At 42.7% G+C, this 109244-nt stretch overlaps 1 protein-coding gene and 1 long non-coding RNA gene across 5 annotated transcripts; one reads left to right on the top strand and one right to left on the bottom strand.

The window, feature by feature from the left end:
* Window positions 1-3709: 3709 nt before the first annotated feature.
* LOC137432986 (bifunctional 3'-phosphoadenosine 5'-phosphosulfate synthase 2) lies at window positions 3710-73016 on the bottom strand. Of its 4 annotated transcripts, XM_078783804.1 has the most exons (13): window positions 51843-52377; window positions 51743-51794; window positions 51341-51455; window positions 47574-47809; window positions 43887-44025; window positions 28718-28836; window positions 16475-16588; window positions 11807-11918; window positions 10200-10405; window positions 9687-9822; window positions 6148-6428; window positions 5707-5939; window positions 3710-4229 (listed from the first exon to the last, which is right to left on the bottom strand). In XM_078783804.1, exons 2-13 carry the CDS (start codon window positions 51746-51748, stop codon window positions 4094-4096), a joined length of 1833 nt encoding a protein of 610 aa, XP_078639930.1. In that variant the 5' UTR covers window positions 51749-51794; window positions 51843-52377; the 3' UTR covers window positions 3710-4093. The 4 variants fall into 4 exon arrangements, with proteins under 4 accessions (XP_078639930.1, XP_067981454.1, XP_067981455.1 ...); XM_068125353.2 differs by lacking the exons at window positions 51743-51794; window positions 51843-52377 and adding an exon at window positions 72845-73016; XM_068125354.2 differs by having other exon boundaries at window positions 51743-52377.
* On the top strand, window positions 34277-99398 carry LOC144893344 (uncharacterized). The gene is made up of 3 exons (XR_013624416.1): window positions 34277-34402; window positions 66434-66525; window positions 98790-99398. It is a non-coding gene; the product is annotated as an uncharacterized LOC144893344 (long non-coding RNA).
* Window positions 99399-109244: the final 9846 nt, after the last annotated feature.

Genomic DNA, 109244 nt, shown 5'->3' with positions numbered 1-109244 from the left:
AAGTTCGGAAACCTTTTTCGCTGAAAATTGATAACCAAACTGATTTGTTGATATTTGGGTTGAAAGTGTTCTCTTGTTTTTTAAAAAGCAACGTATAGTCCCAATTAACCCCATATATGGGTTAAATAGGAATAAATAGGATTTTTATGGCTGTCCCTATTCACCCCGTTTTACGGGTGAATAGGGACAGTCAGTAATACAAAAAATAATAATCAAGACATAGGGAGTTTGGAGAAACTTTTTATCCCATATGTTTTTTCATTGGCACCGTGGTTTATATTATGGGTGCATATTATGTGCATCCATCTGAGCTATCAATTTAGCAATACGTTGGAAACTCAGGATTGTTTATTGATTATTATTTTTTTGTATTAGTGACTGTCCCTTTTCACCCGTAAAACGGGGTGAATAGGGACAGCCATAAAAATCCTATTTATTCCTATTTAACCCATATATGGCGTTAATAGGGACTATAAGTTGCTTTTTAAAAAAACAAGAGAACACTTTCAACCCAAATATCAACAAACAGTATGGTTATCAATTTTCAGCGAAAAAGGTTTCCGAACTTTTTTCAGTTTGTGTCCCTATTCACCTTGCTGTCCCTATTCACCTTGCTGTCCCTATTCACCTTGCTGTCCCTATTCACCTTGCTGTCCCTATTCACCTTGCTGTCCCTATTCACCTTGCTGTCCCTATTCACCTTGCTGTCCCTATTCACCTTGCTGCCCCTATTCACCTTGCTGTCCCTATTCACCTTGCTGTCCCTATTCACCTTGCTGTCCCTATTCACCTTGCTGTCCCTATTCACCTTGCTGTCCCTATTCACCTTGCTGCCCCTATTCACCTTGCTGTCCCTATTCACCCCATTTTACGGTAGCCATTTTTGTAAAGTGACGTGTTTAATCTTGTGACATTTGCTGTTGCCCCCAACAATATTTGTAGTGATATTGCAGACGTTGACAATTTGTGGCAAAAATCGTTGGTAAAGTTTGTTTCCCTCTCGAATAGTACACAAAACAGTAAAATTTTTGAACACCCAAACCAAAATAACAACTTTTCGTGTTTCAGGGATATCGGAGCAACAGTGAAGACTAAAGTGAGTCGCCAGTTGGTAGAAATCAAGCAGGAAAGAAGACTTATTTTGAGGTTACTCGTTGCAGCAAAAAAGTAGGCTCGGCTTTGTTGTCAAGGATGCTATTGGAGATTTTGAATTGAATGTAGCTCTACCTTCCAACTTCCATCCACACGGATCCAAAATAATGCTCTCGGGCAAATCACATGCCATGCCATCAGTTCTCAGCTTACCTGAATTAGAAGGTGACGCTACTTTCTTCTAATCATTGATGTAATGTGCATAGTTAACGTGGTACCTAAAACCCCAGACACGTCAAATGTACTTTACCAGAAAGTTTGTCAACATTGTGTCTGGAAAGAGTATATCTTCGGATGAAAGCCGGGTTGTTTTTGACCATTATTTCTCTGGCTCTCAAAGAAATGACGCTTGACAACGGAACATCCAAAACAACACCAATCCATTATCATATCAACGACAATACTGCACTAAAATGAAGAGATTTAAAAACTTTCTTACACATATCAGAAGTAAGGCAGAGCTCACTCAGATAGGCTCACTCAGATAGGCTCACTCAGATAGGCTCACTCAGATACGCTCACTCAGATAGACTCACTTAGATAGGCTCACTCAGATACGCTCACTCAGATAGACTCACTTAGATAGGCTCACTCAGATAGGCTCACTCAGATACGCTCACTCAGATAGACTCACTCAGATAGACTCACTTAGATAGACTCACTTAGATAGGCTCACTCAGATACGCTCACTTCGATAGGCACATCAGATAGACTCATCAGATATTACCAGGGCAAGCCACAAAAACTGGTAGTCATGCGTCACACAACAATGAAAGCCATTTCCCCCTTATCGAAGGTCGTCGGATGAAAGCCGATCAACACAATCTTTAAGAAGGAAACCAACTTATTACCCTCACTAAATTAGAGGGCATTGCATTTGGGTTTGTTTGTTTGTTGGTCCACACAGAATGTGCTAACGTAGGCTACAAACGCCACCTAATGGTAGCCAGTAGCACACACACGTTCTCTTTTTTTTCAACCGAGGTCATCTATAAAGTATGTACAATTAGAATGTGAGTATGTCTATAAAGTATGTACAATTATAATGTGAGTACGTCTATAAAGTATGTACAATTAGAATGTGAGTACGTCCATAAAGTATGTATAATTATAATGTGAGTACGTCTATAAAGTATGTATAATTATAATGTGACTACGTCTATAAAGTTTGTACAATTATAATGTGAGTACGTCTATAAAGTATGTATAATTATAATGTGACTACGTCTATAAAGTATGTATAATTATAATGTGAGTATGTCTATAAAGTACGTATAATTATAATGTGACTACGTCTATAAAGTATGTATCTATCTATAATTCCACTAATCTCTGTCTGTGTGTGTGTGTGTATGCGACCGCTGTTTCTCGACAACTACCGGTCCGATATACTTGAAACTTGCCAGGTATATTGCTGGGGACCCGAGGATGTGCCTTTTCAAGGTTTCATATTAATCGGACAAGTAGTTACCGAGCTATGTCCAAAAAACGATTCAACCAATCAGAGAGCAGCGAGCTATCACGTGTGCCGAACGTGCCGAACAGACTCTGCCTCGGACGGCACATTTGAGAGCGTATTCATTTATTTCACGTTGGCAAACTATGTTGGCGTTAAACTATGTTTTAAAACTAATTAAAACTACTTTGCGATTCATCGTAACTGCGATTCGTAACTGCCGTTCGCTTTGGCTTTGCGAATGGACCAAACCATTTCATGTAAATAGAGGGGGGGGATTGTCACCGTACTCGCAAGCCGTTCGCTTTGGACCAAACCATTTCATGTAAATAGAGGGGGGGGATATAATTTTAGATATAGATATAGTACGGGCATGCCCTAGTAATTATAATGTGAGTATGTCTATAAAGTATGTATAATTATAATGTGACTACGTCTATAAAGTATGTATAATTATAATGTGAGTACGTCTATAAAGTATGTACAATTAGAATGTGAGTACGTCTATAAAGTATGTACAATTATAATGTGACTACGTCTATAAAGTATGTATAATTATAATGTGACTACGTCTATAAAGTATGTATAATTATAATGTGAGTACGTCTATAAAGTTTGTACAATTATAATGTGAGTACGTCTATAAAGTATGTATAATTATAATGTGACTACGTCTATAAAGTATGTATAATTATAATGTGAGTATGTCTATAAAGTTTGTACAATTATAATGTGACTACGTCTATAAAGTATGTATAATTATAATGTGAGTATGTCTATAACGTTTGTACAATTATAATGTGAGTACGTCTATAAAGTATGTATAATTATAATGTGACCGTCTATAAAGTATGTATAATTATAATGTGACTACGTCTATAAAGTATGTATAATTATAATGTGAGCACGTCTATAAAGTATGTATAATTATAATGTGACTACGTCTATAAAGTATGTATAATTATAATGTGACTACGTCTATAAAGTATGTACAATTAGAATGTGAGTAAGTGGTCCAGTATGTGGTTCGATTAGTGTTTTTGTTTTGATATCTTGCATCCAAAATTCAATAATGTAATTGTATTGTGAAATAGACCTCTGCAAACTTGACAATAAGTTTTATTTCATTCATTGATATGTTTGTAAAGGTGGAACAGTGAAAAAACAGATTTGGCATAGACTCTGAAGTAGATAACATGTCTTTTATATTCATGCTTGTTAACATTTGTCATTATTTCATGGAGATTAAAGAAACCCGAGAAATGGGAAACCCGAGAAACCCAAACGCTGGAGGGCACACTCGATTTAAAAACAGAAGAGAGTAAAATAACCAAATAATCACAGAAATAGGGCATTTTATAGTATATGAATGATCATTTTAAGGCCATTTTTCCCCGCTAGAGCGGGGGTTAGCCTTGCGGGTCCCATGACAATCATGGTTCCTCATTTTATAGTGTATAATGCAATGAATTTTGATTCCTATGTTTACTGGGCCTGAGACTTGTAATATTGTGCTATTATGATCCAGGCTTCAGGGACCATGAATCCTTCTGGAGGAGTCTCCCCAGTTCGTGCCATTTGTCGCATTTTTGTACCGGAGATGAAGTTGAAGTCTTCATGTCTGGAAGAATGGAAGAAAACGTGGAAGACTATGAATTACACACTTTTAAAAGATATATATTTAATTTTTATTACTATTATTTTTATTTTATTTTATTTTTTCACGGTGTCCATGGACTCTGTATACAATCGGAATGGCACAGAAAATGCTCAACCTCCTCTCCCTGAAAAAATCTGTAAAAAGTCAACATCGTTGGACTTATTACGCTTTATAAAGCACCCATCATTTTTCTTCAGCGGTTTTCAAGTCTTACAACCTTTTAAAACTGGTTATATAATATAAACAATTGCTAAAGTTCAACACGATGTTATTCTCAGAGTACTAATTTGATCTACTTTCTTTCAGAGAAGCTACATCAAAACTGACGTGTATTTGAAGGATTCGCTTCTTCCACCTGCTTGCTCCCATGATTGGTTTATTCTGCAGTTCAATCCCGGGTCTGTTATTGATAATTTTGGTGAACAATTTACAGGGACTGGAGAGAATGCTATTTGGAAGGTAATTATTTCGGTCAATCTTATCATCTTTTTTTGTGGCTCAATACCAACTCAGAAGTTTTCCAAGTTTTTGGAGATTTTTCCTTTTCCCAAGCACTTTGTTAATAGTTTTGTTAATTACCTCCGTCACCAAAGGTGAGTATGTCTGTCTGTCTGTGAGCAGGATATCTTTGGTAGTATGTGACAAGGCCAAACAAATTGATTCGATTTTGGTGAAGATCCAGATCCGGATCCTCGAATTTTAAAGTGATTCTTTACTATTGAGAGATAGGGCCACAAACGTTATAGAGCAGGATATCTCGAAGTTACGGATGGATTCGGATGAAGCTTTGTGGGCTGGTTGGGTGTGTGACAAGGAAGAATTGATTTGATTTTTATGAAGATCCGGATCCGGATGCAAGTTAAAAAAAAAAATTGAAGTGATTCTTCACCATTGAGAAATGGGGCCAAAATGATAGATGCCATGATATTTCATAAAGTTGTGGACGGATTATGATAAAACTTGGTGGATGAGTTGGGCAGGTGAGAAGAACAAGCCGATTCGATTTTGGTTAAAGTCCAGATGCAGATCCGGCCCATCAGTGGATACAAAATGTAAACTGTTCAGCCTAGTGAAGGTATGCGCTCTGCCGAGCGCCATTCTAGTTGACCGTTCAGGGTAGAATGTAAGCAAAATGCTGTTTATACCTTTTCATATATGCAATATGTTCCATGAGATTAAACAAAGAATTGCAATTTGTCTTGTTCATTTTGAAGAATTGTTGTCGCAGGCTGTGAATTTACTTTGTGATACAAATTATGGCACATATGCCAAAGGTTTATGATTCAAAGCTAAGGAACTATAAGAGGCACTAACCAAGAAGTGTCATCCAAGCCAAGCTAATACTTCCTGACAAATATATGCGGCATTTAAATGAACCGGAGCATTAACCAAGAACCATCAATGAAAACAGGAGCAATTATGACAACTTGTGTTATACCTCTCTGGTTCATAGAAGGCCATACGCCGTGCCTTCCGGTCATACGCTGCGACCTTAAAGGGCAGCACCTCGAGGCGGAAGAGTCCTGGTGCCATTGTCAGTACACGAGAACCGTGGCTTGGTTCGTAGAGATCACCACGACCTGGTTCCGGATGCGGCATACCAGCAGGGTCACGGCCCACAATGTAAAAGTTTGCTCCTGCGACCATGCGTGTACGACAGTGCCACTGGACCTGCAGAAGAAAGCTTGCCTATTTTACTCTGCTCAAAATGGGCAAACACTTTGGCATTAAAAAAAATCTCTTGAATCTACCACAAAATGGAAGGGAAGGCTTCAAAGTTGGAAACTGCAAACAAGATATACCAGATATGTTTCAAAAGAGACAGTTGGACAGGGTTGCACCAGATTTTGGCAAAGATCATTTATGTTATCCTTATCACCTCCGTAGGACCAGCATAAAGCATTGGTGAAGGGAACACAGCCAGAAGCGTTGTTGCGGAGTCCAAGCCTCCACCGCTTGTTCCTGCTGCAAGCACGGCAGCGTGTTGTTGCAGGCGTACATGCAATGGGACATCGTCTGCTTTTGTCCAGCCACCCAATGGATGTAGCAGCAGCATGGGACGTGAGTATCCACGAGCCTGGATGGTGCGCCGTGTCTCTGCCATAAGTAGTGAGTGACCCTGATGCACTGGGTTGCGAAGCTGGAATGCAAACACAGCATCTGGGGATAGAGGGACAGAGAGAAAAAGAACACAATGAGAGTTCAGTAAATGGATGGTGAAAGCGAGGAACTTGAGAAGGATGAAAGGATGTCAAAAGTATAAATTTTACTTGGAGCGTCCACTCTTAGTCTGGGAGGTCAGCAGTTCCTTAAAGGCTTTTAAGACGTTACGTCCTGCTTCCTTGCTTGCCATTCAGCATTTGGAGGATATAGCACAGACAAACCCCATGGATTGGCATCCCTTGGGGAGGAAGATTCCTCTCTTAAAAATGCCCGCTGACTAAGGAGAGAAAGTTGCCATAACCAATGACACCACCACCGCCACCCAGTGTACACTGGGAAGTATCTCCCCCCCCAAGGTTAACGACCGTGTTTGTGTGATGTCAAGTCCTTTGTTGTGTTGGTTTGACATTTCTAACGATACCAATTGGCGACACACGTCTACAGTCACATTTAATTACTTTACGCTTATTCTAAACATTCAATATGCAAATAACTAAGCTATATTAAGCATTTATTAACCCCTAGGAATCATTTCTGCACAATACACAGTATTTCACTTTTGGGGAAATTCATAAAAATAAGAAGTGAACAGTGCTTCTTTTGACATAATTGATCTTTCAAATCACCTGTAAATTAGAAAAAGTCTATGTTTTGTTGTTGTTGCTGTTATTACTTATCTATGCTACATGATTACATGATTATGTTATGCTTATGTTATGTCATGTTACATGTTGTCTATGTTATGCGATGTTATTATGTTATATGCTATGTTATGATTGTTAGTCTATGTTGTAAACTTACTGAGATGACTTATCTTAATTACTGAGATGCTTTTACAGAGAACAAAGGTTCCACAACACCCTTGTTGTGTCAGTATTTGGGTTACATGCATGTGGATATCTCAGCAGTATCACACTTTAATATTGAGGGCAAGGATATCAGTATGTGGTAGGGATTAAGGAATTGTTAATGTTCTTAACTCATGATATATATTATTGTATGTCAATGAAAAGTTAGAGGAAGGGGCTAGGTGGTTGCTTGTATATGCAAGTAATAAATTGTGAGTAAATTTGAGCTGTAGATTAAGGTGGATAGGAGGGCTGACAGAAGAGCTCTGTGGTAGGTATTCACCTTTGAACTGTCTTGTCTGGTTACAATTGCAATTTTGCATCTGCTTGAAATTTGGGAGGTGGAAAAGAGTGAATTTGTAAGAAGGAGATTTTGTGGAGTTGATGGTGAATATTTCGTGAACATAATCCCAATTACTTGTCAGTGTACTGTTACGTATTACCTTCCCAAACCCCGGTTACGGTGCACCTCAGAGTCTGGAGCGGGAACACGACAGAAAGATTTGTTATTTTGAGTGGTCTAAAAAAACCATGGTAAAACCACACCAATGCAATTGTAGAACAAAACAAGTAATTGTATTAACAACTCTCACATACACAATAATAACACTATGAAAGAAAGTATAATGAAAATGTCACTTGCATCAAATGAACAATACATATGATGGTATCATCATTCCCCAAAGCTCTCAAAGCAAGGAACTCATGATACGACAAACGTGAGTGGGATGTAACATTCCCCAAAGTCCATGCACGGAGCCCCACGCTGGTTGAAGATCGAGGTCATGCAGAACGGCAAACAATAGGCAGGTATTGGCACGACTGTGGATGAGGAGTTATGAGGGGAGAGGGGTCGATATAGGAATTGAGCCGATATGTAAACAAATGGCAATCAACACAATGAGGTCGATCTGGAAATCCCAACGGCAAAACAAGATGCATCAAACAGACAGCCTCTTCTTCTTCGAGGACAAAATGGCGTGTAGGCCCTAATGGAGGCGCTTGATTTCTCCAACGATGACTCACTCTTGGTGATGAAACCTGAGACGCAGGTTTCATTGCACTCGCAATATATGACGATGTTGTGGGCAATCCCTTTCCCGAGAAGTCTCAACTCATTCGCGACCAATATCAAAAAAGTCAGCTCGCAGCCTTGACGCGATTCACGGCTGTATCTCTATCATGGCTGTTCTCCTTCTCCTTCTCCTTCTCCTCCTCCTCCTCCTCCTCCTCCTCCTCCTCCTCCTCCCCTCCTCCTCCTCCTCATCCTCCTCCTCCTTCCGGTTCTTTGCCGCGTTTTCTTTTTTCCTCCACAAACATTTCTTTTTACCTTTTACTAAAGTCATCTCCATTTCACACAAAAATCTTAACAACCAAAATGACCTGACACTAAAAATCCTACAATTATATAATAACAACAAAGGCGGAAGTGACGGATCCGTAACAGTACAAATATTTTTTCAGTGACCTTTAACCCCCTTCCATTCCATTTCCTGCTGCAGCGATGGTGAACTCGTTTAAAATGCATCCATATTGATCAGATATAACTGATTGAACATTAAAATAATACTAAACCTAGAGGGATGTGATCGGAGAGTGCTGATGGTTCCCGGTATAGCCAACTTGTAATACTGTATTAGCCAATTGGTAGTACTTAAAATTCTATCTCATAATGAAAACAAACATTTTTTTTTTCTTAAAAAGTGGTAGATCACGGACACCAAGACTAAACATGTAATGCCTACCTCCAGGAGCCATAAATAATGATAATAATAATAATAATAATAAAAATTGAAAAATGAAACAATTGAAAAAATAAATAATTGAAAATTGGAAAATAATAAATAATTGAAAATTGGAAAAAAGGAAAAAATTGATAATGGGAACAAAATCTTTTAAAAACAGGAAACCACGGACCCCAAGATGAAACGCTTAATGCCTCCATCCCGGAACCATAATAAATACTTATAAATAACGAATGCTATAAAGTGTACTCGGAAGGTTGAAATTGAAAGAGGTTTTAAATATATATATATATTTTATTTTTTTTGTTTACAGGATCGAGGCTCGTGCAAGAGCTAACATGATACGACATGAAACAAGTTGAATGCGTGTAAGGGGGTAAAATTATCTGGCTGGGTCTGCAATGGATTTTGGTGCATCCTGCAAATATTCCGTCTGCATTAGATTTCCAAATATCCTTATATTATTTGGTGAACAAGAATCAAGGGATTTAGTCTCATGCAAAAATTGTAGAAACGACAAGTAAGGCGTGGGAATGGAACGCACATCCTTAATACGAGGAAGGAATGCTCCGAACACTAGTGTTTGTTATAGTCTGGTGTCATTGACATGATGGATAACTTAGGATTAAGCTGTCGATGAAAAGGTATGCATGGAGAAATACCTGCATTGGCTTGCTGGCATTTTTGTTTAATTTCCTTTGGAGTGAGACGGTACTCATCGATACCATCGCCCCAACGTATTCTCTCCAGGACCTCCAGGTCACCTCCCATCAGCCAATCCCCACTCTCCATTACCATCTTGAGAGGTCCAGAAATGATGGAAATCAAACTCAGAAAAGTGTCAAAGTGAAATGAATTATGCGATTCAAAAATACACTTTGCCCGGGAAGCAGTACCGTAAAGTGCGATGACTTTGAATGCCTGAATATCAAAAAAAAACAAAAAAACATCAACCCCAAATCTGATGATCGCCAAATTGGGGTGCTGGAAAGGTCACACCCTGGAGGAGATTTAAAGTGAGGAATGCCACATTGATTTTGTTTAAGTTCTTCTTAAAAAAAAAAACTTCAAAAAGCGGCCAATTTCACCCCACTTTGTGGTACAGCATATCTAAATTACAATTCTGCTTTTTCTCACATAAATGAAGGAAGAGTTTAACCGTAGAAAGGGATCACCTTGATGTGAGGGTGTTTCACATTGACGATGCCCCATACACGTGCCACACGCTCTTCTTTTCGGTGATGATAGATTTCTGGTTTTCGGAGGATGGCAAGAGGGCGACCTTCAAACCAAAGTGCCACAGCTTCCTTGTTAGTCAACCGCTCCTTGTCATCCGTTGAGATGGGAAGAACGATGGGAATGGACATGTTGGAAATTCCATCTGGAAAAGTTTTAATTGGCGGGTTCAAGAGAAGATTCAACATTGGTGTAGTTGTACATAAATTACAATGGCATTAGTAGATTGAAAATACATATGGGATTTAAACCTGTGTTACTTGCATCATGATCCAGGTGTTTAGATGGCAATGTTGTAAGTGCAATATTTTTTTGTTTTGGGCTGACAGGTTTGCTTAGAGGTATGTGCATTCACCTTTGACCTGTCGAGCCCGAATTAAAATCTCAAACTAGCTATCAACTGCCACCCTGGTGTTCCGCAGACAGGTTCCGCAGACAGTCTTCCTTGGAAAGACGTTAAGGCGGAGGATTCATCGCCCAGCACTGGTCATTAGTGGACGTTAAAGACCCCACATCCTTCGTAGAGACGAGGTGAGCTATCACCAGCACCCTGAACAAATTACAAATTCTTGCCTTTTTTCGTATACATAGTCGAGGCACGTGGACGAGCTAATACACTGAACTGATCAGACTGAAAAGACAAAAACAGGACGCAAAAGTAACAGTAGACACATGCAAAAGGAGTAGTAGAGAGAGAGGGGGGAAACACCAATAGCAGAGTTGAAGGCCAAGATAGAGGCAGACTAGGACAAACAATGGCTGTGGGAAGGAATGGAAGGCAGTAGGGGATGCATGTGTGGACAAGATGGAAACAAAAAAGGAAACTCCAAGGAGTGAAAACCTGACATTTGAAAGGAGGCGGGATTGAGGCGAAGTTAACGAGGATAGAAAAGATGCTTTCGGATTGGGGACAATCTGAGATGGTAGTGACCAGCTGTCTTGCAGACCTGTAGGAAACAATGTGTTTGAAGAGGATGGGGAGGTTGTAGGCTACTGCTTGTTATTTTAGAGTGTGGTTTCTGTCTGGACAGCAGCTTCTGCACTATAAAGATTCACCAGGTAGCTCATGTTTTCATGTGAACAGCCATCTTTGACTACGCAGGGGAACCAATTTATTTTGCTTTAATATTGCTCTACAATCTATACGTTTAGAACTTGTTTTCATGTTTTCACCTATTTCGTATTTTTGCCAGTGCACACATACATTGTTTTCAAATTTGATGATTTATTCCTGTAACTTATTAAATTAACTGGATGTCACATATTGCACTTTTGCACAATTGCAATATATGTTTTGTTGAACGGTATCAACTGTGATACTCCATTGTCATGTGATTGTACTGTACTTTAATTGATTTATTTTAAAATCCCCACCCATTATCTGTATTTGTGTTTAGCATTTAAAAACATCCTTGTTTATAATGATATATTGAGGGGACATGTGCAATATCATGTGTATAGATGTATCGTACAATGACTTGCAGTGAAACAGAATAAAGTCAACTCTGCTACTTCCCTAATACCAGGCCAAGGGGGTCAAACTTACGGTCGAGCAAGCAACCGAAGTGAATTGCCTGTAGGTACTCGCGCTCCCTCATAAATCCTTGAAGGGGTGTGGCCCAGCCTTCACTGAGGACCTGGAGCCATTGAGTGTCCAACTGGAGGGAGGGACACATGAACACGTGGAATGTTTGTATGAGTGTGGGTGAGCTTTTCTGGAGATAGCAGAATAAGACCAATTCATGGTGACACATACATGCAACTTACTAGCGAGGTACCCGTGATATGCACGGGAGGGAGGCCGCAGTCCCAGAAAAAAAAGTTTGCACCAATAAATTCCTCATTCCTGTGCTACCTCCTCATTCAGTCGAACGTCAAGCATGGACAGCCAGTTCGTGAATAACTTGGACAAAAAACGGCGAATGGCAAACCATGACACAATAAATTTCACATTCCTGTGCCACCTTCAGTCAAACATCAGGCATGGTCAGCCGGTTCGTTGTTTATACACGCGGTCAATGGCGAAACTACAAATGCTGAATCTGCGAATGTCACGGGTGGAAACCCTCATGCTATTTCCTCATTCTGCTTTAAACTCGATCGCTCTATATTTTCATTCGATACGGCATCATTCCAATCACAAATTAACATTACTATCAACGGTACCCGCCCTACGGGCGGGGCTTCAATTGGGAAGCCCAAATGAAAAGGCAAAATATCAGAAATTGAAGGCTTTTTTTTATTTTAAACGATTCATATAAACATCCGTTGAATCATATCACACGCAAATAATCAAAATCTACACAGTACATGGCGCCCATTTTGAAAAAAGGATTGAATTCTGCAAAACGGAAGCGGCCGCTACACGTCTTTCTCAGTCGCTTTGCACACGCTGCCATGTTACTTTGGAGCCGCGCGTTTATATCGGAAGAGTTCATCAGGAGTCGAGCTACGCTCTCCTGGTATGTAGAATTTCAACAAAAGCCACATCACTGTTCATATCGGTAAATATTATTCCATCGTGTTTGGAAAAACTGGAAAATTGGAAAGCTTTGGAAAATTGGGGAAAAAATTGGAAAAACAATATAGCCTATTTTACTCCATGGGGTCCCAGGAATACCCAACCAAAATATCGTTGCGATCGGTTCAGTCGTTTTTGCGGTACCTTTGAACGGACGGACGGACATTTGGTGAATTATAGTAAGATAGCATTAATATAACAAAATACAATGTTACAAACACTCGTGAGGTAAACAAATATCGACCGATCTGACATGGTAACCAATAGAGACGAATCTTCCGGCGACCAAGGACGTACATGAAAAACTTTGTACGGTTCAAAAGTCAAAATCATAATTGTGTTGAGAAATTTATGAAACTTCCCACCTACCTTAGGACACGCACTGGACCCCAAAATGTTCCACAGAAGGTTTGGCGGGGCTAGCCCCAAAATTTAGGGAGTAGTTTCGGGATGGACGGACGGGTACTCCCGTTTTATAATATAGATGTTCATTGCAAACCCAGCTTGCTAGTTGAAAATATTTCTTCACATGAACAATAATTGAAAAAGATGTATGCACATGTTCACGCATATCTCAAGCATATATTCGTTACTTCTCAAGTTTGCATGCATCACGTGCTTCTTCTTCTAAGAGGACATTTGTGTGCCGAGTGCCAGGGAAAAGGGCCCATGGCATGTGAGTGCCAACAGGGCACATTGTGGGTGCTCGGAAGGTTCCTTTAGGAGTGTGTGAAAGACCCGTTAGTTCAGTCCCAAGGTCTTTGGTCCCAAGTGAGCATTGTGGGTGCTCGGAAGGTTCCTTTAGGAGTGTGTGAAAGACCCGTTAGTTCAGTCCCAAGGTCTTTGGTCCCAAGTGAGCCAGGTGAGGAAGCCTGAAACGGTGTCACACTGCCCAGGCAACCTATTGTGCTGGAGCACAGAAGTGTGAGAGATAATGAGGCCATGGCCAAATTCCTAGGATGAGACGAGCATGTGGACCTGTGGTAAAATGGTCATTAAGTTCACCCATAGTGGGGTTAAAAGTCATTTTGTAAAATGTGTTTTGTTTGATATAATACATCATGCGTTCTCTCTCCTTCCCACCATCCACCATGTGTATGTGCTGATATGGATTAATGTTGGGTAATAGGCATTTAAGAGGACTATTTGTGTCCCAAAGCTTTAAGTAAAGAGAGTTAGAGTGCAATAGTTGGTCACCATCCCTGCCAGGAAGCCAAGCAAGGCCTACGTACTGTACATCAGCCAGTTAGGTTTCCGGGTGCACCATCGCTTCATCCCAAAGGAGAGGGAAGGGTGTGTAACTGTAATCCAGTCATCCGCCCCTGCTGCCAAGACCACCCCCTGTAATCTACAGCCAACCATCACCAACAAAATCTGCGCTAGCTTGCCAACACCACCACTGCTGCCATGTCATTGCCCATTAATCAATAAACCGGGTTTGCTGTCAATGATTGTTGTTTCCATGCTCATGGCCCATGGATTGTTGTTTTATGGCTCCCCCATGGACTGTGTTGCTGCCTCTGCTCAAGTATGAACGACCAATGTCATTCCCCAGAGCCACGTTTTGTTTTGTTTCATTTACAATGCTGTTAGAACTGTTAAGTGTTGTGCATAGGGATGGATGTGCTAACGAAGGTAAGATCCTGCCAGATTCAACATACAAACTGGACTCATAACACTAATTATTCTGGGATTATCATAGGACATGTTTGCCTATAAATACACATTGTCGTTCGTCCCGCTCTCCCATACTTTGGAAAGACTCTTGTGTGAGTCTAAGAGAGAAGAGGCCAAAAATGTCTAAGGGGATAAGATAAGGGGATTGATTAATTAGATATATATCTCCTAATTGATGTTAGAATTGTGAGCTCATAATTACCCCAATTAGCGCTGTCATGATCGATTGTTTAAAATAGTTCCACTTTGTCCTCCTGCCATCCCTCTGTAATTTCATTTGGTCCATGTTCTTTAATTTCCTCTAATTCCCCTTCTATTTATTGACAACTCTGTGCCGCAGGTAATGGTGCACCTGGAGGCAGTGCCTGGTGCGTGATATAACGCCACTCAGGAACAGCAAGGATTGGATCCGAGAGACCACAGCAAAGCACGCTGTCCGTGGAGAGGTCAGGCTGATACCACGCCAAAGATGACAAAATGGTGTGGCTCGGTCACTTACGGACACTTAGAGTTGGTGCTTCTAGCTGAGGAAGAGATGGCTGAGAGATGGTTCAGGCACGGCCGGTGCAGTGGTTAGGGTTAGGGTCAGTGGTAGTTGGGCCTGTGGAAGGAATTCAGCCGGGGTGTTCAGTTTGGTGAGGGCCCAGATTATGTGACAGTGGGACAGGTCCATTCTCTGTGCTCCACCAGCTTGCTGTGCATCCAGCTGACAGCGCCTCAGAGGGAAGGCCCAACCCCTTCTTTATCAGAGAGTACACTAGAACTCTCTATGTAGGGATGGCGCAGAAAAAAACGTCGGTCCCATCTGCTACATCCAAAACTTAAGTTTGATTTTCTTCTTTAAAAATTTGCTTAGGCTACATATGAGAGCCTACCTGGTCTGTCCATCCCCCATCTTCTTTGTTTTTCCTTTCAGTTGGCTCGTTCTTTGTCTTGATTGTGTGTGGTGTCAGTTGGATTTATTTTCTTAAGTAAGGAAGACCATACTTGTATTATAAAATAAGTGCATTACCACTTGGTTCCTTTCCTTCTCTTTGAGGACTCACACTTGTAAAATTATTTTAGACAGTCTAAATGTGGTAGTGTGGTTTAATCAAGGCCATTATACAAATTAGATGACCTCTGCTCCTCCCACACCTCCTCCACCACTGTAGATAAATATCACCATCATTTGGGCGTTTGTACAGGATAGATACAGATAAAGCCTGTCATGTCCTTGACCCCGTATCCTGCTGTATTAAATAAGGCAATTGTGTTTGTGTGGCTGAAAATTACAGATAAAAACATGGCCGTGCCGATCACCACCAAATTTTGGTTTGGTACCCAGGGTCAGGGCATAAGCACAAAAACCAGAATCCCTCCCCTTTGCCGCCCAAGAAGACTTACAATTTTCGCCTGTACACCACAGTGCAAGTGGTTTACTGACCCCTGCTGCAGTCACGGCACGAATATATATATTTGTCCCACCCATCCTCCATGCTGTTTTTAGTGAATTTAAACCATTATTTTTTCATTTGTTTTTTGTCTTTACTTAGGTTGACGTCATGTCTCCAGTGTCATACGTTATTTTGGTGGGAGGGGGGCATAGGCAGGCCTAAATTCTGGCATGCAAATGAAAAAGTGACGTTAATTCTCATGTGTGTGAGAATTGCACACGTGCAAACTCCAATGCAGACTCGCCTACCCCTTAAAGCAATCCTGTGGAGCTTATCTCCAGTGAGACCTGGTCACGAGCATAAGGACAAGACCATTTCTGATAAAATATTTTAGTCATACAGGATTTTCTTGGGACAGGAACACAGAGTTATCTAACTTCAACATAAGCTTGCGATCACTGAGAATTTGTGGAAAATATAAGAATAAAATGAAGTGAGATTATTGGCTATGAGTATGTTGTGATGCTCAGTAATATGGGTTAGGTTAATTCATTTGTAGCAAATTGTAACAATATAGTATGGCAATGATATTGATTATGCAAAATGGAAGCAAAACGATAAAATATGGGATGTGCCCAACCTTTGTCATCTCCAACTTTGGCAAAGACTTGGTCTCGCTGATCTTTCCACTGAGCTCACTTTCTGGCACAAAGAGTTCCTGAATATCCAGAGCTGATGCTTTTGGAATGACTTCCTGCAGAGAGAATAAAAAGGGACAAATTTCGAAAGGACATCTTTTCAGAGTGTGTTTGGGACACCGAATGGAACTGCCACAATTGTGTGAGCGTCATCTTGCAGACGATGATGAAATATATTCCAGGAATGTGAACTTCCTTTCAAGTCCATGAAAATGATACAACTACTGATGAAGAGGGATGCAAAATTCAGGTGCACATTTAAGGCCGAATCAGGCACGAGTGGGTTGGGGAGTAGAATGTTGGAATACTGCATGGAAAAAATAGATTTATTAAAAATAGAATTCCAAATTTGCTGAGTACTTTGCTCGAGTATTTTAATGAAACACTTTTTGCCTCATCTATCTTTAGTAACTGTCGAGAATCGTCTGATGTTGTGCTAGTAAATACAAGGAGGAGGACATTTGGCCCATCATGCTTGCGCGTTATCAGCACCATATTAATCAATCAATCTCACTGGGGAGGAGGAGTGGAGATGGTAGGAAGACAAGAGTGGGTTAGGCACAGGAAAACACCATGATATACTTACTGGATGGATATGCATATGTGTTTGGATATATACATATATATATATATATATATATATATATATATATATATATATATACAGTCACGTGAAAAAGTAAGTACACCCCATGTAAAGTTTTGACTTTTTCAACATATTTCAACATACAGCTATTTGATCTTCATTTCAACAATATTGATAGATAAGGGTGATATAAGATAACAAATATCATGAAACATTTACATTTTGTAGTCCATTGTATAATTTAAATAAACATAAATGCAAATTTTGCATGTGGAAAAAGTAAGTACACCCCTACATTTATCACTACTTCAAATACCTAAAATTAGAATCAGCTGCACCAGCTCAGGTGCAAATGATTAGAACATCGTTGGAGAGTATCTTGGATGAACCTGTCTTATTTAAACCTCAGATATTTAGTTTGGTTTGCTCTTTGTTGTTGAAGTTTGCGGCGTCACCATGCCTAGATCAAAAGAGCTCTCTGAGGCCTTCAGAAAGAACGTTATAGATGCCTACGAGTCTGGGAAGGGATTTAAAAAGATCTCCAAACAATTGGAAATCAATCATTCGACTGTCCGGAAGATCATTTACAAGTGGAGAAGATTCCAAACAACTGCCAACTTGTTCAGGCCAGGCCGCCCCAGCAAGTTCAGCCCGAGAGCAGACCGCAAGATGCTGAAAGAAGTCTCGAAGAACCCCAGAATGTCATCACGGGACCTACAGGTAGCTCTTGCCACTGTTGTTGTCAAAGTGCACGAGTCTACCATTAGAAAGAGGCTGCACAAATTTGATCTACATGGGAGGTGTGCCAGGAGGAAACCTTTGCTCTCCAGAAAGAACATCAGGGCAAGACTAAAGTTTGCCAATGAACACCAAGGCAAGACGAGCACTTCTGGAACAATGTGCTCTGGACAGATGAGTCAAAGTTAGAGCTATTTGGCCACAGTACCAGAAGACATGTTTGGCGAAAACCAAAGACAGCATTTGACCACAAGAACCTGATACCAACTGTAAAATAGGTGGTGGAAATATCATGGTTTGGGGCAGCTTTGCTGCATCAGGGCCTGGGCAGCTCACCATCATAGAATCCACGATGAATTCTTCATTGTACCATGGGGTGCTTAAGGATAATGTGAGGCTATCTGTCGGAGAGTTGAAGCTCAACCGAAGGTGGACCTTGCAACATGACAATGACCTGAAACATACCAGTAAATCCACCAAGGAATGGCTGAAAAGAAAGAAATGGAGGCTTCTGGAATGGCCAAGTCAAAGCCCGGATCTAAATCCCATCGAGATGTTGTGGGGGGATTTGAAACGAACTGTGCATGCAAGAAACCCCTCAAACATCGCACAGCTGAAAGAATTCTGCATGGAGGAGTGGGCAAAAATTTCTCCCAGTCGATGTCAGAGACTGGTAGACAGTTATAAGAAACGCCGACTTGAGGTTGTTTCTGCCAATGGGGGCAACACCACCGATTGGAGCCAAGGGTGTACTTACTTTTTCCACATGCGAAATTTGCATTTATATTTATTTAAATTATACAATGGACTACAAAATGTAAATGTTTCATGATATTTGTTATATTATATCGCCTTTATCTATCAATATTGTTGAAATGAAGATCAAATAGCTGTATGTTGAAATATGTTGAAAAAGTCAAAACTTTACATGGGGTGTACTTACTTTTTCACGTGACTGTATATATATATATGTATGTATATATATATATATATATATATATATATACTGTATATATATATATAAATATATATATATATACGATTATACGTATATATATATATATATTATTATATATCTTCTTATCTATACCTATAAAAGGCAAAAATCTCTCTCTTTGTTCAAAATTTTTCTTTTTTTGTTGACCTTTTTCTCTCTCTCTTTTCCATGATGGGAAAAGCCAGCATAGGATCCCCTTCCCATCTCTACTCCCTCCCCCACTCTCTCTCTCCCCTCTCCCCAACTCCTGTCTTTCCCCCATTCCCCTGCCTCCCACCCTCCCCCACCCCCGTTTCCCTGTCTCCCCCCCAATCTCCCCTGTCTCCACTCTTCCCCACTCATCTTCACATGCGTAACCATGCCAAAGGTTTTTTCAGCCAAGTAAATTGACGATTACCTTTCGAACGGTAGATAATCGGGTAAAGGTACAGGGCAGGGGTTGGAGTTCAAAACCGCAAACAGACGTTTTTGGGAGCGAAATACGTTGCCAGTGAAAAAAAGGTGTCGTCGCGTGCGGACATACATAGAAACACTCTGCTGGGACCCATATCAATAACAGTCGCGATGGATGGCGATCTTACACACTTGTGGCACTATATTAATGAACAATTAATATTAATAAAGGTATGCATAATAAAAGAATAATTGATTTTTAAAATGATTTTAGACTGTCTGAATGTGGTAATGTGGTTTGACAGATGTGGTAATGTGATCATCAAGACTCATGGAAGGGAAAGAGCACAGACCAGACAATGATGCTCATGGGAGCAACAAAAGTTGATGCAAAAAGTAGCATCCAAATCCAAAAAGATTGCTACTGGTGTCCCTAGACAGTAATAAAATAAAATAAAATAATAATAGATATCAGCTTTTAATAAGTCTATATGATACAATCATTGTTATCATTGTTATTGGAGCATGGAATGAAGGTATTGGAAAGGGTGTTGGAAAGGAGGATAAGGAAGAAAGTGAACATCGACGAAATGCAGTTTGGATTTATGCCAGGAAGAGGAACGACAGATGCGCTTTTCATTGTGAGGCAGTTGCAGGAGAAGTACATGGATAAGAGGAAGAAGTTGTTTTTTGGGTTTGTTGATCTGGAGAAAGCATTCGATAGGGTTCCACGTAAAGTATTGACATGGGCATTGAGGAAGTTAGGAGTGGAGGAATGGTTGATCAGAGTAGTGATGGCAATGTACAAAAGAGCACGCACAGCTGTAAGGACAAAGGACGGGAACAGTGGTGAGTTTGACGTGAAGGTGGGAGTGCATCAGGGGTCGGTACTAAGTCCACTACTATTTGTAGCTGTGATAGAGGTGCTGGCTCAGAACGTAAAGGAGGGTTTACCGTGGGAGTTGTTGTATGCAGATGATCTGGTGTTGATTGCGGAAAGTATGGATGGACTGAAGGAAAAGATGAACAAGTGGAAGGAATGTATGGAGACAAAAGGTCTGAAGGTGAATATCGGAAAGACAAAGGTGATGGCAAGTGGTAAAGCATGTGGTGAGGTGGAAAGAACTGGGAAGTGGCCGTGTGCTGTGTGCAGGAAGGGTGTCGGAGTGAACTCCATTCAGTGTACAATGTGCGCTGAGTGGGTTCATCAAAAATGTAGTGGTCTGAGAGGGTCATTAACCAGTGTGGCAGCTACATTCAAATGTAAGGTGTGCGCAGAGGGAGCTGCAGATGGAGGAAATGTTGAGTTGGATCTTGGAGATGGCGTGAAGCTGGAAGGTGTGAAAACATTTTACTACCTCGGAGACATGCTGAATGGAGAAGGTGGATCAGACTCGGCAACGGTTGCTCGAGTGAGATGTGCATGGAAGAAGTTTCGGGAACTGAGTGGCGTGCTGATGAGGAGGAGAGTGTCGCTGAAGGTGAAGGGAAAGGTGTATGCAGCATGTGTGAGAAGTGTTATGATTTATGGGAGCGAGACATGGGTAATGAACGTAGAGCAGCAACGAAGGCTGGAAAGGGTGGAAATGCGAATGGTTCGATGGATGTGCGGAGTATCGTTGAGAGAGAGGAGGACAAATGATGAATTGCGAAAGATGATGGGAATATTGCCTGTGATTGATGCTGTGAAGAGGAACAGGTTGAGATGGTTTGGTCATGTATTGAGGAAGGATGAAAGTGACTGGTTGAGAAGAGTGATGGAAGTTAATGTAGAAGGAAGTAGAGGACGGGGAAGACCGAGAAAGACTTGGCTAAAGATGGTGGAAGAAGAAATGCGGGCAAGGGGGTTAACAAGGAGAGATGCAGAAAATAGGGCAAAATGGAGAAGATTGTCATGGGGACCGCAAGGCTAACCCCCGCTCTAGCAGGGAAAATTGCCTTAAAATGCATGTTGTTGTTGTTGTATATGATACAATCATGATGGGTGCACAAAACTTAACAAAACACAGGGTATTATACACACAAAGTTTTGGATTACGTCCGATGAATTATTTGCAACTAGCAACAGTACCCGCCCTACGGGCGGGGCTTCAATTGGGAGGCCCAAATGAAAAGGTTCAAATATCAGAAATTGAAGGCTGTTTTAACGATTTTTCAAACGATTCATATAAACATCCGTTGAATCATATCACACGCAAATCATCAAAATCTAAACAGTACATGGCTAAACAGTACATGGACGAGCACGTACCACGTACGTCTCGCATCTCGCTCGCTCTCATGTTGTCCCGATAATGATCCTTCCGCAGGTTCACCGACGGAAACCTTGTTATGACTTTTACTTCCTCTTGACAGTCAGATTCGCTCATCTTTTCGGTGCACCGGCATGAGCCGAGAACGGACCGTGCAGGGGCTGATCCGAGGATCTCATCAAACCGTCCGATCGGTAGTCGCGACGGGCGGTGTGTACAAAGGGCAGGGACTTAATCAACGTGAGCTGTTGACTCGCGCTTACTGGGAATTCCTCGTTCGTGGGACACTGTCTCAAGCCCCAGTCCCCATCACGGATGGGGCTCAGCGGTTTACCCGAGCCTGACGGCGAAGGGCAAGGTACACGCTGGCCCGTCCAGTGTAGCGCGCGTGCGGCCCGGACATTGAAGGGCATTAAACGTTCATTATACATTAAACGTTCATTAAAGGATTACGAAACGAAAAACATTACGAAATTACGTTCACACCGTCACGTCAAACACTACCGTGAACACATACATCGTTACAACATCGTCACAATAAACGTTATGCGAACGCGAATGTTATGCGGGAGTCCAAACCTGAGAATGCTGGAGACCAAAGCTGAAATTGGGAAAACTAAATAGCCTATTTTACTCCCAGGGGTCCCAGGATTACCCACCCAAAATATCTTTGCTATTGGTTCAGCAGTTTTTACGGTACCTTCGAACAGAGAGACGGACATTTGGTGAATTATAGTAAGATAAGGGAATGGTAAACGGGAACGGGTCGAAATGGGATTTTAAACATGAAGGGTCAAAACATTTGGCGGGATTTATTTGGTGTTCTTCACGTGTAATTGTGAAATGCACAAACCTACAGTGTATATGCCCAGCCATGATTGATTCAGAGATAAAACAAAAAAAACGTGGGATATGTATAAGCACAGCCTCGATTGCTTAAAAAAAAAAAAATGCGGGTGGTGCAAAGGCACAGAATGCTGGTTTGATTGCTCGATGCCTCGAAAAAATAACAACTTGGGTTATGTAATGAAGGCAAAGCATTGCCATTGCTTATGTGCATATAATATGACCCTATTGCAAAGCCACAATGTGCCGGTGAAGCCAAAGTCTCTTGCCACTATTTTACCCATCACTATGGCATCAGTAGGTTAGGTAGTTGGTAGAAGGTAGTTGGTAGTAGGTACCGTACCTCGTTCAAAATGACACCATTTGCATTCTGGTCGAGATTAAAATTTATAAAATTTACTTCTTAATTAATCTGGTGAATTCCGTCTCAACTTCGGATATTTCCGGCCGTGAAAAACTATCCCATACGGCTGCGAGATTTCTAAAAAATAATTCTTCGTCAATTTTTCAAATGCTCAAATCTCATTGGTTCCGGTGTTTGGTTAAGATTTTCGTTGAAGATAACCAGGGCCCCGTGCAGGCCTGGGGAACGAGGTTGGTCTTAAAGTATTTTAATTACAAATTAGAGGTGCATAAGATTGTGAATCAAACAAGGACGGGTGAAACAAACTATTGAACTTTTTCGCAATTTTTTATACATACTTCCGCATCCACAAGATAGCGGCCTCCATGGAGCGATTTGGTGCATCAAAGCTTCGAAATTCTCCAAGGATCCAGCAAAATCTGGCTTTTCAACATAATACGTACGCGTTCATTCACAACACCAGCTTCGCCGGCTATAATATATCATGTTTAACTAACTTGTATTGATTTCAATTCATAAAGGAATTATCCTATCTATCTATAATTCCAGTAATCTCTGTACGTCTGTACGTTTGTACGTCTGTTTGTTTGTCTGTGACCGCTGTTTCTCGACAACCACGGGTCCGATATACTTTTAACTTGCCAGGTATATTGCTGGGGACCCGAGGATGTGCCTTTTCAAGGTTTCATATTAATCGGACAATTACTTACCGAGCTATGTCCAAAAAACGATTCAACCAATCAGAGAGCAGCGAACGATCGCGTGTGCCGAACGTGGAGGACACACTCTGCCTCGGATGGCACATTTGAGAGCGTATTCATTTATTTCACGTTTGCAAACTATGTTGGCGTTAAACTATGTTTTAAAACTAATAAAACCGAATTTGCGATTCATTCGCTTTCCTGCGCGTTTGTGCACGCGATGGCGATTTCTTTACCAAACTCCGGAAGCCGTTCGCTTTGGACCAAACCATTGCATGTAAATAGAGGGGGGGGGATTGTCACCGTACTCGCAAGCCGTTCGCTTTGGACCAAACCATTTCATGTAAATAGAGGGGGGGGATATAATTTTAGATATAGATATAGTACGGGCAATGCCCTAGTAGACCTAAATTCTATATATATATAGAATTAAACATATAATTAAACATATTCATGTAATTATACAGATATATGTTTCCATATATATATATATATACATATACATATATATATTGTTACGGTCCGCGGTTAAGGATGTTGTTTGCCGAGCGGAGGCGCCGCGGCCGAACAGTTTCCCCGATTCACCCGATTCACCCAGACGTTGGCCGTATCGCGCCACAGATACTCAATAGGGAAAAGACAAAGACGACACGGATGTGAAGAAAAGGAATTAAGAAGACGAAAAAAAGGTTGAAAATACGATTTCTATTTATTACTATTTACAGGCTCAAAATAACCAAGGAGAAGGAAAGATAATAAAATAATTTACAGAAGCTTTTAGAGACACAGGGAAAATACTAGCTTATACAGACTTAATTACTACCCAGGACAGAACAAACAAAGACGACTCACACGGGGAATGATGATAATAGGGATGGCAGGTGGATGGCTGGCGGGATAGGGAGGTCCAACTGGTCCTGCAGCACGATCGGCTCGTTGGGCAGCCGCCGTTCCTTTGCGGCCCTGCTCCAAACTGCCGTCCAGGCCCCACGCTGCTGTGGCCGCTGCTGCTGGCGAGCAAGGCGACGAATAGCAGGCTTTGTGCTTCCCTGGATGATCTCCACGCAGCTCAGCCTTGGACCTCACAACTCCGCTCTCTCTTGGACCCCTCTCAAATCCGCTTTCCTCTGACGACTCAGCCCCCTTTTTGGACCTCACAACTCAGCTCTTGTCATAGCTCATCTCAACTCATCTCTGTAAAAGCTCATCTCAACTCATCTCTGTAAAAGCTCATCTGCTTGGGGAACGTCCCGAGGTGGGTTTATAGGCCCCGCCCCTCAACCTTCGCGAACCTTCTTGATGTTTCTCTCCACACCCTCTCCAAGTCCAACCCCTTGTTCGTGGTTGGTTGAGTGGGGCTGACTCACTCCTCCCCTCTATGACGAGGTGGGGACCCGCCTTTCTTCCCCAACCCTGCCTCGTGGTCAATGGCGGCAATTGTTGGTTGGCAATGCGAATGGCAATTGTTGAAAGGGGAAATGGAGGTTTTGGGAATGGGAATGAAGGGAATCTATCTTTTTCACTTGGTGCAATGGAGTGTCATGTTAATGGAAGACAAGGCCTTACCCTAAAACACATAATCTATATTATAATAGCCGTAGATGATTCTGTCTGTCTGTCTGTCTGTCTATCTGTTGGGTGTCTGTCCGGGGTGTGGCTTACTCGGTTTGCAGAGTAGCTCCACCCATAGCTCCACCCATTCTGGGAGTGGCTATAAACAAATATCCACCATTTTATTAACTCGCATAGCTTTGAGTCCTGTTTTGTAGGCCCGTGGTGTCTTGCTCTCCCCCAGTTTTATTTCAAATCAAATTCGATAAATCATTTCATTTTTCACAGTCGCTAACATAGTTTTAGACTCGGTTGAAAAAAAACGGGAAGAAAATCCGATGAAAGTTGCCGTTTATAGAACGAAATGAATTCTCAAAGGCCTGTAACTTCAAGGCCATTGAGTCTCTCTCACGCCTTTATCTCCAATCTAAGTATCTAACTCACCATATGATTTCATTTTTATCGATGGTTTTACTTTTAGACTCGGTGTCAGCAATAATTGAGAACAATCCACACACGCGGGAAAATGCAGAGATATATTTTTTAAAATCGCGTCATGGTGTATCATACACCGCCCAACATGACACCGCCGGCAATGTGTCGATATATATTAAAAATTCGCTTTTGCTTTTCCGTTATGATATATTACTATTTCGTTTGATGATAGTCGTCACAAAAACGTCAACAATGATGCCGACATATATTTCTTCGTTTTTATTTCATTCAACATATTAGCCGGAAGTAAAATATGTTTCAGGAAATTACCGAGAGATATTTCTTCGTTTTTTTTATTAGTTATGTGCGCATACACTTTAAATAGGTTTATTTGAAATCTTTAATTTTCCACAAACATTCCACACACGCGGGAAAATGCAGAGATATATTTTTTTAAATCGCGTCATGGTGTATCATACACCGCCCAACATGACACCGACGGCAATGTGTCGATATCTATTTTAAATTCGATATATCATTTCATTTTTCACAGTCGCTAACATAGTTTTAGACTCGGTTGAAAAAAAACGAGAAGAAAATCCGATGAAAGTTGCCGTTTATAGAACGAAATGAATTCTCAAATGCCTGTAACTTCAAGGCCATTGAGTCTCTCTCACGCCTTTATCTCCAATATAACTCACCATATGATTTCATTTTTATCGATGGTTTTAGAGTCGGTGTCAGCAATAATTGAGAACATTCCACACACGCGGGAAAATGCAGATATGTTTTTTAAAATCGCGTCATGGTGTATCATACACCGCCTAACATGACACCGACGGCAACGTGTCGATACATATTAAAAATTCGATATATCATTTCATTTTTCACAGTCGCTAACATAGTTTTCGACTCGGTTGAAAAAAAACGGGAAGGAAATCCAATGAAAGTTGCCGTTTATAGAACGAAATGAATTCTCAAACGCCTGTAACTTCAACTTCAAGGCCATTGAGTCTCTCTCACGCCTTTATCTCCAATCTAACTCACCATATGATTTCATTTTTATCGATGGTTTTGGACTCGGTGTCAGCAATAATTGAGAACATTCCACACACGCGGGAAAATGCAGAGATATATTTTTAAAAATCGCGTCATGGTGTATCATACACCGCCCAACATGACACCGACGGCAACGTGTCGATATATATTAAAAATTCGCTTTTGCTTTTCCGTTAAGATATATTACTTTTTCGTTTGATGACAGTCGTCACAAAAACGTCAACAATGATGCCGACATATATTTCTTCGTTTTTATTTAATTCAACATTATTAGCCGGAAGTAAAATATGTTTCAGGAAATTACCGAGAGATATTTCTTCGTTTTTTAAAATTAGTTATGTGCGAATACACTTTAAATAGGTTTATTTGAAATCTTTAATTTTCCACAATATAATTTACTTGCCATTTATCATTTGATGATTACGAGACAAATTCCTCTTGAGGATCGTGACAATTCATGCGCTGCGTGGAAACTTCTATTTCCAAAATGAATGAGACGATCGATGAAGAACGCAGACTTGAACAGGATGCAGCAAGAAAACGAATGAGACGGGCGAACGAGTCCATCGACGAACGTCAATGCAAACTTGCGGGGTCACCCGTGGGAATCCCACGGGCATGGATGTGTGTGACATTTCGACATATTGAGTTAGATGCTGCACATTCATTTTTACAAAATGGTTACTGGCAAGTCATCAGATCCAGAAATGGTGTAAAAACCACCGTTTAGAGGCCATTTTTCCCCGCAAAGCGGGGGTTGGCCTTTTCGGGGACCGTGGTAGTTGTTGTTTTTTTGTCCCCTTTTTGAAGCAATGTTTTACGGCCGGATGCCCTTCCTGACGCCAACCCTTTTTGCCGCCTTCAACGACAAACAGGGAATTACCAGTGAACTGGTACTCAATTAGCCGACCTCGGAAGGATGACAGGCTGAGTCAACCCCCCTGGCATTAATTCGGCGATCGACCGAGATTCGAACCCAGGATCCTAAGCCGGCACCCTAGCCGCTAGCCCAACACCAGAAATGGTGTCATGAACACAATTTATTTACGCACAAGCACAAAAGCAAGACGGGCCGATTTCCGATTCCGACGGGCCGACGGGCGAGACGGGCCGATTTCCGATTCCGACGGGCCGATTTGGAGCAAGAAAAAGAACGAGACGGGAGAAAAAGGAGAGAAACGAGACGGGGAAAGCCGATTGGAGAGGCGAGTGAGGCGCGATTGGAGAGGAGTGTGAGGCGCGATTGGAGAGGAGTGTGAGGCACGATTGGAGAGGAGTGTGAGGCGTGATTGGAGAGGAGTGTGAGGCACGATTGGAGAGGAGTGATTGGAGGGGAGTGTGAGGCACGATTGGAGAGGAGTGTGAGGCACAATTGGAGAGGAGTGTGAGGCGCGATTGGAGAGGAGTGTGAGGCGCGATTGGAGAGGAGTGTGAGGCGCGATTGGAGAGGCGTGTGAAGGATTGGAGAGGAGAGGAGTGTGAGGGATTGGAGAGGTGAGGGATTGGAAAGGAGAGGGATGTGAGGGTTTGGAGAGGAGAGGAGTGCTAGGTGGAGAGAGGAGAGTGTCAGGTGGAGACAGGAGAGTGTCAGGTGGAGACAGGAGAGTGTCAGGTGGAGAGGAGTGAGGGGTCACATATTATGTGAAATAACTAAATTCACACCATTTCTGGATCTGATGACTTGCCAGTAACCATTTTGTAAAAATGAATGTGCAGCATATAACTCAATATGTCGAAATGTCACACACATCCATGCCCGTGGGATTCCCACGGGTGACCCCGCTAGTAAAGATATAAACTACTGAACAAGGGTTTTATCGTGTCCTTCAATGTGTGCTTTATGGAATTAACTACCGGGACGCCCTTTTAACCTTTACACAACACTGGAGGCAGGAGGGGCCAGAATCAAACAATATTACACAATCAAAAAAATACAATCCTCATATCCGCAACAATATATATATATATATATATATATTTATTTATTTATTTGTATATGTTTTTATATGTATATATATATATATCATAGACTCTAAAGGAGTCTATGATATATATATATATATATATATATATATATATATATATATATATATTTACTTGAAGCAAGGAAGCAGCAGGCACCATTTTAAAAGTTTTTGGTATGACTCGGCCGGGCTTCAAACTGCCGATCTCCCAAACTCAGAGTGGACGCTCTCACCATTTCACCACTGAGTGGTTTTTTTGGAATGCAATGGAGATAGAAAGAATTGTCGGGATCTCTCACCTTTTTCAACATGAGATCCACCACAAGTTGTAAGCTTTCTGCAATGCTCATTTCTCCTGTCTTAATTATGAGATCCGGAGATGATGGCTTTTCATATTGCGAATCAATTCCCGTAAATCCTGAGTAAAAGATGAAAACGGTAGAGTAATGTAGAAGTGAATGAAATTAAATGCTGATAAATAAAGAAAGATAAAAGTTAGTCATCTTGTCAGGAAGTCACTAGACTTCTGATGTAGGGATGACCCAGACATTCCATATGTTTACTACAACGCAAATGCATAAAAAAAAATCAACCAAGGTACAAACTTTGATACCTATAATTGACCTACGTACTAGTCATATGTGGAGGATTTCACATCTAAAAACATGCATTAAACTTTTGGACAACATCCTTAAAATACATAATTGACCGACCCGAAATAACCGTTTGGTAATTCTTCTTGTTCCTCTTGTCTTTACTGAGCCAAACACAAAATTGGTTTAAGCTCAGGACTTGTTTTAAGCATTAATCTACTCCATTTTATAGTGGGAATGTCCATGAATAGTCAAAATTCTGTATAACTTGAAGGATTCCTCAAAAAGTAAACAAAACTGTATCCCTCGGCATATTGGGAAGGGAACGAGATTGGGCGTGACCACACCTGCCAATCAACATTGTGGGGGCGGGGCTGCGGCATGGCATGATATCTCAAAAAGTTGTGGACCGATTTAGTCTAGTAGGAAGACTAGGTCCCCCTGCACCCCCCGGAGATATACTTCTAATCAGTGTTTCTAGATTGGAAAAAATGTGTAGAAAATGACTAGCTATGGCCCCAAGCTGAAAAAATGTCCCACATACCATTTTTATGCAAATTACTGCTGCCATTATCAAAAAAACGATTTTTGACATATCTCAGCCAATATTGCAGATAATTGAAAAATGAAGGTGTCTAGACCCATGTTTTGAAGGGCATAGATCATGATAGAACTATTCATAACATGATTACATGTGTCTATGGTATACTAGTATGCTAATTAGTGCTTTATTTACAAAATAATCACAGTTTTACGAAATAATAGACTCATATTAAGGTCCGTCTACACAGACGTTAACACAAAGTTTTATTTTTCTAAATATTACAACTGTCAAAATAGTCCTAGCACTCAATGTGACCACTCTTCTCTTGCTTGTTTTAGATAAACATCATTAGCATTAGTGATTCTACACTGAGTCAGTCATCATCATTTTCATCGAAATCGTCAGAGTCAAACTCTTCTTCTCCTTCCTCTTCCTCCTCCTCTTCGTGCTCTCCTGTGTTCAGAAGATCCACCAGTGAGGTTGGTAGGATGGGACCACTGGACCACATTGGTTTCAACAGTCCTTCATCAGTCCTTATCCATCCTTGCTCCTCATAAGGTTTTGGCTTTTCGATGATAGGTTGATCGGCTCTTTTGTACAATGCTACGCGGTGGTTCACACGCTGGATGTGCGGCTTCAGGGCAGACTGGCATGGAGGAAGGCGAGCCAGATCAACCTTGGACTTGGATGTGAGGGTCTTGTCCTCTCCCACCATTTTTCGTAGCAGCTTGGCACGGACAATGTCCACTGATGACTCGCGACTCTGGCCGTACATCACACAGGTGAATTTTTCTAACTGCCTCTCCACCTCAGGGTTGGCATCCCAGTTGTCACCCAGTTCACCGAATGCCCTGTGAAACCTGGGATTCTTCTCCAGCTTTTTCAAGGGCCCGACTTTTCCCTTCCCTTTGAAGGCACTGGTGCAGTCTTCTCCGCTGAACACATAGTACCCCAGGAGAGTGGCACAGTAGTCCTCTCCCAGGGACCTTTTGCGCACCTTTTCCTCAAAGGCATGGTACTTTTTGATGAGGAGTAGAGTTGAGGGGTCTTTGAGGGCTTCATCGAGGTGCTCTCGGTTGCAAGACTGGGTCATTCTGAGAAGCACAGCAGGGTCAGAGATCATGATGTTCTCCTCCTCAGTGAATCTCTCCATCAACAGCCTCTCCATTGCCTCACACACTGTTTTGAGGCAAAAGAGGGACTTTGCGTAGGCCTTTCCACTGAGAACACCTTTGAGAGATCCACTTGTTACTAGTTGTGCCTCAAAGAGAATCTCTGCATATCCAGAACCACGCATCTTGTGTCCAGTGAGCATCCCGATGTAGTTCATGGATGTGTGGAAGGGTCCAATCGTTACTACATGACTAGCAAATTCATTTGGCCAGCGCCAGATGATGGGAAGGGCTTTCATGCAGACACCCAAATCAAATGTATTCAGGACCCATCTCTGACCCACCTCAGCAGTTGCTGCCTCGGAACGCTTCAGTAGCTCACGAACAACTGCGTTGTCTGTGATCGGTTGGTGGATAGGCGTGCAGTAGTCGACTGTTGATTTGCTGGGTGGGGGAGAACCAGTTGCAGAGGTGAAACCCCCTAGCCCAGGCACAGGCTGCAGGCCACAGCTTCCGATGTATCTGATGAAGAGCCAGATGTAGTACTCTTGCATCGTAGTGGCATAGACTGTGTCATTCTCTGCTGGCGGTGTGAATGATGAGCCTTCAGGGAACTTCGGGCCAACGCGAGTAAAGTGCAAGGGTGGGAGAGTTTTTGGTGTGTCGACCTTCAGGCTACGCTGTTGTGACCTATTGATGGTAGGTAGCATTCGGTCCTTGCTGCTCTCGAACCCGGGCTTGACCTCCTGCACCATGATTCCTCCAGCACTGTTTACAATGTTGCTGCCGTGCACACTGGTAGTGGTTTTATTCAAGTTGTCCCACTCACAGTGGAATACAAGGTTGCCCTCTCCTGTCACAATTTGTGGTGTACGATAAGTTGAGACTTCATCCAGGACCTTGGCGAGAGCAGTTTCCAACTCCAAGGCGAAATCGTAGCTCTCAGAGTGTCCAAGCCTGTGTAGTATTGTGGTGAGCTGTTTGCTTCGGAACAGGTGCCTTACAGTCACACAGAGGAGAATGTGCTTTGGTAACTTCCATTTTCCATCTGACACTGCACGGCACAGATCTTGTCCAATGGAGAAGACCAGACGCTTCACCTTTTCTGTCTCGATGCCCTCCTTGCCAGTCATTAGCACGCTGAGAAAGCGGACAAGGTCTGGAGGTAGGATGTCTTCAGGATTGAGCTCCATGTCTTCAGCTGTTGGTGGCCATGGTTGGTCTTTACACTCTCTGAAAGCCTGTAGAATACCCTGGCGAAGTTGGAGGGCAACATTTTGGTTCTTGTTTGTGCTTCCGAGTGTGAATGCTCGTGCGAGAGCATTGGAAACTGTTATGTTTGAGCTGTGCACAAGCCAGAAAGAAATGACATCACATTTGTCATGATCAACCTTCGTGAAGTGGATATGCTCCTTGATTGGGTCATTCTGTAGGCGTTTCAGTAGTTTCTCTGACCGATAATTTGAGTTCTCATATCCATTCAGTTTCAGTTCCTCGACATAGAGCAAGCGCAAGGAAGAAAGCTGTAGAACTTTATTCTGCTGGATGACCTGGGTTTGAATGTGTTCCAGTACTGAGTTGAATGCCTTTTCATGGGCGGCTGACATGCAAGCCTGCTCCTTTGGTGCTTCGGCTCTGTGAATCGCACGCTCATAGTTGTAGAATGCTGTGCGGAAAGCTTTAAAACATGACGGATGGTGTTTGGCCTCACATGCAAAGAGGTCTTTGTTTTTCACCTTTCGATGGAGTCGATAGAGACCCATTTTCTCAGCCCGTGTTTCGATTTGCTCCCATGCATTTTCTTTGTTTTTAAAGGATGGGAAGGTTGTAGGCCTCTCAGTATTGCGATGAGCATCTTTGGTCTCAACTTTCTCACAAAATATACACTCTGGCGGGAAGATGGGTTCAGCAGAACCTCCTGGTTTACGAGGAGAGTGATGCCATGATGAGGTTGATGGCCCTGGTTCTGTATCATCTCCCAGACGATGAAAGTGGCGGACAAAGTGCTTATAACACTCGCTGTGATATCCTACTCTTTCTAGGTCATCAGGAAGAGTTGCCGGGATCTGATCACATACTGATTGCATACGACATGGGGAGTCATGCGGTTGGTTGAGACGTCTATCCCGGATCTTTTGAAGCAGTTGCAGTTTTTCTGAAGCAGATCCTTTAATTTTACGGAGGGGCGTGAAATCCCCATGATCAGACATGGATGGTACATGAAGGATGCATGTAGGAGGAGAGCTTTGGGCTGCAGGTTCTACACTCCGTTTTCTTTTGGGCATGCTTGCTGTCGATGTCTACCATCACTGTTAAATGACAAATAAGAAATCACGAATGATGTTAAAAGTGCCTGTGAAAGGAGGCTCTGAGTTTTCAGTGAGGTAACAGAGGTTCTGAGTCATGTTCTACACTAGGGTACTTTTTAGCTGACTAAACCATGTTTAGTGGCATCAAAAGTGCTAATAGCTAAAACATCTAAATTCTTCCACACTAACGTTAGCTATCTAGGCCAATGAAACATTGTGCTAAGTTACTGTAGCTAGCTCAGCTGTCGTGCCTCTTTCTGGTTCAATTCATATACAGAAGTCAACAGATATGTCTCATGTTTGGCATTAACAAAAGTTTAAGTTACACCGACATTAGGAACATACTGTACATAGATGAGGCTAGCTTTAACGTTAGCTAACATGGTGCTAGCTGGCTCAGCTGTTATTCTGCCTGTTTATGATTTCATGCAGAAACTGAAGTCAAGAGTGTGAGTAACATTATAGTTAGCATCTTACCTGGCTAGATTGGAGGATGAATACCAAGAACAACACACAGATGGAATGGAAGACTGAACTTTCAACTGAGGTATTCAATAACATCAACGTTACCAATTGATACGAGCGCGCGAGCGCGCATGTTACATGGATGGAAATGTAAAATGGCAGCTATAGCAGCACTAATTTGGATCTCTAGTCTGTCATTTCTGCACTGTGATTGGATAACATAAAAAAATATGTTTGGGAGTTAACAGCAGGAGTTGGTAGATTTTACGTGGGCTGGGTGAGAAACCTTTAAATAAGCAAGTGAAAATCTCTCGCAATACAAAGTCAATGGTGGGAAGAAAAGTTGAGTGGTACCAATGTTACTGCCAATGTCCCGCCCCTATGCAAGACTCAGGAGCATCTTGTTGACATTTAACCTTGAAAATACCTGGGTTTAGACCCCTTATGTACCATGTTAAGTTATCTGCAGTATTAACGTATCCTTATCATTTGTAAAACTGATTATTTTGTAATTACAGCATTAATATGCATACTAGTATACCATAGACACATGTAATCATGTTATGAATAGTTCTATCATGATCTATGCCCTTCAAAACATGGGTCTAGACACCTTCATTTTTCAATTATCTGCAATATTGGCTGAGATATGTCAAAAATCGTTTTTTTGATAATGGCAGCAGTAATTTGCATAAAAATGGTATGTGGGACATTTTTTCAGCTTGGGGCCATAGCTAGTCATTTTCTACACATTTTTTCCAATCTAGAAACACTGATTAGAAGTATATCTCCGGGCGGTGCAGGGGGACCTAGTCTTCCTACTAGACTAATTATGACAAAACTCAGCGGATGCGTTGGTTCGATGACAAGAGCAAGCCGATTCGATTTTGGTACATGTCCGGATCCAGACCCGGCTTATCATTGGAACACAAAACGTAAACTGTTCAGCCTGCAGAGAGAGGTATGCGCTCTACCGAGTTAAAAAATGGAGTGCAGGTAAAAATATTCCATTTGATAAAATGCAAGGAATGTGCTAGGTTTGAGTGCAAATGCATTGTTAAGACTTTTAAAGTTGGGAATATGTAGTGTGGGTGGTTCTTGTGGAGCCACACGGCTGTTGGTTGCATCATTTCTGTGGGCACGTCTGCCGCTGATGCAATGCCTCTCTATAACCAGTTATCTGGGACTCATTTTGCCGGCCTCAGAAGAATGACAGGCTGAGTCAACCCCACTTGGCATTAATTCAACGGGATTCGACCTCGGGACCTTAGGATCCCAAGCCCACCACCCGAACCATTAGGCCAACACCAGGTAGGATCCCAAGCCCACCACCCGAACCATTAGGCCAACACCAGGTAGGATCCCAAGCCCACCACCCGAACCATTAGGCCAACACCAGGTAGGATCCCAAGCCCACCACCCGAACCATTAGGCCAACACCAGGTAGGATCCCAAGCCCACCACCCGAACCATTAGGCCAACACCAGGTAGGATCCCAAGCCCACCACCCGAACCATTAGACCAACACCAGGTAGGATCCCAAGCCCACCACCCGAACCATTAGGCCAACACCAGGTATACATGTAGGGGTGAATAAGTGATTGTATATACTGCACACAATACTGTGTAAGTGATTATTTTTGTATTCAGGCATTTTGCGATCTTCGAGCCGGAGAGACATTTTGCAAGTTAGCAATTTTGCGGTTCAACAATTCCTGATGACAATTGTGCTGTATTTGGAGGCCACGGTGGTGTTGGTGGTTAGTCACCACTGATCAGCGAATTCATGACCAGAGCAACATTGCACAGTGTCCACGGATAGTCATTTGTGTTCGGTATGTGCCGTGTTAGAAGTGCTTGTTTCTTTACACGTTCCTCAACATCTTCCTCATCAGTGGAGCTCTCAGCAGATGTGGAGTTATCAAGCAGATCCTCTCCCAGATATTCTGCCAAAAGGATTTCAGAATAAAATATTTCACTCATTTTGATGTTTGGCGGATGTCCATAATATGTGCTGGGGAAAAGTTTTCTGTACCGTACCAGAAGCCTTTTCTCTGGGTTCCGTGTTTGATATGGAGCATCGATGCGCTCCACTTGCTTAATTGCTGGTATGAAGATCTTGTTGAGTCTGGCTAATGTAATAATCTCCTTTTTACCTCGTTGTCATACTCTGATTATGACATCACATAATTCTGTTAAACACCCATGCATCCTGTCTGGATTGGTGTCAGTGGCTTGGCGGTCTTGCTAAGAAATCTTGTGTACTCCTTGTAGCATTGGTGGTGATACTCAAAAGCCACCAAATCCTCAAGGTCAATCTGTGGAAGCAAAATGAAGTCTTCTTTTCACCGAATTGCTTGCAGAAGTGGACCTCTGCGAATTTGTTTACATTTAACCAACCATAGCAGTGATCTATCCGGAAATGCAATCTTGTTTGTACTTGTTGGAATGGCATAGTAGATCATACACAATCATCTGGAAACATGTGCCGTCTGTTCCAACTGATTGCATCACTCACTCCTAATCACTTGTTTACTGTGGGGCTCTCCGGTGCTTGTTCTCTGCCTCCCCCCTCGTGTAAATATTGATCGCCCCCTTACCTGGATTCTGTTGCATCGGTAAACAAGAAAGAGCAATTAGCAGACCCTCAACAGGACATGTGTTGTGTGGTATTTGTGTGCGCTGGTGTGTTATGTAATTAATGCATTCCAATAGGCAATTAGTACGTAATTAATAGACGTACTCACCTTCCAAATGTACATGCTTAATTTATATACCCATTTTGACATGATCTATAATATTTTTTCATTACGAGGAAAAAAACCATGCAGCCACATTGATTCGGGGCATGCATTCAGGCCTGGGATACCTGAGTTACGCGGAGTCATTGACAAAATTTGACAAAAATCAGACTTTATCTGCTTAACAGAAACATTCCTCCTTCAAGACGTCACTGATTCCTTAATATCTCTCCCTGGTACTCCCTCCTCCGGTATGATGGACCTGAGCCTCGTCAGGGTGGTGGGGTTGCTATCTTTATCAAAAACTCCCTTCCTCACTCTCTCCTCACTGCCCTCTCTCCACCTCACCCCCAGGAGTACCTCTGGCTACGGCTTCCCCTTCGCTCCCACCTCTTGTTCATATGTGTGTTGTACCGTCCACCAAACAGTGATGACTCCATCTACATCTCGCTGTCTCACTTTTTGCACGTGACTGTATCACGTGCCTTCGATTATGGTCTGGCATATCGCTCTGCTCACCAAACTCTGCTCCTATGGTATCCATGGAAATCTCCACGCATGGCTGGCGGACTTCCTCTCTCGTCGTAGTCAACGTGTGGCCCTGAATGGGTTTCTCTCATCTCCTCTTCCTGTTCAGGCTGGAGTTTGCCAAGGCAGTGTTCTGGGCCCTGTGCTTTTTCTGGTCTTCACCAATGATTTATCTGACTCTCTTGAAAATCCTCTCTATCTCTTTGCTGATGACTCCACTCTCTGCCGCTCCATTCCTCATCCCTCAGAGCGGCAGTCTGCAGCCTCCTCACTCTCTGCAGACCTGGACAAAATCACTGACTGGGCAAACAAGTGGAACATGTCTTTAAATCCTGACAAATCTCACACTCTTACGATGTCTCTCCGAAAAGACCGACTTGGCAACCCTCCCATCCACTTTCTGAATAATCCTCTCCAAGAAGTTCTGTCACTCAAGCTTTTGGGTCTCACTATCTGCCATGATCTTTCCTGGGAAAACCACATTTCAAATCTGGCCTCCAAAGCCAGTCGCCGACTGGGCATCCTCCGTTGTGCAAAGTCCTTCCTTGGCACACCTGAGCTCCTCACCACATACAAGGCTTTTATTCGCAGCTCAATGGAATACTGCTCTCCCCTCTGGGAAGGTGGTCCTGCCTCACACCTAGCTCGTCTTCACGCTGTTGAAACCAAAGCGTTCAGAATCATTGGAATCTCCCGTGATGAAGCTACCTCAGAGGGCCTTTCACTTACTCACCGCAGGCAGGTTGGTGGTCTTTCTGTCTTCTACTGACTCCTCTCCGGCATTGCTCCTCCAGCTCTCTCTGGGCTCTGTCCCACAAATATTCCTACAGGTCGCACAAGATCTGCCTGCAACCCTCTTATGGTTAAACTGCCAAAATCAAGACTCTCTGCTCACCTTCACTCCTTCATTCCTCTTTTCTCTGACCTCTGGAACAAAGTCCCTCACTCTATTCAATCCCACTCCTCCCTCCAGGTCTTTAAAACAGCTGTTCACCACCATCTCTTATCTGCCCCCATCCAAAACCTTGATCTTTTCTACCCCCGCTAATTTCACCCCAAATCCACTTTTTTGAAATACCAACTTCTTTCCTGGAAGTCCTTGGTGTCCCTGTGTTTATACTTCTCCCACCTCCCCCCCCCCTGTCCACGCCGCCTCCCCCCAAGTCCCCCCCCTCCCACACATTCCCGATGTCCCTGCTCTCAAATGTTGTGTTTATGTGCTTCCCCTTCTCTCCCCATCTTGTCTACCGCTCCCCTTTTTATATACTTTGTTTGTTTGTCTGTTTGATTTGTTTGTGTGATAAATGTTAGCTCTTTCACGAGCCTCGATTATGTATACAAAAAAAGCAAAAGCAAAAAAAAAGTGTGTTGTACCGTCCACCAAACAGTGATGACTCCATTTACATCTCGCTGTCTGACAACATGGACCAACTTCTATCTAGTCATCCCAACTCTCTCTTCCTCATATGTGGTGATTTCAACTGTCATCATGCCAGCTGGCTTGGTGTGGGTACCTCTCTCACCAGCCATGGCACCTCAGCAAAGAACGTCTGCGACTCACTGGGGTTGACACAATCTGTCAATTTCCCGACCCGGATATCAGTCATGTATGTGGACCGGCCATCTTCTCTTCTCGTCTTGATTATAACAAACTTCCCTACAAATGTCTGCTGCTCTTCTTCTGCTCCTATCGGTTCACCTGACCATATGCTTGTTAAAGTGGACATCTCTCTGGCCATTCTGAGAGAGCCTCCTCAGCGTCAACGAGTCTGGCATTTCACTCAGGCCAACTGGCACGGTCTTCAAGCAGCCATCAATCATCTGGACTGGTCTCCCATCTCTACTGCCTCTGACATCAACTTATCCTGGGAATTCTTCCAAAGTAAATTGATCTCTCTCATGCACAGATTTATCCCATCCCGTCTTCAGTTGTCATACCCTTCCTTCCGTCCATGGTACACGGAATCTCGTGGTGAGGCAGTTGCCCTGAAACAACTTGCCTTCACCTCCTGGAAGGCAAATCCAACGGAAGGCAATCTCATTTCCTTTCACAAAGCCCGGAACAAGTGTGTGTCTACCCTCAGGAGAGACAGGAAACAATATCTCTCTACCCTCAAGAGTGAACTCTCAAACCTATCTCCCTCTTCCAAGTCCTGGTGGCATCTTGTCAAATCTGTTTCTGGTGTTTGTTCCCCCTCCAACGGCTCCACAGATGGCTCCACACACTCCCTTACCTCAAACGGCTCCACAGATGACACTGCATGTGAAAAAGCCGAATGCTTCAACTCTGTGTTTGCCTCAAAATCTTGTTTCCCAAACCCACCCCGATCTGAACCCACCTTACCCAGTCAAACCCAGCTGCTCTTGGACTCTGTGTCCTCTCCTTACAAGGTGGAGAAGTTTCTGTCAATCCTTGACTCTGATTCTGCAACTGGACCAGACGGCATCAGCCGACGGGTCCTAAAATCCTGCTCTGCCACTCTTTCACACCCTCCCTCTGTTCTCTTCACCCTCTCTTTTGCTCAAGGTCATCTGCCATCAGCTTGGAAATAAGCCAACATCACCACTTTACACAAAACAGGTGCAAAAACAGATCCTTGCAACTACAGACCAATCAGCCTGCTCCCAATTATCAGGAAAGTCATGGAATCCACCATTGCTTCGGATATCAAATCCTTCCTCTTCTCCAATGGCTTGATCTCTGATCATCAATTTGGATTCAGACCAGGTCATTCTACTCTGGACATGTTTCTTCTGCTGTCTCAACAATGCATGGAGGTCCTCAATGCCAAACAGGAAATTATAGCTGTCTCCCTTGACATACAGTCACATGAAAAAGTAAGTACACCCCATTAATTTTTATGACTTTTTCAACATATTTCAACATACAGCTATTTGATCTTCATTTCAACAATATTGATAGATAAAGGTGAGATAAATATAACAAATATCATGAAACATTTACATTTTGGAGTCCATTGTATAACTTAAATAAACATAAATGCAAATTTCGCATGTGGAAAAAGTAAGTACACCCCTCCATTTATCACTACTTCAAATACCTAAAATTAGAATCAGGTGCACTAGCTGAGGTGCAAATGATTAGAACATCGTTAGAGAGGATCTTGGACAAGCCTGTCTTATTTAAACCTCAGACATTTAGTTTGGTTTGCTCTTTGTTTTTGAAGTGTGCGGCGTCACCATGCCTAGATCAAAAGAGCTCTCTGAGGCCTTCAGAAAGAAAGTTACAGATGCCTACGAGTCTGGGAAGGGATTTAAAAAGATCTCCAAACAATTTGAAATCAATCATTCGACTGGCCGGAAGATCATCTACAAGTGGAGAAGATTCCAAACAACTGCCAACTTGTTCAGGCCAGGCCGCCCCAGCAAGTTCAGCCCGAGAGCCGACCGCAAGATGCTGAAAGAAGTCTCTAAGAACCCCAGAATGTCATCACGGGACCTACAGGTAGCTCTTGCCACTGTTGATGTCAAAGTGCACGAGTCTACAATTAGAAAGAGGCTGCACAAATTTGATCTACATGGGAGGTGTGCCAGGAGGAAACCTTTGCTGTCCAGAAAGAACATCAGGGCAAGACAAAAAGTTTGCCAAAACACCAAGGCAAAGACCAGCACTTCTGGAACAATGTGCTCTGGACAGATGAGTCAAAGGTAGAGCTATTTGGCCACAGTACCAGAAGACATGTTTGGTGAAAACCAAAGACAGCATTTGACCACAACAACCTGATACCAACTGTAAAGCATGGTGGTGGAAATATTATGGTTTGGGGCAGCTTTGCTGCATCAGGGCCTGGGCAGCTCACCATCATGGAATCCACTATTAATTCTTCATTGTACCAGAGGGTCCTTGAGGATAATGTGAGGCCATCTGTCGGAAAGTTGAATCTCAACGGAAGGTGGACCTTGCAACATGACAATGACCCTAAACATACCAGTAAATCCACCAAGGAATGGCTGAAAAGAAAGAAATGGAGGGTTCTGGAATGGCCAAGTCAAAGCCCGGATCTAAATCCCATCGAGATGTGGGGGGATTTGAAACGAGCTGTGCATGCAAGAAACCCCTCAAACATCACACAGCTGAAAGAATTCTGCATGGAGGAGTGGGCAAAAATTTCTCCCAGTCGATGTCAGAGACAGGTAGACAGTTATAAGAAATGCCTAATTGAGCTTGTTTCTGCCGAAGGGGGCAATACCACCTATTATATCCAAGGGTGTACTTACTTTTTCCACAGAAGGAAATGCCATCTCTGTTAATTTTTGTTGAATTTTTTTTTTTTTCACAATTCATAATTCCACAAAGACAATTTTTCATTGTTTTTTGTTCAATTAGATCACCTTTATCTATAGATACTGTTTAAATGAAGATCAAATATTGATATGTCCACATATGTTAAAAAAACATTTCATGGGGTGTACTTACTTTTTCCACATGCGAAATTTGCAATTATGTTTATTTAAATTATACAATGGACTAAAAAATGTAAATGTTTCATGATATTTGTTATATTATATCACCTTTATCTATCAATATTGTTGAAATGAAGATCAAATAGCTGTATGTTGAAATATGTTGAAAAAGTCAAATCTTTACATGGGGTGTACTCACTTTTTGCACGTGACTGTATCACGTGCCTTCGATTATGGTCTGGCATATCGCTCTGCTCACCAAACTCTGCTCCTATGGTATCCATGGAAATCTCCTCGCATAGCTTGCGGACTTCCTCTCTGGTCGTAGTCAACGTGTGGACCTGAATGTATTTCTCTCATCGCCCCTTCCTGTTCTAGCTGGAGTTCCCCAAGGCAGTGTTCTGGGCCCTGTGCTTTTTCTGGTCTTCATCAATGATCTCTCCGACTCCTCTCTATCTCTTTTCTGATGACTCCACTCTCTGCCGCTCCATACCTTATCCCTCAGATCTGCAGTCTGCAGCCTCCTCACTCTCTGCAGACCTGGACAAAATCACAGACTGGTCAAACAAATGGAACATGTCTTTCAATCCTGACAAATCTCACACTCTCACTATGTCTCTCCGAAAACACCGTCTGGACAACCTTCCCAACTACTTTCTCAACAATCCTCTCCAAGAAGTTCTGTCACTCAAGCTCTTGGGTCTCACAATCTGCCATTATCTTTCCTGAGAAAACCACATTTCCAAGCTGGCCTCCAAAGCGAGTTGCTGACTGGGCATCCTCAATCATGCGAAGTCCTTCCTTGGCACACCTGAGCTCCTCACCAAATACAAGGCTTTCATCCGCAGCTCAATGGAATACTGCTCTCCCCTCTAGGCTGGTGCTCCTGCCTCACACCTAGCTCGGCTTCACACTGTTGAAACCAAAGCTTTCAGAATCATTGGAATCTCCCGCGATGAAGCTAACTCCGAGGGCCTTTCACTCACTCACCGCAGGCAGGTTGGTGGTCTTTCTGTCTTCTACCGACTTCTCTCTGGCCTAGCTCCCCCAACTCTCTCTGGGCTCTGTCCCACAAATACTCCTACAGGTCGAACAAGATCTGCCTGCAACCCTCTTCTGGTGAAACTGCCAAAATCAAGACTCTCTGCTAACTCTTTCATTCCTCTTTTCTCCCACCTCTGGAACAAACTCCCTCACTCTCTTCAATCCCACTCCTCCCTCCAGGTCTTTAAAACAGCTGTTCACCACCATCTCTTATCTTCCCCCATCCAAAACCTTGATCTTTTCTACCCCCGTTAATTCACCCCAGATCCACTTTTCTGAAATACCGACTTCTTTCCTGGAAGTCCTTGCAGTGTCCATGTGTTTATTACCTCTCCCGCCCCCCACGCCCCTTCCCACGCCGCCTCCCCCCAAGCCCTCTACCTCCCACAGATCTCCCAATGTCCCTGCTCTCAATTGTTGTACTTGTGTGTTCCCCCCTCCCTCCCCATCTTGTCTCCCGCTCCATTTATTATGTCTTATGTGTCTGTTTGTGTTTTTGTCATTAATATTAGCTCTTACATGAGCCTCGATCTTGTATACAAAAAACACGATACAATGGAAACTTGACCGAATGTGTTTAAACTCAACTTCCTCCTCTAAGCTGTAGATATTGGTGATTCTCTTGTTAACTTGTGTTTATTTTCCCTCATCATCATACTAATTAATAAAACCCCAAATTTGGTGTCTGTCGGAGCAATATATACTTGGTCGTCACTTATCCAATCAAAATCAGACTTGACAGGGAGACTAAAGTTTATTTAAAGGTTACTCGATGGAGGTTGTAGCGATTTAACTTCCCCCCCCCCCCCACATCCCCTCCGCCGCCATACCCCCCCTCCCTTCCCACCCCAAGGGGTTTTCCTCCGCCAAGAGGATTGCGTATTGAGGTGTACAGCTATTTAAAATTGCTTATTGTGACAATTTTCCAAGGTAGCTTTTAATAACAACACTCATGATAATAGGATAATAATGTTATTACAAAACAATATTAATACTAATAATATCCCCTCTCCCCTTTAGGTTTTCTCCTGGGACAAACGCCTTATTAATGCTTCTAAATAGCTTGTCTTGCCATGTCGTGGAAAACCTTTACCAGAAGTAAAACTTATTATAAACCACAAATGCATATGATTACCTTTTTAAACAGTCGCTACTGCTGTTTAACACTAAACTGAAAGAAATTTGGAGGAATCCCGACATCCGTGGGGAAATCTCTGCTCATCGCATCGACGAACGCACCTGAACGTAGATCTACTGTAATCTATATATCGCACAGAGGTTAATAACATGACCGTTCCTGCCCCTCCCGTGGGGAGTGGGTGTACTAGTATTTTGAAAATCACCAACATGTACAAGGGCTGCCAGAATGGCCTAAACGTATGCACACTTACCTGCAATTTTTCACCATGGGGATAAAGATATTTGACAAAAGTGTAGTATTGTATAATTACTGTGAACCAATGAAGTTATCCCCAGATCTGTACGGATGAAGGATGAAGGATGAACGGATGAAGACGTTAGGCCCAGACGTAACAAAGCCAACTTGGACTTTGATGGATATGCGTATCGACAAAGAAACAGAGCAACCTATTTGTTTACCAAGTTTATAAAGAGAAGGAAAGAGATGCAAACAGAAAAGGCAGACAGGTATAGATAGGGTCCAGGTGGGGCAGAATGAAATGAGGAAGAATAACAAGAAAGTCTCACCTTTGATTTCTCCAGCACGGGCCCTCTTGTAGAGACCTTTGACGTCTCGCTGTTCACAGATGTTGAGGGGTGCATCCACGAACACTTCAAAAAAAGGAAGTCCTGAATCATGGTGGATCTTCTTTGCATTTTCTCGATCCTGGATGAAGTAAACACACATCTATCACTCTATCTCCTCACAATATCCCTCACCCCACCCCACCACCACCTTCTCTACCACATATCTCCATCTCCCTTTGTCTTTCTTATTCTTCCTTTATCTTTTTTAATTAACTATTCCATATTAATCTGAGTTCGAATCCCGGTCGATCGCTGAATTAACGCCAGGGGGTGGACTCGGCCTGTCATCCTTCCGAGGTCGGCAAATTGAGTACCAGCTTGCTGGGATGAATGATCACGGTGTGAACCTCGATTTAGAATAGGTACACCGTACCCCTGCGCACCGTAAGAGCGTGACCAAGGGTTGGCGGCAGGAAGGGCATCCGGCCATAAAACAACATTGCCTCAAACAGGGAACCATGATTGTCATGGGGCCCGCAAGGCTAACCCCCGCTCTAGTGGGGAAAATGGCCTTAAAACGATCATTCATTCATTCATTCGTACTTGTACTTTTTCAGCCTTTGCTGCTTTCTTACCTCACCAGTGGCAGTAGAGACTTTTGCATTTTCATCACACTTGTATTCATAATGTCTTTGAAGGGAAGGGCTTCTATTTACAAGTTTCATATGAACCATTTTGTCTCTCTGAAGAGGTATCAAGGTGGAAACAGTACTGTCCAGCACTGGTGTTGATATCTCATCATGGAAATTCAAGTGAGAATTGTGTACTGCTTCTTTTGGTTGGGCGTCCACGGCACTGTAATACCATGTGGAGATGAAGATGTATCAGATACATATCTCTCGGTTACCTTGATTACTTGCAAAATCGAAGATTTTTCAAGTACCGTATATTGGTCGGTTCCATTTGTGGTTCTGTCTGTTTGTCTGTCTGTCTGTTTGTCTGTCTGTCTGTTTTTCTGTTTGTCACTGGCCTACAGGTCACAATTCTAAACCGATCGTCACGAAACTTCACCAAGCTGTATAAGTCGTCCCAATTGAGAAGCCTATTGATTTTGAGGTCAAAGGTCATCTGGAGGTCAAACTTATAAAATCTCCATTTTAAATCCGATTGACTTGAAAATTGAATATCATTTGCATATCGAGTCACTAAATTGGGAAACATACTATTTTTGAGGTCAAAAGGTCAAAGGTCAACTCAAGGTCAAATTTTTAAAATCATCAATTTTCATCTAAAAAGCCGTCAATTCTCAACCGATTAACTTGAAAATGGAACAGCATTTGCACATTGAGTCACTAAATAGGGAAACCAACTATTTTTGAGGTCAAAAGGTCAAGGGTCAACTCAAGGTCAACCTTCCCAAATCATCATTTTCATCTGAAAAATCATCAATTTTCTTCCTATTGACCTGAGCTTTGATCAAGATTGTCAATTTTAATCTTGATGAAATGGACAATTTGCTGTATCAATGAAAATTTTTTTCTTGGGGATGGGGGGGGGGGGCGTATTTTGCAAGTATCGTGATCCGCATGACGTCTTCTTGTTTATTTATTATTTTTGTCGTGTTGATAAATCTTGAAGCAAGAGGTGAGGGCTGTCTTTCTGGCTCTCTGGGCATATTTGATACGAAGCCACCTTTTTTTCCTGGCATGCTGACTTCCCCCATTCATGCGGTTATTGCACGGCCTAGTTCACAACAGAATTATTTCATTTCCGCTACCTGCAGAGGCAATTCCACAAGCTACTGGCTGCAGAGAGGCAACAGCGGCTCCCAATTCTGCTGACCTGGAAAGAATTAGGCACTGGCCTAAAACATGGAACATGTCTTTAAATCCAGGCAAATCTCACATTGTCACCATGTCTCTCCAGAAGGATAATCAAAAGAACACACCTATCTATTTCCACAATCAACAGCTGGAAGAGTTCAATCTGTCAAACTTCTGGGCCTCACCACAGCGATGACTCCGACTGGGAAGATCATGTCTAAAAACCCTGGCCTCCAAAAGCAGATGCAGACGAGATATCACGCATCCTGCGAAGGCTTTCCTTGATAAATTTGGACTTCTCACAGCCCAAGATAGGCTTTTGTTTGTCTGGAGCTCAATGGAGTACTGCTTTCCCCTGTGGCCTAATCTTCCAGTTTGGCACCTGTCTCTCCTGGATGCTCTGGATTCCTAAGCTGTCAACATTGTTGGTGTCTCCCATAAATAATCAGAAACACAGGATCTCTCTCATCACAAACAGGTTGTTAGACTCCATTTTCTATCGCCTCTCCTCAGGTCATCATCCGTCTGCTCTTTCATCCCTCCCCAGTTACTCCAGGTCACACACTTTCGTCTAACAAACACATTCTTGCGAAACTCCACAACAACAAAAAAATCCAGACTCATTCTTCACATTCACTCCTTTGTTTCTCTCTTCTGCTAATTGTAGATACTGTTTCCTCAGTTTGTTCAATCCAACTCTTCCTTTCAGGGCTTCACATTGGCAGTGCACCACCACCTTAGGTTATCCTACATCTTCCTACCTGTGATATGTCTATGCCCATGAACCCACCCCTATGTCCTTGTGTATTCGCAGGTTACCGTTTCCTTCCCTCTTCTCCTGTCCACCGATTCCCTTATTGTATCCACAGGTTGTCCTGCTCTTAGTGTGTTGTCTTATTCCCTCTGCCACACCTTTTTTTTCCAAGAACCATACCTTTGTATACAAACCCATCCTAGATGGAAACTTACTTAAATGCTCGACTGCTCACTTCCTGTTATGGGTCGTTGCGTTTGATAAAATTTAAGATCTATTGTCATATTTTCCTTTCTCTTCTCTTACGTTTGGTGTTGGCTTAACGGTTAACGTGGCGGGCTTAAGATCTTTAGTGGCTTGAGTTTGAGCACCTGTCAGGCCGTGACATAACACCAGGTCGGTTGACTCAGCCTGTCATCTTTCTGAGGTCGGCAAAATGAGTACCAGCTTACTGGTAACATCAGCAGCACTGGCATGCTCCCAGCGATGATGCAACCAGCATCCACAGGCTGCATACAAAATATGCATCCCCTCAAAAGGCAAAAATTTCTCTCTCTCTGTCTCTTTGTTTGTATGTAGGTGTTCTATGCACGGCGACATCTTTTAAGTTACAAACTCCAAACTTGGGATGCAAACACAACTTTGTGTGCGGGATAACATCGGCTATGTGGTGTCACGCGGGATTTGTGGGGGGCGGGGAGATTTCTTTATGCAAATGTGTACCATATAGCGCCACCTAGTGGTGGAGGCAGAGCACTACAATTGCCTTTTTTACCTGGGCAACGCTGAGGTTGAAGCACTATTCGCATGGGTAAATTAATTTTGGCAAACAGGACTAATAAATTGGTCCGTCAATGAAGCGACGGGTCGGCTCCGCTTGTAATAAATAATTATCTTCTCTCCTTTCTCCATTAAAGCAAATCAAAAATGAAAGTTTTGCAGGAAATCAAACGACAAGGTAAAGTTGGAATTGTAATCTTTGTTTTTTGTGGTAAGGGTGATGACATGATAATAACAGCGAGATAACATGACTTTCCACAAAAGTTTTCACAAACAAACTAAATTGTTGAACAACACAAGGGAATAATCAATAACATGAAAATGACATACATGTGCAAATGGTGAGATGAAGGAGGAAATGCAAACCAATCCAGCATCTGCGAAAAGGCGTGCAACTTCTGCGACTCGCCGGATGTTCTCCTCTCGATCAACAGATGAAAAGGAGAGGTTCTTGTTGAGTCCATGTCGGATGTTATCGCCGTCCAACGAATACGAGGGTATTGTTAGTGACATTAGGTACTCCTCCAAGGCAAAGGCCAGTGTTGTCTTACCAGCACCAGAGAGACCTTGAGAGACAGAGATGGATAGAGGTTTTTACAGACTGCTAGGTAAATGGTCAGCGTGCATTTGAAACTTCAAGGATTATGTCAATTCAGCATTTTTAACAGATTTTTTTTCAGCCAAAGGCGTTTGAACGTCACAGACAGTTATGCAAGTCTTGTCTTGAATCATTTTTTTTTTTTTTTTTTTTTTTTTTTTTTTTTGCATACAAGATCGAGGCTCGTGAAAGAGCGAACATTAATCACACAGAAAGACAAACAGACACATAAAACAAATAACATCGGGAGCGGTAGACAAGATGGGGAGAGAGGGGGAAGGACACAAACACAACATTTGAGAGCAGGGACCGAGAGACATGGAGACATCGAGAGATCTGTGGGAGGGAGAGGGCTTTGGGGGGGAGGCATGTGAAGGGGGGGAGGCATGTGAAGGGGGGGAGGCATGTGAAAGGGGGGGGGGGGTGGGAGAGGTATAAACATATGGACACTGCCAGGATTTCCAGGAAATAAGTTGGAATTTCAAACAAGGTGGATCTGGGGTGAATTAGTGGGGGTAGAAAAGATCAAGGTTATGGATGGGGGAAGATAAGAGATGGTGGTGAACAGCTGTTTTAAAGACCTGGAGGGAGGAGAGGGATTGAAGGGAGTGTGGGAGTTTGTTCCACAGGCGGGAGAAAAGAGGAATGAAAGAGTGAAGGTGAGCAGAGAGCCGAGATTTCGGCAGTTTAACCATCAGAGGGTTGCTGGCAGATCTTGTGCGACCTGTAGGAATATTTGGGGGACAGAGCACAGAGAGAGCTGGGGGAGCAAGGCCGGAGAGGAGTCGGTAGAAGACAGAAAGACCACCTACCTGCCTGCGGTGAGTGAGTGAAAGGCCCTCAGAGATAGCTTCATCGCGGGAGATTCCAATGATTTTGAAAGCTTTGGATTCAACAGCGTGAAGCCGAGCCAGGTGTGAGGCAGGAGCACCAGCCCATAGGGGAGAACAGTATTCCATTGAGCTGCGGATGAAAGCCTTGTATGTGGTGAGGAGCTCAGGTGTGCCGAGGAAGGACTTCGCACGACGGAGGATGCCCAGTCGGCGACTGGCTTTGGAGGCCAGCTTGGAAATGTGGTTTTCCCAAGAAAGATCATGGCAGATAGTGAGACCCAAAAGCTTGAGTGACAGAACTTCTTGGAGAGGATTGTTGAGAAAGTAGATGGGAGGGTTGTCCAGTCGATCTTTTCGGAGAGACATAGTAAGAGAGTGAGATTTGGCAGGATTGAAAGACATGTTCCACTTGTTTGACCAGTCTGTGATTTTGTCCAGGTCTTCAGAGAGTGAGGAGGCTGCAGACTGCCGATCTGAGGGAAGAGGAATGGAGCGGCAGAGAGTGGAGTCATCAGCAAAGAGATAGAGAGGATTTTCCAGAGAGTCAGAGAGATCATTGATAAAGACATAAAAGATAAAGACATTTCGTTGGGTTTCTTAGACATCTTGTATGCCCATATCTAAATTGCACTTCTCGACTGTAAGAGAGCGTGTGTCTGTGTGTCGCCATTTTTCTCAGAGATGGCTGAACGGATCTTCGTCAAACCTTTAGGGGTTCATCAGTGAGTACCAGGGAGTGTTTTAGGCCAAAAAAAAAAAAATTACAATTTTGAAAAAAAAGTTAGATTTTTTTTATATAACATTTGTAGCTATGTAAGAACCACCTTTAGAGGCCATTTTTCCCCGCAGAGCAGGGGTTGGCCTTTTTTGGGTACCGTAGTCCCCTTTTTGAAGCAATGTTTTGTGCCCTTCCTACCGCCAACCCTGTTGGTAACCTCTTGCGACACACAGGGAATTACCAGTCAACTGGTACTCAATTTGCCGACCTCGGAAGGATGACAGGATGAGTCAACCCCCCTGGCATAAATTCAGCGATCGACTGGGATCCGAGCCCAGGATCCTTGGATCCCAAGCCGGCACCCTAACCGCTAAGCCAACACCAGGCTCTATTTGTAGCTATGTGAAAGGTAATATTAAATTATCACCGATTAGTGTGTATGTTATTATTATATTAGTAAAAATCCGTCAAAAATGACGGGTTGGAACAGTTTATTTGACGGTGCAGCCTCATGAGCATGCCAAAGTCTGAAGCCTCGGCCTAGTGTCAGGTGTGCTTGTATCTTCTTTATTTATTAGACATCCTACAGACGTAAATGAACACTCGTTTTATTCTGTGCTCATCGCACATCACATGTAGTGAATTTCACCTTCCTGTGGCCTTGTATTTATTATCACTAGAATATAAGACCCGTTGCTTTGCTGACGGAAATACCAATCTTTGCTGCGATGGTTAATCTATGGGGGAGGGGGGGGGGGAAGATTCCTGGGAGATCCTGCTCTCCGTGCAGGGATAACCAACGTCATGTGTTGGCATTTGCAGTTTTGACACGCGTGTCCCCTCCCCCACCTCTCCCCATTCCCCCCTCCTTCCCTTCCCCCCCTCGCCCCTGCCCCTCCTCCCTCCTCCCCTCCCGCCCTCCCCCCTTCCCCTTTCCCGCTTCCACCCTTCCTCCCCATTCCCTCCTCCCCCTTCCCCCCCATTCTCCCCTCCCCTGCCCGGCAACGCCAGGTACTTCTGCTGGCCCCAAAACTGAGGGAATAGTTTGAGGACGGATAGACAGACAGCTTCGCTGGGGTATATCTATCTACTATATAAGAGAGATGTCTGTGTGTCTGTGTGTCGCCATTATTCTCAGAGATGGCTGAACGCATCTTCGTCAAACTTTCAGAGATTCATCAGCGAGTGCCTGGGAGTGTTTTAGGTATAAAAAAAAAAAACATTTAAAATTTTGAAGAAAAAAAAGTTAGTTTTTTTTGGATTTTGCTCGATATCGCTCGATAGTGCTGCCTCCCTCCCCCCTCCCCCTCCTCCCTGTCCCTCCTATCCCCGCCTCCCTCCTCCCCTCCCCTATACCCCCTCCATTCCCCTATCCCCCCTCCATTCCCCCTATCCCCCCTCCCCATTTCCCCCCTCCCCCTCCCTCCCCTATCCCCCTTCCCCCTCCCCCTCCTCCTCCCCTCCCTCCTCCTACCCCCCTCCCCCATCCTCCCTCCTCCCCTCCTCCTCACCTCCCCTCCCCCGCCCGGCAACACCAGGTACTCCTGTTAGTATTAAATATGCATCCCAGTTTGCTTGTTTTTTTACACAATTTTTAAATGATAATTTTTGAAAAGGGTTTCATAATATCCCAAAATCTTACCTTTTCTCAAAATATATAGAAACTTTACTGCATAAGTACAAGCAAATGTAGATAAAACAGCCCACTATGGCCGCTATTAATTACAATATGTTGTGTGCTGTAATGCTATGTGTTGAGCAATGACACAAAATGTGAATTAAAGGTAAAGATGGAGCAATAAGTATATGACAATAAGTATATGACATTAAGTATATGACAATAAGTATATGACAATAAGTATATGACAATAAGTATATGACAAAAGAACAACATGATATTAGATAGAGCAATGCAAATGACAGTTTGAACTGCAATGCTGACTGTCACCTGTAAACCAGAGTGTGCATCCTCGAAAGCCCCCCTTTTCTCCGACTACTTGACCACGCTTGTTGCGGCTGACATGTTGAGACTGGTACACAACATTGGTAGCTCGCTGTATATTCTGCCGGGACATTTGCGAGATGCGGAAGGGGGCATGAAGACGAGTTTCAGATGAGACGCAAGAAAAAGGGAACGCAAGCAAACAGTGTCTAGAACATGTAAACAGCATTTTATTATTTCCCAATACATTTCACAACAAATACTACAGAAAAAACTCTCTTAAGCTCTTCATATCCTTCCGCCAAGCTCCTCCAGAATGTTTTCAACTATTTTTCTATTTAATTCAAGCCTTTTTTTTATTTATCTTCACAACTCTTCATGCTCATCACTGTTTGATTGCCAACTCACCATCATGAGAGGGACACAGAGACAGAGACGGAGACAGAGAGCGTGAGACAGAGAGTGTGAGACAGAGACAGAGAGTGTGAGACACAGAGTGTGAGACAGAAACAGAGAGTGAGACAGAGACAGAGAGCGTGAGACAGAGAGTGTGAGACAGAGACAGAGAGTGTGAGACAGAGAGTGTGAGACAGAAACAGAGAGTGAGACAGAGACAGAGAGCGTGAGGCAGAGAGCGTGAGCCAGAGACAGAGAGTGTGAGACGGAGACAGAGAGCGTGAGACAGAGAGTGTGAGACAGAAACAGAGAGTGTGAGACAGAGAGTGTGAGACAGAAACAGAGAGTGAGACAGAGACAGAGAGTGTGAGACAGAGACAGAGAGTGTGAGACAGAGAGTGTGAGACAGAGAGCGTGAGACAGAGAGCGTGAGCCAGAGACAGAGACAGAGAGCGTGAGCCAGAGACCGAGACAGAGAGCGTGAGACAGAGAGTGTGAGACAGACAGAGAGTGTGAGACAGAGACAGAGAGCGTGAGACAGAGACAGAGAGCGTGAGACAGAGAGCGTGAGACAGAGACAGAGACAAAGACAGAGACAGATGTGAAACAGAGAATCAACTATGGACACAATGACTTTTGTTAACGGAGAACGTCACACGAATAAAGGGCTGAACGAGAACGTGAGATTGTGATTAGATTTTGCAAAGCAGATTGTTTTAAAAAACAAGAGTGCAAAGTCCATGAACCCGTTCTTAAAACCAGACTTGCTTGTACAACAATAGTTTAATGTACAAAAAAATTGGGCTTACTATATTGAGAGACATTGTTGTATTGGGAAGCATTACCTGTCAGTGTATAGGTAAAGTAATATACCCATCATGCACTTGATCACTTTCTCTTGGTAAATTGTATTCGATGAAAAAGTCATAAACAACAATTTAACATTTCAACAACATCATAATAAAACAGCGAAGATGGACTTTGCGCAATGGATCATTTATTTTGATTACAGGTGATTACAGGTGATAAAAGGGCTGACCCACAGTGAATGTATCAGGTTGGATGTGATGTGAGGACATGGGGAGAGGGGGGAGGGAGAGGAGAGAATGGGGGAAAGTAGAGAGGGAGAGCAGTGAGGGGAGGCAAATGAGGGGGAAAAAGAGAGAGAGGGGGTGGAGAGGAATGGGGGTGGAAAGGAGAGTGAGGGAAGGAGGAGAATGAGGAGGAGGGAGGAGGGGGAGTGGAGTGAGGGGTGGAATGGAGTGAGGAGGTGGAGAGGAGTGAGGAGCTGGAGAGGTGGAGAGGAGTGAGTGAGTGGAGGAGAGTGGGGAAGGACTCCGAAGGAGAAAGGAGGGAGGAGGGTTCCTTACTGGGGAATTAGTTATTTCTTATTACTTAGTAAAAGTACAGCAACTGAAAACTGAAGTTAAGGATTGAACCATGATTGAATTATATTTTTTTCATAAAGAGTTTATTGTATATGTTGACTAATTATGCATTATGGATTACAATATTTATTAAATAATAACGTTTGGTTTTAAGCAATTTTTAATTTGCAGATCAAAGTGTATTCGATGCTTTCAAGTTTTAAAATGAACGACAGAAGTAAATCAGTCAAGGCAGGTTCTCCCCCTTTCCCCCTCTCAAGTAAAGGTAGAAGTGTCACTCTCCACCCGCTCCCTTCTTCTCCCCCCCCCCCCCCTACCCTCCCCCTCTCCCCTGTTCAATGTCCGTGATGGGGAGATGGAAAGGTTTGAGGTCTTAAAGTCACATTTTACATTCCGTGGAATTACACATTACAAATTGTATTTCCCATGTGCATGGACATGTATTCACATATTATGTGAAGTAAATAAGTGTGTACATTTTATCATTTCTGGATCTGACGAGTTGCCAGTAACCATTTTGTAAAACTCTACATGGAGCATCTAACTCAATATGTCCAAATGTCATACACGTCTATGCTATTGGGTTGGCCACGGGTGTCCCACGATTCTATATAATAAAGCAAGCCAGTCTTTATTAAATCAGCCCCACTATGACATCAGGTCAGTCATTTGGATTTGTCGGTTGCTGTTGTTATTAAAAAGAATTCACTCGGATTACAAACGTTTCTGATGTTTTTTCACCGCACGCTCAATTCTCTATGTAAATGTGTACCATGTAGCGCCACCCGGTGGTGATGGCAAAGGATATTACAATGCCCCCCCCCCTTTTTTTTTTTTTTTTTTTTTTAAATCTGGGCAACACTGAGGTTAAAGCTGTCTTTGGAAGGTGTAAAATTTTCTGGGGGGAAACAGGATGACTAATTGGTCTGACAGTAAAGCCACTTTTAGGCTGCACTGGTGAATTCTAAATACCACTGTCAAATTGACTATTCAAAGTGACAAATGATTTAACCAATTTGTCTGCAGTTTTCTTCCTATGGAAATCTAAGGCACTTGAAAGATCTTGTACATATGATACAGAGAGAACAAGAACATATCTATATATATACAGTCGTGGCCAAAAATATTGGCATCCTTGCACTTTTTTCAAATAACTCACAATGTTCTCTAAAAATAAGTTAAAATTGATGAAAGTATTTGGTCTCCACAAATCTTTATTTCACTGTTAATATTACAGAACCTTTGTTTTTGATTCAGAACTTAATATATCCTTTTAAATCAGAAAATAAAAAGAAATGGCATTGACAAAATTATTGACACCCTAGACTTAATATTTGGTATCACGGCCTTTGGACAAAATAACTCCAATCAAGCACTTCCTATAGCCATGAATGAGCTTCCTACATCTCTAATGGCAGTTTGGCCCAATATTCTTGTGCAAACTGCTCCAGTTCTCCCAGATTTGAAGGGTGTCTTCTCCCAACTGCTGTTTTCAGATCTCCCCACAGATGTTCAATGGGATTTAGATCTGGACTCATTGCAGGCCACTTCAGAACAGTCCAGCGTTTTGTCTTGAACCATTCCTGGGTGCTTTTTGAAGTGTGTTTGGGGTTTATTGTCCTGCTGTAAGACCCACGACCTTCGACGGAGACCCAGCTTTCTGACACTGGGTTGAACATTGCGCTCCAAAATGCCTTGGTAATCTCCTGATTTCATGATGCCGTGCACATATTCAAAGTATCTAGATGCAGCACAGCAACCCCAAAACATCACTGAACCTCGTCCATATTTGACTGTAGAGAAGGTGTGTTTTTCTTTGAAGGCTTCCTTTTGTTTTCTGTAAACATAGAGATAATGTGCTTTACTAAAAGCTCTAATTTGGTCTCATCTGTCCACGGGACATTCTCCCAGAAGGATTTGGTTTGTTCAGGTGTGTTTCCGAAAACTCCAATTGGGCTTTCTCGGCAATGGGGTTCTCCTGGGTCTCCCACCATAGAACCCCCTTACATTGAGTTGGCGACAGATGGTGCGAGTTGAAACTGTCGTACCTTGTGTCTGAAGGCCACCTTGAATCTATTTGGGAGTTGATTGAGGTGCTCTCTCCACCATTGGAACAATCCTTCGCTGCAATCTTCGATCAAGTTTTCTCTTGCGGCCACGTCCAGGGAGGTTGGCTACAGTGCCATGGGCCTTAAACTTCCTGATAACATTGCGTACGGTGGACACAGGAACATCAAGGTCTTTGGAGATGGATATGTAGCCTTGAGATTGTCCATGCTTGGCTACAATGTTGTGTCTGATCTCCTCAGACAATTCTCAGGTTTTCTTTATTATCTCCATGCTCATTTTGGTACACACAGTGACACATAACAGCAAAATGACTCCTTTTCTCTATTCAAACAGGTTTAATGAGTGATTTTTTATTTTGCAGGCAGCTACAACTCACCACAGGTGAGTTTAATTCGAAAGTAAAGGAGAATCACCTGCTTGAAATCTAATTATTTCTAACAACTTCTAAAATGTGCCAATAATATTGTTCGGGACATTTTAGGATTTCTGTGTGGAATGATTTCTGTGTGGAATTTCGGTCCCCAAAAAGGGGACCGAAAAACAACAACAACCACAGTTCCCGAAAAAGGCCAACCCCCGCTTGCGGGGAAAAATGGCCTCTAAAGGTGGTGTGTGGAATGAGCTAAAATTTAGTACTTCTTTCAGCTTTTTTTTGTTTCGTTCCACTGCAAACCAAATAAATACAAATGTCGACACCAAAATATTTTTTAATTTCAAAAATTTTCTATAAGAAATGGTGCATTATTTTTAAAAAAGTGCAAATGTGCCAATATTTTTGGCCACGTCTGTATATTTGATGGTGAAAAGACGATTTTTATTGTACTTCTTTTCAGAGTGTTTGCCTGTGACCTTTTAGTAGAATTGAACACGTCGATTATGCCTTGAGGAATAAATTCCTGAAAAAAACATGATTGTTCCGTGCGTACTGCAACGGAAGTATATTTTTAGATCAGAAACCTTTTGAAAACAAAAACTATTTTTCAACTGCACCTCGTTGAGTGAGTTAATCATTCAGAAGTGAAGCCTTTTTTTCCATACATTGTTGAGGCTCATGGTAGAGCTTGCACTGGTACACTGAACGGATCAGGATACAACCGGATAAAAGGAACAGCAGCGAGAGAGACAGAGAGAGAGAGAGGGGGGGTGGTAATACCAACAGTGGAGCCGAAGACTGAGGCAGAGGGAGGCAGACAAACAATGGGTGTGGGGAGGAATGGTGGGGAGAAGAAGTTTATGGGTGGAAAAGAAGGATACAAAAGGGAACTTTCAGGAGAGAAAACTGGAAATTTGGGAGGAGGAGGGATTGGGGTGGGTGAGGAGGCTGGAGGAGGTAGGTTAACGAGGGTAGAAAATAGAATGGTTTTGGGTTGGGGACGATCTAAGATGGTGGTGAACAGCTGTCTTGAAGACCTGAAGAGAAGTGAGCAGTCATCCTGGATTTAGGTAGTTTCACCAGAATGGGGTTAATGGCTGACTGTGTGTGCCCTGCAGAAACCTGGGGGAATGGTGGGGGGGGGGTGGGGGGAGGGGCAGGGAGAAGAACAAAGCATGGAAAGAGCAGAGTGTGCAAGAACAGAAGGGGGGAGATAGAAGACAGAGAGACCACCGACCTGTCTACAATGGCGTCATGATAGGCCCATAGACTCAGCTTCATCGCGGAACATTCCAATAATCTCCAATAAATGGCGTTGCCAGCTTGGGCCTAAGCGATCCTATAGATTATCTTGTAAAGGTGTTTAAGATTTTATGGTCATGTGATGCCGATAGAAAAATCAATTCTTGATATATTTCTATATACTTGAATAAGCAATAATGTTGCAGAGTTCTCACGCAATTTTGATGCAATTTTGATGCAATTTTGTGAAGTTGATCATGACATCTTAACGTTTACAAACACATACATTGCTGGTGTCACGTTGACGACAAAATGTTGAAGCTGTGCATGATGCCATTTATGGAACGATCTGACATTAAATGGCGGTGTATTTGGCAATTTTAATCACTAACGATAGTTCTTTTTCTGATCGGACCGCCATTGCGTATAAGGTAAACATGTACCACATGTCATTGTCCACATCATCGCTTTGAGTACCTCTATTAATTATGGACTATGGGAACATACCTTTTAGACATGTAGACCTTTCAAGCCCTTCCACCTTTTAGACCACATTAGACCCCTTTAGAACATTTTGATCATTTACACCCTTTGGACCTTTTAAGACCCGTTAAATCATTTAAATATTTAAACTCTAGAGACCCCTAAGACCTTTGAGACCCTTTATAAACCTAAGACCATTTAAGACCCCCTAAGGCCTTTCAGACCCACTGGAGCCCGAAGACCCTTTTGGACCTTAAGGCCCTGTTGACTTTATAGACCCCATTAGAACCCTTAGACCCCTAAGACCCTACAGACTCTGCAGCAACACTTGAGGGTCACCAGCCGTAATCAAAAGTTCGCTTCTCCCACCCTCCCTCCCCCCTCCCCCATTGGTAAACAGCCCCTGTACCAAACTATGAGGACACAACATAGAACTACTTAATTAATTTTCTCAGTATTTTTTTTCAGGTTATGTTCATCTTGGTTGGTAGCATAGTGAATAGTTCCACATGGCATATAAAAAGTACCACACGGCAAATAGAAAGGTCCCACGTCGCAAAGCGAAAAGTTCCACATGGCAAAGATAAAAGTCCCATGTGGCAAAGTGAAAATTCCCACGTAGCAAAGTGAAAATCCGACATGGCAAATAGAAAAGTCCCACGTGGCAAAGTGAAAAGTCCCACGTGGCAAAGCGAAAAGCCCCACGTGGCAAAGATAAAACTCCCACATGGCAAAGCGAAAAGTTCCACATGGCAAAGATATAAGTCCCACGTGGCAAAGTGAAAATTTCCATGTAGCAAAGTGAAAATTCCCATGAAGCAAAGTGAAAAGTCCGACGTGGCAAAGTGAAAAGTCCCACATGGCAAAGATAAAAGTCCTATGTGGCAATGCAAAAAGTCCCATGTGTCAAAGCAAAAAGTCCCACGTGGCAAAGTGAAAAGTCCCACGTGGCAAAGTGAAAAGTCCCACGTGGCAAAGTGAAAAGTCCCACGTGGCAAAGATAAAACTCCCACATGGCAAAGCAAAAAGTTCCACATGGCAAAGATAAAAGTCGCATGTGGCAAAGCGAAAAGTCCCACGTGGCAAAGTGAAAAGTCCCACGTAGCAAAGCAAAAAGTCCCACGTAGCAAAGTGAAAAGTTCCACGTGGCAAAGCTCCATATAGCAAAGTGAAAAGTCCCACGTGGCAAAGTTCCACATAGCAAAGTGAAAAGTCCCACGTGGCAAAGTTCCACATAGCAAAGTGAAAAGTCCCATATAGCAAAGCAAAAAGTCCCATGTAGCAAAGCAAAAAGTCCCACGGAGCAAAGCATAAAGTCCCACGTTGCAAAGCAAAAAGTCCCACGTAGCAAAGCATAAAGTCCCACGTTGCAAAGCAAAAAGTCCCACGTAGCAAAGTGAAAAGTCCCACGTGGCAAAGTGAAAAGTCCCACGTGGCAAAGTGAAAAGTCCCACGTGGCAAAGATAAAACTCCCACATGGCAAAGCAAAAAGTTCCACATGGCAAAGATAAAAGTCGCATGTGGCAAAGCGAAAAGTCCCACGTGGCAAAGTGAAAAGTCCCACGTGGCAAAGATAAAACTCCCACATGGCAAAGCAAAAAGTTCCACATGGCAAAGATAAAAGTCGCATGTGGCAAAGCGAAAAGTCCCACGTGGCAAAGTGAAAAGTCCCACATGGCAAAGATAAAAATCCCATGTGGCAAAGGGAAAACTCCCACATAGCAAAGTGAAAAGTTCTACATGGCAAAGATAAAAGTCCCATGTGGCAAAGATAAAACTCCCACATGGCAAAGCAAAAAGTTCCACATGGCAAAGATAAAAGTCCGACGTAGCAAAGCAAAAAGTCCCACGTAGCAAAGCAAAAAGTCCCACGTAGCAAAGTGAAAAGTTCCACGTGGCAAAGCTCCATATAGCAAAGTGAAAAGTCCCACGTGGCAAAGTTCCACATAGCAAAGTGAAAAGTCCCATATAGCAAAGCAAAAAGTCCCATGTGGCAAAGCAAAAAGTCCCACGGAGCAAAGCATAAAGTCCCACGTTGCAAAGCAAAAAGTCCCACGTAGCAAAGTGAAAAGTTCCACATGGCAAATGAAAAGTCCCACATGGCTAAGATAAAAGTCTCATGTGGCAAAGTGAAAACTCCCACATAGCAAAGTGAAAAGTTATACATGGCAAAGATAAAAGTCCCATGTGGCAAAGTGAAAATTCCCACGTAGCAAAGTGAAAATCCGACATGGCAAATAGAAAAGTCCCACGTGGAAAAGTGAAAAGTCCCATGTGGCAAAGCGAAAAGTCCCACGTGGCAAAGATAAAACTCCCACATGGCAAAGCGAAAAGTTCCACATGGCAAAGATATAAGTCCCACGTGGCAAAGTGAAAATTCCCATGCAGCAAAGTGAAAATTCCCATGAAGCAAAGTGAAAAGTCCGACGTGGCAAAGTGAAAAGTCCCACATGGCAAAGATAAAAGTCCTATGTGGCAAAGCAAAAAGTCCCATGTGTCAAAGCAAAAAGTCCCACGTGGCAAAGTGAAAAGTCCCACGTGGCAAAGTGAAAAGTCCCACGTGGCAAAGTGAAAAGTCCCACGTGGCAAAGATAAAACTCCCACATGGCAAAGCAAAAAGTTCCACATGGCAAAGATAAAAGTCGCATGTGGCAAAGCGAAAAGTCCCACGTGGCAAAGTGAAAAGTCCCACATGGCAAAGATTAAAATCCCATGTGGCAAAGGGAAAACTCCCACATAGCAAAGTGAAAAGTTCCACATGGCAAAGATAAAAGTCCCATGTGGCAAAGCGAAAAGTCCCACGTGGCAAAGTGAAAAGTCCCACATGGCAAAGATAAAAATCCCATGTTGCAAAGATAAAACTCCCACATGGCAAAGCAAAAAGTTCCACATGGCAAAGATAAAAGTCCGACGTAGCAAAGCAAAAAGTCCCACGTAGCAAAGTGAAAAGTTCCACGTGGCAAAGCTCCATATAGCAAAGTGAAAAGTCCCACGTGGCAAAGTTCCACATATGAAAGTGAAAAGTCCCACATAGCAAAGCAAACAGTTCCAGGTGGCAAAGTAAAAAGTTCCACTTGGCGAAGTTCCACATAGCAATGTAAAAAGTTCCACGTGGCAAAGTTCCACATAGCAAAGTGAAAAGTTCCACGTGGCAAAGTTCCACATCGCAAAGTGAAAAGTTCCACGTGGCAATGTGAAAAGTTCCACGTGGCAAAGTTCCACGTAGCAAAGTGAAAAGTTCCACGTGGCAAAGTTCCACGTAGCAAAGTGAAAAGTTCCACATAGCAAAGTGAAAAGTTCCACGTGGCAAAGTTCCACGTAGCAAAGTGAAAAGTTCCACATAGCAAAGTGAAAAGTTCCACGTGGCAAAGTTCCACGTAGCAAAGTGAAAAGTTCCACATAGCAAAGTGAAAAGTTCCACGTGGCAAAGTTCCACGTAGCAAAGTGAAAAGTTCCACATAGCAAAGTGAAAAGTTCCACGTGGCAAAGTTCCACGTAGCAAAGTGAAAAGTTCCACCTGGCAAAGTGAAAAGTCCCACGTAAGAAAGCAAATAGTCCCACGTGGCAAAGCGAAAAGTCCCCTGTGGCAAAACGAAAAGTCCCACGTGGCAAAGATGACAACAATTTCATCCCATTACAATCAAATCGGATATTTTTGTGATTTTATTATTACCAAACCTCAGGATTTTTTTCAAGATATCACATTGAATGTTACACCACTTATGTGTATGTATGTGTTATATATGTGCATAAAATATGGTCAAAATTCTTCAAAGGTCAAGGTCAATACCTCCAAAACAGGTAAAACACCTATATTAGGTGGCAATTCCAAAATATATCAACCAAATTTGTTTTGCACAACATTCCATCATGTAAGAAACTTGACACGTGAAATTTTCCAAATGAAAAAATTGCTGTTTCCATGGTAATTATTGTTTATTTGGATTCCACAAGTATGCTATATGCACGATGTACTGGTTTGGGGCGTTCTCACGCATTTTTGTGGAGCTAATCGGGTCATCTTAACCTTTACAAACACATACATAGCAGGTGTCACTTTGACGACAAAATGTTTAAGCTGTGTATGATACCAATAACTAAAATCCGATTTGAAATGGTATTTGCCAATTTTAATCACGAACGATAGTTCTTTTTCTGAGTGGGCCGCCATTGTCTATATCTATAAGGTAAACATGTACCACGTGTCACTGTTCACATCACTTTAAGTTGAATTCCCGTTTATACCAATTCACACTCCAAAAAAATTGCTCATTCCAGGTGAGGCATCTACTAACCAGTCGGAGACAGGTACTCTGACATATGGATTTAAAATACACAGTTTAAAATGTATTCCATTTTAAATTTTAGTCCCACCACATGTACTTTGATGAAATGTTCTGTAGCAATTATTATGATTATTGTGTTAAACATAAGAATAGGCAGATGTTTAGTGCGCAGTCTTTCGCAATTATTGCCTCCAAAGTTTGGAATTTCATTTCACTTTGACTGAGAAAGATACATTATTTATTCCCATATGAGCACATAGCTCGTGATGTTGCGATGCTGAGGTTCAAGTCCAACATAACATGTTGATCATTTTCATGATCTCCTATCCCACATGTATTATATGTACAAGCTCTTTCATGAGTCTTAGATTGCCATAGGAAGAAAAACAGAGAGAGATTGGTTAAATAATTAATTGGTGAATTTGATGAGTCAATTTAACAGTAGTTGTTATATTTGTTAACAATAATTACAAGGCTCTCACCACCGAATGACTATATATATATATGTGCAGCGTCTGTCCTGTGTTGTCCTGTGTTGTGTTGTCTTGTCACTGAACTACTTTCTCAAACTTTTGTGAAATCGTACCAAACTTCTGGTATGCACATATCTCTCCCGTCGGTATCTTCTAAGGGTATTGTTTTTGAAAAAATTTCCAATTTTTTTTTTTGAATTTTTTTGGGAATTTTTTTTTCAACTTCAATTGTTTATAAAATGTGATATCACGTATATTACAAATACATTTGTGCAAAATAATTGTTTGAATAATGATTGGTTTAAACCATGACAAAACGGCAACACGGATACAGTCATTTATCTATACGGTATATCTACACATCTGGGCAGTGTCTGTGTTGTCACTTAACGACTCCCTCAAACTTTTGTTTCCGTGGTTGTGAAGTGTTTTTAATAACATTCTGGTGGTTTTGAATCACGTGGTGGTGAGGTATTTTGAATTATGTGGTGGTGAGGTGTTTTTAAATGACGTGGTGGTGAGGTGTTTTAATATCACATGGTGGTGAGGTGTTTTTAAATCACATGGTGGTGAGGTGTTTTGAATTACGTGGTGGTGAGGTATTTATAATTACGTGGTGGTGAGGTGTTTTGAATTAGTTGGTGATGAGGTGTTTTGAATTACGTGGTGGTGAGGTGTTTTGAATTACTTGGTGGTGAGGTGTTTTTAAATGACGTGGTGGTGAGGTGTTTTTAATTTCGTGGCTGTGAGGTGTTTTTATTACGTGTTTTATGGCCGTGAGGTGTTTTATTACGTGTTTTATGGCTGTGAGGTGTTTTCAATTTCGGGGCTGTGAGGTGTTTTTATGAACTGTTTTATGGCTGTGAGGTGTTTTATTACGTGTTTTATGGCTGTGAGGTGTTTTCAATTTCGTGGTGGTGAGGTGTTTTTAATTTCGTGGTGGTGAGGTGTTTTTATTACGTGTTTTATGGCTGTGAGGTGTTTTAAATTACTTGGTGGTGAGGTGTTTTTGAATTACTTGGTGGTGAGGTGTTTTAAATTACTTGGTGGTGAGGTGTTTTGAATTACTTGGTGGTGAGGTGTTTTAAATTACTTGGTGGTGAGGTGTTTTAAATTACTTGGTGGTGAGGTGTTTTAAATTACTTGGTGGTGAGGTGTTTTTATTACGTGTTTTATGGCTGTGAGGTGTTTTAAATTACTTGGTGGTGAGGTGTTTTAAATTACTTGGTGGTGAGGTGTTTTTATTACATGTTTTATGGCTGTGAGGTGTTTTGAATAACTTGGTGGTGAGGTGTTTTAAATTACTTGGTGGTGAGGTGTTTTTATTACATGTTTTATGGCTGTGAGGTGTTTTAAATTACTTGGTGGTGAGGTGTTTTAAATTACTTGGTGGTGAGGTGTTTTAAATTACTTGGTGGTGAGGTGTTTTAAATTACTTGGTGGTGAGGTGTTTTTTTACGTGTTTTATGGCTGTGAGGTGTTTTGAATTACTTGGTGGTGAGGTGTTTTGAATTACTTGGTGGTGAGGTGTTTTGAATTACTTGGTGGTGAGGTGTAATCGTCCCAAACTTCCAGTCTGCACCTACCCCTCCCCTATGTATGTGTGGAGGGGTTCTTTCTTGAAAAAAAAACATTCAACCTAAATCTTCAACCTAAATTGCCGATAAAAATGTAATATCACAAACACAACAAATACATTTGTGCAAAATAATTGTTTGTATTATGATTGGTGTAAATCATGACAACACAGCAACTCAGGTACAGTCATTATCCTCAGCTAAAATAAGCCCGTTCCTCAGTAACGACGCTTGGTGAGGCGAGCGCAGCGAGACAAGCCAAGCTAGTATATATATATATATATATATATATATATATATATATATATATATATATATATATATATATATATATATATATATATATATATATATATATATATATATATATGTATATATATATATATATATATAATATATATATATATACACGCACACACATACATATATACTATATATACTGTATATATATATACACACACATATACATATATACACACCCACATACATATATACACACATACATACGTATATACTATATATATATATATATATATATATATATATATATAGTTATTCTTCTATTTACGTACATCCGGGATGCATTCCTGGAAAGCAGGGTGTAAATATTGTAAAGGCGTAAAACAAATGTGGTTTTTCCCATTAATTTAAATGTAAATATTGTCGCGCGAATGCCCTCGGTTAATACCGTGGGCTCGTGGATGGCCAAACGAACTTAACTGGAGGCGTTTATTCAATGATGGACTTTGACTATACAAGCACGGGAGGAAGAAGAAAGAGGAAGAAGCGGCAAGCTCTTACCTGTAGCGATCTCACCGGCAGCTCCGATCCTGTAGGGAATGAACTCAAACAAATACGGGGGTAAAATGTACAAAAATAATCGATTTATTATGCGGAATCTGAGAACAATGAAACGTGCCAACAAATAACTATGGTTCCTAAACCCGGGATCCCGCACACCTCACTTCAACAACAGCACAGGGGAAGGAATTAAATAAAAGAATCGTCGTGTTGTGTTCTGTGGTGCGTCTTATCTGTCTGGGTGTGTGATGTCGGTCAGGCTCCATCCGTCTCCGATGTTGGCGCGAAGCAGGCCTCTGTCTGCCTCATTCACGCTTTGCTAGGCCCCGAGCCACCCGCTCGCCCTGGTCTCGTCTGCTCAGTGGTACGCCTCGCACCAAGCACCAAGAGCACCAAGACCAAAAGCACCAAGACAAGACCAAGCCCAAGCTCCAAGAGCCCGCGAATAACCCAGGGAAGACCCAGAAAGCCCGCGTGCGAGTCGTTTTGTCACCCGTGGAGTGACGTCAGCTCTCTTCCTCTACCAACTAGTCTCTCACTTCTTCGTGGTCTTTCCTGCCTTCTGACGTCACCGGCCCTTGCCCTCTAATCAGCGACCTGCTTTTACATAGTGGTTTTGCGCCTTCCACACTGATTGGCCGAATGTTCGCGCCTTCCGCACTGATTGGCCGAGGTGTCAACGGTCAGTGGCCAATAAGTGTGGCGCTTCCTTCCACCTTCGTTTCAGCAATCAGTGGCCAGCTTTTTACCCCAACCAATCACACATTCTCCTGGGTGTGGCTATTGCTTGTTGGTCCTTCCAAAGTCATTGTGGTGGCGGGGAATTAATTAATGTGTGCACTAATGGATCTATCTAATGTATATGAGTGCATTGCCATAAGGGACACTGGGTTGCTCACAGAGGGAACGACACACAAGGGAATTTTACCCATAATCCCTGTATTAATTAGCATTCCCTGCCCCCTCGTGGCGGGGACGAAGATACAAGCTTAATCCGACATTCGGGCTACACACAGAACTTATTACAGGTAGATTCCCTATCACGACAGTCGAGCACCTACCTATTCAGATCTAGATATTCCTCTACTAACCGACATAACAATATTAAAGGTGTTAAATGGCGTTAAAAGGCATTAAACCGAATATTGCAGGCATACATTGAAAAGTGTTCCCTATTTCCTGCATGGCATTAAACCGAAAAAGCGTAAAGTTAATGGGTGAAAATAGAGAACTGCCGGTGTAGATATATATATATATATATATATATATGTGTGTGTGTGTGTGTGTGTATATATACTGTTACAGATAAACGGGAGGGTGTTCAGGGGGTTTGAAAGATCCGCGGCTCCTGACACCGCTTTTGGGCGTCACCTCTGGATAACTCCGAGAGGACGGCGTGTTGACGAGACCCCGGATGCCCTTTGCAACTCTTAACTCTGGCTGGATCCTCCCACCCAAAGTCGTTTTACCGTATCGGTGAGCTAAGTGAGGCAAATAGGGACCGTCCAGGGTATTACGTAACAGACCCGAGTCAGTCAGCCGAGTGAAACCTATGTCACGTCACGTAACTGTACTTGAGATCAAACTTAGATAACAAATTTGAGCTGACCAATCCCCTTAGCAGTTTTATGTCACCATCAAAACAGACAGAATAAGTCAAGACCGTTTCTTAAAGAAATGGCTTTTATTGCCCATAACAAGAAACAAAGGGCAAGTATTTACAGGCAGATAAGACAAGGAAATTGCATATATGTACAATAATTACAGCACTCTTACATTCCCCTCATCCATACGTGAACATTTCCATCCTGGATCGTTATCTGCAATGACTTAACACTTTACAGTACATTTGCCGGAATAATTCATCCAATAAGAAAGGGAGAGATTGCTGATTGGCAAAGAATGATGGAATGGATGATTGGCGATCAAGATGAACTGGTAAACAAATAAATAGATGGGGTAACACTGTGACGTTGCTCATGGCACTTGTGGACATGTGCCTCCCGACAGGGCTCCGAGGGTGTCCTGCTCAGTTACAGTGCTGTGTGCTTGTGGTGCATAGAAAATGCATCTCCTGATGGCGTCGGAAGTTCCCTGTGCAGGTAAAGTGCTGTGTGCTTGCGGCACGGAGCGACTGTGTATCCTGACGGGACTTCTGAGCTTCGTAGATGGGACAGATTGTGCAGTGACGGAGCTATCAGACGTGGGGATGTGAAAGCAAAGGTGTGCGAGGATGGGAGGAGAAGATATAACTATAAGGAAGAGCGTGAAAGGATGGACTCGAAAGACGCAAGAAAGACTGAATCCCAAAGACGAACCGTGCACAGTACGCGACCGGAAAAACGCCAATGATATTGAAAGTAAATAATCATGCCTTCGTGGCTGAGGAAAATATTCGGCAGATGGTCCGCAAAAAGGAATGTGAAATGAATAAAAACTAGTACGCCACTTGGGAGAGAGCATACCTCCGCCAGGCTGAACAGTTTATGTTTTGTAATCCCACTGATAGACCGGATCTGGATTCTGGCCTGAACCAAAATCTAACTGGCGTGTTTTTGTCACTTAGCCAACCTGTCCACCAAGTTTAGTCATAATTCGTCCATAACTCTTTTTAATCTTCAATCAACATGAAATTCAATTTTTAAATCGGCAATCTTCAAGTCATGCCACAGATTTTCCATTGGATTTAGGTCGAGGCTCTGACTGAGACACTCAAGGACATTTATCTTTTTGTTCCTTAGCCACTCCAGTCGAGCTTTGGCTGTGTGCTTTGGTTCGTCGTCATGCTGAAAGGTAAACTTTCGTTCCAATTTCAGGTTTCTTGCAGAGGACGGAGGCGCTCCTAGGGTGAAAATTTGGTGTTATTCGGAGCAACGGTTACTGAGAAAACGATTTTTTTTAAAGCAGACATGCACGCACGTATGCACCTACCTGATCGCTTAACTCCACTTCTTGCTTTGCGAGCGCAGGGTAATAATCAGAATCATTACAATAATAACACAGGTGGAGGCCAATTAACTTGGTGTGTGATTTTGAAGGTGATTCGTTACACCTGAGCTAATTTACAATTGCTATTAAAAGGGGGGTGGACACTTATCCAACAAAGATATGCTAGTTTTGGATTTTTAATAAATTTTCTGAAATTTGTAGAAACTGTTTTTCACTTGGAAGTTGTGGGTTACGATGTGTAAATAAATGTGGGAAAAGCCTGATTTAATGCAGTTTAATTCCAGGTATAAAGCAACAAAAGGTGAAAAATTTGAAAGCGGGTGTAGACTTTCTTTCAGCACTGTAAGTTTAATATGTATTTAATACATAAGTTGCCCATAAATAGCGATTTTACTGCTACTATAAAATCAATTTTTAAGTCGGAATAGCTGATATATGTAAAGCAAAAACAGGGCACATACCGTACATTTACACAGACACAACTGTCGGAACTGATAATGATGGATGCACATCACTGGCTTTGCACATGTTCTGATAATTTACTTATTTAATGGCATCAGCGGATACAACTTGCAAGTACTACCAACTTCCAAACTATTAAAACATAATGCAAAGATGAATACAATTCACTAACGAGGTACCTGGCCATGTGGCGCACGGGTGGGAGGCCAAATGCAAACAGACAATGCGAAACGGTTAATGGCAAACCATGAATCAATAAATTCCACATTCCTGTGACACCTTCAGTCGAACGTCAGGCATAGACAGCCGGTTCGTGAAGGACTTGGCATTTGGCAAAACACTTCCTGCAGCTGAATGTTTCTACATATATGCGGTCAATGGCAAAACTACAAATGGTGAATCCGCGAATATCACAAGTCATTACATTACAAACCAAAATTATTATTTTTTAATTAAAAAATTAAAATTTTAAAAATTATTTAAAATATACTTATTAAAAATTATTATTATTATTATTAAAAATTATTATTTATTTTAGAATTAATAATTTACCATTTTTTTGCTGAATTTGTCACAGGTGAAACCCTTACGTCATTTCCTCATTCTCCTTTAAACTCAATCTGTCTATATTTTCATTCCTAACAGCATCATTCCAATCACAAATTAATACGATACCATTAATATAACAAAATACAATGTTACAAACCCTACTGAGTTAAACGAATGTGGACTTCATTCTGACATGATAAGCAATACAGACGAATCTGCCAGCGAGAAAAGGCGGATACGAAACACTTCGTACAGATTGAAAATCCAAATCATAATTGTATTGAGGAATTTATGAAACCTCCCACCAAACTTAGAATGGATAAAAGCGACGTCGTTCGGGTGGAAATGCGAATTCACAATTGTATTGCGACACATATAAATTATCAAACCAGCGAATGTTTCTGTGTGTGCATTGGGAGCAGTTTCGTATGGATTGAAACTCAACGTTATCAAATTGTATTGAGAAATTTATGAAACTTCCCACGTAACTTAGGTCACCCGCTGGGACCACAAAAGATTCCACAGAAGGTTTGGGCGTGGCGAGCCCCAAAACTGAGGGAGAAATTTTGGGACGGACAGACGGACAGACAGACACTCCTGTTTTATAATATAGAATCCTATCAGATAAATATATGTAACTCTTTGGAAGAAGAAAGGCACATGCACAAATAAACACAAACACACAAGAAGAAGAAGAAGAAGAACAACAACAACAGTTTGTAGAATCATAAACCATTTAACCTGCAAGCTCAGAACGTTTAATAGTATCATCATGGTATTTTTGGGCCTAATGGAATCGCTCAGATGTAGTGCAACATCGCTAGGCCTGAAGATTCCCAGTCACGTGGTTACATCAGAGAGCTTATCATCCTTTCAGAGTGAATGTTAAGTTGTCTGTCCCCAATGTTAGCATTTTCTTTGTTATTTTAAACATAATCTAGTGGCTTTCATAAAGAGTCGGCCACTTTCAGATAATCAACTACATATAATCGCTTGGCAAATGTTTCTGTTAGGTCCCATAAAACCAACCTAGAGAAAGTGAATTGTTGCAGAAGAAGTGTTGAAGGTTTTATGTGGTAATATGTGGATAATGGGTTATACAAGAACATTGAAGAGTAGAACGAGCAGGTACTGGAGAATTCCAAAATGTAACTACACAACTCAAACTATGACTGTACGAGCAGTTCACAAAAGAAATAAAGTTCAATGGGATTTCCACCACCTGTATGGAAAGGTGCATTCTAAACCCAAAAGCACAAAATCTGGAAAGTACAAGAGCAAAAAAAGTAGAGAAAAAAAAAAGTAGTTGAAAAAATTAGAGACAAGAAAATGGAGAGGTGTCGGATTAGGGTTGTTAAAGGGCGGGGGAAGTGGGGAGCGAGAAAGTCAGGTTCACTATGTTAACAAATATAATTTCGTTCAAATTTTGGGAGATTAGCAAACCTGGACATTTTTGGAATCACCAGAGCATGGAGAATCCGAAAATCAATGTTGCCATTTGCACAGACACCTGCATGGCCGCCATTTTGGATTTTCAAAATGGCCGCCGTAAAATACATATTTTGCGCGATCTCGGCTTCTAGTCAACCTAGAAACTGAATTGAATATGCTAATGCTATGTTTTCTTGGTCAAGAAATCCAATAAAGGCCTCAAAATAGTGCTCAGGATTATAGAAAAGCAACAAACAAAGGTAATTGAAAACCATTGTCTTTATATTTGTGATATAACTGTATCACATAATACATGATATTGCAAGTCCTTTGAAGTTATAGGTTGTTATAGGAAGTTATAGGTCGTATCAGATTGAACTATAAGTCCTATACACAGGATCTACGAGGTCTATACCGTTCAGGAATATGCTTTTACAGATCTTCATCACTGTCCTGAGTGTCATTTTCGCAAACGTGTCTCTGCAAATGTAAACATTAATTTTTGGATTCCTCATGCCCTGAATATTCCAAAAATGTATAGTTTTGCTAATCTACCAAAATTTTGAACGAAAAAACATAGTGAACCTGACTAATAAAGGACAGGGAGGAGGGAACGAGGTAGGACCATATATATATATCTCCACAAGTCATCTACCTGGACCTCCATCCAAAAGATGAAAACTGTGATGATAACATGGATTTTCACAAGTTACCAATATCCTGGCATCGTGCTGCTTCTAATATTGATGTGCAATTTTATATTAATTTTTTTTGGTTCTACATCACAAACAGTATGACAAAGTTGCACACGTGCACCCTATTGAGGCCAAAGGCCAACATACCTGCCTATACAAAGATATTTATAGACTCAGCAAAGCAAAACATATGAACATTCAGGTTCTTAGGTCAAATTACTTGGTCATGGCAGAACGCACTCTTTCTCTGTTGAAAAATGGCTTTTTATCCCCCCCAAAAGTTTTAAAATCCAAACATTGCAACAAAACCTATCACAAGTAGATGCTCATACTTCGTTTATTAAACTAGTAATAAACATGCACTTTGGCAAGAAGGACAAAATGCTTGGTCTTTACAGAAAGCGATTGCTTCTGTCTTCAGCGGGTCATATACAAAGGTGTGCCTCTGTCTAAATAATGTCCAATCAATTGAGTTGGCCACAGGTGGACTCCAATCAAGTTGTAGAGATGTCGCAAGGATGATCAAAGGAAATTGGATGCACCTGAGCTCAATTTGGAGCGTCATAGCAAAGGGTTGAATACTTCATGTAAAGTAGATATTTCTGTATTTCATTTTTAATTATTTTGTAAAAAATTATCAAAAACCAAAATTCCACTTTGACATTATGGGGTTTTATGTGCAGATCAGTGACAAAAAAAAAATCTAAATTTAATCCATTTATTTACAGCCAAATGAATCCTGGATGAAGTCTTTATAGACTTGAGGCAGCACACATAAAGGAATTCAAGGGGGAATGAAAGCAGGCTCGGAGCTCCCTGTAAGGCACAGAGTAGAAAGGCAAGAATCAAACAGGTTATGTGGGTTCCGATTTGTTGGAGCCTGTTTTTTTACAACAATTATTAAGTTGACACACATACCCAGGATCATATTTAAAAGGTCACGAAAAAAAGCATTTGGCAAAATCAGTTTCATTCTGTATTTTGCTTTCATCTGCTCTTCTTCCAATTCCAGGGAAACGAACTTGTAGTCAAGAAACAGCCAATAACTGGCGTTTCATGATGCTCTCTGTCTTTAGAGTATATTTACTCTGCAACTGTTGACATGGATCTTTGTCAACGACACCACAGTAAGCACACTGTAATAGTGACGTCATGAGATTGCTGAACGTTGCAGATTATTTATACACTATACATGTATATATGTATATATATGTACAGATATATGTACATGCATACATGGTTGGAGATTATATATATATATATATATATACATCGAATGGATGTTAAACTGGGAGTCCTGGCTGCCGGCATTAGTTGGTGGACATTAAAAATCCCACGGTGGCCGTTATGAACAGTTGGCAAGCTATCACCGGCACCCTGAACAATTTCCAAATTCCTGCTCAAACCACTGCTGGGAGAGGGATGGAGAGGGATGGCTGGGAGAGGGATGGAGAGGGATGGCTGGGAGAAGGACCCTAACCATCCCGCATGACCCTTGCCAAAAAATTACTACTTCCGTAACACTGACTGAGAATCATATATATATAATCATATATACTGTATATATATATACATATGTTACAAACCTGGGTATCTGTGATTTGTATATACTAGGGCGTGCCCGCACGTACGTGCTTGCCCGTACGTGCGTGCAAAAAAACATGCGTACAAACAACAACAACAAAAAAAAGACTTTGAAACCACGTGGCAGTAACGACCACAGAACCCCCCCCTCTATTTACATGAAATGGTTTGGTCCATTCGCAAAGCCAGTAACGACCACAGAACCCCCCCCTCTATTTACATGAAATGGTTTGGTCCATTCGCAAAGCCAAAGCGAACGGCTTGCGAGTACGGTGACCATACCTTGGGAACCACTTGTCCGATTAATTTCAAACCTTGAAAAGGCACATCCTCGGGTCCCCAGCAATATACCTGGCAAGTTTCAAGTATATCGGACCGGTAGTTGTCGAGAAACAGCGGTTACAGACAAACAAACACACACACACACACACACACACAGACACACATACACACAGAGATTACTGGAATTATAGATAGATATATACAATTACAAACCAATGAGAATCATATATATATATAGATATATATATATATCATATATCAAATTTACAGAAATATATAAATCAAAATATGTATATCAAATTTACAGAAAAAAAAAGTCATCATGATAGAGTCCAAAAGTACATGATTTAGAATTTGAAGACGAGATTTGTAATTACCCTACTGTGAAAACTACTTCTGCACACCTCCAACCAGTAACAACACGAATTTATCTGATTTTAGAAGGCAATATAGTAGTTCATAAACTTACAGAGGTAGATGCCATCAGAACACATGCGAGTTGAACGGTAAAGGACGAGTACACGTGATAGGAAAGTGAAGAATATTGAAGGCAAAAGTCAGCTGCGAGCAAAAGCTCTGAATGAAGTGAATACTTGAGGTTGGGTTTGCCCAATTTAAATATTTCTCCACCCTCTGGTTCCTTTTTGCCATGTCACATTCTCTTTGCCAATGATCCACACACCCGTCTGCCTCTCGTTTATTACTTGCAAAATCGAAGATTTTTCAAGTATATTGGTCGGTTGTGTTTGTGGTTCTGTCTGTTTGTCTGTCTGTCTGTTTGTTTGTCTGTTTGTTTGTCACCGGCCTACAGGTCACAATTTTCAACCCATCTTCACGAAACTTCACCAAATGGTAGAGTTGGTCAAAAGCAAGAAGTCTATTGTTTTTGGGGTCAATAGGTCAAAAAGTCAACATAGGCCAAAGGTCACCAAATTTGCTAAATTTCTAAAATCCTCAATTTTCATCCGATTGACTTGAAATTTGAAGAGGACTTGCATATCTGGTCACTGAATTCAACCACCAAGTATTTTTGAGGTCAACATAGGCCAAATGGTCAACATGGGCCACATTTCTAAAATCCTCAATTTTCATCTGATTGACTTGAAATTTGAAGAGGACTTGCATTGCATATCTCATCACTGAATTCAACCACCAAGTATTTTTGAGGTCAACATAGGCCAAATGGTCAACCTAGGCCAAATTTCTAAAATCCTCAATTTTCATCCAATTGACTTGAAATTTGAAGAGGAGTTGCATACCTGGTCACTGAATTCAACCACCAAGTATATTTGTCAACATAGGCCAAAATCATAGGTCAAATGGTCAATCTCGATCTCGCGAGATCTTGGAGACGACGTCACGGATTTTCGAAGCTCCACACGGTCTCCACGTTTTCAAAGTTAAGTCTGTTCACAATTGTATTTTGTCGAAAGTGTATTCATCTTTCGGTGTGAGAACCTATAGTGTGTCCCTTAGAAATTTCTCGGTGTTTATCTTTCATAAATTAATCGTTTTCTGTTTGCCGTGCCGCGTGTGAGGCCTTGCAGGCTTAGGCATCCCCTGTCGAAGTTTGTTCCTTCCTTCGCTGGTTTTTCTAGGTTTTTTGATTTTCCCTTCTCCCCCAAACTTCACCGAACATCTACTCTTTGTCTGACGTTGTAACCCCCACCCCCCCCCAAAAAACAACAAAAAAAACAACAACTTTTATTTCCCTTTCTCCTCGTGTGCTTTTGTCCCATCGTTTGCTTTTGCCTCTGCCCACGTGCGCTGTCTCGCCCCGCCCCCATTATCCCCTTGCCTTCCACCTTTTGCCCTGTTCAAGTGACTCGTGGTTATCACTCTAGGCTCCCTCTCCCAATTGGTATTGTGAATATAAGATTGTTCTTCACGGTTCTGTTTAAATATGTTTAAATTTTCCCCTGGAGTGTTTTATTCAGTGGTTTATTACAACACGCTGTTTTTCTTCCTATTTAAAAGGCTCCTTTCAGTTTCCTCTTCAACTCATTCCATTTCAAAAAAATATTCAATCTCTTATAATTCTTTCTCACTACATGCTCTAAATTCTCATTCATTCCACCCTTCCTCCATCGTTCTTAAACGGATCGCTAACTTGAAAATCACAACAAACCCAATTTGTTATAAATGTTCATCTTTCATTAATCATCCACTTTCTAAACTCCCCCCTTGCCCCTCCCCTCCTAAACTCCCCACTTGCCCCTCCCCTCCACATCTCCCCCCTTGCCCCTTCCCTCCAAATCTCCCCCTTGCCCCTCCCCTCCTAAACGCCCCCCTTGCCCCTCCCCTCCTAAACTCCCCCATTGCCCCTCCCCTCCTAAACTCCCCCCTTGCCCTTCCCCTCCTAAACTCCCCCCTTGCCCCTCCCATTCAAAACTCCCCCCAACCCCTCCCCTTCAAATCCCCCCCCAACCATCCCTCCCAAATTCTCCCTCCTCCCACCTCCTTCTCAAAGCTGCCTCCTCCCCACTTCGTCTCCCTCCTATCTCATACCTCCACCTCCCCCAACCTTCTACTTCCCTCTGCCCCCCCTCAAACAACCCCTCACTGTGCCTCATCCCATCACCATCAAACCTTTCATCCTCTTCATCCTTCCCTTTCTTGTAACTCTTCTGTAATCTCTGACACACAATCAACTGCTCTTCCTACCTCCCCCTCTCATCCTTCATCTCACCCTACCCTTCCCATCCCCTGTCCTGCACCCAATGCTCCCCCTCTCTTCTCATTAACGGTATGGACCTCAAACATCCGGGGCCTTCACTCAAACCTGATTGATCTCTCCATTCAGGTTGCTTCTGACAATCCAGACGTGATCTGCTTAACAGAAACTTTCCTCCTCCAAGATGTCTCTGATTCCTTAATATCTCTTCCTGGTTACTCCCTCCTCCGGTATGATAGACCTGAGCCTCGTCCTGGTGGTGGGGTGGCTATCTTTATCAAAAACTCTCTTCCTCATTCTCCTTGCACTGCCCTCTCTCCACCCCACCCCCAGGAGTACCTCTGGCTACGGCTTCCTCTCCGCTCCCACCTTTTGTTCATATGTGTTCTGTACCGTCCTCCAAACAGTGATGACTCCATTTACATTTCGCTGTCGGATAACATGGACCAACTTCTATCATCCAAACTCTCTCTTCCTCATATGTGGTGACTTCAACTGTCATCATGCCAGCTGGCTGGGTGTGGGTTCATCTCTCACCATCCATTGCACCTCAGCAAAGGACTTCTGCGACTCATTGCGACTGACACAATCTGTCAATTTCCCGACCCGGATCTCAGTCAATGGAGTATCTTCTCTTCTGGCCTTGGTTATGACTAACTTCCCTGCAAATGTCTGCTGCTCTTCTTCTGCTCCAATCGGTTCTTCTGATCATGTGCTTGTTAAAGTGGACATCTCTCTGGCCATTCTCAGAGAGCCTCCTCAGCGCCGACGAGTCTGCCATTTCAATCAGGCCGACTGGCACGGGCTGCAAGCAGCCATCAATCACCTGGACTGGTCTCCCATCTCTACTGCCCCTGACATCAATTCTTCCTGGGAATTCTTCCAAAGCAAACTGCTCTCTCTCATGCACAGATTTATCCCATCTCGTCTTCAGTTGTCTTACCCTTCCTCCCGTCCATGGTACACTGAATCTTGTGGTGAGGCAGTTGCCCTGAAACAACTTGCCTTTGCCTCTGGGAAGGCAAATCCAACTGAAGGCAATCTCAGTTCTTCCACCAAGCTCGGAACAAGTGTGTGTCTACCCTCAGGAGTGCCAGGAAGCACTATCTCTCCACACTCAAGATGGAACTCTCCAACCTGTCTCCTTCCTCCAAATCCTGGTGGCGTCTGGTCAAATCCGTTTCTGGTGTTTGTTCCCCCTCCATCCCCTCCCTTACCTCAAATGGCTACACAATTTACACTGCACGTGACAAACCCGAATGCCTCAACTCTGTGTTTTCCTCAAAATCTTGTGTCCCAAACCCATCTCTCTCTGTTCCCCCCTTTCCCAGTCGAACTCAACTGCTCCTGGACTCTGCGTCCTTCTCTCCTGACAAGGTGGAGAAGTTTTTGTCAAACCTCGACTCTGATTCTGCAACTGGACCAGACGGCATCAGCCCATGGGCCCTAAAATCCTGCTCTGCCGCTCTATCTCACCCTCTCTCTGTTCTTTTCACCCTCTCTTTTGATCAAGGTCATCTGCCAGCATCTTGGAAATCAGCAAACATTAACGCTTTACACAAAAAAGGTGCAAAAACAGATGCTTGCATCTACAGACCAATCAGTCTGCTTCCAATTATCAGCAAAGTCATGGAATCCATCATTGCTTCGGATATCAAATCTTTCCTCTTCTCCAATGGCTTGATCTCTGATCATCAATTTGGATTCAGACCAGGTCATTCTACTCTGGACATGTTGCTTCTGCTGTCTCAACAATGGGTGGAGGTCCTCAATGCCAAACAGGAAATCAGAGCTGTCTCACTTGACGTATCACGTGCCTTCAATACGGTCTGGCACCCAGCTCTGCTTACCAAACTCTCCTCCTATGGTATCCATGGAAATCTCCACTCATGGTTTGCGGACTTCCTCTCTGGTCGTTGGCAACGTGTGGCCCTGAATGGATTTCTCTCATCTCCCCTTCCTGTTCTGGCTGGAGTTCCCAAAGGTAGTGTTCTGGGCCCTGTGCTTTTTCTGGTCTTCATCAATGATCTCTCCGACTCTCTGGAAAATCCTCTCTATCTCTTTGCTGATGACTCCACTATCTGCCGCTCCATTCCTCATCCCTCAGATCGGCAGTCTGCAGCCTCCTCACTCACTGCTGACCTGGACAAAATCACAGACTGGTCAAACAAGTGGAACATGTCTTTCAATCCTGACAAATCTCACACTCTTACAATGTCTCTCCGAAAGGACCGACTGGAAAACCCTCCCATCTACTTTCTCAACAATCCTCTCCAAGAAGTTCTGTCGCTCAAGCTTTTGGGTCTCACTATCTGCCATGATCTTTCTTGGGAAAACCACATTTCCAAGCTGGCCTCCAAAGCCAGTCGCCGACTAAGCATCCTCCGTCGTGCGAAGTCCTTCCTTGGCACACCTGAGCTCCTCACCACATACAAGGCTTTCATCCGCAGCTCAATGGAATACTGTTCCCCCCTCTGGGCTTGTTCTCCTGCCTCACACCTAGCTCGGCTTCACGCTGTTGAAACCAAAGCTTTCAGAATCATTGGAATCTCCTGCGATGAAGTGAACTCCGAGGGCCTTTCACTCACTCACCGCAGGCAGGTTGGTGGTCTTTCTGTCTTCTACCGACTCCTCTCCAGCCTTGCTCCCCCAGCTCTCTCTGTGCTCTGTCCCCCCAATATTCCTTCAGGTCGCACAAGATCTGCCTGCAACCCAGTTATCGTTAAACTGCCAAAATCTAGGCTCTCTGCTCACCTTCACTCTTTCATTCCCCTTTTCTCCCGCCTCTGGAACAAACTCCCCCACTCCCTTCAATTCCACTCCTCCCTCCAGGTTTTTAAAACAGCTGTTCACCACCATCTCTTATCTTCCCCCATCCAAAACCTTGATATTTTCTACCCCCGCTAATTCACCCCAGATGCACTTTTTTTTTTTTTTTTTTTTGAAATTCCAACCTCTTTCCTGGAAGTTCTTGCAGTGTTCATATGTTTTATACCTCTCCCACCTCCCCCCAAGCCCTGCCCCTCCCACCTCCCCCCAAGCCCTGCCCCTCCCACATTTCTCTCGATGTCGCTGCTCTCAAATGTTGTGTTTGTGTCCTTCCCCCTCTCTCCCCATCTTGTCTACCGCTCCCCTTGTTTTTTTGTGTTTTATGTGTCGGTTTCACTTTTTGTGTGATTAATGTTCGCTCTTTCACGAGCCTCGATCTTGTATACAAAAAACAAACAAAAAAAAAGGTCAACATGGGCCACATTTCTAAAATCCTCAATTTTCATCTGATTGACTTGAAATTTGAAGAGGACTTGCATTGCATATCTCATCACTGAATTCAACCACCAAGTATTTTTGAGGTCAACATAGGCCAAATGGTCAACCTAGGCCAAATTTCTAAAATCCTCAATTTTCATCCAATTGACTTGAAATTTGAAGAGGAGTTGCATATCTGGACACTGAATTCAACCACCAAGGATACTTGAGGTCAACATAGGCCAAAAGGTCAACATAGGCCAAATTTCTAAAATCCTTAATTTTCATCCAATTGACTTGAAATGTGAAGAGGAGTTGCATATCTGGTCACTGAATTCAACCACCAAGTATATTTGAGGTCAACATGGGCCAAAAGGTCAGCATAGGCCAGATTTCTAAAATCCTCAATTTTCATCTAATTGACTTGAAATTTGAAGAGAACTTGCATATCTCATCCCTGAATTCAACCACCAAGTATTTTTGAGGTCAACATAGGCCAAAAGATCAACATAGGCCAAATTTCTAAAATCCTCAATTTTCATCTAATTGACTTGAAATTTGAAGAGGACTTGCATATCTGGTCACTGAATTCAACCACGTATTATATTTTAGGTAAACATAGGCCAAAAGGTCAACATAGGCCAAGTTTTTAAAATCCTCAATTTACATCCGATTGACTTGAAAATTAAACAGCATTTGCACATTGTGTCACTGAATTGGGAAACCAACTATTTTTTTGAGGTCAAAAGGTTAAAGGTCAACTCAAGGTCAAACTTCTAAAATCATCGTTTTTCATCTGAAAAATCGTTTCTTTTCATCCTGTTGACCCGAACTTTGATCAATATCGCAATTTTTAATCTTCATGAAATGGACAATTTGCTGTATCAATGGAAAACTTTGGGGCGGGAGGCGTATTTTGCAAGTATCATGCTCCGCATGACGTCTTCTTGTTTATTTATTACTCAGACGTTTTTGTTTCTGTTTTCGTTTCATTTCATTAATATGTATATTGGAGAATGAGAGTAAGGTAAAGTAAATGAGTGGGTAAGAGAGTTAAACATATGTATATTTTAAAAATGAGTGGTTCAGATTAGTTTAGGAATAATTATAATCGTAAAAATTAAGTACTGTGTTCAAAGTAAATTCAAGGAGGGTGTTTACTTTACAAAAGGTTAAAGTGGGGGTGTTTACCTATCGAAATACAAATATTGAGGGAAATAAGAATTGGTAAGACGTGCTGCTCCTACTCACCCAACAATGGATGGAGGCTCTCGATGTTAGACATGAGATCAGGGCCGTCTCTCTGGACATATATCATGCCTTTGATACTGTCTGGCATCCAGCCTTACTCTCCAAATAGTCTGCCGATGGCATTCAAGACAAATCCATACATACTTACTGATGTCCTCTACCATCGTAGCCAACGTGTGGCACGTAACATAATCCTTTCACCTCCTCTCACTGTCAAGGATGGAGTTCCCCAAGGCAGTGTTCTGGGCCGAGTCTTAATCCGGATCTTCATCAATGATAATAATAATAATAATAATTCATTTATTTTGTATAGCGCTTTTCATGAAGCCCAAAGGCGCTTTGACAGAGTGAAAAACATAATGCATAACAAAACATGAAAACAACAATTGCAAAAAGACAAGAATCAATAGGGAAATATTTAAAGCAAAAGGAGGGAGAAGGCGAAGTGATAGTCAGGGGTTAAATGCTGTGGGTTGAATGTTGAATGCAGTGCTGAACAGGTGGGTCTTGAGTGATGTTTTGAATGTGGTGAGTGAGGAGGAGTCTCTGATGGTGTGAGGTAGTGAGTTCCAGAGGGTGGGAGCAGCGATGGAGAAGGCCCTGTCCCCCCAGGATCTGAATTTGGTCTGGATGGGGGGGGGGGGGGGGGGGTCAGGAGGTTGGTACCAGCAGAGCGGAGGTTGCGGGTGGGAGTGTGTCTGGAGAGGAGGTCAGCCAGGTAGGATGGGGCCAGGTTATGGAGGGCTTTGTAGGTCAAGAGGAGGATTTTGTACTGGATTCTCTGGGAGATGGGGAGCCAGTGAAGCTTGTACAGGACGGGGGTGATGTGGTCACGGGTCCGGGAATGGGTGAGTAGACGGGCAGCGGAGTTCTGAATGTATTGGAGTTTATTGGTGATTGTTGAGGGTGAACCATAAAGGAGGCTATTGCAGTAGTTCAGACGGGAGGTGATGAAGGCGTGGATGAGGGTTTCTGCAGCCGTGGAGGAGAGGGATGAGCGGAGACGGGCGATGTTTTTCAGGTGAAGGAAGGCTGTTTTTGTGATCTGTTTAGTGTATTTGTCGAAGGAGAGGGTTTGTTCAAAGATGACGCCAAGATTCCGGATGAGAGGGGAGGTGGATACTGGGATACCGTCGATGTTGAGGGCAAAGTTATGGGTGGATTTTGTGAGCGTTTTTGGGCCAATGATGATTATTTCAGATTTATCACAGTTAAGTTTGAGGAAGTTGATTTGAAGCCAGGATTTTATTTCAGAGATGCAGTTTGTCAGGATAGAGTGGGTGTCGGTGGAGACGGACTTGGTGGAGATGAAAAGCTGGATGTCATCGGCGAAGCAGTGGAATTGGAGACCATGACGGCGGATTAAGTGACCGAGGGGGGACAGGTAAAGGATGAAGAGGAGGGGGCCAAGAACCGAACCTTGGGGGACACCTTGGGGGAGGGGAGCAGTGGGGGATTTGCAGTTATTGATGGAGATGAACTGGCGTCTGTCAGAGAGGTATGATTTAATCCAAGAGAGGGCAGTGCCGGTAACGTTAAAGGTGGATTCAAGTCGGGTGAGGCGGATGGTGTGATCGATGGTGTCAAAGGCAGCGCTGAGGTCGAGGAGGACGAGAATGTTGAGGTTGCCAGCGTCAGAGGAGAGGAGAAGGTCGTTGGTGATTTTGAGGAGAGCAGTTTCAGTACTGTGGTTGGAGCAGAATCCGGATTGGAATGTTTCATACAGGTAATTGACAGAGAGGTGATGTTTGAGTTGAGCGGCTACTGCGCGTTCCAAAACTTTTGACAGAAAGGGTAGGTTGGAGATGGGTCTGAAGTTATTTAGGGTGTCAGGGTTTAGACCAGGTTTTTTTAGAATGGGGGTAACAGCAGCAATTTTGAGGGATGGTGGGATGATGCCTGTAGACAGGGAGGAGTTTATTGTTGCAATGATAAGTGGAGAGAGAGCAGGGAGGGAGGCCTTGACAAAGCTGGAGGGGATGGGGTCAAGAGTGCAGGTGGCAGTTTTCATTCCTATGAGGAGTTCAGAGAGGTCAGTAGGGGAGACCGGGGAGAATTGAGACAGGGGAAGGCAGGATAAGGGGGGGCAGGTGGTTGGAGGGGGAGCGGGTGCGGCGGTGGTCAAGCTGTTGTAGATGTTGTCAATTTTGCGTTGGAAGAAAGAAAGGAAGGAGATGCAGTTGTCTACTGTGAATGACTGTGTTGTGGTGTCCAGGGGGCGGAGGAGTTTGTTTATTGTCGAGAAGAGTGCTTTTGGGTTTCCGGAGCCAGAGTGGATAATTTGAGAGTAGTAGGTGGAGCGGGCATGGGAGAGAGAGGGCATCTTTATAGTGTTGTAGGTGGTCCTTGTAGGCTTGGGAGTGAACTGTGAGACCTGTTTTATTGCGGAGTCTTTCAAGTTGGCGAGCACGAGCTTTCATCAGGCGGAGTTCAGGGGTAAACCAGGGAGCAGAATGGGTGAAAGAAACTCTTTTGGTTTTTACAGGCGCAAGCTGGTCAAGGCAGGAGGAGAGAGTATGGTTGTAGTAGTCAGTGAGGTCGGAAGGGGTGTGGAGGTCAATGAAGGGAGAAGTGGACATTTTTTCAGAGAGGGTGGATGAGAATGAGGTAGGTGAAAGAGCGTTTAGCTTACGGAAATTGATAGTGCGATAATGTCTTGGTGTTGGGGTGGGGATGTTGATGGTCATAGTGATGGCTAAGTGGTCAGAGAGGGTGAGGTCGGAGCCAGAGAGATGGTGCAAAATTAATCCAGTGGACCAGACAAGGTCCAAAATGTGACCACGGATATGCGTAGGAAAGTTGACATGTTGAGTGAGGTTAAAGCAAGTGAGTAAATCAGTGAAGTCAGTGGTCATTGTGGAGTCAGTGGAGTCCATGTGGATATTGAAATCACCAAGGAGGAGGATTGAGGGGGAGAGGGAACATAGCTGGGTCAGAAAGTAGGAGAAGTCAGACAGGAATAATGGGTGTGGTTTGGGAGGGCGGTAGACGACAGCCATGACTGACTGCGTGCGACCAGAGAGTTTAAAAGCCAGGTGTTCATAGGATGAGGATGAGGCGATGGGGATGAGGCTGGTCCTGATGTCTTGACGGTGGATAACGGCAATTTCACCACCTCGGCCCTCCGAGCGTGGTTTATTGACGTAGGAATATCCATTGGGTGTGGTGAGGTTGAGCGTGTAGTAGTCCAGTGGTTGTTGCCAGGTTTCGGTGAGACAGAGAAAGTCCAGTTTGTTATCCAGGATGTAGTCGTTGAGGATGAGGCATTTGTTGTTGAGGGACCGGGTGTTGAACAGGGTGAGCTTGATGTTGTTTTGAACAGCGGGGATGAATTCAGGTGATTTAGCCAGGGTTCGCAGGCAGGAGGTGCGATTTTGTGCGTTGCCGTGATTAGGTGCGCTGGGACGATGAGTGGGAGTGCGCTGAGCCGACCAGAGGACGGGGATGGAGTGACCTGATTGTACATATACAAACTTATGACCGGAGCCACGGTGAATGTACCTGGGTCGTCGAAGGAGTCCATTTGATTTGATGGCAGAGATGCATGATGGGGTGGAGCAGGTATTGAGCAGAAGGAGCCTTGCGGCGGTGTACCGCAGAGCCATGCCAGGCAGGAGCGGAGAGGCGAGCACGAGGCCAAGGTTGAGGAGGTGAAACAATGGTCCCAACCCACGGGAGCAGGCCCAAGGAAACGAAGGAGACGAAGGAGCCAGGTAGGTGAAGCCAGGAGCAGAGTCGGGACCAAGCAGAGGGCAGACAGGAGCAAAGAGACGATCACGAGGCCAAGGTTGATCACGGCAAAGCGGGAAATGCAGCGGCAATCAACCGCCGCTGCTACAAATCAAGATCACGGCGGGAAAACCGCCGCCACACCGCTGCGAAGGACACAACCCACGAGAGCGTGCCCGAGGAAACAGCGAGCAGGCGAAGGAGCCGGGTAGGCAAAGCAGGGAGCAGAGCCGGGACTATGCGGAGGGCAGACTCAATGGCCAAAAAATCCGCACGACCACCAAAAAAGCAAGCCACAGACAGTGGCCCAGTCGAAGAAGCGGCGAGCATGTGACGCCTGCGTCCTCTTCAGACCGGACCGGAAGCGGACTTTTTCGGAAGCGGATATAGATGGTTACTGGCAATTGATCACATCTCTCTGACTCTCTGATGATCTCTCTGACTCTCTGGAAAAGCCTCTTTATTTAGTGGCTGATGACTTCACCCTCTACTGTGACATCCCACATGGTTCAGACAGGCAGACAGCAGTTTCTTCCCTCTCTTCAGACCTTGAAAAATAACCAGCTGGTCAAACACTTGGAATGTGGCTTTCAATCCTGACAAATCTCACACTTTCACTCTCTCTCTGTCCAAAAGGACTGTATGGAAAACCCTCCTATCTACTCGTACTTTCTCAACAATCAATCCTCTTGAGGAAGTTCAGTCATTCAAACTCCTGGGTCTCACAATCAGCTCTGGTCTTTCTTGGGAAAACCACATTTAAAAGTTACACTCCAAAGCCAGATGCCGACTGGCATCCTTCGTCGTACAAAGTCCTTCCTTGGCACACCTGAACTCCTATCCACCTACAAGGCTTTCATCTGCAGCTTGATGGAGTACTGCTCACCCCTCTGGGCTGGCTCCACTGCATCACATTTTCTCCAATGTGTTGTCCTTTCACCATCCTCAACCTTATCCTATTCCTCCCCTCCTCCACACTTCAGAAAAATAAAACCTTCAATTATTATCGTGCCTTTGATACTGAAAAAAAGTCAATAGGGTGAACAGAATAGGATAGGATAGGGTGAACACAGCAGAACAAGGTTGTGCAAAAGCAGCTGAGCAGATTTTTAGTACACATGCGTACAGTCACGTGAAAAAGTAAGTACACCCCATGTAAAGTTTTGACTTTTTCAACATATTGCAACATACAGCTATTTGATATTCATTTCAACAATATTGATAGATAAAGGTGATATAATATAACAAATATCATGAAACATTTACATTTTGTATTCCATTGTATAATTTAAATAAACATAAATGCAAATTTCGCATGTGGAAAAAGTAAGTACACCCCTACATTTATCACTACTTCAAATACGTAACATTAGAATCAGGTGCACCAGCTCAGGTGCAAATGATTAGAACATCGTTTGAGAGGATCTTGGAGGAACCTGTCTTATTTAAACCTCAGACATTTAGTTTGGTTTGCTCTTTGTTGTTGAAGTATGCGGCGTCACCATGCCGAGATCAAAAGATCTCTCTGAGGCCTTCAGAAAGAAGGTTATAGATACCTACGAGTCTGGGAAGGGATTTAAAAAGATCTCCAAACAATTTGAAGTCAATCATACGACTGTCCGGAAAATCATCTACAAGTGGAGAAGATTCCAAACAACTGCCAACTTGTTCACGCCAGGCTGCACCAGCAAGTTCAACCCGAGAGCAGACCGCAAGATGCTGAAAGAAGTCTCTACGAACCCCAGAATGTCATCACGGGACCTACAGGTAGCTCTTGCCACTGTTGATGTCAAAGTGCACGAGTCTACCATTAGAAAGAGGTTGCACAAATTTGATCTACATGGGAGGTGTGCCAGGAGGAAACCTTTGCTGTCCAGAAAGAACATCAGAGCAAGACTAAAGTTTGCTAATGAACACCTCGGCAAAGACCAGCACTTCTGGAACAATGTGCTCTGGACAGATGAGTCAAAGGTAGAGTTATTTGGCCACAGTACCAGAAGACGTGTTTGGCGAAAACCAAAGACAGCATTTGACCACAAGAACCTGATACCAACTGTAAAGCATGGTGGTGGAAATATTATGGTTTGGGGCAGCTTTGCTGCACCAGGGCCTGGGCAGCTCACCATCATAGAATCCACTATGAATTCTTCATTGTACCAGAGGGTGCTTGAGGATAATGTGAGGCCAGCTGTCGGAAAGTTGAAGCTCAACCGAAGGTGGACCTTGCAACATGACAATGACCCTAAACATACCAGTAAATCCACCAAGGAATGGCTGAAAAGAAAGAAATGGAGGGTTCTGCAATGGCCAAGTCAAAGCCCGGATCTAAATCCCATCGAGATGTTGTGGGGGGATTTGAAACGAGCTGTGCATGCAAGAAACCCCTCACACATCACACAGCTGAAAGAAATCTGCATGGAGGAGTGGGCAAAAATTTCTCCCAGTCGATGTCAGAGACTGGTAGACAGTTATAAGAAACACCTACTTGAGGTTGTTTCTGCCAAAGGGGGCAATACCACCTATTAGAGCCAAGGGTGTACTGACTTTTTCACATGCGAAATTTGCATTTATGATTATTTAAATTATACAATGGACTACAAAATGTAAATGTTTCATGATATTTGTTATGTTATATCACCTTTATGTATCAATATTGTTGAAATGAAGATCAAATAGCTGTATGTTGAAATATGTTGAAAAAGTCAAAACTTTACATGGGGTGTACTTACTTTTTCACTTGACTGTAGATGCCGTCTGGTCCAGTTGCAGAATCAGAGTCCAATGTTTCCAGAAACTTCTCTACCTTCTTAGGTGAAAACACAAATTCCTGGAGCAGTTGGGTGCAACTTGGTAGTGTGGCTACATAGAGCGAGGGTGTGGGGACACAGGATTTGGAAGCAAATACATAATTGAGGCATTCAGCCTTCTCACGAGCATAGTCACTGTGGTGCCATGTGAAGCGATTGCAGGGATGGAGGGGGAGCATACTCCAGAGACAGACTTAACAAGGTGCTGCCAAGCTTTGGAGGAGGGAGACAAGTTTGAAAGTTCTATCGTGAGGTTGGCCAGATGTTGTTTTATCGCTCTCCTGAGAATGGACACACACTTGTTGCAGACTTTGTGGAAGCTGTGAGGTTGCAGAGATGGGTCGAAGCTGAGAGGGGGTGGGAAGAGGGGGAAGCTGAGACGGGGTGGGACAAGGAGAAGCTGAGAGTGGCTGGACGAGGGGGGATCTGTGAGGCGACGGGGCGAGAGGGAAGCTGAGCGGGTAGGGTCAGGAGAAAGATGGGAGGAGGTGGAGTGAGGGGATGCAGAAAGGGGGGACTTGAAGTCAAGGAAAGAAAGGAAAGATTTTCAATTATTAGTTGACTGTAATCAGGCTTCTTCATCAGTAGGTATTTTTTTTCTTCAAAAGTTTACATTTTTTGTGGTCTCTTTTGAACAAAATGTCCACATGTGCTATTCTTTTCCAAAATATGTAAGACATTCATGAAAAAATAAATTGTCATTATCATTTTCATCTTTTTATTTTGACAAAAAAACAATACAACTGGTGACAATATTATGTGAGTTCCACAATGGTATTTGACTTTAAATTTTATACGACACCGTACGGGAAATCTTCCAGAAGCTTTAATAAAACATACACACATATATTTTCAGACTAACACTAAAATGACCTTTGATATCTTTATAAAATAGAGTCGCCAGGGTGAAAAGCAAGTGATAACAGTACAGTAGAGTTTGATGACACAAAGGGATAATGAGGGTGTAAAACAGTATCTATAAGTGATGAGGGTGAAATATCATTAGACATTACCAAGTATGGTAAAGGTGAGCAGAAAGTTACCAGCCTTGCTCCCCCTGCTCTGTCTGTGCTCTGTCCCCCAAATATTCCTATATTCCAGGAAATAACAAGATCTGCCAGCAACCCTCTTATGGTTAAATAGCCAAAATCTAAGCTCACTGCTCACGTTCACTACTTCATTCCTCTTTACTCCCGCCTCTGGAACAAACTCCCTCACTATCTTCAATCCCACTCCTCTCTCCAGGTCTTTAAAACAGCTATTTGCCACCATCCCCTGTCTTCCCCCATCCAAAACCTTGATCTCTTCTACCCCCGTTAATTCACCCCAGATCCACTTTTTTTTTTGAAAATTCCGACTTCTTTCTTTCCTGGAAGTCCTAGCTGTGTCCATGTGTTTTGTACCTTTCCCACTCCCCTCCCCTTCGCCTTCCCAAGCCCCCTCCCTCCCACAGATCTTCCGTTGTCCCTGTTCTCTGCTTTTGTACTTGTGTGCTGCCCTCTCTCTCCCCATCTTGTCTCCCGCATCCCTTTTTTGTATGTTTTGTGTGTCCGTTATTTTTTTTTATGATTGATGGTAGCTCTTACACGAGCATCGATCTGTATCCAACAAAGAAAAAAAAAATTATTCTCGCAACAATTGTGACGAGTGACGCGAGAGAGTATTTGGCATGGACGGCTACCCAGTTTCTTCAGGTGTTCCTGATCCATCCTTACTTCCACATGCTTAGCCATTGCATATACCTGATACACACAAACAAAAATAAAACAAACACACACAGAAAATCATTGTTTTTTTTGTTTTTTTAATGAATCAGTTCCTCATAATGCATTTTGTAATAAATTATTGAACAGCAACAGCTGTTCAACTGAACAACTCTGAATAACAATAATTCAGCTAAACAGCTGAACAGCTGAACAACGACAAGGCATTTGTTACAGATTCGTCACTTCCGTCTTTGTGGTTTTCATCCACTGGAAGCATTTTTAGTTTCATATACTATTATTGTTACAGTTTGGTGTGAAATGGAGATAACTGTCTTCATAGGTAAAAATTAGTGTTTCAAAAGAAAAACGAAATGGGTCGGGAAAAAACCGGAAGAGGAGGAAGAAGAGGCTGAAGCGGGTCAAGTGACATCGGGAAAGAAAGGCCAATCTGCTTCAAGGTGTCGAGCGGACGCTGGGGGACGTTGGTCACGAGCGAATATTGGTTTCCTCGGGAAAGGGATTCCTGTGACAGTGTCGTTATCGCTGTGGCAGATAAACCTGCAAGATGGGTTTTGCCGTTGGTTCCGAAAGTGAATCATTGTGGGAGAGCCTCCATTACAGGCCCGTCTGCCACTTCACCTCGCACCAGCCATTTCACCTCGCACCAGCCGTTAGCCTGGTTCTCGTGTGTGTCGTGGATTATGCTTGGGAATTCGCGGTTTTTTTTTTTTTTTTTTTTTTTTTTGGATACTGAATCGAGGCTCGTGAAAGAGCTAACATTTACTTCACAAACAAATCGACCAGACAAACAAAATACACAAAAAGAGGGAGCGGAATACAAGATGGGGAGAAAAGGGGAAGCACACAAACACAACATCCGAGAGCAGGGAGATGTGTGGAAGGGAGAGGGCCCGGGGGGAGGAGGCATGGGAAGGGGGGGGGGGGGGGGAGGGAGAAGTATAAAGCACAAGGACATCAAGGACTTCCAGGACAGAAGTTGGTATTTCAAAAAGGGGAATTGGGGTGAAATTAGCGGGGGTAGAAAAGATCAAGGTTTTGGATGGGGGAAGATAAGAGATGGTGGTGAACAGCTGTTTTAAAGACTTGGAGGGTGGAGTGGGATTGAAGAGAGTGAGGGAGTTTGTTCCAGAGGCGGGAGAAAAGAGGAATGAAGGAGTGAAGGTGAGCAGAGAGTCTTGATTTTGGCAGTTTAACCAAAAGAGGGTTGCAGGCAGATCTTGTGCGACCTGTAGGAATATTTGCGGGACAGAGCCCAGAGAGAGCTGGGGGGGCAAGGCCAGAGAGGAGTCGGTAGAAGACGGAAAGACCACCAACCTGCCTGCGGTGAGTGAGTGAGAGGCCCTTGGAGTTAGCTTCATCGCGGGAGATTCCAATGATTCTGAACGCTTTGGTTTCAACAGCGCGAAGGCGAGCTAGGTGTGAGGCAGGAGCACCAACCCAGAGGGGAGAGCAGTATTCCATTGAGCTGCGGATGAAAGCCTTGTATGTGGTGAGGAGCTCAGGTGTGCCAAGGAAGGACTTCGCATGACGGAGGATGCCCAGTCGGCGACTGGCTTTGGAGGCCAGATTTGAAATGTGGTTTTTCCAGGAAAGATCATGGCAGATAGTGAGACCCAAAAGCTTGAGTGACAGAACTTCTTGGAGAGGATTATTCAGAAAGTGGATGGGAGGGTTGTCCAGTCGGTCTTTTCGGAGAGACATCGTAAGAGTGTGAGATTTGTCAGGATTGAAAGACATGTTCCACTTGTTTGCCCAGTCTGTGATTTTGTCAAGGTCTGCAGAGAGTGAGGAGGCTGCAGACTGCCGATCTGAGGGATGAAGAATGGAGCGACAGAGAGTAGAGTCGTCAGCAAAGAGATAGAGAGGATTTTCAAGAGAGACAGAGAGATCATTGATGAAGACCAGAAAAAGCACAGGGCCCAGAACACTGCCTTGGGGAACTCCAGCCTGAACAGGAAGAGGAGATGAGAGAAACCCATTCAGGGCCACACGTTGACTATGACTAGAGAGGAAGTCCGCCAGCCATGCGTGGAGATTTCCATGGATACCAAAAGAGGAGAGTTTGGTGAGCAGAGCGGGGTGCCAGACTGTATCGAAGGCACGTGATATGTCAAGGGAGACTGCTCTAATTTCCTGTTTGGCATTGAGGACCTCCATCCATTGTTGAGAAAGCAGAAGCAGCATGTCCAGAGTGGAGTGTCCAGGTCTGAAACCAAATTGATGATCAGAGATCAAGCCATTGGAGAAGAGGAAAGATTTCATATCTGAAGCAATGATGGAATCCATGACCTTGCTGATAATTGGGAGAAGGCTGATTGGTCTGTAGTTGCTGGGATCTGTTTTTGCACCTTTTTTGTGCAAAGCGGTGATGTTGGCAGATTTCCAAGCAGATGGAAGATGACCTTGAGCAAAAGAGAGGGTGAAGAGAACAGAGAGAGGGAGTGAAAGAGCGGAAGAACATGATTTTAGGACCCGTGGGCTGATGCCGTCAGGTCCAGTTGCAGAATCAGAGTCGAGGGTTGACAGACACTTTTCCACCTTGTCAGGAGGAAAGGACACAGAGTCCAGGAGCAGCTGGGTACGACTGGGTACGGTGGGTACAGAGAGGGATGGGTTTGGGACACAAGATTTAGAGGCTAACACAGAGTTGAGGCATTCGGCTTTTTCACGTGCGGAGTCAGCCGTGTGGCCATTTAAGGTGAGGGAGGGGATGGAGGGGGAACAAACACCAGAAACAGATTTTACCAGACGCCACCAGGATTTGGAAGAGGGAGACAGATAAGAGAGTTCGGTCCTGAGGACGGAGAGATATTGTTTCCTGGCTCTCCTGAGGGTGGACACACACTTGTTTCGGGCTTTGTGAAAGGAAATGAGATTTCCTTCCGTTGGATTTGCTTTCCAGGAGACGAAAGCAAGTTGTTTCTGGGCAATAGCCTCACCACAAGATTCCATGTACCATGGACGGGAGGAAGGGTATGACAACTGAAGACGAGAAGGGATAAAACTGTGCATGAGAGAGAGAGCAATTTACTTTGGAAGAATTCCCAGGATGAGTTGATGTCAGAGGCAGTAGAGATGGGAGACCAGTCCAGATGATTGATGGCTGCTTGAAGACCGTGCCAGTTGGCCTGAGTGAAATGCCAGACTCGTCGACGCTGGGGAGGCTCTCTGAAAATGGTCAGAGAAATGTCCACTTTAACAAGCACATGATCAGAAGAGCCGATTTGAGCAGAAGAAGAGCAGCAGACATTTTCAGGGAAGTTAGTCATAACCAAGTCCAGAAGAGAAGATTCTCCGTTGACTGAGATCCGGGTTGGGAAATTGACAGATTGTGTCAGTCCCAGTGAGTCACAGAAGTCCTTTGCTGAAGAGCCATGGCTGGTGAGAGAGGTACCCACCCCCAGCCAACTGGCATGGTGACAGTTGAAATCACAACATATGAGGAAGAGAGAGTTGGGATGGGTAGATAGAAGTTGGTCCATATTATCAGACAGCGAGATGTAGATGGAGTCATAAACGGTTCTCTGCTTGGGAGCCACTGATAGTTCATGTCAGCGTCATTGTCTGGTGAACCGAAGGTGTGAATTCCCAGTCGCCTTTTGGATGAACTTTTGCCTGACTGACGTCGGCCCGACACCTCACCAAGCAGCTCTTCGGCAGCGTTGACTGTCGGCCGTCCTGGGTTCAGGTCTCGGTGCGACCTTTTTTCTTGTGATCGTGGCTCGACTTTGACCTGGTGTCGAGACAGTGACTTTGGGGGTGTTACAGTTCGCTCACGTGAAGTACCATGAGCTATTGAGTTAAGAAACTGGTGGTACCATCATAGGAATTATATGGTATTTGCTGTGCAATTGAGGTTTTCTTGTACTTGCGCAAGTTGTTATTATTGTGTGATTTCAATACAATACTTGGGTTTTGTAACAACTGATTGGTGTGGTTTCACCATTGGTCATTGGCACACATAATAGCACATCTTTCTGCCGTGACTCCTTTTGGGGCTCGGAGGTACACCGTGACCGAGGTTTGGAGAGGAGCACATAACAGAAATTGGGGGCTCGTCCAGGATAGAATTCCCTAACATTCCCAAAATTCCCAAATTTGGAATTTTCTAACATTCCCAAATTTGTATTTCTAAAAATTTGAAAATTTTTTGTGTGAAGGTTAACAGGTGCTAACTAATATTCACAATGGTGTTTGATGTAGAAAAGTTTGCGACGTCCCCTAACGAGGTACAGTACCAGGCGTTAAAAAGATTGGAACTCATGATATTGGCCAAATATTGTAACTTGGAGGTCCGAGTTTGTATGAAGAAAGCAGAGATTCAGACATTGGTGGTAGAATCTCTAGTGGGACAAGGAACATGGGAAGAGGTAGCCTTGGATTGGTTACCAGAGGAAAAAGGAAATCTGGAGCTCCGGAAAATGGAGATGCAACTGCAGAGCCAGGAAAGGTTAAAAGAGTTGGAATGGAAAGCAGAAAAGTAAAGAGCAGAGGAAAGAGCAGAGGAAAGGAGGGCTGAAAAGGAAAGAGCAGCGCAGGAACGAGAACTCGAGGAGAGAAGAGCCAAGGAAAGAGCAGAAGAAAGGAAAGCAGAAAAGGAAAGAGCAGAACAGGAACGAGAACTCGAGGAGAGAAGAGCAGTGGAAAGAGCAGAGGAAAGAAGAGCCGAAAGGGAGTTAAAGGAACGGGACATGGAGTATCAGAGGGAACTTAAACTCAAGGAGCTTGAATTACTGGGGGAACGGATAGAAGTAGTATCCATGCCGGCTAGTTCGACAACCAGTCAGAACTCTTGGGATGTTGGTAGACATGTGAGGCTGGTTCCACCCTTCAATGAAAAGGAGGTAGCCAAGTTCTTTTTACACTTTGAGAAGGTGGCTCAAATGTTACAATGGCCTGTGGGGTCCTGGACTATGTTAGTACAAAGTGTTCTGGTGGGTAAAGCTCAAGATATCTATTGGGCTTTACCGATTGACCAATGTGCAGATTATGAGATAGTGAAGAAAGCCATTCTCAAAGCCTATGAATTGGTCCCTGAAGCTTACCGACAAAAATTTAGGAATGCCAGGAAGAGGGAGAGTGAGACCCATGTGGAGTTTGCCAGAATAAAGGAAACTATGTTTGATAGGTGGTGTGACTCGAAGGAGATTGGGAAAGACTTCAACCATTTACGACAATTGATCTTGGTGGAGGAATTTAAACAATGTGTCCACGTGGACATTAAAGTGCATCTGGATGAAAAAAAGGTCCCGGAGTTGTATGAGGCAGTAACAGTAGCAGATGACTATGCCTTGACACACCGGATGGGGTTCCACAAACCTAACTTCCCGCCTAGAGTTAGCCAGGGGAGTTACGGTAAATCAGGATCGGAGAACAAATTTTCATGGAGGCGGCCTAGAGAGGACTATGGGGACAAATCTGATACCGCGACTTTTAGGGATCAGAAGACTGCAGTTCCAAGGCATACCTATCTTCCGGGGGGCCCAAGGCAAACCACGTGCCTACTTGCGCTTTTTGCAAGAAACCTGGGCATTTGATGTCCCAATGTTACGCCATGAAAAAGAAAAATCAGTAGCGGAGTCAGACTAGTGCAACTCCGAATGCGTTGGCCAATGCGAGAAATCGTCCTTGGAGGACAGTGCCTTGTGAAGGTTCCCATGCCAAAGTTACGGCATCACAGAACGACCTTGTCCAATAGGATTACAAATCTTTTATTTCCGAGGTGGTTTGTGTCATTGGATGGGGACTTATCTAACCAGAGACCTGTTAGGGTATTGAGGGACACAGGAGCACATCAATCTTTGATGCTTGAGGGCATTTTGCCATTGTCGGAGAAGACGGCAACGGGGGTTAGTGTTCTCTTACAGGGGGTTGGTGGCTATGTTAAAGCTCCTCTTCATCTCATCCATTTAAAGTCTGAGTTGGTGTCAGGACCGGTCACTGTGGGGTTACAAGCCACTCTTCCTGTGGAGGGAATCTCTTTTATTATCGGGAATGATTTGGCCGGGGGTCGAGTTTCTGGTAATCCGATGTTGGTTGAAAAGCCCAGTATGGAAAATAACACAGCACAGTTAGAGCAGGAGATTCCTGGTATCTTTCCATCCTGTGCAGTGACTCGTGCAATGGGTAGGAAGTGCTCTGAAGAGAAGGAGAAGAAATGTGATGTGGATTTGGGTTCCATAGAGATATTGGAGGAAAAGTCTGGAAGAGGTAATAGGAAAGGGGAGTGACATCAAGGAACCTAAGGAAAAGGTGGCATCTCGACCAAAAGAGAAAATGGAGTGTCCGTCGGAGACATCTGGGAACGAGGCTGAACAAACGGTGCTTGTCCGAACGAGACTTGTTGAAGAACAACACAGAGATTCGGAGCTCCGGAGTTTGATTGGTAAAGCCATTACAGAGGAAGAGGCTATGAAGATACCTGTTGGTTACTTCAGGAAAGGGGAAATACTCATGAGAAAATGTAGACCTCGGAGGTACACCGTGACCGGGGTTTGGGGAGGAGCACGTAACACATTAATTTAAAATTCAAAGGATTGCACGAATTCCATAACAACAAATACTAAACTTTGTTGAAATAGTATAAATAAAATAAATAACCTAAATTAAATTTATTGCATTAATTCTATAACAACATATACTAAACTTTGTTTTAATAGTATAAATAAAATACATAAAATAAATAACTTAAATTAATTCCATGAATTCTATAACATCATATACTAAACTTTGTTGTAATAGTATAAATTAAATAAATAAGTTGAATAAATTGCACTAATTCTATAACAACACATCCTAAACTTTGTTTAATAGTGTAAATTAAATAAATTGGACTAATCCGATAACAACATATACTAAACTTTGTTGTAATCTTACTATAATTCACCAAATGTCTGTCCGTCTGTCTGTCAGTCCGTTCGAAGGTACCACAAAAACGGCTGAACCCTGGGCCGGATTTAGGAATGGGCAAGCTGGGCAGTTGCCCAGGGGCCTCCACAACCAGGGGGCCTCCACATATTTCATTAAAAAAAAATTGTTATGAAAAATGTACAGTAAAACCTCCTCCAACGCGGCCTCCACGAATACGGTTTCCAATTTACGCGCTGAATTAAATGCGTCAAAACCTCCCCAACGCGAGTTTGTGTTTCGCATTTACGCGATCGTGGCTGGTGTTTTCCCAAAGATTTATATTATTCTTATTCCTTGTTACTGTACTCTACTTTACTTAACCCATGTATACACAAGGCAGGTGTTCTTAGGCTAAATACAAGGCTAAAAAGACCCCCCTTGTGTGGACAAGGGTTAATTAATATTTAATTTATACATACGATGATACGAGTCGCCACCTGCCATCATCGGCGATCGCAGTTCGATTTTCGATCGCAGTTCGAGTCGCATATCGCAGATCGCACCCCTTATCACAGATTGAGTTCGATCGCAGTGAAAGAATCAACCATTAGGACGGTACGGAAGGCCGAAGATAAAATCCATTCCAGCGTTCATGCAGGAGCCTCCACGCAACATCACAACAGCTACCAGCAGCACTTCAACCCCTTCCACCAGTAATTCAACACCATCCACCAGAAAATCATCACCCTAAACCTCCAACAACCACCTCACAATAAGGTGTTATTTTGCAATAATACAGTACTATTATGATACTACCGTAACACTTATTTTAATGTATATTTAATAATGCTGCACCATTCCATACAAAGAAACATGTAAAAAAAAAAAGCAAGAAAGGCTGTTTTAGGGTCAGTTTTTGGGAGCCTGGAACATATCCCCAATTTCCACATACGCTTAATGATTCCTCCAACGCGAATTTCTCCAAAACGAGGTTATCCCAGAACGTATCCCTCGCGTTGGAGGAAGTTTTACTGTATTTGTAACAATGGAAGCGTTCCTATTGATGCTGCTAATCTTTCAGGCTGGACAAAGGGATAATGCTGACTCATCCTTGGTAAGCAGTGTGCAGTATATGCAGTGTGTATCACCAAGGGTGCATCAAGGAAAGCTAATGTACCATAGATATTTGTGTTGTCGCCTGCCATATCATAGCAATTGCACTGCTACATTCCAGATTTTTCGCAAATAAAATAAACGCAAATTTTCTTGCAGGAATGAGTGGAATGGACAGGCACAAAGGTTCACGACATTTTGCAAGTGGTGCTGCAAAGAAGAACGTATCTAAGGAACGTACTGAAAGAGAAGCTCAAGAACTTGCAAAAATACGTCGAATGACTGAATTCTTCACTCGTCCATCAGCTTCAGAAGCAGACAGTGCTTCACCTTCAGTACAACCAGAGCAGGCACCTGCTGCAGAGACACCAGCCTCATCTTCATCCGGCCTGTCTACGGTAGAAAATGACCAGAATGTCGAGAAGACAGACACTGCTTCAAAGCAAGTGCTTCCAGAATCTCATACAAATACACAGGTTGATGACATTAGCGTATGGCCAGAGCATATGACGAAATAATTCATTGACTATTGGGCTGTGAAAGGTGCTGAGGATCTCCACAACAGTGATGTCAAGTCTTTGGATGCTTAATCAGCAATACAAAAAGTTGCAAACAATGTCATTCGGAAATATACACCAGCTATGTTTGAGCGACGAAATCGAAATGGGGAAGTTGTGATATGCCCTTGGCTTTGTTTTTCACCAGCAAATGGTCGACTCTACTGCTTCTTTTGCAAGCTAATGGGTGTTGCAAGATCACAATTCACACATGATGGGTTCTGCGAATGGAAACACGCTAGTGATCGACTTGGTGCCCATGAGCAATCAAAAGACCACATTCAAGCAGTTTTGTCAGCAGCAAGTCGTGCAAAGAAAGCTGGACGTGTAGACCCTGAACTTGCACAAGAAGTGGATCGAAATGAGCAATATTGGTGCAGTCTTCTAACGCAACTGGTCATTGTCCTTAAATTTGCATGTGAACGAGGCCTAGCTCTTCGTGGAGATAATAATGAAACATTTGGATGTAAAAATAATTCTCCTCATAATGGAAACTACTTGGGAATACTAGAGCTTTTGGCTGAATATGATGATTTCCTCAGGCAACACATCCAGAATCATGCAAATCGTGGCAGTGGTCATACAAACTATTTGTCTTCAACCATCTGTGAAGAACTTGTCAGACTAATGGGCAATGAAGTTCTGAATGAAATCATTTCACGCATAAAACTGTCGAAATACTATCTTGATTCCACAGCTGCTGAAGGTCATGTTGATCAACTAACTCTGATCTTCAGATACATGGAGCATGATACACCAGGTGAGAGATTTGTGAAGTTCTTGCCAAATCAAGGACACAAGCCTCAATAAATGTTTGAAGGATTGATGAAATTCCTTGCAGACCATGACATTGACATTCAGAATTGTCGTGGGCAATCATATGATAAAGCCTCAGCAATGAGTGGGAGATACAATGGTCTTCAAGCTAAAGTGGCAGCTGAAAATCATCATACAGTTTGGATACCCTGTGCTGGACATTCACTGAACCTAGTTGGACAAGCAGCAGCTGAATGTTGTCAAGCAGCTGTGGCATTTTTTGACTTCCTCGAGGCAATTTATGTGTTCTTCACAGCTTTCACACATCGTTATGAAATTCGTACAGACTCACTGAAGACTGTGGAATCTGGTCCTGTATCTGTGCCAAAGAGGGTTTCTACATCACGATGGTCCTGTCGATCCGAAGCAATAAAAGCACTCGTCCAAGGATATCACCCAATCCGTGAAGCACTTGCCAAAATAGCAAGAGATGAAAATGAGATGTTCAAAGCAAGTTCTGAGGCAAATGGTCTCCATGACAGGATGTGCAAACTGGAGACTAGCATCTATGCTGTTTTTTGGCGTGACATTCTTGACAGAGTTAACGCCACAAGTCACATGTTGCAAGATCCAAAACTTGATCTGAACACAGCAGTAGCAATGTTGAAGTCCTTGAAATGTTTTGTATGTGAAAAACGGGAGTGCTTTCATGTTTATGAGGAGAAAGGAAAGGAGATGTCTGGAACTGATGATTATGTGCAGCTGCAGACACGCAATCGTCAACGAAATGTGCGCCCCAATCCATTGGATTATGGATGACCAGAAGAAGCTGCACTCTCACTGTCTGAAAAATTTAGAGTTCAGAATTTTCTTCCAGTAATTGATCAGTTTCTGAGTTCATTGGAGCAACGATTGGAAGTCTGTGAGAACACCTGTTCTCTTTTCGGTTTCTTGCGTAAACTGGAAACACTGGACTGCGATGAAATCGAAGCAGCTGCAGCAAAATTGGTTGCTGAGTACAAGGATGATCCAGATCAAACACTTGGTGTTGAACAGGTGCAGTTTGCAGCCTTCCTCACTCATTTACTGGAATACGAAGATGATAAGATAGGGAGAGAACATTTCCTTGACAAACTGTTGATGGACAAGAAAGTTGCGGATACATTTCCAAATGTCGAGATAATGCTACGGATGTACTTGGTGCTCATGGTCACAAACTGTTCTGGAGAACGTTCATTCAGTAAAATGAAGTTCATCAAGAACAGACTCCGTACTACAATGTGTCATGATAGGCTCAGTCACCTGGCCTTGATGAGTATTGAATGTGACATTCTCAGAGAGATTGACTTCGACAAATTGATCCAAGACTTTGCAAGGGTCAAGTCTCGTAAAGTGCCTGGTCTGTAAATATAGGTATTAGGTACTTTACTAGATTCTTATGATTGATCATGCTTGACCTGCTTGCTTTTTCACTATTCAGATTCTTTATACTTGAAACATAGGAACTTCGTAGATTCTTATAGATTGATCATGATGTTTAAAGATGTGCCTGCTTGCTGATTCAAATTCTTTATGCTTGAAACAAAGGAACTAGATTCTTATATAGATTGATCATGATGTTTATAGATGTACATTCTTATTCAGATTCTTTGTACTTGAAAAATATACTTTATGGATGACTAACTATGTCTTGTCACATTTTTAGTATTCCAAGGTAGGGTGGGCCTCCACTACTGAAGGCTGCCCAGGGGCCTCCACATGTCTAAATCCGACACTGGCAGAGACCACCGACTTTTCTGCGATAGTGAAGTGATAACCCCAAAGACTTGTTATTGTTTAGGATTGTTTGATAAAAGATTACTCATGTGATACACAATATTTGCAGGTTACGAATGGAAATATCTGACAATACCAACAGATGTTTGCCAAAACTCCCCAAACGTGTGTCATAATTCACTCTGCAAGAAATTTAAATGCTAGCGAATTTCTTTCAAATCATAGACTGAAGTTCATATTTCTAACAGTAAAAATCTCCAATCTCAGTGCATTCTTTCTCTCTCACAGTTCCACATCTTCATCTCATTTTCACATTCAGATTTTCATCATACTCCATTTTCATTATCCACCCTGTATATAAAATAAAAACTATCAATGCAGTGTTATAAAGAAACTAGCAGGTACCTACAAATGTAAAATGTGACTTCAACAATATTATGTAAAGAACACTTAAAATGATATCATGCAGTGAACTGAATGTTGTCTTGCTGTGTGCTCTTTAAATATGTTGCTTTATACAATAAAAACCTCAAGACTATTTTGTGTGACCATTGTCCGTCCCTCGACCGTGTGGTGTCAATCGGACCGTGCTGTACCTCGGCTATTTGTGGTCTTCATCAAAGTTATGCCATTGTATGCCAGGTGTGAAATCACAGTCAAAACTAGAACGGCACTCGGGGAGCACATAACTCCTCCAGGCTGAACAGTTTATGTTTTGTATCCCATTGATAGGCCAGATCTGGATCCGGACCTGAACCAAAATCGAATCGGCTTGTTCTTGTCACCGAACCAACCTATCCACCAAGTTTTGTCACAACTCGTCCACAACGTTTTGAAATATCCTGCTATATATCGTTTTTTGCCCAATCACTCAACGGTGAAGAACCACTGAAAAAATTCTAGTAGCCGGATTCGGTTTCGCATTTTCACCAAAATCGAATCATTTTGTCATTAGCACATACCCAACCTCTCCACCAAATTTCGTCCAAATCCGTCCACAACGTTTTGAGATGGCCTTTTCACAACCAAAATAGAGGGGTAAAACACCCTCCACCCACCTTCGGTGGCAGCGGTAACAATGTCCAATTCACAGTATCGCAGAAATTCTCAAGTGATCCTCAACTAACCTAACTATGCGTAATGCATGACAATGTAATTCTGGCAAACCTTCCAATCTACTTTCTTAGCAATCCTCTTGAGGAAGTTCAGTCATTCAAACTCCTGAGTCTCACTATCAGCCATGATCTTTCTTGGGCAAGCCACATTTCAAAGGAGGCCTCCAAAACCAGTCGCCGACAGGGCTTACTCCGTCATACAAAGTCCCTCCTTGGAACACCTGAACTGAACTGCTATCCACCTACAAGGCTTTCATCCGCAGCTTGATGGAGTACGGCTCTCCCCTTTGGGCTGGCTCCCCTGCCTCACATCTTGCTCAGCTTGATGCTGTGGAAACCAAGGCCTTCAAGATTATTGGAATATCCAGTCAGCATTTTAATGCATTTGAATTTTTAATTATATACCCAGTAGTGCCAAGCTTATACCCAGTAGTGCCATGATCGGTAGTGGGCTGATGAATGAAAGGAAAACAACTCGAACATGCATGGTTGTGTGAAAAAAAAGAAGAAGCCTGCTGAGGTTGTTTAACACTTCCAAGACATTGCCAAGCTATAACGGAAGTACATTTCCGAAAATTCATTATTTACAAGGAATCACTCCATTGCCATTGGTTGAAGTGTGCATTGGCCAAAAATGTTCAAGGACTGAGGTGATAAACACTTTTTAATTTTTTTGTATACTCACTATAACAGCTAACACATAGAACATATAATAGAGGGAGTGGGGAACAAGAGAGGGAAGCACAAACCAGTAAAGAACAGGGACATCGGGAGATCTGTGGAAGAGAGGGCTGGTGTGGGGAACATGGGATAAGCAAGATGGACACTATAGGGACTTTCAGGAAAGAAAACGGAATTTGAAGGAAGTGGATTTGGGGTGGATTAATGGGGGTAGAAAAGATTAAGGTTTTGGATGGGGAAAGCTAAAAGATGGTGGTGAACAGCTGTTTGGAAGACCTGGATGAAGGAGTGGGATTTAAGAGAGTGGAAAGAGAGAGTTCGAGAGGCGGAAAAAAGAGGAATGAAAGAGTGAAGGTCAGAAGAGAGTTGTTGCAAAACAAACGTGTTAAAACAAAACAAACAAACAAAACAAACAAACAAACAAAACAAAACGTGTTGCAAAACCACTTTCCACACTTGTGCTGGCGTTGAAAAACACTTATCGCACATGTGTTAGTGCTGCAAAACCACACTTCGCACTTGTGTTAACGTTGAAAACCACTTTTGGCCCCTGTGATAGCGTTGAAAACCACTTCCCGCACCTGCGGTCATGTTGAAAAACATCTTTTCGCCCTCATGTTAGTGTTGAAAAACACTTTTCGCACTTACGCTCGTGTTAAAAACTAATCTCCACACTTTTGTTAGTGTTGCAAAACCTCCTTCCGCACTTGTGCTGGCGATGGATACCACTTTTCGCACTTGTGTTAGTGTTGCAAAACCAATTTCGACACTTGGTTTAGTATTGCTAAACCACTTTCCGCACTTGTGCTGGAGTTGAAAACCACTTTTCGCGCATGTGTTAGTGTTGCAAAACCACGTTCCGCACTTGTGTACGTGTTGCAAAACCACTTTTCACACTTGTGCTGACGTTGAAAACCAATTTTCACACATGTGTTGGTGTTGCAGAACCATTTTCCGCACTCGTGCTCGTGTTAATAACCACCTTTTGCGCTCTTGTTATTGTTCAAACCCCTTTCCGCACCTGCGCTCGTGTTGCAAAACAACTCTATGCACTTGTGTTAGAGTTGCAAAACCAATTTCGACATTTGGGTTAATCTTGCTAAACCACTTTCCACACTTGTGCTGGCATTGAAAACCACTTTTAGCATTTGTGCTTGTATTAAAAACCACTTTTCACACTTGTGTTAGTGTTGCAAAAACCACTTTCCGCACTTGTGCTGGCATTGAAAACAACTTTTCCCACTTGTGTTTGTGTTGCAAAACCACGTTCCGCACTTGTGTTAGCGTTGAAAAGCACTTTTCGCACTTGTGTTCGTGTTGCAAAACCACTTTTCGCACTTGTGTTAGCGTTGAAAAGCACTTTTCGCACTTGTGTTCGTGTTGCAAAACCACTTTTCGCACTTGTGTTGGTGTTGCTAAACCACTTTCCGCACTTGTGCTGACATTGAAAACACTTTCCGGACCTGAGCTGGTTTTGCAGAATCACTTTCCGCACTTGTGCTGGCATTGAAAACCACTTTTTGCACTCGTGTTGCAAAAACCTCTTTCCACACTTGTGCTGGCGTTTAAACCACTTTACGCACTTGTGCTCATGTTGCAAAACCACTTTTCGCACCTGTGTTGGTGATGCAAAACCACTTTCTGCACCTGCGTTCGTTGCAAAACCACTTTTCGCGCTCCTGTTCGTGTTCAAAGCCACTTTTAGCACTTGTGTTGGTGTTGCAAAACTGCTTTCTGCACTTGTGTTAGTGTTGCAAAACCACTTTTGCACTTGTGTTAGCGTTGAAAACCACTTTGCGCACTTGAGCTGGTGTTTCAGAACCACTTTTTCGCACTTGTGCTGGCATTGAAAACCACTTTTTCCACTTGTGTTCGTGTTGATAACCACTTTTCGCACACTTGTTAGTGTTGCAAAACCAATTTCGACACTTGGTTTGGTATTGCTAAACCACTTTCCGCACTTGTGCTGGCATTGAAAACCACTTTTCGCAATTGTGATAGTGTTGCAAAACCAGGTTCCGCACTTGTGTTAGCATTGAAAACCACTTTTCGCACTTGTGTTAGCGTTGAAAACTACTTTTGGCACTTGTGTTAGCGTTGAAAACCACTTTTCGCACTTGTGTTCGTGTTGGAGAACCACCTTTTGCACTTCTGTTAGCGTTGTAAATCACTTTTCTCACTTGTGTTAGTGTTGTAAAACCATTTTCCGCACTTGTGCTCGCATTGAAAACCACTTTCCGCACTTATGTTGGTGTTGCAAATTCACTTTCCGCACCTGCGCTCGTGTTGCAAATCCACTTTTCGCACTTGTGTTGGTGTTGCAAAAACCACTTTTCGCACTTGTGTTGGTGCAGGAAACCACTTTTGCACTTGTATTAGTGTGGAAAAACACTTTTCGCACTTGTGTTAATGTTGAAAAACCACTTTTCGCACTTGTGTTAGTGTTGAAAAACCACTTTTCGCACTTGTGTTGGTGCAGGAAACCACTTTTGCACTTGTATTAGTGTGGAAAAAACACTTTTTGCACTTGTGATAGTGTTGAAAAACCACTTTTCGCACTTGTGTTAGTGTTGATAAACCACTTTTCGCACTTGTGTTTGTGCAGGAAACCACTTTTGCACTTGTATTAGTGTGGAAAAACCACTTTTCGCACTTGTGTTAGTGTTGAAAAACCACTTTTCGCACTTGTGTTAGTGTTGAAAAACCACTTTTCGCACTTGTGTTGGTGCAGGAAACCACTTTTGCACATGTATTAGTGTGGAAAAAACACTTTTTGCACTTGTGATAGTGTTGAAAAACCACTTTTCGCACTTGTGTTAGTGTTGAAAAACCACTTTTCGCACTTGTGTTGGTGCAGGAAACCACTTTTGCACTTGTATTAGTGTGGAAAAAACACTTTTCGCACTTGTGTTAGTCTTGAAAAACCACTTTTCGCACTTGTGTTAGTGTTGAAAAACCACTTTTCGCACTTGTGTTGGTGTTTAAAAACCACTTTTCGCACTTGTGTTGGTGCAGGAAACCACTTTTGCACTTGTATTAGTGTGGAAAAAACACTTTTTACCTTCGCAAAAGCGGAAGGTTATGTTTTGATCGCTGTGTATTTATTTGTATGTCTGTGTGTGTGTGTGTGTATGTTATTCGCATAACTCAAAAAGTATTCAACCGAATTGCATGAAATATGGTGGGATGATTGGTTATTATACGGGACACATTTGATTAGATTTTGGGAGCAATTGGGTCAAAGGTCAAGGTCAAGGTCACGAAAAGGTCAAAATCGTATTTTTACCATAGCGCGGTCAATTTTTATCCAATTGGCATGCAACTAATGCCAAAATGTTCAGAATTCAATGCCCGATCTTGAGATATACGACATGACCCAGTGAAGACATTACCCTTGTTAGCGGTTGGGGGTCAAAGGTCAGGGGGGTCACGACCTTGCAAAATGTGCGTTTTTTGTCATAACTCGGTCAATTCTTATCCGATTTGCATGAAATCAGCACCAAACTGTTCACTGTTCTGTTCCCTACACTCCCATGCCAAGTACAGAACAGTAGCTGCGGCGAAGGTATGCGCTCTACCGAGTGCCCGTTCTAGTTGCACTTGTGATAGTGTTGAAAAACCACTTTTCGCACTTGTGTTAATGTTGAAAAACCACTTTTCACACTTGTGTTGGTGCAGGAAACCACTTTTGCACTTGTATTAGTGTGGAAAAAACACTTTTTGCACTTGTGATAGTGTTGAAAAACCACTTTTCGCACTTGTGTTAGTGTTGATAAACCACTTTTCGAACTTGTGTTGGTGCAGGAAACCACTTTTGCACTTGTATTAGTGTGGAAAAACCACTTTTCGCACTTGTGTTAGTGTTGAAAAACCACTTTTCGCACTTGTGTTAGTGTTGAAAAACCACTTTTCGCACTTGTCTTGGTGCAGGAAACCACTCTTGCACATGTATTAGTGTGGAAAAAACACTTTTTGCACTTGTGATAGTGTTGAAAAACCACTTCTCGCACTTGTGTTAGTGTTGAAAAACCACTTTTCGCACTTGTGATAGTGTTGAAAAACCACTTTTCGCACTTGTGTTGGTGCAGGAAACCACTTTTGCACTTGTATTAGTGTGGAAAAAACACTTTTTGCACTTGTGATAGTGTTGAAAAACCACTTTCGCACTTGTGTTAGTGTTGAAAAACCACTTTTCGCACTTGTGTTAGTGTTGAAAAACCACTTTTCGCACTTGTGTTAGTGTTGAAAAACCACTTTTCGCACTTGTGTTAGTGTTGAAAAACCACTTTTCGCACTTGTGTTGGTGCAGGAAACCTCTTTTGCACTTGTATGAGTGTGGAAAAAACACTTTTTGCACTTGTGATAGTGTTGAAAAACCACTTTTCGCACTTGTGTTAGTGTTGAAAAACCATTTTTCGCACTTGTGTTGGTGCAGGAAACCACTTTTGCACTTGTATTAGTGTGGAAAAACCACTTTTTGCACATGTGATATTGTTGAAAAACCACTTTTCGCACTTGTGTTAGTGTTGAAAAACCACTTTTCGCACTTGTGTTGGTGCAGGAAACCACTTTTGCACTTGTATTAGTGTGGAAAAAACACTTTTTGCACTTGTGATATTGTTGAAAAACCACTTTTCGCACTTGTGTTAGTGTTGAAAAACCACTTTTCGCACTTGTGTTGGTGCAGGAAACCACTTTTGCACTTGTATTAGTGTGGAAAAAACACTATTTGCACTTGTGATAGTGTTGAAAAACCACTTTTCGCACTTGTGTTAGTGTTGAAAAACCACGTTTCACACTTGTGTTGGTGCAGGAAACCACTTTTGCACTTGTATTAGTGTGGAAAAAACACTTTTTGCACTTGTGATAGTGTTGAAAAACCACTTTTCGCACTTGTGTTAGTGTTGTTAAACCACTTTTCGCACTTGTGTTTGTGCAGGAAACCACTTTTGCACTTGTATTAGTGTGGAAAAACCACTTTTCGCACTTGTGTTAGTGTTGAAAAACCACTTTTCGCACTTGTGTTAGTGTTGAAAAACCACTTTTCGCACTTGTGTTGGTGTTTAAAAACCACTTTTCGCACTTGTGTTGGTGCAGGAAACCACTTTTGCACTTGTATTAGTGTGGAAAAAACACTTTTTGCACTTGTGATAGTGTTGAAAAACCACTTTTCGCACTTGTGTTAGTGTTGAAAGACCACTTTTCGCACTTGTGTTGGTGCAGGAAACCACTTTTGCACTTGTATTAGTGTGGAAAAAACACTTTTTGCACTTGTGATAGTGTTGAAAAACCACTTTTCGCACTTGTGATAGTGTTGAAAAACCACTTTTTGCACTTGTGTTAGTGTTGAAAAACCACTTTTCGCACTTGTGTTAGTGTTGAAAAACCACTTTTCGCACTTGTATTAGTGTGGAAAAAACACTTTTTGCACTTGTGATAGTGTTGAAAAACCACTTTTCGCACTTGTGTTAGTGTTGAAAAACCACTTTTCGCACTTGTGTTAGTGTTGAAAAACCACTTTTCGCAATTGTGTTGGTGCAGGAAACCACTTTTGCACTTGTATTAGTGTGGAAAAACCACTTTTTGCACTTGTGATAGTGTTGAAAAACCACTTTTCGCACTTGTGTTAGTGTTGAAAAACACCTTTTCGCACTTGTGTTGGCGCAGGAAACCACTTTTGCACTTGTATTAGTGTGGAAAAAACACTTTTTGCACTTGTGATAGTGTTGAAAAACCACTTTTCGCACTTGTGTTAGTGTTGAAAAACCACTTTTCGCACTTGTGTTGGTGCAGGAAACCACTTTTGCACTTGTATTAGTGTGGAAAAACCACTTTTCGCACTTGTGTTAGTGTTGAAAAACCACTTTTCGCACTTGTGTTAGTGTTGAAAAAACACTTTTCGCACTTGTGTTGGTGCAGGAAACCACTTTTGCACTTGTATAAGTGTGGAAAAAACACTTTTTGCACTTGTGATAGTGTTGAAAAACCACTTTTCGCACTTGTGTTGGTGTTTAAAAACCACTTTTCGCACTTGTGTTGGTGCAGGAAACCACTTTTGCACTTGTATTAGTGTGGAAAAAACACTTTTTGCACTTGTGATGGTGTTGAAAAACCACTTTTCGCACTTGTGTTAGTGTTGAAAAACCACTTTTCACACTTGTGTTGGTGCAGGAAACCACTTTTGCACTTGTATTAGTGTGGAAAAAACACTTTTTGCACTTGTGATAGTGTTGAAAAACCACTTTTCGCACTTGTGTTAGTGTTGATAAACCACTTTTCGCACTTGTGTTTGTGCAGGAAACCACTTTTGCACTTGTATTAGTGTGGAAAAACCACTTTTCGCACTTGTGTTAGTGTTGAAAAACCACTTTTCGCACTTGTGTTAGTGTTGAAAAACCACTTTTCGCACTTGTGTTGGTGCAGGAAACCACTTTTGCACATGTATTAGTGTGGAAAAAACACTTTTTGCACTTGTGATAGTGTTGAAAAACCCACTTTTCGCACTTGTGTTAGTGTTGAAAAATCACTTTTCGCACTTGTGATAGTGTTGAAAAACCACTTTTCGCACTTGTGTTGGTGCAGGAAACCACTTTTGCACTTGTATTAGTGTGGAAAAAACACTTTTTGCACTTGTGATAGTGTTGAAAAACCACTTTTCGCACTTGTGTTAGTGTTGAAAAACCACTTTTCGCACTTGTGTTAGTGTTGAAAAACCACTTTTCGCACTTGTGTTAGTGTTGAAAAACCACTTTTCGCACTTGTGTTAGTGTTGAAAAACCACTTTTCGCACTTGTGTTGGTGCAGGAAACCTCTTTTGCACTTGTATGAGTGTGGAAAAAACACTTTTTGCACTTGTGATAGTGTTGAAAAACCACTTTTCGCACTTGTGTTAGTGTTGAAAAACCACTTTTCACACTTGTGTTGGTGCAGGCAACCACTTTTGCACTTGTATTAGTGTGGAAAAACCACTTTTTGCACATGTGATATTGTTGAAAAACCACTTTTCGCACTTGTGTTAGTGTTGAAAAACCACTTTTCGCACTTGTGTTGGTGCAGGAAACCACTTTTGCACTTGTATTAGTGTGGAAAAAACACTTTTTGCACTTGTGATAGTGTTGAAAAACCACTTTTCGCACTTGTGTTAGTGTTGAAAAACCACTTTTCGCACTTGTGTTGGTGCAGGAAACCACTTTTGCACTTGTATTAGTGTGGAAAAAACACTTTTTGCACTTGTGATAGTGTTGAAAAACCACTTTTCGCACTTGTGTTAGTGTTGATAAACCACTTTTCGCACTTGTGTTTGTGCAGGAAACCACTTTTGCACTTGTATTAGTGTGGAAAAACCACTTTTCGCACTTGTGTTAGTGTTGAAAAACCACTTTTCGCACTTGTGTTAGTGTTGAAAAACCACTTTTCGCACTTGTGTTGGTGCAGGAAACCACTTTTGCACATGTATTAGTGTGGAAAAAACACTTTTTGCACTTGTGATAGTGTTGAAAAACCACTTTTCGCACTTGTGTTAGTGTTGAAAAACCACTTTTCGCACTTGTGTTGGTGCAGGAAACCACTTTTGCACTTGTATTAGTGTGGAAAAAACACTTTTTGCACTTGTGATAGTGTTGAAAAACCACTTTTTGCACTTGTGTTAGTGTTGAAAAACCACTTTTCGCACTTGTGTTAGTGTTTAAAAACCACTTTTCGCACTTGTGTTGGTGCAGGAAACCACTTTTGCACTTGTATTAGTGTGGAAAAAACACTTTTTGCACTTGTGATAGTGTTGAAAAACCACTTTTCGCACTTGTGTTAATGTTGAAAAACCACTTTTCACACTTGTGTTGGTGCAGGAAACCACTTTTGCACTTGTATTAGTGTGGAAAAAACACTTTTTGCACTTGTGATAGTGTTGAAAAACCACTTTTCGCACTTGTGTTAGTGTTGATAAACCACTTTTCGAACTTGTGTTGGTGCAGGAAACCACTTTTGCACTTGTATTAGTGTGGAAAAACCACTTTTCGCACTTGTGTTAGTGTTGAAAAACCACTTTTCGCACTTGTGTTAGTGTTGAAAAACCACTTTTCACACTTGTCTTGGTGCAGGAAACCACTTTTGCACATGTATTAGTGTGGAAAAAACACTTTTTGCACTTGTGATAGTGTTGAAAAACCACTTCTCGCACTTGTGTTAGTGTTGAAAAACCACTTTTCGCACTTGTGATAGTGTTGAAAAACCACTTTTCGCACTTGTGTTGGTGCAGGAAACCACTTTTGCACTTGTATTAGTGTGGAAAAAACACTTTTTGCACTTGTGATAGTGTTGAAAAACCACTTTCGCACTTGTGTTAGTGTTGAAAAACCACTTTTCGCACTTGTGTTAGTGTTGAAAAACCACTTTTCGCACTTGTGTTAGTGTTGAAAAACCACTTTTCGCACTTGTGCTAGTGTTGAAAAACCACTTTTCGCACTTGTGTTGGTGCAGGAAACCTCTTTTGCACTTGTATGAGTGTGGAAAAAACACTTTTTGCACTTGTGATAGTGTTGAAAAACCACTTTTCGCACTTGTGTTAGTGTTGAAAAACCACTTTTCGCACT

Source organism: Myxine glutinosa, chromosome 8 (genome assembly GCF_964187855.1).
Source record: "Myxine glutinosa chromosome 8, kmMyxGlut1.1, whole genome shotgun sequence".
Classification (NCBI taxonomy): domain Eukaryota; kingdom Metazoa; phylum Chordata; class Myxini; order Myxiniformes; family Myxinidae; genus Myxine; species Myxine glutinosa.
Note: the sequence above shows the minus strand (reverse complement) of the source record. Positions and strands in the feature narration are given on the sequence as shown.

Excerpts from the sequence above, each read along its gene's own strand:
- LOC137432986 (XM_068125352.2), bottom strand. The coding sequence starts at position 51,563 with ATGCTGTTTACATGTTCTAGACACTGTTTGCTTGCGTTCCCTTTTTCT. Across the intron at positions 47,810-51,340 it reads ATGCACACTCTGGTTTACAG|GTCTCTCTGGTGCTGGTAAG; the intron begins GTGACAGTCAGC and ends CTGTCTCTCAAG. Across the intron at positions 16,589-28,717 it reads TGGATCTCATGTTGAAAAAG|GAAGTCATTCCAAAAGCATC; the intron begins GTGAGAGATCCC and ends TTCTCTCTGCAG.